General features: G+C 41.5%; 3 protein-coding genes across 14 annotated transcripts; all 3 read right to left on the bottom strand.

Moving 5' to 3' along the window:
* Window positions 1–29,039: 29,039 nt before the first annotated feature.
* LOC115154055 (protein c-ets-1-A) lies at window positions 29,040–53,236 on the bottom strand. Of its 10 annotated transcripts, XM_029699887.1 has the most exons (10): window positions 52,896–52,943; window positions 44,962–45,034; window positions 44,304–44,384; window positions 43,295–43,414; window positions 39,961–40,161; window positions 33,119–33,193; window positions 32,739–32,969; window positions 31,546–31,797; window positions 31,294–31,412; window positions 29,040–31,071 (listed from the first exon to the last, which is right to left on the bottom strand). In XM_029699887.1, the coding sequence occupies exons 2-10, from the start codon at window positions 44,987–44,989 to the stop codon at window positions 30,856–30,858; spliced, it is 1,323 nt and encodes a 440-aa protein (XP_029555747.1). In that variant the 5' UTR covers window positions 44,990–45,034; window positions 52,896–52,943; the 3' UTR covers window positions 29,040–30,855. The 10 variants fall into 10 exon arrangements, with proteins under 10 accessions (XP_029555747.1, XP_029555753.1, XP_029555751.1 ...); XM_029699893.1 differs by lacking the exon at window positions 44,962–45,034 and having other exon boundaries at window positions 44,346–44,384; window positions 52,896–53,235; XM_029699891.1 differs by lacking the exon at window positions 44,962–45,034 and having other exon boundaries at window positions 52,896–53,235.
* Window positions 53,237–72,516: 19,280 nt separating this feature from the next.
* Window positions 72,517–119,727, bottom strand: LOC115154056 (CMP-N-acetylneuraminate-beta-galactosamide-alpha-2,3-sialyltransferase 4). 3 transcript variants are annotated; one of them, XM_029699894.1, is made up of 14 exons: window positions 119,577–119,727; window positions 103,102–103,173; window positions 102,269–102,344; window positions 98,980–99,054; window positions 98,233–98,330; window positions 97,746–97,809; window positions 97,435–97,530; window positions 97,121–97,310; window positions 95,045–95,188; window positions 87,641–87,793; window positions 87,168–87,194; window positions 72,923–73,026; window positions 72,715–72,821; window positions 72,517–72,555 (listed from the first exon to the last, which is right to left on the bottom strand). In XM_029699894.1, the coding sequence occupies exons 2-12, from the start codon at window positions 103,121–103,123 to the stop codon at window positions 72,928–72,930; spliced, it is 1,044 nt and encodes a 347-aa protein (XP_029555754.1). In that variant the 5' UTR covers window positions 103,124–103,173; window positions 119,577–119,727; the 3' UTR covers window positions 72,517–72,555; window positions 72,715–72,821; window positions 72,923–72,927. The 3 variants fall into 3 exon arrangements, with proteins under 3 accessions (XP_029555754.1, XP_029555755.1, XP_029555756.1); XM_029699895.1 differs by lacking the exon at window positions 87,168–87,194; XM_029699896.1 differs by lacking the exons at window positions 72,517–72,555; window positions 72,715–72,821; window positions 72,923–73,026 and having other exon boundaries at window positions 86,666–87,194.
* Window positions 119,728–125,792: 6,065 nt separating this feature from the next.
* dcps (decapping enzyme, scavenger) lies at window positions 125,793–135,329 on the bottom strand. The gene is made up of 6 exons (XM_029699897.1): window positions 134,927–135,329; window positions 134,330–134,480; window positions 128,337–128,482; window positions 127,499–127,612; window positions 127,210–127,320; window positions 125,793–126,806 (listed from the first exon to the last, which is right to left on the bottom strand). Exons 1-6 carry the CDS (start codon window positions 135,128–135,130, stop codon window positions 126,540–126,542), a joined length of 993 nt encoding a protein of 330 aa, XP_029555757.1. The 5' UTR covers window positions 135,131–135,329; the 3' UTR covers window positions 125,793–126,539.
* Window positions 135,330–144,179: the final 8,850 nt, after the last annotated feature.

The following is a 144,179-nucleotide window of genomic DNA, read 5'->3' on the forward strand; positions in this document are numbered from 1 at the left end:
AGGTATGTGACTATGCATAGATAATAACAGAGAGAAGGAGCAGCGTAGAAGGGGGGGCAATGCAAATAGTCTGGGTAGCCATTTGATTAGCTGTTCAGGAGTCTTATGGCTTGGGGTAGAAGCTGTTTAGAAGCCTCTTGGACCTAGACTTGGCGCTCTGGTACCGCTTGCCATGCGGTAGCAGAGAGAACAGTCTATGACTAGGGTGGCTGGAGTCTTTGACAATTTTTAGGGCCTTCCTCTGACACCATCTGGTATAGAGGTCCTGGATGGCAGGAAGCTTGGCCCCGGTAATGTAATGGGCCGAACGCACTACCCTCTGTAATGCCTTACGGTCGGAGGCCGAGTATTTGCCATACCTGGCAGTGATGCAGCCGGTCAGGATGCTCTCAATGGTGCAGCTGTAGAACTTTTTGAGCATCTAGGGACCCATGTCAAATATTTGTCATTGCACCACACGGTCAGGTCTCTGACCTCCTCCCTATAGGCTGTCTCAACATTGTCGGTGATCAGGCCTACCACAGTTGTGTCATCAGCAAACTTAATGATGGTGTTGGAGTCGTGCCTGGCCCATCAGGAAGTCCAGGATCTAGTTGCAGAGAGAGATGTTTAGTCCCAGGGTTCTTAGCTTAGTGATGAGCTTTGAGGGCACTATGGTGTTGAACGCTGAGCTGTAGTCAATGAATAGCATTCTTACATAGGTGTTCCTTTTGTCCAGGTGTGAAAGGGCAGTGTGGAGTGCAATAGAGATTGCATCATCTGTGGATCTGTTGGTGCGGTATGCAAATTGGAGTGGGTCTAGAGTTTCTGGGATAATGGTGTTGATGTAAGCCATGACCAGCCTTTTAAAGCATTACATGGCTACAGACATGAGTGCTATGGGTCGGTATTCATTTAGGCAGGTTACCTTAGTGTTCTTGGGCACAGGGATTATGGTGGTCTGCTTGAAACACGTTGGTATTACAGACTCAGACAGGGAGAGGTTGAAAATGTCAGTGAAGACACTTATCAGTTGGTCAGCGCATGCTCGGAGTACACGACCTGGTTATCCGTCTGGCCCTGCGGCCTTGTGAATGTTGACCTGTTTAAAGGTCTTACATCGGTTGCCGAGAGCGTGATCACACAGTCGTCCGGAACAGCTGATGCTCTCATGCATGTTTCAGTGTTACTTGCCTCGAAGCGAGCATAGCAGTTATTTAGCTTGTCTGGTAGGCTTGTGTCACTGGGCAGCTCTCGGCTAGCTTTCCCTTTGTAGTCCATAATAGTTTGCAAGCCCTGCCACATCCGACAAGCGTCAGAGCCGGTGTATTAGGATTCTTAGTCTTCTTAGTCTTATATTGACGCTTTTCCTGTTTGTTGGTTCGTCTAATGCAGGCCTTGGCAATTCCAGTCCTCGGGGGCCTGATTGGTGTCAAGCCATTCTCAGCAAACACAGCTGATTTAAACTAATTCCATTCTAAACTGAAGATAATGATTAGTTGATTATTGGAGTCGGGTGTGTTAGCTGGGACTGGGGCAAAAGTGTGACATCAATCAGGCCCCCAAGGATTGGAGTTGCCCAGGCCTGGTCTAAGGGTATAGCGGGATTTCTTATAAGCGACCGGATTAGTGCCCCCCTGCCCCCCCCCCCCCCTCCTTGAAAGCGCCAGCTCTAGCCTTTAGCTTGCTGCGGTTGTTGCCTGTAATACATGGCTTCTGGTTGGGATATGTACGTATGGTCACTGTGGGGAAGACGTCGTCGATGTACTTATTGATGATGCTGGTGACTGAGGTGGTATACTCCTCAATGCCATTGGATGAATCCCGGAACATATTCCTGTCTGTGCTAGCAAAACATTCCTCTAGCGTAGCATCCGACTCATCTGACCACTTCCGTATTGAGCGAGTCACTGGTACTTCCTGCTCTAGTTTTGCTTGTAAGCAGGAATCAGGACATAATTATGGTCAGATTTGTCAAATAGAGGGTGAGGGAGAGCTTTGTATGCATCTTTGTGTGTGGAGTAAAGGTGGTCAAGTTTTTTTCCCTCTGGTTGCACATGTGACATGCTGGTAGAAATTAGGTAAAATTGATTAGTTTGCCTGCATTAATGTCCCCGGCCACTAGGAGCACTGCTACTGGATGAGCATTTTCTTGTTTGCTTATGGGCTTATGGTGTCTAGTGTGCCATGAATATGTTGTATCTATTTGCAACTGCTCGACTAAAAATATCTAATGTTTTCAATACAGACCCCTTTTGTCATACAGTGTTCCATGTAAGGCACCCTGACCTTATGAAAGTTGCACAGTATACCTTCATCTTGTAATAAATCAAATATAGTGATACATAACTTTACATTTATGCCACCATTGTAACATTATGGGATTATAACCAACCTTCCAATGAATCGCTATGCATTTCTTAGCCGATATAAATGCTAGGTTACACATTTTCTTCTGATAACAGTCTCCAACATCAACATTTTCAAGGAAACAAAAACAGGGAGAAGGGAGAATCTGTATACATGCAGAGATAAAAGAACATACTCTGCCAGAATTCAGCTAGCCTTCACAAGATCATAACATATGCAAATATGTCCCGTTTTGTGTTTTACACTTCCAGCAGAGGAATGACATTTCTGAGTGCATGACATTCAGTTTCACTGGCATATAGTATGTTCTACAGATGATCTTAAACTGCAGTATTTTATATCTGAGATTATATGAACATGACTGGGCATTCAAACATATCTGTATCCATTCATCATCATCATAAATATAGTGTCCCACGTCTTTTTGTTTGACATGTTTTATATCATCGGGAAAAGCCTATATCAACCCTTGATTCAGTTTGGAAATGAACTTTAAAGGTTTGTCAGACTGCCTTCACATAGTTTCAATCTTTGAAGCTTCTGGCTTGTCCAGTTTTTGCTGCACAGAGAGAATAACTGCTGTTGTATCTGCAAAAGTTCACCACGGCACCGTCACAGACTGGTCTTCATTGGATGCCTGATCCTGCCGAGACCCCTGTCACCATGTGATCCTGCTCAGATGAGGCATGACAAATAACTACCTTGGTGTACATTATATTATCCAATAACAGAATCAATGGTTCAATAATTGAAATTACCATTATTCCCATATCCCAGACTGTAGCCTACCCATCAACTCAAGATGAAACTTTGTATCCATTCACTGATTGTTATAATATACCGCAAAATTCACCTGAGCTCCGTAGACTGGTCTTCCCTGGCTTTCTGACGCTGATAGGACACCTGTCACCATCTGATCCTGCTAAAACGTAATGAGCGTAGTGTTGTGTACTGATGGTGCACCATGACAGTGTAGCCTGTAAAGCTGTTTAAACCATGTCAGTGTGAAAAGTAGGGAATTAGCTAGGCAAACTGACAGATCAATAACATGACATTGCTAAACTGACTCTAATAAAAACTCACATTGCTCTGTCAAAAAATTTGACAATATCAGTCTTCAATTGTTTGATAATCGTTTAATTCAGGTCTAGTGTGATTGAGGCCATAATAATATCTAAAGTTAGTGAGAAAGTTAGCTAATGTCAGCCAGCCTATACAGACTCAAATAAAAACTAGCTAATTCCCTACTCATTGTACACCCTCCCTCCCAGAAACCTGGAAGGGATGAGAGAGTCAAGCCTATGGGTTCGTAGCTTCAACCCCGCAGCGGGCGCGCACGCACGCACGCACGCACGCACACACACACACACACACACACACACACACACACACACACACACACACACACACACACACACCAATTGATTAATGGACTGCTGAAAGTATATTTTTTTCTCTTGCTTTGTTTGCTATTTCTAGTATTATGTCTATCTTTGATAAGCTACCCAGGAAAGGGCTGAAAATAGCCCATATTAAATATATGTAGCCTTAGAAATAAGGTTCATGAAATCAATAACTTGCTAACATCAGATAACATTCATATATTAGCCATTTCTGAGACTCACTTAGATAATTCATTTGATGATACAGCAGTAGCAATACACGGATATAACATCTATGGAAGAGACAGAAATGCTTATGGGGGAGGTGTTGCTGTATATATTCAGAGCCATATCCCTGTAATGCTTAGAGAAGATCTTATGTCAAGTGTTATTGAAGTGTTGTGGTTGCAGGTTCACTTGGCACATCTAAAGCCTTTTCTGATGCTATAGGCCACCAAGTGCTAACAGTCAGTATCTAAATAATATGTGTAAAATGCTTGATCGTGTATGTGATGTAAACGGAGAGGTTTACTTTCTTGGGGACCTGAATATTGACTGGTTTTCATCAAGCTGTCCACTCAAGAGGAAGCTTCTCACTATAACCAGTGCCTGTAATCTGGTTCAGGTTATTAATCAACCTACCAGGGTGTTAACAAACATTACAGGAACAAGATCATCCACATGTATTGATAACATTTTTACTAATACTGTAGAACTTTGTTCTAAATCTATATCCGTACCCATTGGATGCAGTGATCACAATATAGTGGCTATAGCCAGGAAAGTGTATTGAACACGATGGGAGAGACAGAGAGCTGGTTTCAAGCGCAGGGCGCAGCAGGTGTTTATTTGTACAGGACCACAGGAGGAGGCAGGAAGCTGGGTCCAGGAGCAGGCAGCAGGTCATACACAGGGGGTCCAAAAAGGCAACAGTACAGGCAGGGAAAAGGCTAGTAACGTCCTCCGAGAGATCAGGCAATAGGTTGATAACAGGAAATCCGATAGGCTAAAGTACAGGCAGGTAATAGGCGTCGTTAGTGAGGCAGGCCAAAACTATCATACACGGGAGGATTAAATCACTGGAATCCCAGCGCCCCGAATAGAAGTGGGTCACAAAAGACACAATACCTCACAATGATGGGGTATTAGAAAGAATGGAACTAAGTAGTGTGTGATAATGAAATACAGGTGTGTGAACAGGTGATCAGAATGCAGGTGATTGGGATCTGGAGAGTGAGCTGTGTTCAGGGAACTATGTGTTTGAGAGTGTGAGCTGGAAAGTGGGCTAGAAAGTGAGCTGCATTCAGGGGATCTACGTGTTTGAGAGTGTGATTTGGAAGCAGACGTTACAGAAAGCCAAATATTCCAAAAGCTGGGCCTAAAATAGTGAATAAGAGATCATACAAAAGATTTTGCTGTGACTCTATTGTGGATGATGCTAAAAATATTTGTTGGTCTGATGTGATTAATGAGGAGAATCCAGATGCTGCACTTGTTGAATTTATGAAATTGCTTCTTCCAATTATTGATAAACATGCACCTGTGAAACTGACTGTTAGAACTGTTAATGCTCCATGGATTGATGAGTAATTGAAAAACTGTAAAGTTGAAAGAGATGGGGCAAAAGGAGTGGCTAATAAGTCTGGCTGCACATCTGACTGGCTTACTTACTGTAAATTGAGAAATTATGTGACTAAACTCAACAAAAAGAAGAAGACACTGTAGTATGAAGCTAATATCAATGATATAAAGAATGATGGAAAAAAAACTTTGGAGTAATTTAAATGAAATTATGGGCAGAAAGATAAATACAACAACATTTTTCAGCAAATCAGATGGCTGAAAAATGTCAACAACGAACAGTGTGCAATTGTATTCATGCATAAAAAAACAAGTAATGAAAGAAAAGCATTGCAAGTTTGAATTTTGTAAAGTTAGTGTGGGAGAAGTGTAAAAATCATTGTTATCGATCAATAATGACAAACCTGGCATTGACAACTTAGATTTGGGGCGGCAGGTAGCCTAGTGGTTAGAGCGTTGGGACAGTAACTGAAAGGTTGCTAGATTGATTCCCTGAGTTGACAAGGTAAAAATATGTCGTTCTGCCCCTGAACAAGGCAGTTAACCCACTGTTCCCTGGTAGGCTGTCATTGTAAATAAGAATTTGTTCTAAACTGACTTGCCTAGTTAAATAAATGTTTAAAAAAGATGGAAAGCTTCTGCGGATGGTAGCTGACTCTAAAGCCACTCCTATCTGTCTTATTTGTAATCTGAGCCTAGAGGAAAGTTTTTGTCCTCAGGCCTGGAGGGAAGCCAAAGTAATTCCGCTACCCAAGTGGCCTTTACTGGTTCTAACAGCATACCTATAAGCTTGCTGCCAGCTCTTAGCAAACTGTTGGAAAGAATTGTGTTTGACAAAATACAATGCTATTTCTCTGTAAACAAATTAACAACAGACTTTCAGCATGCTTATAGAGAAGGGCACTCAACGTGTACTGCACTGACACAAAGGACTGATGATTGGTTGAAAGAAATTGATAACAAGAAGATTGTGGGAGCTGCACCGTTAGATTTCAGTGCAGCCTTTGATATTATTGACCATAACCTGTTGTTGAAAAAACAGATGTGTTATGGCTTTTCAACCTCTGCCATATCGTGGATTCAGAGCTATCTATCTAATAGAACTCAAAGGGTTTTCTTTAATGGAAGCTTCTCTAATGTCAAACGTGTAAAATGTGGTGCACCGCAGCGCAGTTCTCTAGGCCCTCCACTCTTTTTGTATTTTTACCAATGACCTGCCACTGGCATTAAACAAAGCATGTGTGTCCATGCATGCTGATGATTCAACCATGTACGCACCAGCAAACACAGCTAATGAAGTCACTAAAACCCTTAACAAAGAGTTGCAGTCTGTTTTGGAATGGGTGGCCAGTAATAAACTTGTCCTGAACATCTTTAAAACTAAGAGCATTGTATTTGGTACAAATCCTTCCTTAAGTTCTAGACCTCAGTCGAATCTGGTAATGAATGGTGTGGCTGTTGAACAAGTTGAGGAGACTAAATTACTTGGCGTTACTTTAGATTGTAAACTGTCATGGTCAAAACATATAGATTCAATGGTTGTAAAGATGGGGAGAGGTCTGGCCGTAATAAAGAGATGCTCTGCTTTTTTGACACCACACTCCAAAAAGAAAGTTCTGCAGGCTCTAGTTTAGTCTAATCTTGATTATTGTCTTGATTAAATCCCAAATTGTTTGCATAGTCAACATACACACAGCTCTGACACACACACTTATCCCACCAGACATGCCACCAGGGGTCTTTTCACAGTCCCCAAATCCAGAACAAATTAAAGAAAGCGTACAGTATTAAATAGAGCCCTAATTGCATGGAACATCCAAGTTAATTTACTTCTGTTGAAATGGGACAAAAAGGCTACAAAACATTTCCATACACACAACAGCTGTTAGATACTGCTGACTGATAGATAGCTAAAGGCTAGAGCCGAACTAGCTGTGGTAGCTACTAGCTAGCTAGTTCATTCTCTTCAGACAGAACTTTAGTCAAGAGGGGATGAAACATTAGCTAAAGTTACATGTCAGTTACACTGTGATTTGTTCCAGACCACCTAAAGTGAGACTGATTCAATACCAAACTAGAGCATATCGAGCCCGAGTCAAGACAAAGACTGGAGGGGGGGCGAGACCAATTCAAGACCAAGACTGGGAGGGGGACAAAGGGTCCGAGACCGAATCAAGACCGAGACCAGAAGAATGTGAGTCCAATTTAAGACCATGATTGTAATTTTGTCAAATCACCACCATAATAAGGGTTCAAAATGTCCAGTAGTTCTGTGTTCATATTTCAGGACAACATATGGATTCTTTAGACATTCAGAATAGTGAAAAAATGCATTCTGAGGGAAAATAGAGCCACTCTATGAATTATTAGTGACCCAAACACAGTGGGGAACAATGGGCCTTCTACACCTTCAGAGAAAGGCTATGGATTTATTAAGTAATGATTATTATAATATTATTATATTATTATTATAATGACAATTATATTATTTTCAATGATGTTCTGATTCAATCTCTTCAGTTTTGGTTGGAAAGGAACGGGTTAACACTAAAGAGAAAAAAATATCTAATCAGGATTTTTCTTTGGTTTCTCTAGGGAAATCAATCTAGCTAGCTAAGTCAGCCATTGGCTAGCTAGACCATAAAAAGCTAGATAAAGGTATCAGCCATTCAACTGTATTAAGGCAACATTTTTAAGTGCACGCGTAATCAACCAATCGCATTTTGACTTAATGAGTGGGACCGTTTTTACAAAACCGAATGGGAACTTCTGCCTTCTTGAAGGCCAACAGGTCACTGTGCAATAGTGAGCAGTAGTTTTCCCACAGTCTAGCTAGCTAGCTTTTGTTGTCGGCTAGTTTGCAGCAGCTGCAGCAGGTCTTATCAAAGAATATGTTGTTGCTAATCTGTGAGCTTCTCCCTTTTCAATAATAACTTTCAACAAGAAGCTAAGTTTCAAATGATCATCATCTGGTGAGTGGGACTGTGTTTTTTTATTGCAGTGTGCTTGCTGTTGTTAGCCATCTCTTTTGAAAATAACTTATTTGTGTGAAGCATTATTGCATTTAAAATGGAACTGACAGCATGTTTTCATTCATTCTTAGAATGATTGGGATTTACGTATACTAAGGCATTTGTGAAACTTCTATAGCAATATAGAGTGGGAAAGCGGCCGTGTGTTTGGACAATTAATAGACACTGCAGTAAATAAAACTGAATAAAAACATATGTCTTGTTCAGGACTGGAGTCTACACAGACCAGTGCGCTATAGCCAGTCAGAGCTACAGTAGGCCTTTATACAAACAAGCCATTTGCCACACGGGCCTGCCATCATTCACTTTGAACTGGACTGTGTGTGTTTACAGGCAGTAGCAACAGCGTGAATTTAAGTCATTAGAACGCATTTGCCAAAAGCCACAAAATACACCTGAAAGGATTTTAAGAAAATATGTAAACACCACAGGAGTCCTCTTACATTTAGGAAATGTACAATCCTATTGATCAAACAACCATGAAAAGGTAGTCTCTCTCTCTCCCTGAGTTATGCACATCAACAACAACAAGATTAACAACGAATGCTAGCAAGGGCAAGATGAGCTAAAATCTAACGAAGGAACATTAGATAAACCCTCAAACTTGTTCAGCTAGTTGGCCATCAAAATTGCACTGATAAACGATGGGGAATTGGAGCCTCTTCGTCCTTCTGAAGCTTGCCTATCAATGAAAGCTTGGGTGTTTGGTTGGGACAAGCAAACTGGCTAAAGTTAGCTAGCTTGCTAGCTAGATACTTCTAGACACAAATGAGAGAACACATCACTCTGACCATTTTACTTGCCGTAGCAGAGCTGGTTAGGCTGTTTACATGTTAACTAGAGCGTTCTTGACTAACTATTACTTTTTTTGCCTACGTTTACTGACACTAGTCATATTCAGCAGGCGTTGTGCATTCGTAAAATCATTAGTTGTTCTGCACTCTGGCACATTCAGATGGGAATGCTCTGAAATCGGAGTAGATGCCCAGAGTGAATTTGCGAACGCAAGAGATACCGTGCATCCGGGAAGTATTCAGACCCCTTGACTTTTAACTACATTTTGTTACAAAACAGCATTATTTTAAAATGGATTCAATAAAAAATGTTCCTCATCAATCTACTCACAATACCCCATAATGACAAAGTGAAAACAGGTTTGTAGAGAATTTTGCAAATGTATATAAAAAAAACAGAAACACCTTATTTGCATATTTATTCAGACCCTTTGCTATGAGACTCAAAATTGAGCTCAGGTGCATCGTATTTCCATTGATCATCCTTGAGATGTTTCTACAATTTAATTGGAATCCACCTGTGGTAAATGCAATTGATTGGACATGATTTGGAAAGGCACACACCTGTCTATATAAGGTCCCACAGTTGACTGTGCATGTCAGAGCAAAAACCAAGCCATGGGGTCGAAGGAATTGTCCGTAGAGCTCTGAGACAGGATTTTTTCGAGGCACAGATCTGGGGATTTCTGCAGCATTGAAGGTCCCCAAGAACACAGTGTCCCTCCATAATGTTTAAATGGAAGGTGTTTGGAACCACCAAGACTCTTCCTAGAGCTGGCCGTCTGGCCAAACTGAGCAATCTGGGGAGAAGGGCCTTGGTCAGGGAGGTGACCAAGAACCCGATGGTCACTCTGACAGAGCTCCAGAGTTCCTCTGTGGAGATGGGAGAACCTTCCAGAAGGACAACCATCTCTGCAGCACTCCATCAATCAGGCCTTTATGGTAGAGTGGCCAGACGGAAGCCACTCCTCCTCTGGCTGGGCCATTCAATGTCCTTGAATGGCCCAGCCATGACTTCAAACCGATTGAACATCTCTGGAGAGACCTGAAAATAGTTGTGCAGCGACGCTCCCAATCCAACCTGACAGAGCTTGAGAGGATCTGCAGAGAAGAATGGCAGAAACTCCCCAAATACAGGTGTGACAAGCTTGTAGGGTCATACCCAAGAACACTTGAGGCTGTAATGGCTGCCACATGCGCTTCAACAAAGTACTGAGTAAAGGGTCTGAATGCTTTTTGTTTGCAGAAATTTCTTAAATCTGCTTTTGCTTTATCATTATGGGGTATTGTGTGTAGATTGATGAGCAACATTTTTTCAAATCCATTTTAGAGTAAGGCTGAAACGTAACAAAATATGGAAAATGTCAAGGGGTCTGAATACTTTCCGAATGCACTGTACGCTAACTGTATAACAGTCGTTCAAGTTCTTGCTAGCTAACCAAATTACCCCTGCATCTCTATCTGTGTATAACCAATGAAAAACAATATGAGGGGGAAAAGTCAGTCACTCCCCCAGTCACTCCCCCACACCTCCAATGGCATGACATCCTCCTACCAGCTACATAGCTAGCTATCTAATCAAGTTGTCAATTGATTTATGCCATTGGATTAGCTAATGGTTCTGTTCTATACCGTACCAGGGAGAGACGGTTCCAGTTTGGAGTAGGAGGACCAGACACTGGTCTATACAATGAATACTGTTGATACAGCAGTTGCTGTCTGCTATGTTTTATAGATATCTTTCATACAAAACTTAACCTTTGTGAACTGTTCCTAAGATCTGTGGTTCGTCATGTAGGTTGAAGGGGTGTATCTTGGCTATAAAATATCTTTGTACTTTTGTGTAGTCACTTTTCAATGGTTCATTAGAGATAGCGCATCATTGAAAGTCAAAGTGCTTTTGCAAAAGCTCTTAATTATTAAAGGTGTAGTTATAAGTATAACTCTGACTGGTGTGTGAAGTTTGTAACTCTCCTCATTTGGTAATGCAGAAATTAGCCACCACACTACCAAGAAATGTATTGGTGAATTATATTCCTCATGCATTGAACTGCATCCATCTATACTGCCAACAATGCCTTAGTGTACGTAATGGAATGTTGAGTCAAATATAACCTATTTTAAAACCTCTTATGAAGTTGGTTTTGTAGCATAAACTGGGAATTTTATCTTTTTTACTGATATTATGATCGTCTGTTTGTTTCATATCTGCAAATTAGTGAAAATGCTGCCAGTTCCACTTTAAAGTTCAGGTCACCGGTTACTTTTTGTGCTGAAAGTGATTTTTTTTTTGCAATGGGAAAGTAATAGTTGTACATTTCAACCGGGAAATGCTTTTGTATTCTTATGATTGGAACCTACTGGGTTATTATGTCAGAGTTTTTCCATCAGCCCTATGTAGTGGTGTGTAGTGGTGTCTGGAGAAGTGGGTATACTGTAATTTTTCCCAAAACTTCCCAAACGGCCCGGCCAGTGAAGAAAAGTCATCCTGTGTGAAAAATCCTGTTTTTTAAAAATTAGTTTTCCTGTAGATTTTTCAGATTTTCACTCTCAAAATCACACATGATCTAAGTCCACAACAATGCTTAAAACACATCAATCTGATTAAGTGGGTCTGTCAGGGCCTGGTTCCCCAGTGGGTGGGCCTCTGTCCACCCAGAACCATCCATGTCTACGCCCCTGATGCAAACATCATATGACAACAAAATTGCACATCACAAATAGCCTACTAACCAACACTTCAGACTAAATCTTTTCAATACCTATATAAAACAGAGATGCTTGTTCTAGGTCCCAAGAAACAAAGAGATCTTCTGTTGAATCTGACAATTAATCTGGATGGTTGTACAGTCGTCTCAAATAAAACTGTGAAGGACCTCGGTGTTACTCTGGACCCTGATCTCTCTTTTGAAGAACATATCAAGACTGTTTCAAGGACAGCTTTTTTCCATCTAAGAAAACATTGCAAAAATCAGAAACCTTCTGTCCAAAAATGACGCAGAAAAATTAATCCATGCCTTTGTTACTTCTAGGTTGGACTACTGCAATGCTCTACTTTCCGGCTACCCGGATAAAGCACTAAATAAACTTCAGTTAGTGCTAAATACGGCTGCTAGAATCCTGACTAGAACCAAAAAATGTGATCATATTACTCCATTGCTAGCCTCACTACACTGGCTTCCTGTTAAGGCAAGGGATGATTTCAAGGTTTTACTGCTAACCTACAAAGCATTACATGGGCTTGCTCCTACCTATCTTTCCGATTTGGTCCTGCCGTACATACCTACACGTACGCTACGGTCACAAGATGCGGGCCTCCTAATTGTTCCTAGAATATCTAAGCAAACAGCTGGAGGCAGGGCTTTCTCCTATAGAGCTCCATTTTTATGGAATAGTCTGCCTACCCATGTGAGAGACGTAGACTCAGTCTCAACCTTTAAGTCTTTACTGAAGACACATCTCTTCAGTAGGTCCTATAATTAAGTGTAGTCTGGCCCAGGGGTGTGAAGGTGAACGGAAAGGCTGGAGCAACGAACCGCCCTTGCTGTCTCTGCCTGGCCGGTTTCCCCTCTTTCCACTGGGATTCTCTGCCACTACCCCTATTACGGGGGCTGAGTCACTGGCTTACTGGTGTTCTTCCATGCCGTCCCTGGGAGGAGTGCGTCACTTGAGTAGGTTGAATCACTGACGTGGTCTTCCTGTCTGGGTTGGCGCCCCCCCTTGGGCTGTGCCGTGGCAGAGATCTTTGTGGGCTATACTCGGCCTTGTCCCGGGATGGTATGTTGATGGTTGGAGATATCCCTCCAGTGGTGTGGAGGCTGTGCTTTGGCAAAGTGGGTGGGGTTATATCCTACCTGTTTGGCCCTGTCCGGGGGTTTCATCGGATGGGGCCACAGTGTCTCCTGGCCCCTCCTGTCTCAGCCTCCAGTATTTATGCTGCAGTAGTTTATGTGTCGGGGGGCTAGGGTCAGTCTGTCACATCTGGAGTATTTCTCTTGTCTTTTCCGGTGTCCTGTGCAAATTTAAATATGCTCTCTCTAATTCTCTTTTTCTCTTTCTTTCTTTCTCTCTCTCAGAGGACCTGAGCCCTAGGACCATGCCTCAGGACTACCTGGCTTGATGACTCCTTGCTGTCCCCAGTTCACCTGGCCGTGCTGCTGCTCCAGTTCCAACTGTTCTGCCTGCAGCTATGGAACCCTGACCTGTTCACCGGACGTGCTACCTGTCCCAGACCTGCTGTCCCAGACCTGCTGGAACCCTGACCTATTCACCGGACGTGCTACCTGTCCCAGACCTGCTGTTTTCAACTCTCTAGAGACAGCAGGAGCGGTAGAGATACTCTCAAAGATCGGCAATGAAATGCCAACTGACACTTACTCTTGTGTTACTGACTTGTTGCACCCTCGACAACTACTATGATTATTATTATTTGACCATGCTGAACATCTTGGCCATGTGCTGTTATAATCTCCACCCGGCACAGCCAGAAGAGGACTGGCCACCCCTCATAGCCTGGTTCCTCTCTAGGTTTCTTCCTAGGTTTTGGCCTTTCTAGGGAGTTTTCCCTAGCCACCGTGCTTCTACACCTGCATTGCTTGCTGTTTGGGGTTTTAGGCTGGGTTTCTGTACAGCACTTTGAGATATCAGCTGATGTAAGAAGGGCTATATAAATACATTTAATTTGATTTGATTTGATTTGAATACCTGATTTGCATGCCCATTTTTGCTTTAGTTAGCATTTACTTGTAAATACTGTATCATAAGTAGAAATGTATTTTCTACCCTACCTTCTACCGATGTCATTCTTCTGTGAGCTACTCCATGCCAAAACCAGTGGAGAGCTGCACACTTGCTGCCTGCAGATGATATTCCACTGAAACTAGGCTATATGTGCAGCACACGTATGAATATACAAACCTGTCAAACACTGAAGGCCTATAGGTTCGCCACTGCGCAAACATGTCTGTAACAGATCTAAAGGCTGTTAAGATATTGTTTCAAGAAAGGAGTGTATATATTTGGCCTGGCGAAGCGGTTTTATGCGCTGACTGAATGGAAGACGATAACAATAAGTTTTTTACTCCGCTGGTCTCGGGAAGAAATTACGAGTCCTCACTGTCTGAAACAGAGTCAGAGTTACCTCTGCTGCAGAGGATAAGTTAATTAGAGTTACCAGCCTCAGAAATTGCAGCTTAAGTAAATGCTTCACAGAGGTCAAGTAACAGACATACCTCAACATCAACTGTTCAGAGGAGACTGCGTGAAATCAGGCTTTCGTAGTCAAATTGCTGCAAAGAAACCACTACTAAAGGACACCAATAAGAAGAGACTTGCCTGGGCCAAGAAACATGAGCAAGGGACATTAGACCGGTGGAAATCTGTCCTTTGGTCTGATGAGTCCAAATTGGCGATTTTTGGTTCCAACTGCCGTGTCTTTGTGAGATGCAGAGTAGGTGAATGGATGATCTCCGCATGTGTGGTTCCCACCGTGAAGCACAAAATAAAATGCATGAAATGAAATGTATGCATTCACTACTGTAAGTCGCTCTGGATAAGAGCGTCTGCTAAATGACAAAAATGTAAATGTTAAAATGTAAGCATGGAGGAGGAGGTGTGATGGTGTGGGGGTGCTTTGCTGGTGACACTGTCTGTGATTTATTTAGAATTCAAGGCACACTTAACCAGCATGGCTACCACAGCATTCTGCAGCAATACGCCATCCCATCTGGTTTGCGTTTGGTGGGACTATCATTTGTTTTTCAACAGGACAATGACCCAACACACCTCCAGGCTGTGTAAGGGCTATTTGATCAAGAAGGAGAGTGATGGAGTGCTGCATCAGATGACCTGGCCTCCACAATACACCCGACTTCAACCCAATTGAGATGGTTTGGGATGAGTTGGACAGCAGAGTGAAGGAAAAGCAGCCAACAAGTGCTCAGCATATGTGGGAACTCCTTCAAGACTGTTGGAAAAGCATTCCAGGTGAAGCTGGTTGAGAGAATGCCAAGAGTGTGCAAAGCTGTCATCAGGGCAAAGGGTAGCTACTTTAAAGAATCTAAAATATTAAATATATTTTGATTTGTTTAACACTTTTTTGGTTACTACATGATTTCATACGTGTTATTTCATATTCCACAATGTAAAAAAAATTAAGAAAAGCCTTTGAATGAGTAGGTGTGTCCAAACTTTTGACTGGTACTGTATTCCGGACTCTGACATTGCTAGTTTTTGGGATTTCCTTGTGTTGTTCGGTATTTATGCGCTGTTGGAGCTACACCCGCGATAATATCATCAAAATATGTGTATGCCACCAATACAATTTGATTTGATTGTACGATGCAATACGATTGGCTGCATCACCGCTTGGTATGGCAACTGCTTGGCATCTGACGCAAAGACGCTTCAGAGAGTTGTGCGTACGGCCCAGTACATCACTGGGGCCCGAGCTCCCTGTAATCCATGACCTCTACACCATACAGTGTCAGATGAAGACTGACACCGTAAATAAAAATTGTCAAAGACTCCAGCCACCCAAGTTCTATCTGCTACCGCACAGTAAGCAGTACCGATGCAGCAAGTCTGGAACCAGCAGGACCAAATAGTTATTCTGAGTATCTATTGGTTAACTGTTTAACTATCTGAATTGAACCTTTTTGCACTAACTCTTTTGACTCATCACATATGCTGCTGGTACTATTCATTATGTATCCTTTTGCCTAGTCCCTACCTTTTGCCTAGTCCCTACCTTTTGCCTAGTCCCTACCTATACCTATATTATCCCTACCTATATGTACAGGGGGCGGCAGGTAGCCTAGTGGTTAGAGTGTTGGACTTGTAACCGAAAGGTTGCAAGATCGAATTCCTGAGCTGACAAAGTAAAAATCTGCTGTTCTGCCCCTGAACAAGGCAGTTAACCCACTGTTCCTAGGCTGTCATTGAAAATATGAATTTGTTCTTAAATGATTTACCTAGGTAAAAAATGTATAATAATATCTACCTCAATTACCTAGTACCCCTGCACATCGACTCAGTACTGGTACCCTGTGCATACAGCCAAGTTATCATTGTGTATTTATTCATCATAGTACTTTTTTTTTTTCTCTCTCTCTGCATTGTTGGAAAAGGGCCCGGCCCGTAAGTAAGCATTTCACTGTTTACGCAGCATATGACAAATACATTTTTATTTGAAATGTATGCGTGTGTGGAATGCTGACTTTGTCACAAGGTGGCAGTATAGCCTCATTAAAGTATGAAGTCTGAACCCTGATCTACAACTGAACAGATTGAACAAAACTGTGCCCTCTGGTAGAAAACATACCCACACTTGGTAAATTGGTAGATGTTCTTATCCAGAGTGACTTATAGTTGGTGCATTCAATCAAGGTAAGACAACCACATATCACAGTAATTGAAAGTAAAACCTTCCTCAAAAAAGCAGACATCAACCACACCAAGAACTCTATCTATACGTCACCACATGAAGATGTTTGCTTTCGCATGGTACCCCAATCCAGATTAATCAAAAGAAGAAGAATCTCATTATAGCATGTGTAGTGTTGCAAAGGGAGGGCATTTTACCAGTACCATTTACAATTTTACTTTCAAAAGTTTGGCGAATTTGTAAAAGGTCTAGAATAATAAAAGAAGCATGTGAGATCAGTATTACACCTGCATATGCTATATTTGTTTTGCACGTTGCACCACAGTCTCCTGCCAATTTATGCCCCTTCCTTCCTCACTAAATCTCTGATCTCGCCCTGCAGTTAGACTCCTGCTAATAAATGATGGAGAACAGTGATTATGGTCCTAATGATAAACTGCTGTTGCATGGTGGGAATGAGCAGATGACAGAGTGCAGACACGTACACACGCACACACACACACACAGCCATGTCTCACTGTGTGGTCTGTGGTTGTACCGTGTGTCTGTGTGTGTGTGTGCGTGCCTGCGTGCATCTGATCTCCCTAAGGAGTCCTCAGACTGGACTTGGTTAATGAGATTATAACTCATTGCTGTCACAATCTGGGAACTCCCAGTTCCAATCCAATTCTAAACCCATGTCATTACCACACGTAAGCGTAGGTCTACCACAATGCAGTTAGGAATGTACGCTTGTTTATACACTGAACAAGAATACAAACACAACATGCAACAATTTCAACAATTTTACTGAATTACAGTTCATATAAGGATGTCAGTCTCTCAAAATAAATGAATTAGGCCCTAATTTCATATGACTGGGAATATAGATATGCATCTGTTGGTCACCTTAACAAAAAAGATAGGGGCGTGGATCAGAAAACCTTTCAGTATCTGAAGTGACCACCATTTGTCTCATGCAGAGCAACACATCTCCTTCGCATAGCGTTGATCAGGCTGTTGATTGAGGCCTGTGGAATGTTGTCCCACTCCTCTTAAATTGCTTTGCGAAGTTGCTGGATATTGGCAAGAACTGGAACACGCTGTAGATCCAGAGCATCCCAAACATGCTCAATGGGTGGCATGTCTGGTGAGTATGCAGGCCATGGAAGAACTGGGACATTTTCAGCTTCCAGGATATGTGTACAGATCCTTGCGAAATGGGGCCATGCAGCATCATAATGAAACATGAGGTGATAGCGGCGGATAAATGGCACGACAATGGGCCTCAGGATCTCATGACGGTATCCCTGTGCATTCAAATTGCCGTCGATAAAATACAATTGTGTTCTTTAGCCATCTCTTTCAAAATAACTTATGTTGGGAAACATTGTTGTATTTACAATGGAATTGACAGCATTTTAGCAACATTAAATCTTATTAAAATCTGTATCTATACAACCCCAGGAAGAATGACCCTTTAAAATATTTTTATAAAATCTGACAAGCTACCCCTTGGTCATTTTCACTTTTTCAGAAATTCTTAGAATGTTTGGGAATTATGTATGCTAAGGCATTTGTGAAAACGCTATAGCAATATAGAGTGGGAAGTTGGCCGTGCGTTTGGACAATTAATAGACACTGCAGTAAATAAAACCAAATAAAGACATTTGTCTTGTCCAGGACCGGAGTCTACAAAGACTGGAATGCTATTGCCAAATCAGAGCTACAGTAGACCTTTATACAAACAAGCCATTTGACACACAGGCCTGCCATCATTGACTTTGAACTGGACTGTGTGTTTACAGGCAGTTGCAAAAGCATGACTTTAGATCATTAGAACGCATTCGCCAAAAGACACCTGAGTGAATTTCTGCAAATATGTAAACACCACGGGAGTCCTCTTACGTTTGGGAACTTTACAGTCCTATTGATCAAACAACCATGGAAAACCAGGCTCTCTATACCTCAGTTATGCAACAAAAATGTTTTAACCTTTATTTAACTAGGCAAGTCAGTTAGAGAACAAATTCTTATTTACAATGACAGCCTACCGGGGAACAGTGCTTTGTTCAGGGGTAGAATGACAGATTTTTTACCTTGTCAGCTCGGGGATTCAATCCAGCAACCTTTTGGTTACTAGGCCAATGCTCCAACTGCTAGGCTACCTGCCAGCCCACAACAACAATATCAACAACTAATGGTAGCTAGAGCTAGATGAGCTAAAATCTAAAGAAGGAACATTTCAGCTAGTTGGCCGTCAAAATTGCACTGCTAGCTGTGCCACTAGAGATTCTGGGTTCGAGTCCAGGCTCTGTTGCAGCCAGCCGCGACTGGGAGGCCCATGGGGCGGCGCACAATTGGCCCAGCGTCGTCCGGGTTAGGGAGGGTTTGACCGGCAGGGATATCCTTGTCTCATCGCGCACTAGCGACTCCTGTGGTGGGCCGGGCGCAGTGCACGCTGACACAGTCGCCCGGTGTACAGTGTTTCCTCCGACACATTGGTGCGGCTGGCTTCCGGATTGGATGGGCATTGTGTCAAGAAGCAGTGCGGCTTGGTTGGGTTGTGTTTCGTAGGACGCATGGCTCTCGACCTTCGCCTCTCCTGAGTCCATACGGGAGTTGCAGCGATGAGACAAGACTGTAACTACTACTAATTGGATACCACGAAATTGGGGAGAATTTTTTTTTTAAATAAAATTTGCACTGATAAACACCGAGGCCTGTACTCTGGAGCGGGATCGATTTGGAGGTGGAGGGTCCGTCATGGTCTGGGGCGGTGTGTCACAGCATCATCGGACTGAGCTTGCTGTCATTGCAAGCAATCTCAACGCTGTGCGTTACAGGGAAGACATCCTCCTCCCTCATGTGGTACCCTTCCTGCAGGCTCATCCTGACATGACCCTCCAGCATGACAATGCCACCAGCCATACTGCTTGTTCTGTGCGTGATTTCCTGCAAGACAGGAATGTCAGTGTTCTGCCATGGCCAGCAAAGAGCCTGGATCTCAATCCCATTGAGCACGTATGGACCTGTTGGATAGGAGGGTGAGGGCTAGGGCTATTCCCCCCAGAAATGTCCATGAACATGCAGGTGCCTTGTTGGAAGAGTGCGGTAACATCTCACAGCAACAACTGGCACATCTGGTACAGTCCACAAGGAGGAGATGCACTGCAGTGCTAAATGCAGCTGGTGGCCACACCAGATACTGACTGTTACTTTTGATTTTGATCCACCCCCCCCCCCCCCACTTTGTTCAGGGACACATTATTAATTTTCTGTTAGTCACATGTCTGTGGAACTTGTTCAGTTTATGTCTCAATTGTTGAGTCTTGTTATGCTCATACAAATATTTACACATGTTAAGTTTGCTGAAAATAAACGCAGTTGACAGTGAGAGCACGTTTCTTTTTTTGCTGAGTTTAGCTACACAAATGAGAGAACACCTCACTCTGACCATTTTACTTGCCGTAGCAGAGCTGGTTAGGCTGTTTACATATTATCTAGAGCATTCTTGACTAACTATTACTTTTTTTGCATACGTTTAATGACATCGGTCTTATTCAGCAGGTGTTGCGCATTCGTAAATTAATCAGGTGAATCCAAGAGATATGCTAACTGTATAACAGTCGTTCTAGTTCTTGCTAGCTAACCAAATGACACTTGCATCTTTAGCTGTGTATAATCAAAGAAAAAACGATATGAGGGAAAAAGATCACTCACCCAATCCGTGTTTTTAGCTTGCTGACTTGTGATCATTGCCCTTGCCATTTTGATTGTATTGACATTTCCAACCTTAGTTACATTCGTCCGTTTTTGTCCAGAGTCATTATAACTGAAACAGTGCATATCGAATGGAGGCAGCAAACAATGTTCCAGGGCAGCTGTGATTTACAACGTGATAGCAATATTTTTTAGACTACCAAGAAATGTATTGATGAATTATATTAATCATGCATTGAACTGAATCCATCTATTCTGCCAACAATGATTTAGTGTATGTCATGGAATGTTGAGTCAAATAGAACCTATTTTTAAACCTCTTGTAAAGTTGGTTTTGTAGCATAAACTGGGAATTTGATATTTTGGACTGATATTATGATTATCTGTTTGTTTCATATCTGTAAAGTAGTTAAAATGCTGTCAGTTCCACTTTAAACTTTAGGTCACCAGTTACTTTGTGTGCTAATAATCATTAAATGTTTTTTGGAATGGGAAGTCATAATTTTGCCAAAAAGTTCCCAAACGGCCTGCCCAGCGAAGGAAAGGCACCCTGTGTGATGGTCTAAGTCCACAACAATGCTTAAACCCTATCGATATGATTGGGTGGGCCTATCAGGGCCTTGCTCCCCAGTGAGTGGGCCTCTATCCACTCAGGCCCATCCATGTATTCCCCCCGATGCAAACAGCGTGTGACGACAATTGCCCTTCACAAATAGCTTACTAACCAACACTTCAGACCAAACTCTTTCAATAGCTGGTTTGCATACCTATTGTTGCCTTAGTTAGCATTTACTGGTAGATATCATACCTTATCGGCTACCAATGTCATTCTTCTGTGAGCTGTTCCATGCCAAAACCAGTTGAGAACTGAGAGAAGACCAAGAAACTCAATATGTGGTCTTGAGACCAGACTCGAGACCGAGACCAGTCTCGAGTACTACAATACTGGCCAATCGTATATAATTTAACATAGTGGTGTCGCACACACATTTGGAAAACAGACATCTGCATGGTGTCCATATTAGGACAACCTCAGTTTTTAGAATACGTTTTTTATTGCTGTTTACTGTGGTGTGGAACAGAAAAAGAAAATAGTTTTTTGGTGTCATAATGATCTGATGCAACCAATTAATTTAGTTTATCCTTACTGGCCAATGCATCCGAGGTTACCATTTATATGCACAGATCATACGGTCCCTGTTAGAAACCCCCTGGGATGTTTGTAGTTAAATGGAGTTGAGGTCATGGCCTGGGCAGTTTGCGGTTTGTGGCCTAACTGGGACCTTTCACCCTCATTGTGTTTATATGTGTTATTCAGAACATGATACTCTGACTTCAGTGCATTGGTACATCTTATTTAGTGTGTTACTGGTCTGACCTTGCCTGGTCCCAGATCTTGTTGTGCTCTTGCTAACTCCATTGCTGTCCTTGTCAAGCCAAACAATGAGTATGGAGGAAACACACCATGTGGAGGTGTGTCACTGTTATAGTCCATATTAGGAAACACCCAGTAACAGAGAGCCAAGTAACTGACTCATCTGTATCCATTAAAGCGGAGTATTGAAACTAAAACTGACGCTAATCTCCATGTATATTTATCAGACTCAAACATCTTGTTTTAACAGCCTCTCAGATTTCTCCCCAGATGTCAGGGGGGCTGTGCATCAGAAGCATTGTGGATCATTTTAAAAGAAAAGTGCCTTTATCAGGTTATATCAAATTAATTAACTCAATGACCCTATTACACCACTGTGATATTCTGCTGTAACTCCTACCATTATCTAATTGACATTGTTATGTATAAACAAAGGAGAGGTTCAAAGTATAGTATATTTTTTACTTATCAAAAGCCATGTGATTGCAGAACATCCACTTACCTACTACCTCAGAGTAAGGTGTAATACTGATAGCATTTTACCACATACCCTTCGCTTGCCTAGTAACAAGCCCAAACAATGCGAAGGTTACTGGAAAGGGAGTAGGCAAAGTGGAAGCAATTATCATCATTTTAGTTTGATGAGTAAGTGCAGAGCTGAGAAGAAGTTATCACAGCATAAGGGCTTTCTGTGTTAGTATCCATGTGGAAGAAATCAATTGATTTCAAATTGGCTCTTTTGTCTTTTGTACACAAAAATATAAACGCAACATGTAAAGTGTTGGTCCTATGTTTCATGAGCTGAAATAAAACATCTCTCAATTTTCCATATGCACAAAAAAATATTTATTTCTCTCAAATTGTGTGCACAAATTTGTTTCAATTCCTGTTAGTGAGCATTTCTCCTTAGCCAAGATAATCCATCCACCTAAAAAGTGTGGCACATCAAGAAGCTGATTAAAGAGCATGATCATTACACAGGTGCAACTTGTGCCTGGGACAATAAAAGGCCACTTTAAAATGTGCCGTTTTGTCACACAACACAATGCCACAGATGTCTCTAATTTTGAGGGAGTGTGCAATTTGCATGCTGACTGCAGGAATGTCCACCAGAGCTGTTGCCAGATAATTGAAAGTTAATTTCTCTACCATCAGCTGCCTCCAACGTCGTTTTAGAGAATTTGGCAGTACTTCCAACCTGTCTCACAACCGCAGAAAACATGTAACCATGCCAGCCCAGGACCTCCACATCCAGCTTCTTCACCTGTGGGATCGTCTGAGACCACAGGTGGGGGTGGTGCTGAGGAGTATTTCTGTCTGTAATAAAGCCCTTTTTTTGTGTAGAACAATTCATTCTGATTGGCTGGGCCTGGCTCTCCAGTGGGTGGGCCTATGCCTTCCAAGGCCAACCTATGGCTGCACCCCTGCCCAGTCATGAGAAATCAATTGATTAGGGCCTGATTTATTTATTTAAATGGACTGATTCCGTTATTGAACTGTAACTCAGTAAAATCTTTGACATTTTTGCATGTTACATTTATATTTTTGTTCAGTATAGTTGCAGTTATCACAGAACACCATTAAGACAAGTGTGAGCAGGCAATGTGTGACATCCACTTGAACATTCTCAATTCAGGTTCAAGAGAGATGCAAATAAATGCATCACGTTTAGTTTACTTGCAGAGGTGGATTGTGGTTCTTTTGTAGATCAGTATACCTACAGTATAGCCTACCACAACTCACACAGTGGCACACACTGAACTACAGTATAACATCCTAGTTAGCATTTCACAGTATGAGCACACAAGTTCAACTGTCATTAAGTAGCCCTCATGTTGGCATTTCTCATGATGCAGACATACCGTGGCTTGCGAAAGTAATCACCCCCTTGGCATTTTTCCTATTTTGTTGCCTTACAGCCTGGAATTAAAATAGATTTTTGGGGGGGGGTTGTATCATTTGATTACACAACATGCCTACCACTTTGAAAATGCAAAATATTTTTTTATTGTGAAACAAACAAGAAATAAGACAAAAAAACTGAAAACTTGAGCGTGCATAACTATTCACCCCCCAAGTCTATACTTTGTAGAGCCACCTTTTGCAGGAATTACAGCTGCAAGTATCTTGGGGTATGTCTCTATAAGCTTGGCACATCTAGCCCCTGGAATTTTTGCACATTCTTCAAGGCAAAACTGCTCCAGCTCCTTCAAGTTGGAGGGGTTCCATTGGTGTACAGCAATCTAAGTCATACCACAGATTCTCAATTGGATTGAGGTCTGGGATTTGACTAGGCCATTCCAAGACATGTAAATGTTTCCCCTTAAACCACTCGAGTGTTGCTTTAGCAGTATGCTTATGGTCATTGTCCTGCTGGAAGGTGAACCTCCGTCCCAGTCTCAAATCTCTGAAACAGGTTTCCCTCAAGAATTTCCCTGTATATAGCGCCATTCATCATTCCTTCAATTCTGACCAGTTTCCCAGTCCCTGCTGATGAAAAACATCCCCACAGCATGATGCTGCCACCACAATGCTTCACTATGGGGATGATGTTCTCGGGGTGATGAGAGGTGTTGAGTTTGCGCCAGATATAGCATTTTCCTTTATGGCCAAAAAGCACAATTTTTGTCTCATCTGACCAGAGTACCTTCTTCCATATGTGTGGGGAGCCTCCCACATGCCTTTTGGGCAACACCAAACGTGTTTGCTTATTTATTTTCTTTAAGCAATGGCTTTTTTTCTGGTCACTCTTCCGTAAAACCCAGCTCTGTGGAGTGTATGGCTTAAAGCAGTCCTATCGACAGATACTCCAATCTCCGCTTCGCTTTGCAGCTCCTTCAGGGTTATCTTTGGTCTCTTTGTTGCCTCTCTGGTTAATGCCCTCCTTGCCTGGTCCGTGAGTTTTGGTGTGTGGCCCTCTCTTGGCAGGTTTGTTGTGGTGCCACATTCTTGCCATTTTTTAACAATGGATTTAATTGTGCTCCATGGGATGTTCAGTTTCTGATATTTTTGTATAACCCAAGCCTGATCTGTACTTCTCCACAACTTTGTCCCTGACCTGTTTGGAGAGCTCCTTGGTCTGCATGGTGCCCCTTGCTTAGTGGTGTTGCAGACTCTGGGGCCTTTCAAAACAGTTGTGTATATATATTGAGATCATGTGACACTTAGATTGCACACAGGTTGACTTTATTTAACTAATTATGTGACTTCTGAAGGTAATTGGTTGCACCAGATCTTATTTAGTGGCTTCATAGCAAAGGGGGTGCACGCACCACTTTTCCGTTTTTTATTTTTGAGAATTTTTTGAAAAGTTTTTTTTTCACTTCACCAATTTTGACTATTTTGTGTATGTCCACTACATGAAATCCAAATAAAAATCAATTTAAATTACAGGTTGTAATGCAACAAAATAGGTAAGCGCCAAGGGGGATGAATACTTTTGCAAGGCACTGTATACTCAATTGTCTGCCTTTATTCATTGTACTTTCAATTATTGGGTCATTCTTGAATTGCGGTGGCATTTGGGCAGGCCTTTTGGAAAAAATGAAGTACATTTTTCTATATGCTTTTATCTAAATGTATTTGGGTACATCTTTAAATTCTAAATCAACTAATATGGCAGCTCAGTGACTTTAAATCATTTGTACCATTATTATAACATTGTGCCACAGGTAGTACTAGTAACACCAATGGCTTTAGGTTATTAAAGATTTTATTAAAAAGAGGCCACAGATGCTCAAATATAAGGTCATTAACCCTTTAAAAAATATTTACTAAAGCGATATGATTAATAATTTAGCACACAATGTCATTTCCCTTTTATTAAATTGAGTAACATCAATGACACTTTATTTAGACACACCAAATTATCAACAGAATCTTCAAATTTATGATGTACTAAAAGGGTGTGATTAGCTAATAATTTGATTTAATATAGAGCCCTTGCCCGATAAGTTTGCTACTGGAGGGAATGCTCAAGGTCCTTGTATAGAGTGTCTACAGAAACTATTCATACCCCTTGACTCCCCCCCTTGATTAACAAGTCACATAAGTTGCTTGGAATGGGGAGTTTTTCAGGATAAAAAATAAACGGTATGGCGCTAAGCACAGGCAAAATCCTAGAGGAAAACATGGTTCAGTCTGCTTTCCAGTGGACACTGGGAGATTAATTCATCTTTTAGCAAGACAACAACCTGGGCTTACAATAGCCCATATTAATATATGTAGCCTTAGTAAAAAGGTTCATGAAATCAACAACTTGCTAACATCAGATAACATTCATATATTAGCAATTTTTTGTTGACTCACTTAGATAATTCATTTGATGATACAGCAGTAGCAATACAGGGATATAACATCTATAGAAGAGACAGGAATTGTTATGAGGGAGGTGTTGCTGTATATATTCAGAGCCATATCCCTGTAATGCTTAGAGAATATCTTATGTCAAGTGTTATTGAAGTGTTGTGGTTGCAGGTTCACCTGGCACAGCTAAAGCCTTTTTTTTGGTTGGTTGTTATTGAACACCAAGTGCTAACAGTGAGTATCTAAATAATATGTGTGAAATGCTTGATAGTTTATGTGATATAAACATAGGTCTACTATATTGGGGACCTGAATATTGACTGGTTTTCATCAAGTTGTTCACTCAAGAGGAAGCATCTCACTGTAACCAGTGCCTGTAATCTGGTTCAGGTTATTAATCAACCTACCAGGGTATTTACAACCACTACAGGAACAAGATCATCCACATGTATTGATCACATTTTTACTAATACTGTAGAGCTTTGTTCTAAAGCTGTATCCTTACCCATTGGATGCAGTGATCACAACATAGTGTTTATATCCAGAAAAGACAGTTCCCAAAAGCTAGACCTAATATAGTGTATTAGAGATCATCTAAAGATTTTGCTATGACTCTTATGTGGAGGATGTTAAATATTTGTTGGTCTGATGTGATTAATAAGGAGCATCCAAATGCTGCACTTGATGAATCTATGAAATTCCCTTCTTCAAATTATTGATAAACATGCACCTGTTAAGAAACTGGCTGTTTGAACTGTTGAGGCTCCATGGATGGATGAGGAATTGAAAAACTGTATGGTTGAAAGAGAAGGGGCAAAAGGAATGGCAGTAAGTCTGGCTGCACATCTGCAAATTGAGAAATTATGTGACTAACCTCAACAAAAAGAAGAAACTGCCAAGATCAATGATATAAAGAATGAGTAAATTAAATTATGGACAACAAGATAAATTCAACTCCTTCTTTCATCGAATCAGATGGCGTATTCATCACAAAACCATTTGATGTTGCCAATTATGATTACTTTATTGGCAAAGTGCGCAAACTTAGGCAGGAAATGCCAACAATGATGAATACTCATTGCCATTGTACTCGTGAATAAAAAAACCGATCTTCTTGGTAAGCAACTCCGGTTTAGATTTGGCCTCGTTTTAGTTTTTGATTTTGAAACCAGGTTTGCTGTTCACTTTGCGCTATGTAAGATGGAAGGTAATTCCATGCACTCATGGCTCTGTATAATACTATGTTTAATGGAATTTGTTCTGGACCTGGGGACTGAAAAGACCCCTGGTGGCATTTCTGGTGCAGTACATGTTGAGTGCCCTTCTCTATAAGCATGCTGAAAGTCTGTTGTTTATAGAGAACTAGCATTGTATTTGGTCAAACACAATTTTTTCCAACAGTTTGCTAGGAGCTGGCAGCAAGCTTATAGGTATGCTGTTAGAACCAGTAAAGGCCGCTTGACCACTCTTGGGTAGCGGAAAGACTTTGGCTTCACTCCAGGCCTGAGGACAAAGACTTTCCTCTAGGCTCAGATTAAAAATAAGACAGATAGGAGTGGCTATAGTCAGTTACCATCCTCAGTAGCGTTCCATCGAAGTTGTCAACGCCAGGAGGTTTGTCATTATTGATTGATAATTTTTCCACCTCTCCCCACATGAACTTTACAAAATTCAAACCTGCAATGCTTTTCTTTCATTATTTGTTTTTTTATGCATGAATACAATTGCTCACTGTTCGTTGTTGGCATTTGCTGCCTATGTTTGCCCACTTTGCCAATGAAATAATCATTAAAATAATTGGCAACATCAAATGGTTTTGTGATAAGTCATCTGATTCGATGAAAGATGGAGTATTCGTCTTTCTCCCCATAATTTCATTTAAAGTTTCATTTAAGGCTTCATAAAACAGTTTCTTCTTTTTGATGAGTTTAGTCACATAATTTCTCAATTTGCAGTAAATAAGCTATTCAGATGTGCAGCCAGACTTTCAACCATAGTTTTTCAATTCCTCATCAATCCATGGAGCGCTAACAAACTATCAGTTTCTTAACAGGTGCATGTTTATCAATAATTGGAAGAAGCAATTTCATAAATTCAAGTGCAGCGTCTGGATGCTCCTTATTAATCACATCAGACCAACACATATTTTTATCATCCACATCAGAGTCACAGCAAAATCCTTTGTATGATCTCTTATACACTATTTTAGGCCCAGCTGTTAGAACTTTGGCATTCCTGGATATAGCCACTATAATGTGATCACTGCATCCAATGGGTACGGATACACATTGAAAACAAAGTGAGTCTCAGAAATGGCTAATATATGAATGTTATCTGATTTTGGCAAGTTGATTTCATGACCTTTATTTCTAAGGCTACATATATTAATATGGGCTATTTTCAGCCTTTCCTGGGTAGCTTATCAGAGATAGACATAATACTGAAAAGAGCAAACAAAGCAAGAGAATAAAATATACAATCACCAGTCCATTAATCAGTTTGTGTGTGTGAAGCTATAAACCCATAGGCTTGGCTCTCTCATCCCTTCCCGGCTTCTGGGAGGGAGGGTGGACAATGAGCCTGTCGTAGCGGATGTAAGCAATGTCCCCACGCGCTCTGGCAGCTTTCATGGCTGGGATCAGTTCTTTCCTCTTCTGGCGCACAGCTTCAGGATAGTCCTCGTTGAGGAAGATATACATTCCTCTCAAGTTCTTGGCTCTTTCCAGAACAGCTACCTTGTCCTTGAACCTCAGGAACTTGACCACTATCGGCCTATCACCTGGGCCAGGGGTGGGTTTTCCAGTCCTGTGGGCGTGCTCCACCTCCCTATGGTCCAGCTCAGAGACCATTTCCCTCACTTTGTCTTCAGATACCGTCTAGGTCTCATGTAAAGATTCCGCAATTCCGTCCACAACCATGTTCCGCCTTGATTGTCCCTCAATTTATCTGTCATTGTTATCATGGATTCACACACATAACTGATATCCTCTCTCAATGACTTAGACTGCTGTCATCTTGCCTTTCTCCTGTTTCAACTCATCGAGCTGACCCTGGGAGAATTTTACACCTTAGTTTCAGCCCATGTGCCATACTAGGCCTAAGCATGTAATCCAGATGGCAAGGGGCAAAACAATGGACAATACATCACTTCTTTATTTACAACATTCACAGCTAAGGTAAACACATGGATCAGGTGGAATTTCCAGTCCAGCAGCCCCACGTTTGGCAGTGATGTCTGTCTAGCCGCTACTCAACTGTTGCTATTTATAGCTCTGTGTGTGTGTGTGTGTGTGTGTGTCACGTGGGCATTTATGTGTATGCGAGGAGTAAAAATAGAAGACCCACACAGTTAGTTTTGTTTATATTGTTTGGTATGCAACATTCTCATGTACAATCATAATAAAAGCTCTGCTCTTAATGTTCAGCGATGGGCCAGGCTCAGCCCAAGAAATCTTGTGTTTGTATAAAGCAAGAAAGAGGATACTGCCGCCTTTTTTTAATCCTGGGCCCGTATTCACAAAGTGTCTCAGACTAAGAGTTGATATAGGATCAGCCAGCCAGCCCCTCTCAATGTAATCTTCATAATAACTTTAAAAAAAAGGGAAAAACTGATCCTAGATCAGCACTCCTACTCAGGGACTCTTTTTGAATCCAGACCCACACATAGGACCAGCTGTCTGTCATTTTAAAAGTCATAAGATATATTTCATACTGTTTTTTAAATAAAACTTTCCGTTACATTATAAAAAGATACACAAATGCTGTAAAATAATTCTGAACTTCTATTTCTAGACCTTGCGATAGCATTTGGTTGTAGGGTTTGGTTCCCTCAAATATGAGAGTAATTCACACCTTTCTAACCATATTCGTATTTAATAGGGCACACTGAAACAACCTGTAGCAAAAAAATTGCAACACAAATGAGTTTATGGGACAGGTTCAGGTAGTCCCTCCCATTTCGGTCTGTTTTCTTCCATTTATTTTCTAGTGAATACAACCCAGGGTAACAGTAGAAATGTGAAAGCTCTTGCTACATTTAGGGGAACTCACGACAAAGCATGTCGAGACAGTGAATTATGGCTTGTGCAGTATTAAAAAAAAAGGCATGTCTTTGGTCAGGGAAATATGACAAATTGGACATTTTTGGCAGGTGGAAACATGACAGTGGTGGCTTTGATAGATATATAGAGCACTAGTGTTGCCCTCCATACCCTGGATGTCTGTAGCAGTCCTCAAACAAATCATTCATTCAAAAGGACTTCAGTAGCCCCTTGTGTAAGAGTAGAGTCACTGCTTTGAGACTGACACAAAAAAGCCCAATGCTTGGCTGCGGATTGTCAATGTGGTTTCCAAAGAACAATACTGAACACAGGAATAACACCAGTCTTTGGTCCCAAAGGGTACATATAACCATGTGCTCCATTTGAATAAAATGTTCTAACCTCCTTGGGTGATGGCCATGTCCAAGTAACTCGATTCCATTGTCTTCAGCAACTTGACAGGAGTCTGATTGTATTTGCATTATGATTTTTTTTGAGATTGTAATTGCTTTCATCATGATCTCCGACAACAGCGGTATGCAACTAGATTCAACCTTGGGATGATTTTTGCCAGAACATAATTCTAATAAAGAGTATTTGAAAATAATCATTTCCTACTTTGATTACATTGAGACACAATCACATTTTTTTTAATGGAATTCTTGGGAACAGATTTCCTAAATTTAACTTTTTTTTGCTGAATTCCTGGTGATTTGTCTTTTTTGACCAAAAACTAAAATCCCTCTAAAAACTCAACTTTGGGGAGATTTTTTTTTTTTTTTTTTTTTAAATCACTTGAGGGCCAGTTTTGGGCCCACAGGGCACCTGTTGGCAACCCCTGTCCTACACAAGCATGTATGTTACCTGGTGGTGCCAGACCCCACACACACACACACACACACACACACACATCACTCTCCTGTGTCCGGCATAATGTCAAGCATGGCGTGAATCTCCTCTGCGCTGTATCCCAGAAGGCCGTTCAGGTCGCAGACAAAGCGGTAGACATATCGCTTGCCAGACGTCTTGTGGATTATGTTCTTGTCGTAGTAGTAGCGCAGGCCGCGGCTCAGCTTCTCATAGTTCATCTTGGGCTTGTTCTTCCTCTGGCCCCAGCGCCTAGCCACCTGGAGGGGAGGAGTGAGGACGGAAGGTGGGAGACGGTCAAATTATCTTGATCCACCTCATCCCCAATCTCCTATGGCAAGATCAAGCAAACACTTTTAACTTTGTCTATTCCATTAGGTGTTGTCAATGTGAATTAGTAGCTGGATATAGAATGAAGTGATGATCAAATCAAGTGTTGCTTGACACTTCCCTGGTTGGCTAAGCAGAAGGGATGTTCTCACCTCATCGGGATTGGTCAATTTGAATTCCCAGCCATCTCCCGTCCAGCTGATGACCGACTGACAGGAAGTGTCGGTCAGAAGCTCCAACAGAAATTGCCACAGCTGGATCGGACCACTTCCTGTGGAAGCACAACCAAGGAACATACAGTTTATTACTTGTTTGTTTCTTTGAGATTCAATTAAATACCAGTCACCTTTTGCTACCAGGTAGTCAGCAACTGTTATGCATTCTTGGGTTACATAAACACACACCTGTGTATCCCGCAAGAGCCGATGCCAGTATGACAGACTTGTCTTTGGTCGGGTCCATTCGTGCCTTCACATAGTCTTTGAAGGTGCCTTTGGCCGGGTGGCCACGCAGCGTGGACGGATAGTCGTCAGAGTCAAAGCTGTTGTAGGAGGGCACGCGCTGCAGGCTGCAGAAGTGGCTGCCCCAGGACTGGGTGAGACGCTCACAAGCCTCTAGGCTCTCCATACTCTCAGATTCTTGGCCCCCAATTTTACCTGGGATGAAAGAGTGGAACACCACAGCCATGTTCAGTTGGTGGAAAACATTTTGAAACAAAGTGAAGCATGGAAGCACTACCTGAACCAATTATTTAAAAAAATATTCTGCTGCAAAATATTTGCTACCGTGTGCAATACTGAACAACCACCAGGTATTTATAATGAGGATCATAAAACTGAATGTTAATTTGCATCACAGTGAAGAAAATCCATTCACACAATGTCCTTAATGATCTCGCTAATGATCTCCTTGCTAAATCTGATTCTACCAGGCTAAAATGTCATACATTCAATGTACGAGAGAATATTACATTTAGCACACAAACATTCTCCCATGATGTCTTCTATAGCATTTAAGGTGGAGGAGAATGTGGTTGAATTGGTAGAAAATGGTGTTTGCAACGTCAGGGTCGTGGGTTGATTTCCACTGAGGTCAATAAAATAAAAATGTATGTATAACTTTCGTAAAACTGACCATCCTACTGATCCTCGACTTCGGCTCTTACCTCCCTCACTAGCTTTAAGCACCAGCTGTCAGAGCAGCTCACAGATCACTGCACATCGCTCATCTGTAAATAGCCCATCCAATCTACCTCATCTCCATACTGTATTTATTTATTTCTCTTAGTCCTTTGCACCCCAGTACCTCTACTTGCACATTCATCTTCTGCACATTCTACCATTCCAGTGTTTAATTGCTATATTGTAATTCACCACCATGGCCTATTTATTATATGTTTGTTTATTCCATGTGTAACTCTGTTGTATGTGTCGAACTGCTTTGCTTTATCTTGGTCAGGTCGCAGTTGCAAATGAGAACTTGTTTTCAACTAGCCTACCTGGTTAAATAAAAAAAATTATCTACGCACGTAAATATCTTTGGACAAAAGCATCTGCTAAATGGCATATGTTAATATATTACTTGACTGTGGTCTTACCTCGAATGACATGCCCCATGCACATGTTGTCATGGGAGACCACTTCCTGTTTGATAGTGAGGTAGTCCCCCTGCTTAGGACCCAATGGGCCAATAGAATCTCCGTTCTCAATCTTGATTGACAGCAGGTCCTCACAGGTGGTTGGTAGGAGTGTCTGATAGGACTCTGTGATGAAGCCTGGCTCGGAGGTTTCCGATGGAATGATGCACTGGGCACGTTCAGTACCATAGTCTATGGAGAAGAATTGGGGGGAGAAACATTATATCGCTCTCCCAAAAAAGGGAGTGATGATATTTCTCTCCATTATAAAATGGACAGTATGATTTGGACAATAGTTGTGTCTCTTGTGTTTTGGGCAGAGGCAGAGAAGCTATACTCACTGGCAAAGTAGTCATAAGTGAACCGAGACTCCTGGAATGTGGACATCAAGCCATTGACGGGGAAATTCCTCACATCTTTACCAAGAAAGACATGTTAGTTATGATGGTACCCTCCCCCCCCCCCAAGATTTTGTATTGTAGACATGCAGTAATAGAGTAGTGGCCTGAGGGAACACAATGTGTTGTGAAAAGTGTACTGAAATGTAATGTTTTTTCAATTTTATTTCACCAGGTAGGCCAGTTGAGAACAAGTTCTCATTTACAACTGTGACTTGGCCAAGATAAACCAAAGCAGTGCGACAAAAACAACAGAGCTCCACATGGGATAAACAAACGTAAAGTCAACAGAATATAAAAAAATGTATATACATTGTGTGCAAATGTAGTAAGATTAGGCAGGTAAGACAATAATAGGCCATAGTGGCAAAATAATTACAGTTTAGCATTAACACTGGAGTGATAGATGTGCAAGTAGAGATACTGGGGTGCAAAATAGCAAAAACAAATAACATTGGGATGAGGTAGTTGGGTGGGCTATTTACAGATTGGCTGTGGAAACAGGTACAGTGATCGGTAAGCTGCTCTGACAGCTGATGCTTAAAGTTAGACTGGGAGATATGAATCTCCAGCTTCAGAGATTTTTGCAATTTGTTCCAGTCATTGGCAGCAGAGAACTGGAAGCAAAGGCGACCAAAGGAAGGGTCGGCTTTGGGGGTGACCTGTGAAATATACCTGCTATAGTGCATGCTACAGGAGGCCATTTTGTAAATGACGTCGCCGAAGTTGAGGATCGGTGGGATAGTCAGTTTTACGAGGGTATGTTTGGCAGCATGAGTGAAGGAGGATTTTTTGCAAAATAGGAAGCCAATTCTAGATTTAATTTTGGATTGGAGATGCTTAATGTGAGTCTGGAAGGAGAGTTTACAGTCTAACCAGACACCTAGGTATTTGTAGTTGTCCACATATTCTCGGTGAGAACCGTTCAGAGTAGTGATGCTAGTCGGGCGGGTGCGGGCAGCGAGCGGGTAAAGAGCATGCATTTAGTTTTACTTGCATTTAAGAGCAGTTGGAGGCTACGGAAGGAGTGTTGTATGGCATTGAAGCTTGTCTGGAGGTTTGATAACAATGTCCAAAGAAGGGCCAGATGTACACAGAATTGTGTCGTCTGCATAGAGGTGGATCAGAGAATCACCAACAGCAAGAGCAACATCATTGATATATACAGAGAAAAGAGTCGGCCTGAGAGTTGAACCCTGTGGCACACCCATAGAGACTGCCAGAGTGCTGGTCATCAGGCCCTCCGATTTGACACACTGAACTCTATCAGAGAAGTAGTTGGTGAACCAGGCGAGGCAGTCATTTGAGAAACCAAGGCTATTGAGTCTGTCGATACGAATGCGGTGATTGACAGAGTCGAAAGCCTTGGCCAGATCGATGAAGACGGCTGCACAGTACTGTCTTTTATCGATGGCGGTTACGATATCATTTAGGACCTTCAGCGTGGCTGAGCTGCACCCATGACCAGCTCGGAAACCAGATTGCATAGCGGAGAAGGTACGGTGGGATTTGAAATGGTTGGTGATCTGTTTGTTAACTTGGCTTTCGAAGACTTTAGAAAAGGCAGGGCAAGATAGATATAGGTCTGTAACAGTTTGGATCTAGAGTGTCTCCCCCTTTGAAGAGGTGGATGACCGTGGCAGCTTTCCAATTTGTAGGGATCTCCAACAATACGAAAGAGGTTGAACAGGCTAGTAATAGGGGTTGCAACAATTGCGGTGGATAATTTTAGAACGAGGGTGCAGATTGTCTAGCCCAGCTGATTTGTAGGGGTCAAGATTTTGCAGCTCTTTCAGAACATCAGCTATTTGGGTGAAGGAGAAGTGGGGTGGGGGCTTGGGCAAGTTGCTGCGGGGGGGGGGGGGGGGGGGGGGGGGGTGTAGAGCTGTTGGCCGGGGTAGGGGTGGCCAGGTGGAAAGCATGGCCAGCCGTAGAAAAATGCTTATTGAAATTATCGATTATCTTAATTTTATCAGTGTTTCCTAGCCTCAGTGCAGTGGACAGCTGGGAGGAGGTGCTCTTCTTCTCCATGGACTTGTGTCCCAAAACTTTTTTGAGTTAGTGCTACAGGACGCAAATTTCTGTTTGAAAAAGCTAGCCATAGCTTTCCTAACTGACTGTATCTATTGGTTCCTGACCTCCCTGAAAAGTTGCATATCGCGGGGGCTATTCGATGCTAATGCAGTACGCCACAGGAGGTTTTTGTGCTGGTCAAGAGCAGTCAAGTCTGGAGTGAACCAAGGGCTATATCTGTTCTTAGTTCTACATTTTTTGAATGGGGCATGCTTATTTAAGATGGTGAGGATAGCACTTTTAAAGAATAACCAGGCATCCTCTACGGACGGAATGAGGTCAATATCCTTCCAGGATACCCGGGCCAAGTCGATTAGAAAGGCCTGCTTGCTGAAGTTTTTTCGGGAGCGTTTGACAGTGATGAGAGGTGGTCATTTGACCACGGACGCAGGCAATGAGGCAGTGATCGCTGAGATCTTGGTTGAAGACAGCAGAAGTGTATTTAGAGGGCAGGTTGGTCAGGATGATATCTAGGAGGGTGCCCGTATTTACAGTTGTACCTGGTAGGTTCCTTGATCATTTGTGTGAGATTGAGGGCATCTAGCTTAGATTGTAGGACGGCCGGGGTGTTAAGCATATCCCAGTTTAGGTCACCTGACAGTACAAACTCTGAAGATAAGTGGGGGACAATTCATCCACAGCTGGGGGCTGAGGGGGGTCTATAACAAGCAGCAACAGTGAGAGACTTATTTCTGGAAAGGTGGATTTTTAAAAGTAGAAGCTCGAATTGTTTGGGAACAGACCTGGATAGCATGACAGAAATCTGCAGACTAACTCCACCCCCTTTGGCAGTTCTATCTTGGTGGAAAATGTTGTACTTGGGGATGGAAATTTCAGAATTTTTGGTGGCCTTCCTAAGCCAGGATTCAGACACGGCTAGGACATCAGGGTTGGCGGAGTGTGCTAAAGCAGTGACTAAAACAAACTTAGGGAGGAGGCTTCTGATGTTAACATGCATGATGGTATGGTAGGATGTGAGTACAGTGGAGGTAAACCTAGGTGTTGAGTGACGATGAGAGGTTTTGTCTCTGGCGGCACCAGTTAACCTGTTTGGGCTAGGGGGCAGTATTGAGAATTTTGGAAAAAATATGTGCCCATTTTTAACTGCCTCCTACACCAGAATATGCATATTATTGTTCAGGTTTGGATAGAAAACACTCAGAATTTTCTAAAACTGTTTGAATGGTGTCTGTGAGTATAACAGAACTCCTATGGCAGGCAAAAACCTGACAAGGTTTCATGCAGGAAGTACCCTGTCTGACAAGGAGTCGTGCGTCTTGCATCTGTTTATTGAAAAGTAAGGATCTTAGCTGTAACGTGACAATTCCCAGGGCTCCGATAGGCTCTCAGAACCCGGGAAATACCTGAAGGTTGACGAGGCAGCCTCAGGCTGAAACACATTATCGCCTTTGGTAAGTGGCGGATCAGAGGACCTTTGAATGAGGCGCGTACACGATTCGCTCCTGAGGAGAAATTTAATTCGGCTGTTTAGGCTCAATGCATATTCCCGGTCAGAATATTATCGCTTTTCTACGAGATAAATGGCATAAAAATTGGTTTTAAACAGCGGTTGACATGCTTCGAAGTACGGTAATGGAATATTTTGAAATTTTTTGTCACGCCAATGCGCCATGCGCAAGACCGTGATGTAGCATTCTGATAGTGTCTAGAACTCACGAACAAAACGTCGCTGTTTGGATATAACGATGGATTATTTGGGACCAAACCAACATTTGTTATTGAAGTAGAAGTCCTGGCAGTGTATTCTGACGAAGAACAAGCAAGGTAAGAACATTTTTCTTATAGGAAATGTGATTTTGGTGGAGGCTGACCTGGGTGGGTGTCTAAATAGCTAGCCCTGTGATGCCGGGCTATGTACTTAGATTATTGCAAAATGTGCTTCATCCGAAAAGCTATTTTAAAAATCGGACATATCGAGTGCATAGAGGAGTAATGTATCTATAATTCTTAAAATAATTGTTATGCTTTTTGTGAACGTTTATCGTGAGTAATTTAGCAAACTGTTAGTAAATTCCCCGGAAGTTTGCGGGGGTTATGCTTTTTCTGAACGTCACATGCTAATGTAAAAAGCTGTTTTTTGATATAAATATGAACTTGATTTAACAGACATGCATGTATTGTATAACACAATGTCCTAGGTGTGTCATCTGATGAAGATCATAAAAGGTTAGTGCTGCATTTAGCTGTGGTTTGGGTTTATGTGACATGATATGCTAGCTTGAAAAATGGGTGTGTGATTATTTCTGGCTGGGCACTCTGCTGACATAATCTAATGTTTTGCTTTCGTTGTAAAGCCTTTTTGATATCGGACAGTGGGGTTAGATTAACGAGATTCTTGTCTTTAAATAGCTGTAAAATAGTCATATGTTTGAGAAATTGAAGTAATAGTATTTCTAACGATTCAAAAATCGCACCACTGGATTTCAGTGGCTGTTACGTAGGTGGGACGAGTTCGTCCCACATGCGCCAGAGAGGTTAAGGTCTCCGCATGTGTGTGGGATGGGACAAAAGAGCCATCTAAGGCATGTTGAGCAGGACTGAGGGCTCTACAGTGAAATAAAACAATAAGAACTAGCCGAGACAGCAGTAGACAAGGCATATTGACAGAGGCATAAAGCAATCACAGGTGTTGATCGGGAGAGCTAAGACAACAATGGGTAAATGGCGATGAATGTCATCTAATATTTTTTAAATTGTATTTAACCACCCTAATGTTGCTGGACCCCAGGAAGTTTAGCTGCTGCCCAGGAGACATTTATTTATAACAACATTTCAACCCTTATGTCTTCATTAGGCATGGAGCAGCAGTGTGCGGTGTGGAGCAGCAGTGAGGTGTTTTCCATGAGTTTGCTCCAGCACCTGCGGAAAGTACCTGGATGTGCATATGTTATTCAGCTTTTGACCCTTAACCTCTCTGGGCCATTGGGACGCTTGCGTCCCACCTACTCAACAGCCAGTGTAATCCCGTGGCGTGATATTCAAATACCTTAGAAATGCTATTACTTCAATTTCTCAAACATATGACTATATTACACCATTTTTAAAGACAAGACTCTCGTTAATCTAACCACACTGTCCGATTTCAAAAAGGCTTTACAACGAAAGCAAAACATTAGATTATGTCAGCAGAGTACCCAGCCAGAAATAATCCGACACCCATTTTTCAAGCTAGCATATAATGTCACATAAACCCAAACCACAGCTAAATACAGCACTAACCTTTGATGATCTTCATCAGATGACAATCCTAGGACATTATGTTATACAATACATGCATGTTGTGTTCAATCAAGTTCATATTTATATCAAAAACCAGCTTTTTACATTAGCATGTGACTAGCATTCTCACCGAACACTTCCGGTGAATTTACTAAATTACTCACGATAAACGTTCACAAAAAACATAATTATTTTAAGAATTATAGATACAGAACTCCTTTATGCACTCGCTATGTCCGATTTTAAAATAGCTTTTCCGTGAAAGCACATATTGCAATATTCTGAGTAGATAGCCCGGCCATCACAGGCTAGCCATTTTGACACCCACCAAGTGTGGTACTCACCAAACTCCGATTTACTATTAGAAAAGTTTGATTACCTTTGCTGTCTTCGTCAGAATGCACTCCCAGGACTTCTACTTCAATAACAAATGTTGGTTTGGTTCGAAATAATCCATCGTTATATCCAAATAGCGTTGTTTTGTTCGTGCGTTCAAGACACTATCCGATGGGGAAAGAAGGGCGATGCGCCCGACGCGTTTCGTGACAAAAAAAATTCTAAATATTCCATTACCGTACTTCGAAGCATGTCAACCGCTGTTTAAAATCAATTTTTATGCTATTTTTCTCGTAAAAAAGCGATAATATTCCGACCGGGAGTCATTGTTTTCGTTCAAAGAGAGAGAAAGTAAACATGGTGTCGGCTCGTGCACGCGCCTCCAGTCTCATTGTCCTCAGATCGACCGCTTACAAAATGCGCTAATGTTTTTCAGCCAGGGCCTGCAAAGCCACCATTCATCGTTCTGGCGCCTTCTGAGAGCCTATGGGAGCGTTAGAAAATGTCACGTCATGCCAGAGATCCCCTGTTTTGGTTAGAGATGATCAAGAAGGCCATGAAATGGTCAGAGAGAGCGCTTCCTGTTTGGAATCTTCTCAGGTTTTGGCCTGCCAAATGAGTTCTGTTATACTCACAGACACCATTCAAACAGTTTTAGAAACTTTAGGGTGTTTTCTATCCAAATCAAACAATTATATGCATATTCTAGTTATTGGGCAGGAGTAGTAACCAGATTAAATCGGGTACGTTTTTTATCCGGCCGTGCAAATACTGCCCCCTATCCCCAACAGGTGCCCATAACCTTACTGGATGGTGCTGGGTTAGCAGTGATGCTAATAACTCTAGCAATGATGCTAATAGCCTTACTAGAAGTTGCTGGGTTAGCAATGAAGCGAATAGCCTTAATGGACGTTGTTGGCCTAACATTGATACTAAAAGCCACAGGCTACTACTGTACAGCTACTACTGTATGCTGCTGGCCTAGCAATGATGCTAATAGCCTAACTAAATGTTGCTGGCCTAGCAATGCTATGAATAGCCATAGGCTACTGCATGTTGCTGGCCTAGTAATGATGCTAATAGAAATGTAAAAAGCCATCTGTTGCTATCCTAGCGATGACATAGGTGCTACCTACCTCTCTGCATCATCTCCAGGTGTTCCCACAGGATGTCCCCCACAAAGTCAGGCGCCAGGTCCAAGAAGCACTCCTTCCCCAGGGCACAGAGGCTTACCCCGGCCATACGGAAGCGGTGCAGGTCCACGCTCTTCAGGCTGAACTCATTCACTGTCCACAGCAGCCACTGGCCCACCTGGCTCTCTGACCAGTGCCTGGGGTCTGGACACAGAGGAGGAAGGGGTGTAACATCAAAAACTTTCTTAGTTAGTGAATACACAGGGATCACACTATCTGGATCATATGTCGCTGTGTATGCAGATACGTTGATTACTTAGTGACCCTCTACAGTGTTGGATCAATACAGTATTTCTGCCAAGGGTCAAAACAGAGCAAGAGGCTGGGACAGTCACAAAATAAAATAATGCATTTTGCTATTATTAATGATAAATTGTGCATCATTCATGACAATGCATCATCTGTGGAGCAATACTGTACATCCAGCTTTAAACTTGAAATAACAAATTTTTTGTACAAAATACCACAAAACACTGACAGCAACAGTTTGACACTGGGAGCAGGTCAAACTTAATCTGAAATCCGCATAAGTGAAACAGTGCCAGCACAAGTTTTTGTTGGAGAAACAGGCATCCAGCATTGTGGAAAAAACTATTCGCAGTACATACCTGGTTAAATAAAAGGTGAAATAAATTAAAAACTCTGCTGTTCTAGCGCGCGTGCAATGATGTCTGAGGGGGAAAAACTGTTTTGTTTGAACTAACTTTGTTGCTGTAACATCCTAAAACACATGTAGCCGTTTCACAAATAGGGATTCCGGCTTTAAGTCAAAAATAAAATGTATTCTCAAAACTGTTTGAGAAGCATCATATACACTTGTGTATAGTGTGGTGTTTAGCAGATGTTATAACCCTCTCGCACCAAATCCCAATCCTTAGACTTTTTGGCAGATAAAGTTAACTCCCTGCACCAAAATTCCTCAGCAACTGCCGAGACTCATAGGCGCTTATTAACAGACACCCCCTAGACGGAGTGACTCACTGTCTATCCACGCCACACACACACGTTTGTTTACTCTTAACAGGCTGCTCCTCCAACTCTCCCACCAGGTCACATGGTCTCATGCCTGCTCTGAAGGGAGTGAATGGGTTGTCATGTCGAGGTATATTGCAAGTTGGTTTAACAACCAACCAGTGGTGGAAAAAGTACCCAATTGTCCTACTTGAGTAAAAGTAAAGATACCTTAATAGAAAATGACTCAAGTAAACGTGAAAGTCACCCAGTAAAATACTACTTGAGTAAAAGTCTTGGTTTTAAATATACTGAACTATCAAAAGTAAATGTAATTGCTAAAATATACTTAAGTATGAAGAGTAAAAGTACAAATAATTTTTCCTTACATTACGCAAAGCATACAGACACATTTTCTAATTCATTTTAAATCCAATCCAACATGCAGACATCCTTTACAAATGAAGCATGTGTTTAGTGAGTCCACCAGAGCAGAGGCAGTAGAGATGTTCTCTTGATAAGTTTGTGAATTACAATGTTCCTGTCCTGCTAAGCATTTAAAATGTAACGAGTACTTCTGGGTGTCAGGGAAAATGTGTGGAATAAAAAGTAGATAATTTTCTTTAGGAATGTAGTGTAGTAAAAGTAGTCAAATAAATAGTAAAGTACAGACCACAAAAAACAACTTAAGTAAAAATACTTTCAAGTACTACTTAAGTACTTTACACCACTGCAACCAACTTGGCTTTGACAGACAGCTCCCACCGGCATGTTGTAAACACTTGAGGCAGCACATTCCTGCTGGGTCAAAAAATTTGCCTCAGAGAAAAATAAATATTTCATCAAAAACTTGGATTGACCCGTGTGTGTGTAAAATGTGCAAAATATTTCAGAAATTTATAAAATTGACACAATTCATATACAGTGAGGGAAAAAAGTATTTGATCCCCTGCTGATTTTGTACGTTTGCCCACTGACAAAGAAATGATCAGTCTATCATTTTAATGGTAGGTTTATTTGAACAGTGCGAGACAGAATAACAAAAAAATCCTGAAAAACGCATGTCAAAAATTTTATAAATTGATTTGCATTTTAATGAGGGAAATAAGTATTTGACCCCCTCTCAATCAGAAAGATTTCTGGCTCCCAGGTGTCTTTTATACAGGTAACGAGCTGAGATTAGGAGCACACTCTTAAAGGGAGCGCTCCTAATCTCAGTTTGTTACCTGTATAAAAGACACCTATCCACAGAAGCAATCAATCAGATTCCAAACTCTCCACCATGGCCAAGACCAAAGAGCTCTCCATGGATGTCAGGGACAAGATTGTAGACCTACACAAGGCTGGAATGGGCTACAAGACCATCGCCAAGCAGTTTGGTGAGAAGGTGACAACAGTTGGGGATCAAACACTGTTTTCCCTCACTGTACAGTCCCTTCAGAAAGTATTCAGACCCCTTGACTTTCCACATTTCGTTAAGTTATTTCAATTTTAGAATAAGTTTTTTTTAATTATTCAAAAACTCAAAAAGCGGCAGGGACTGGGAGACTAGTCAGGATCGAGGCAAAGATGAAACGGATCAAGGAGAGATCTTTGATGAAAACCTGCTCCAAAGCGCCCAGAACCACAGACTAGGGAAAAGTTTCACCATCCAACAGGACAACGACCCTAAGCACATAGCCAAGACAATGCAGGAGTGATCAAACATCTCTGGAGAGACTTGAAAATAGCTGTGCAGCGATGCTCCCCATCCAACCTGACAGAGCTTGAGGATCTGCAAAGAATGGGAGAAACCCCCCAAATACAGGTGTGCCAAGCTTGTAGTGTCATACCCAAGAAGACTCGATTCTATAATCGCTGCCAAAGTACTGAGTAAAGGGCCTGAATACTTATGTAAATGTGATGTTTCCGTTTTTTTATTTGTAATAAAATAGCAAACATTTATAAACCTGCTTTTGCTTTGGCATTATGGAGTATTGTGTGTAGATTGATGAGGAAAAAAACAATAATGAACTTTAGAATAAAGCTGAAACGTAACAAAATGTGGATAAAGTTAAGGTCTGAATACTTTCCAAAAGCACTGTACTTCATGTACAGACATCTGTTCTACACAATTCATTTCTATCTGGGCCCATATTCATAAAGCGTCTCAGAATAGCAGTGATTTTAGATGCAAACTGATCCTAGATCAGCAATCTAACTCAGATGCTTTTTGAATTTGGGCCCTGAACATTTAACATTGTAGTGCTCTCCTAAACAGGGACCTGTTTTTTGGGTTCCAACAGGCAGTGTGTTTCTGAATGCTGTGCAGGGGGGGTGGACTTACCTCTGGGCATGCCCAATCTCTGTTGCTCCTTGGTGAAGCCACTAAATGTGGCCCTCAGGGCCTGTGACATCATCTCCCTGCTCCCCGGTGTGAGCTGGGGCACGTCACTGAAGTCCACATCTGCCAATACGAACAAAAAAGACAAATCAGCCCCACACAGCCTCAATGCTAGTACCCTGGTCACAAATCTGATACTATACTGTAAACTGGGTTCCAGGCAACATTAGTAGTAGAGTAGACAATAACAAAACATTGTTAAATGAATGCATTGACGGTTCTACTTGTTTAGTATGTCACACAACGTCCCGAGTATGTCCTCTCCAGCGACTCATCGTGGCCCAAACACAGAGGTTTATACCACAAACAGCGTGAAAAGGGGCCTTGCCCTGATGCTTGAGAGCACCACTGTGCCTGTCCCTGTCCCCCAAACCAGAGAGACAGAAGCACTGTGCCTGCTCCCCCCGAAACCAGAGAGACAGAAGCACCATCTTGGATATATTTAATGTTGAGGTAATATGTACATGTAGGTAAAGTGACTATGCATAGATAATAAACAGAGAGGCAAGCAGGAATTAGGAGGATAGCGTTATGGTCAGATTAGCCAAATGGAGGGCTAGGAGAGCTTTGTACGCATCAGTGTGTGGAGTAAAGTTTTTTTAATACTCTGGTTGCACATGTAACATACTGGTAGAAATGAGGTAAAACTGATTTAAGTTGCCCTGCATTAAAGTCCCCAGCCACTAGGAGCGCCGCCTCTGGATGAGCGTTTTCTTGTTTGCTTATGGCCTTATATAGCTCGTTGAGTGCGGTCTTAGTGCCAACATCGGTTTGTGCTGGTAAATAGACAGCTACGAAAAATATAGATAAACTCTCTTGGTAAATAGTGTGGCCTACAGCTTATCACGAGATACTCTACCTCAGGCAAGCAAAACCTAGAGAGTTCCTTAATTAGATTTAGTGCACCAGCTGTTATTGTCAAATAGACACAGACTGCCACTCCTTGTCTTACCAGAGGGAGCTGTTCTATCTTGCCGATGCACGGAAAACCCACCCAGCTGTAGGTTATCCATATCGTCGTTCAGCCACGACTCTGAAATAGAAGATATTACAGTTTTTAATGTCCCGTTGGGAGTCTTGATTGGAGCTCATCCAGTTTATTATCCAATGATTGCACGTTGGCTAATAGGACTGAGGGTAGAGCCGGATTACCCACTCGCCATCAGATCCTTACAAGACACCCCGACCTACTTCCGCGATATTTCTGTCTCTTCTTCATGCAAATGACGGGGATTTGGACCTTGTCCGGTCTCTGAAGTAAATCCTTTGCGTCCGACTAAAAAAAAAGAAAAAGTATTTCCGTCCAGTACGAGGCGAGTAATCACTGTCCTGATATCCAGAAGCTATTTTCGGTCATAAGACGGTGGCAGAAATACCACATACAAAATAAGTGACAAATAATGCGAAAAACACAATAGCACAACTGGTTAAACGGCAGCCATCCCCTCCGGTGACAATGAAACTAATGTCAGTAAAGATAGAAATGCACCAGAGACCCTCCTTAAAACCAGTCAGACTGATGAGTGTCAGTCTCACTGGCTATGGCCAGTCTATCTAGAGTCATCAAGCGAAAACATGAACATAATTAACAGTTTCCATTTTGAACATACCAGGGGTCAGGGGGGGTGAAATCTGCATTCTATGGCTTGCCAACAGAAGAGCACATGGTTGGTTCCTGAGGGGCTAGGGTTGAGGAGAAGAATTACACTGAGAACTTGTTTTTTTCCCCTCAGTATCAAGTTTGTGAGCAGGTTGATTTGTTTCATCGTACTCTCAGCACACTTTATTGTCCTGCCTGATACAGAAAATCCCAATCATCGCACATACTGCTAAAACACCCACCATCCAATTCAGTCCCTCCCTTAAACTTCCTGTTCTAAAACATGATAAAAAAAATTATAATTAAAAGGGCAGCCATCACAAAGCCAGACATGTCACTGGCAAACACTCCAGTCTAGCCTACGATATTCTTTCAGAGAGTTGTGGAAATTTCCTGGAATCTGTGGCAAGGAGAGACAGGGAATGGGAACCACATGTTGGATATCCTGCTATGATGTCTCTGGGATAGTCTGGCCGCCCGTCTGCCAACAGCGACACAGGAAGTCACAAGGGCCCAAGTGGGAATCTCAAGTCATGGTGTACAACACAGTCCAGGTCAGAGTTGTTGGGACATTACCACTACACTGTCTGCACTAGCCCGGAAATCATTAACAATGACCTAATAAGCAGATAGTTTCAATTGCCAAAAAGTTGCTAACTTCATTTAGTTGGTGTGTATTTTTCATTTTGAATGCTACCAGAGATGGTGACTGCTAAAAACATGTAGGTTCATATTGGGGCCGGGACGATACCAGTATAGAGATACTAGTTAGTATCGTGGCAAGGAGACAAAACAAGAAGCAGATTTAACTTCTTTAGAAAAACAGCCTTCATGTTGGAAACAAACAAACTTCATATTATCATCCAGAGTCACATTTATTTACCAAGCTATATTTACCAAGCACACAATATTTTACATACAGCCTATTAAAGGATTAAAGAGTTAGGTCTGCTTCATGTTCTCTTTTTTGCCCTAAATTGTATTTATTTTTTTATTGACAAAATAATTGGGATACTGGCATTGTCACAACCCTAGTTTAAATAAGTTTGTCTCAGACACATTCAAACATGCTGTTAATTTGAATTGCAAACTAGCCTAAAGCTTGTGACTTTTGTTCTCTTTGTATGTGTCAACGAAGTTGGGCGATATCTCCAGTTTTAGATTATTTAGCCGAGAAACATCATAAATTCTGTTTAAAAATACTGATGTCTGTTTGGATACTGATGAAGACTGAGTCAGGGGCATCAATCAACATAGGCAATGTATTACATTTTGATTAAACCTTTCATATAATAACATTACTTGGGGTGAAAATCTAGTTTCTAAAGATATCCACCATTTCCTCAGGACGTTCTGGAGAAATAGACTCAAATGAAACAGATCCAAAAGAGCATGAATAAGTGGTTAGGGAGATGGAAAAAATAAATAAAAATTCACTGAATTAGTTTTACCCCCTCTATGACATTGCTGGATTTTGTGGACCACTAAGCCTGACTCACGCATGTGTCATGTGCTGGGAGAGGGAAACAAGAACACACCCTCACACAATATATGGGCTGAGCAATGATCTCCCATTGCGAGTATTGCTTGAGGTGACACCCTCAACCACACACACAGTCATGTTACCCCAGTGGTCTGGTTAAAAGATCACACAGAACCATTATGCCAGTTACCAGTCAGCTTGGGTTTCTGTGATCATTCTAAACCCTAATCATTCTCTGGCATGGCTGTCATTCAGAGCTGATAATATATCTCAGATTAGGAGTGTGGCTACATCCCAAATGGTACCCTATACATTGCAAAGAACCCATAGGGCTTCAGTCAAAAGAAGTAAACTTTATAGAGATTTGGGTGCCAATTTGGGACGCACGTTGTGTTTTATGACTAAGCGTTACAAGGCGGGATGAGGCAGTCCAGTCAGTCCACTGGCATGCCCAGTGAGCTAAACTGTTTGGATAGAGCACACCAAGGCCAGGGTGTAAGAGGGCCAGCAAGAGTGAATGGAATGCAGCCCCCCCTCTTCCACGCATGACACGTGAATGGCTCACCTAGCCACCCTTGCCGGACAATGCCTCTACCTCCTCTCCTGGAACTCCACATCACAAAGTGTGACTAGTTTTTTTTTTTTCTATTATTTTTTAAATCAAGTCACTTTATCAGTATAATTAACTAGGTCACATGACGAAGTCCTAAAAATATCAAAATGATTAAAAAAATTTAAAAACATTGCCAGCCGCCCGAACCTTTTGACTCTGGCATTCATTACGATACCCAAAGCTGTAGAGGCATGGCCATTTCATATTTAACTGCCACCTTTCACAGTATAACAGACGCCTTACGTGTTCTTACCACAAGAGGAGTTACGCGGCTGTCCTGGAATTGCTATACAAGCACTACGGACAGCCCCGTGAAGTAAACAATACATGGAATGCACGTAGGAAAGCCTAAAAACAACCTAAAATAGCTCACTTCAATTCAAATTATCTTGCAATAATATCACTCAAGATCTGTGTTTGACTTTGTATTAAACATCGTTTCCAAATCATGTAAAAATGTTTCTGATCATTTATCCATATGTACATTGGATGGTCCCCTCATTGACCGTGTCCCCGCTTATAAATATCCGGTTATTTGGATTGACTAAAAGCTCTTTCAAAAAGCATGTTGAGTTACTTAAGAAAATGTAAATTAGGGCCGATACCAGTATCGCGATACTCATTAGTATCATGGCAAAGAAACGAAGCAGATTTAACTTCCTTAGGAAACAGCCCCAATGTTGGAAACAAACATTATGTTGTCATCCAAAGTCACATTTATTTATTTTCCAAGATAGAGTAAATAATATTTTACATACAGCAGGTTTTTAAAAGGACCAAGTGTTTTAATTTTTGCCATGGAAAAAAAATATTGCGATACTGGTATTTTTATTTACTTAACTAGGTAAGTCAGTTAAGAACAAATTCTTATTTACAATGACGGCCTACCGGGGAACAGTGGGTTAGGGGGGCAGGACGACATTTTTACCTTGTCAGCTCGGGGATTCGATCCAGCAACCTTTCGGTTACTGGCCCAACGCTCTAACCACTAGGCTACCTGCAGTGACTCCCAGCCCTAAATAAGATGGGCTTCTTTTACAGGAATAAGTCATACCTTTCATTAAATAGCAGAAGAAAAAAATATTCAGTCGACATTCATGTAGTATCTTAATTTGAGCCAGTTTGCTACAGCAGGAAAATAATCTTGCAGCAATAGGAAATGTGAATTATAATTAATGGAAATTTTTTGTAGGGGTTGATACATTTTTCATTAGTTCAAATCAAGTCTAACATTTTAAAGTGAAAATAAAAATGTAGAATCATTTTTAAAGCTTGAATAAAATACAAGTTTGGATTTCCTGCACAAATTCTCAGCAACAAAAGTGATCAAATTAAGAACCTAGATCTGTAAACTACGGCAATATTATCTATATGAATGCAGCTGCCACTGTTTTGAAAAGAAGGCTGGTTCTCTGAAGTCTCGTAGATCGATGCATTGCATTATTTTTGTCTATAAGCCCTCCTGCATAAACTTCCGCTGTAACTTAATTGTTTACTTACAGATGTACAAGATTCCAGACCCAGTCTCAGGGATGGCTAACTTAGTAGATCCCTTCGATCTGCACTGCGTTAGGTAAATCTGCTTTTAGTTTTTCTGTACCGTACTTGTGGAATGATATCAAAGGCTCTCTAAAGTTGAATTAACTGGTGCCTCTAGGGCAATTCAAAAAGCTGATTAAGGAACCTTTTGGTGAAGAATGTGTTTGTTTTTCTGTGATTTTCTTTTCATGTATTGATGTGAATAATGGTGTATGTTGATTAGTATAGAGCAGAGGTCACCAACCTTTTTGAAACAGAGCTACTTCATGGGTACTGAGTCATACGAAGGGCTACCAGTTTGATACGCTCTTCTGAAATAACAAATTTGCTCAGTTTGCCTTTAGTTATGTTATTAATAATGATTAATGATACTAATCTATGTGAAGACACTGATCACGTTAATAATTTCTCACAATAATTATCAACAATGACAATAAGGTGGGAAACAGATATCAATATTCAGCACTTTAATCTCAGTAATTGTTAAATTTTCAGATGATCCCTTACATCACTACATTTCATAGGAAAAATGTCACATTTTCACTAGCCACTGACAAACCCTTTTAACGAATCATGAACTGTTGCACTGTTTCAAAAAGTTATAAATTATGTCATGTTAGAAAAATCAACTTATTTTTAAATAAATCTTGTCACATTTTGAACTAATGACCAAATCTGCTGCATTTTTTAAACACACTTTTAAATTGAACACAATTCTTCAATATTTTAATTCAACTTCGCCATGGCACTGCCATGTTGCCACTGACAACATCTGGTATCTGTTAGTGGGAAGACTGGCATTGCATGCTGTTCACCAGTGTATTGTAATCTGGTGTGTAACTTGACACTGCAATTGTGAGTGAGTCTTTCAGCTGTGCATCAGTGAGGCGTGTTCTGTGTTTGTTCTTGATGAAGTTCATGTCAGAAAACGCTGATTCACAGAGATTGGTTCAACCTAACAGGCTAGCAACCTTCATAGCTGCTGTGCATACTCCACTGTACTTCTCTGTGTCAACAAGGCACCAAAAGTTTGGTGCAGCCTGGTAGGCTTTGAGGTGGAGGTCATTTTGCAATGTTATGATTTCAATCTCCACCTGTCCAGCATCCAAGTTGAACGTTGCACTTAGTTGCTCAGCAAAGAATGTTGTGTCCACATTCATGAAAGGATTGGAAATTAAGGACACACATGGCTCAAGCTGATGAAGGTCACAAAACCTATTCTCAAACTCTTGCCCAAGTCTGTTTGACTTCACAGTACTTTTCTGCAACTTTGTCAAATGTCTCAGATGTAGAAGCATTGTCTTTCAGCACCGACTGCACAGAGAAAATGTTCATCTTGGCTTTGAATGCATTTAAAGCACTTATCAGATCAACAAGACTTACCTTTGCCTTGCAGCTTGCAGTTCAAGTCGTTTAGTTTCCCAGTAACGTCCGTCAAAAATGCAAGGTCAAGTGTCCACTCTGTGTCCTCTAGCAGTGAGACGTCTTCGCCTTTGGGCTGCTTGAACTCTTTGATTTCACCCAAAAGTGACAAAAAAACGAAGTAAAACTCGTCCTCTGCTGAGCCATCGGATTTTTGTGTGTAGCAGCAGGTCACCATATTCAGCTGACATCTCCAATAAGACTTTGAAAATCCTGCGCTGTTTTGCTTTGGAGCGGATGTTGTTTATGATTTTTACAACGGGAGTCATCACGTGCTCAATGCCGATCACCTTTGCACATAACGCCTGCTGGTGAATGATGCAGAGGTAATGCAGAAATGTTGGTAAGTCTGCGTCGCTTCTACAGTGAGCGATGAAACCTGTATGTCGGCCGATCATAGCAGGAGCCCCGTCTGTAGTCACCGCTACCAGCTTTTCCAATGGTACCTTTTTCTGCACGAAAAACTCCTTCACCGTATTATAAATGTCAACTCCCCTCGTAGTTGTCTTTAAGGGCAGTAGTGCCAGGAGTTCTTCTCTTGTGGAGAAATCTTCAAACACCATAGGGATAAAACTAACAGCTGCGCTATACTGCTGCTGTCCACGGACTCGTCGCACTGGATGCCAAATCAGCTGCACTTCGCCAGAAACTGCATTCAGCTACCATCTTCGCTGCGCCCGCTAGCTTACTCTCCACGAGCACTGTTTTTTTGGAGCGCACAATACTGACCTTTGAACTAGAGTAGGTCAGAGTTCACCTAAACTTATCTAAACTCATGTATCATGAAAATATTTAAGACAGTCATTTTTAAATATATATAAATGCAAATGTGATTAAAAAGAATAGCAACAGAATACAATTCAATTTCAGAGCGGCTCACTAGTGAGTTGTGCTATTTTTAGACCAGGCCTGCAGGCGACAATATACTATATACCCCTGGTATAGAGTATATTGATGTGTATACAGTGATCATCTGAAAGAGACCTTGGTCTCAGCATGAATCCCTTATTAAACAAATGTAACATAACATTCTAATCATTTTTGCATGTTGATTCAGGGGCATCCTGCCAGAAAAAGTATCTAAAAGGTAAACACGGCCTCCACAGGTGTGGCCCCTATCCACAGTAGCTGGCTTTATTTTGATAGCTAATGTTTGTCATCATGTACCTGGCTGATCGGCTTACTTCAAGCAAAGACATTCTCCAGAAGTCTAGTGATCACAGGCAGTGATCAGATGGGGACACAAATTCCCATCAGTGACTAGTGTACATATCCTAAGTGAGACATCTCCAGGACCAGAGAGGTAACGTGTGTCACTTCAATGCCAAGTGGTGGAAAAGGCTCTAGATGTCCAACACCTGCCAGAACCTTACCAGCCCGACACGTCTTTGAAAGATGTGACAGACTAAACCCATCACAACAAACGTCATTAGACATTTAGGGCTTACAGACATAACATTCAACCTCTAACTCATTTCTCCCATCTTATTTTATAGTGCTTTTTTACAATACCATTGTCACTGAGCACAAGTGTAATAAAACAAGTGCATGACCAAAGTATCATGGTTGTGTTACTCAGTGTGGGAACTCTCCCCCTTGAGTGAAGAGGCTGGTTGTTGGGAGAGTTGGCAGGATGGTGCAAGCTTTTGCAGACAATGCTGCAACTATCAGCACTTTCACACTCTGCTGATCACATGAACATTGTGTGTGTGCACGTGTGCGTGCGGTACTCTGTTTTCACACTTGAATCTTTAATGTGGTTGAAGAATGTGTGAATGTGGTGTTGACTAGCCTAGTTTCCATGACGTTTTCTGTCGTCTGCATTGACAGAGCAACAGTCTTGAGCAAAAACATCTGAAAAGTCATATAGTTTGAATCATATCAATGAAAGTAGAATATGAAAAATAAATATGAAAGGGAGCAAACTACATAATCTGATATTTAAGTGTTGGCAACCTATTGACAACTAAGTCTATGGGTGACAAATAGGGCAACTATGGAAATGTGAGAGATATCATAACACTGATGAGAAAACTAACAAGTACATCTAAAAACAGGTAAGAACGTGTAAACTAGTCAGTAACCTTTGCTAAAAAGGGTATCTGAGAAAATAGGCAAGCCAATCCATGTCGATTTTAGCTAGTGAGGCGATTCGATTATCCGACCTGGGTTGCCCCGGTGGAAGGAGTTCATGTCGTCTGAAAAGTGATAGCATTCGTTTTGGAACCGGGCTGCCTCCCGCGCGTGAGCAAGGTGAGCTCTGGCCGACGGCAAAGTCGGCTCAAAACAAAAGTGACATAGGTTAAGCACGTGGAGTAATGAGTAGGATTCTGTGTTTTCACATGCAAAAAGTATTGCTTTTGATAAAAACGCTTTATTTGCATTCCCAATGAAAACTAATTTGAACATCTATTTTATGGAAAAGAGATATTTCTGAACGATGCACCATGATGCCTTGTTGACAACCTGACCGAGCAGCGCAGATTATACTGTTCGATTTGAGGTCACTGTCACAGGGATAGACCGGTGCACCGATTAATCTTAATCGAACGCTGCCAGTAATTAATGGATTTTCTTTCTCTCACAATGTTGTGCACAATTACTGATACGCGCCTAAATCATCACTTATGTGCATAGCTAAAATCAAATGTTGCGTTATAAAAAAAAAAAATATGCATGTATGATAAAAGTCGTGTTCTCCATTTACTTAGGCTAAATGGAATAAAAGCTATCAAATGAAACGGCATTTTGATGCTACACATCATATTTATAGCACTCAACATAAATAGTCTGCAATAGGGTTAATATTGGTGGTTGTCTGACTGTAAACTCAAAGTATGCCTAGATGTCATATCAGTAATACAAATAAATAGACAAAGCTACTTACAATCCAATTTTTCGGATTTCATCAAAGTTAACGCTGGTTTGATATCAAGAACGACAGTCATCTCGGCAGCTTCTTCACAACGTTGATCCAATTATCACTTTTGAGTCCCAGCCGCTGCCGATTGATGAGTTATTCAATTGATTGATTTGTAGGCTATTCGAGCTCTGGGCGAATATTGATTGCGATCCCTTTATTGTCAACTTCGAATGGTATTATTCCCCATAATTTTTCTTAAAACATTTCTAGACATAAAAGTGTGTAATAAGTCCGTCCCTCTGAAACGACGTGTACGCCACTGAAAGCTACAACAAACACTCCTAATGATTTTGTTGTACGCTCTTCGCTGAAAGAAGCAGGGTTTTTTGACACATGACGCGTATTAGAGGCGAGGCCACAAACTCTACAGATGCCAGTCAGATTACTAATCATAAACAAAGCAATTTTAGGTAAATAAAACCGTTAAATGATTTACAACGAGTGTGAGTCCATGCCAAGGTGAGTCATGCACCAATAACTATACGTGTTCTACAAATAACATTACATTAAATCCCTTCTCAAGCTTGAAAAAGAACGATACATTAGTTGAACTTCATAGTAGTTGGTTTGGTTTATGACTGATTGATAACATGGAATAGATGGAATATCCCAGGGTGAAAACTTCTATGTGGATTCCGCAGCCTGAGTGAATGCAGACAGATTATCTAATAATTGATGTATTCTGGGAGTCAGTCAAATTCAACTTGTCCATCATCAGGTCAAGGAATGAGGCAACGTGTGTAGAAAATGTTGCACTGTGTCATTATAGTTTGTTTTTTGCTGTTAATGGCATCCTTCTCTGAGTAGATTGAATGTGCCCCTAAGCGCTGATATTGGGTCAGTTTTGCATTTTCCCCACTAATGGTTAAGTAATAGGATTGGGGGAAAGGAAGCTGGTCCTACATCTGCACCTAGGGGACACGTCACTCTGAAGCCTGATTGATTGTTCCATATTAATGAGACCCAGTTAGCATTTCCAGTCAATGGAGAGACACCAAGTCACATTGATTGGAATGTTTTCTTTTGTGACTGATTCTAACCACAATGCACAAACACACACATTCACCTTGTTACTCGCTTGCTCACTGACTCACTCATTCAGTCAAGGACGCACACATGCCTACTCGTTCGCACACATGCGCACGCACGCAGACAGGACAGACACACACCCTGTCACACACAATGCATCTTGTGTTCTCAGTGCTTTGCCTATTCCAGTTTCCCCTTCTTGTGGTCTGTGGGGACTGTGGAGAGGCAGAAGGGACAGTGTAGTGTGGTCTGTGGGGCAAGGGTCCAGCAGAGATCACAGGGTCTCCCTGTGGGGAAGGAGGGACAGACAAGGGGTCAGAGTGAACAAAGCCTTGGCTCATTCTGATCAATTAGCCCGGTCAAAGAGTCAGCTCATCCCGTTACTGCCATCATGTGCCCTCCATCAAATCATAGTGGTCGTAAGTCCATTATCTCTCCCCCCCCCCCGCCTCTCTTAGCGCTGTCTCCCCCACTCAATCACATATGGTATAGTGTGTACCAAATGGCAACCTATTCCCTATATAGTGCACTACTTTTGACCAGGGCTCATAGGGCCTCTTAACATTGTCTCCCCCACTCAATCACATAGGCTTGCACCCCAAATGGCACCCTATTCCCTATATAGTACACTACTTTTGACCAGGGCCCTATGTAGAGAAAAGGGTACCATTTGGGATGCATTGCCTAGCCTACTGACTGGCCAAAAGTCTGAGGAGGAATGCTCATTCAGGAATTACTTAATTAGTACACACAGTGAATGAAGCATTGTGTGGCACAGACAAAGACAATCAATTATTATTACGATATCAATCATGCTAACAACACATGTATTTTACTGATTCAGAGGGGTTGGGTTAAAAGCAGAAGACACATTGCAGTTGAATGCGTTCAGTTGTACAACTGACTAGGTATCCCCCTTTCCCATTAAGGGGTGAATCCTAACATCCACTTAAGTAAAATGTTCACTTATTGATGTCAATGCATTACATTGACATCAATGCAATACTAAGGGAAAATTCTATTTAAGTGGAAGTTAGGATTCACCCCTAAGTTAGCAAGTCTTTGGGCTCAATACAACATACACGTTTTCTCCTCTACTGGTTTATGATGCATTCCGATTAAATGGAAGAGATGGTGCTTTGCCAATGTTAACTTGGCTAATTGAGAGTGAGGTCTTCTGTCTCAGTGGTTTATGACAGGAATAAATGTGTTTATGAAGCTGATTAGTTTCCTCTTTTCCCAATGCCCCATCTTGTTCACATCTGTTTACATAGAAGAGCAAAGGAAACATGGCTGTACCCCCCCACCCAATCCACAAAGTGTCCTTCTGACATCCTCTCACACTAGGCCTGGGATGTGTTCCGTAGAGCACATATTAGTTAAACGCTTTGCAACATCCTGGGACAATTAGTGTTCTTATTGGACAAGTTTTAGTAGTAGCTCCCAGTTTCACTCCACTACTGTTTTCTCCCTGCTGTTTTCTTCCTGTTGTTTAAGTAGGCGGCAGGTAGCCTAGTGGTTATATGGTTGGGCCAGTAACCGAAAGGTTGCTGGATCGAATCCCTGAGCTGACAAGGTAAAAATCTGTCATTCTGCCCCTGAACAAGATAATTAACCCACTGTTCCCCAGAAGGCCATCATTATAAATAAGAATTTGTTCTTAACTGACTTGTCTAGTTAAATAAAAAATGAACAAAAACAGCATTAGGTTTCCTCTACTGCAATACCCTATGGCCACAACCCAAACATGTATTTTATTTCTCCATATCTACTTTTATGTACAGCTATGAGTTAATTTACGTTCATAGAAGTACATATGCAGTCCATGTGTGTGACTGAGTCTCTCAGTGTATTAATTCCTGTGTGCTTTTATGAGTTTGCAAGCATGAATGTGAGTGGGAGTTGTGCGACAAACAAAGGCACACGTCATAGACAGAAAAAGGCAGCAGTCTTTTCAAGCTGTTCATACACATCTTTGGTGTTGAGGAGGAGACAATCATGCCCACAGGGTATGTGTCGCCCTCGAATGGATACATTAACATTTTACATTTTGATCATTTATCACACACTCTTATCCAGAGTTACTCAAGGTCAGTGGATTAAACTAAGGTAGGTAAGACAACCACTTATCAGTCATTGGCTGTAAGTAAAACCATTCATCAATAAAGTAGCTATCAGCGACAAGACAAGTGTGTGTTAGTGCATAAAAGGCAAGTACAATAGTAAGTATTTTTGGGGGGGGCGCAATGTGATTCATGGGCAAGGGAAGTCAATATAGGAAGGAGTAAAAACCCAAATATGCAGGGTATGCAGCCACAGCTGGCAGAAATGATGAGGCATCTGGAGAGAGGTTCATTCTGCACACCACACACACACACGCACACACACACAGGCAGACAGTTAAGACATTATTCGAAACATTAAATTACATTAACAAGGATTCAAACATATTGTAGATCACACACTGTCTTCATAAACTCTAAACCTATCTTAACCCTTGTAGAGCGATAGCACACAAAGCTATTTTGGTCAACCTATAAACTATTGTATGTCTGGGAAATAAACATGCTGATGAAATGTTACTGAGCTAAAAGGAAGAGGCAAAGCTACATAGTTTTTAATAAAGGTGACAATAACATGTCATTAACAGTCAGCCCTGTACGCTGAAAATATATCCTTATTACAAGTACAGTCGTAAAGAGAAGCTCACTTTCAAATAATTGCACCTACTCACACCACTTCCACATTCACACATGCACTGCCATGGCCATGCCCCTGTGTGGTGCCCAAAGTGCAGTTTTGTAGTCTCCGAATGTGTTTGAAAAAGCAGATCAAGGGCCTCTCACATGTATGTGAAAATTAATTATGAATTAATTGAATCAGTGAATTAAGACTTAATTTTAGATTGTCCACTGTGAAGATTTTTGTGGACACAATGGCCAAAACCTGCACTAAAGCCCACTGGGCAAAAACTAGTTGAATCAACGTTGTTTCCACCTCATTTCAACCAAAAAATTCTATGTGATGATGTTGAATCAACGTGGAAAACTGATTGGATTTGAAAAAGGTAATCAATGAAGTCCTCAAATTTAAATCTAAATCCAATGACATGGTGACATTTTTTGTTGTTGAATTCACCTTAGTTGACAACTCAACCAAATCAAAACGAGACGTTGAACTGATGTCTGTGCCCATTGGGAGGGCTCCTTCAGTAACGAAGATAAATAGCTACAGTAAAAGGGATGGCTCTGTTGGCATTCTGCTGACAGAGAAATGTCAAAGTACATGTGTCCAGAATGTATACAGAAGGTTATAATGTTATAATGTATGTGCCAGCCCCTGCTGCTCCTGGAGGGGTTGCAGACATGTGATATTAGAGTGTTTACTTTGTCTGCTTTATGGATACAATAACAACACTATATTTTTATTTATCCGCTGATTGTCGGTCTGTATAACAAAGTTCACTTATCCGTTTTAACACAAATTTGGGTAGGTGAGGATCACAGGCAGCCGGTAGCACCTTAATATGGGAGGACAGGCTCAGAGTAATGGCTGAAACAGAATAAATTGAATGAATTAATCTGAACTAAATTCCATCTGAATTAATGGAACTAAATTAATCTGAACCCATAAGTGTAGTGCACGAGTGCGCCGCCAGGAGTACTTCTATTTAAACAGTCATCCAGAGAAACATCACTCTCACTCTCGTCCTCACCACAGGAGGCTGCTGAGTGGAGGATGGCTCATAATAATGGCTGGAATGTAGTAACTGGAGTAACTGGAATGGAATCTAATAAATGGAAACCATGTGTTTGATTCCATTCCATTAACTCCATTCCAGCCATTATTAAGAGCCATCCTCCACTCCTGGCGGCGTACTCGTGCACTACACTTATGGGTTCAGATTAATTTTGTTTTATAGTCAGTCAATTCAGGAAGTGAGATGAAAATGTGCAATTCATGACCTGAAAAGAAAACATAGAAAACTCTTTCCAATTCAGGAAGTAAATGAATGGACTGAATTGAAAACTGAATTAACCCAAACTCTGATTTATGAATCCTGATGTTGACCAGGTCTTGGGTGGTAGTGAGATGTATGGGAGTGAGAATTAAATCAGTAAATTACTGATTTGATTCACATTATGCCTGTTAGAAACAATGGGATATTTATTGATTCTGTCCATATGAATATTTTCATTCTAAAACGATATATATCCATTTTCAGAAATGTTGGTAAATAATGTTTTATTGTTTAAATAAATGATGAAAGAGATTGGTGTGATTTTTCACTATCTGATCATGGCATGGGTTTGTTGTTCATTGACAGACGTATTTGTTTAAAATCTATCAATTGGTAGTTTAATTTCAGAGATACAAATAATCATGTTTTTTTGCTAAATGCTATATACTCTGTCTGCCTCACACTCAGAAAAATACATTACCAGTCAAAAGTTTGGACACACCTACTTATTCAAGGGTTTTTCTTTATTTTTACTATTTTCTAAATTGTACAATAATAGTGAAGACATCAAAACTATGAAATAAAACAATGGAATCAGGTAGTAACCAAAAAGTGTTAAACAAATCAAAATATAATTTATTATTTTGATTCTTTAAAGTAGCCACCCTTTGCTTTGATGACACCTTTGCACGCTTTTGGCATTCTCTCAACCAGCTTCACCTGGAATGCTTTTCCAAGAGTCTTGAAGGAGTTCCCACATATGCTAAGCACTTGTTGGCTGCTTTTCCTTCACTCTGCGGTCCAACTCATTGCAAGCCATCTCTATTGGGTTGAAGTCGGGTGATTGTGGAGGGCAGGTCATCTGATGCAGCATTCCATCACTCTTCTTCTTGGTCAAATAGCCCTTACAAAGCCTGGAGGTGTGTTGTTGTTTTTTCCTGTTGAAAAACAAATGATAGTCCCACTAAGCGCAAACCAGATGGGATGGCGTATCGCTGCAGAATGATGTGGTAGCCATGCTGGTTAGGTGTGCCTTGATTTATAAATAAATCACTGACATTGTCACCAGCAAAGCACCCCTACACCATCACACCTCCTCCATGGTGGGAAATACACATTACATTTTAGTCATTTAGCAGATGCTTTTATCCAGAGCAACTTACAGTAGTGAATACATACATTTCATTTTCATTTCATGCATTTTTTTTTTTTTGTACTGGCCCCCCGTGGGAATCAAACCCACAACCCTGGCGTTGCACACACCATGCTCTACCAACTGAGCCACAGGGAAGGCTCAGTTGGTGAGGAGATCATCCATTCACCTACTCTGCGACTTACAAAGACACGGCGGTTGGAACCAAAAATCTCACATTTGGGCTCATCATACCAAAGGACAGATTTCCACCGGTCTAATGTCAATTGCTTGTGTTTCTTGGCCCAAGCAAGTCTCTTCTTATTATTTGTGTCCTTTAGTAGTGGTTTCTTTGCAGCAATTCGACCATGAAGGCCTGATTCACGCAGTCTTCTCTGAACAGTTGATGTTGTGATGTGTCTGTTACTTGAACTCTGTGAAGCATTTATTTGGGCTGCAATTTCTGAGGCTGGTAACTTGAACTCTGCAGCAGAGGTAACTCTGGGTCTTCCTTTCCTGTGGTGGTCCTCATGAAAGCCAGTTTCATCATAGCGCTAAATGGTTTTTCTGACTGCACTTAAAGAAACATTCAAAGTTCTTGAAATTTTCCGGATTGACTGACCTTCGTGTCTGAAAGTCATGATGGACTGTCATTTCACTTTGCTTATTTGAGCTGTTCTTGCCATAAAATGGACTTGGTCTTTTACGAAATAGGGCTGTCTTCTGTATACCACCCCTACCTTGTCACAACACAACTGATTGCCACCCTCCAGCCACCCTAGTCATAGACTGTTCTCTCTGCTACCGCAAAGCAAGCGGTACCGGAGTGCCAAGTTGAGGTCCAAAAGGCTTCTTAACAGCTTCTACCCCAAGCCATAAGACGCTTGAACAGCTAATCAAAGGGCTACCCACAGCCCTCTTTTACGCTGCTGCTACTCTCTGTTTATAATCTATGCATAGTCAGTTTAACTCGACCTACATATTACCTCAATTACCTCAACTAACCGGTGCCCCCGCACATTGACTCTGTACTGGTACCCCCTGTATATAGCCTCACTTGTTATTTTATTGCTGCTGTTTAATTATTTGTTAGTTTTATTTTCTATTTTTTACTAAACACTTAATTATTAAATTTTTTCTTAACTTCTTAAAGCATTGTTGGTTAAGGGCTTGTAAGTAAGAATTTCACTGTAAGGTGAAATGTAACTAAGAAAATTTGATTTGATTGGCTCAAACACATTAAGAAGGAAAGAAATTCCACAAATGTACTTTTAACAAGGCACACCAGTGTTATTTCATAGTTATGATGTACTCACTATTACTCTACAATCTAGAAAATAGTCAAAATAAAGAAAAATCCCTTGAATGAGTAGGTGTGTCCAAACTTTTGACTGGTGCTGTAAGTAGTACTGCAAGGTTTTACACAGTCAAATGTAACAAATAACTACATTTTTAATAAAGAAATGTACAAATGATACATTTGTGACATCAATATTTTGTAAAGAAATTTCAAAAACAATTCAATACAGTAATTTGTGTGTAACATATTTACAGTCCCTTCGGAAAGTATTCAGACCCCTTCACTTTTTCCACATTTTGTTACGTTACAGCCTAATTCTAAAATGGATTAAATAACTTAAAAAAACTCTACACACAATACCCCATAATGACAAAGCGAAAAACCATTTGCTATGAGACTCAAAATTGAGCTCAGCTGTATCCTGTTTCCATTGATCATCCTTGAAATGTTTCTACAACTTGATTGGAGTCCATCTGTGGTAAATGCAATTGGTTGGACATGATTTGGAAAGGCACACACCTGTCTGTATAAGGTCCCACAGTTGACAGTGCATGTCAGAGAAAAAACCAAGCCATGAGGTCGAAGGAATTGTCCGTAGAGCTCCGACACAGGATTGTGTCAAGGCACAGATCTGGGGAAGGGTACCAAAAAATGTCTGCAGCATTGAAGGTCCCCAAGAACACAGTGGTCTCCATCAATCTTAAATGGAAAAAGTGTGGAACCACCAAGACTCTTCCTAGAGCTGGCCGCCTGGCCAAACTGAGCAATCGGGGGAGAAGGGCCTTGGTCAGGGAGGTGACCAAGAACCCGATGGTCACTCTGACAGAGCTCTAGAGTTCCTCTGTGGGGATGGGAGAACCTTCCAGAAGGACAACCATCTGTGCAGCACTCCAACAATCAGACCTTTATGGTAGAGTGGCCAGACAGAAGCCACTCCTAAGTAAAAGGCACATGACAGCCTGCTTGCCAAAAGGCACCTACAGACTCTCAGACCATGAGAAACAAGATTCTCTGGTCTGATGAAACCAAAATTGAACTCTTTGGTCTGAATGCCAAGCGTCACGTCTGGAGGAAACCTGGCACTATCCATACGGTGATGCATGGTGGTGGCAACATTATGCTGTGGAGATGTTTTTCAGTGGCAGGGACAGAGAGACTAGTCAGGATCGAGACAAAGAGGAACGGAGCAAAGTACAGAGAGATCCTTGATGAAAACCTGCTCCAGAGCGCTCAGGACCTCAGACTGGGGCGAAGGTTCAACTTCCAACAGAACAAAGACCCTAAGCACACAGCCAAGACAACGTAGGAGTGGCTTCGGGACAAGTCTCTGAATGTCCTTGAGTGGCCCAGCCAGAGCCCAGACTTGAACCCGATCGAACATCTCTGGAGAGACCTGAAAATAGCTGTGCAGCGACGCTCCCCGTCCAACCTGACAGATCTTGAGAGGATCTGCAGAGAAGAATTGGAGAAACATTCCAAATACAGGTTTGCCAAGCTTGTAGCGTCATACCCAAGAAGACTCAATGCTGTAATCACTGCCAAAGGTGCTTCAACAAAGTACTGAGTATCGGGTCTGAATAAACTCAGCAAAAAAAGAAACATCCCTTTTTTAGGACCCTGTCTTTCAAAGATAATTCTTAAAAATCTAAATAACTTCACAGATCTTCATTGTAAAGGGTTTACACACTGTTTCCCATACTTGTTCAACGTACCATAAACAATTAATGAACATGCACCTGTGTAACGCTCGTTAAGACACTAACAGCTTACAGACGGTAGGCAATTAAGGTCACAGTTATGAAAACTTAGGACACTAAAGAGGCCTTTCTACTGACTCTGAAAAACATCAAAAGAAAGATGACCAAGATGTCCCTGCTCATCTGCATGAATGTGCCTTCAGCATGCTGCAAGGAGGCATGAGGACTGCAGATGTGGCCAGGGCAATAAATTGCAATGTCCATACTGTGAGACGCCTAAGACAGCGCTACAGGGAGACAGGACGGAAAGCTGATCATCCTTGCAGTGGCAGACCATGTGTAACAACACCTGCACAGGATCGAAACATCCGAACATCACACCTGCGGGACAGGTACAGGATGGCAACAACAACTGCCCGTGCTACACCAGGAATGCACAATCCCTCCATCGGTGCTCAGACTGTCCTCCATAGGCTGAGAGAGGCTGGACGGAGGGCTTGTAGGCCTGTTGTAAGGCAGGTCCCTACCAGACATCACCGGCAACAACATCACCTATGGGCACAAACCCACCGTCGCTGGACCAGACAGGACTGGCAAAAAGTGCTCTTCACTGACGAGTCGCAGTTTTGTCTCACCAGGGGTGATGGTCGGATTCATGTTTATCGTCGAAGGAATGAGCGTTACACCAAGGCCTGTACTCTGGAGCGGGATCGATTTGGAGGTGGAGGGTACGTCATGGTCTGGGGCGGTGTGTCACAGCATCATCGGACTGAGCTTGATGTCATTGCAGGCAATCTCAACGCTGTGCGTTACAGTGAAGACATCCTCCTCCCTCATGTGGTACCCTTCCTGCAGGCTCATCCTGACATGACCCTCCAGCATGACAATGCCACCAGCAATACTGCTTGTTCTGTGCGTGATTGTCAGTGTTATGCCATGGCCAGCGAAGACCCCCGATCTCAATCTCATTGTGCAATTCTGAGACCTGTTGGATTGGAGGGTGAGGGCTAGGGCCATTCCCCCCCAGAAATGTCCAGGAACTTGCAGGTGCCTTGGTGGAAGAGTGGAGTAACATCTCACAGCAAGAACTGGCAAATCTGGTGCAGTCCATGTGGAGGAGATGTGGCCACACTAGATACTGACTGTTACTTTTGATTTTGACCCCCCCCCCCTTTGTTCAGGGACACATTATTCAATTTCTGTTAGTCACATTTTTTGCTCTTTTGCACACCAGTATTTCTACTTGCACATCATCGTCTGCACATCTATCACTTCAGTGTTAATTTGCTAAATTGTAATTACTTCGCTACTGTGGCCTATTTATTGCCTTACCTCCTTACGCCATTTGCACACACTATAGATTTTTCTTATTGACTGTACTTTTGTTTATGCCATGTGTAACTCTGTGTTGTTATTTGTCGCACTGCTTTGCTTTATCTTGGTCAGGTTCCAGTTGTAAATGAGAACCTGTTCTTATCTGGCCTACCTGGTTAAATAAAGGTGAAATATATATATTTATAGTCACGTCTGTGGAACTAGTTTAGTTTATGTCTCCATTGTTGAATCTTGTTATGTTCATACAAATATTTACACATGTTAAGTTTGCTGAAAATAAACTCAGTTGACAGTGAGAGGACGTTTCTTTTTTTGCTGAGTTTACTTATGTAATAACTGTTTTATTTTATTAATTAGCAAACATTTCTAAAAACATGTTTTTGATTTGTCATTTTGTGGTATTGTGTGTAGATTGACGAGGAAAAATAACAATTTAATGTAACGCCCTGGCCATAGAGAGGGGTTTTTGTTCTTTATTTTGGTTAGGCCAGGGTGTTACATTGGGTGGGCGTTCTATGTTCTTTTTCTATGTTTTTGTATTTCTTTGTTTTGGGCCGTGTGTGGCTCCCAATCAGGCACAGCTGAAGTTCGTTGTTGCTGATTGGGAGTCACACATAAGTGCATGTTTTTCCGTTGGGGTTTTGTGGGTAATTGTTTCTGTCATTGTGTTTCACCTGACAGGACTGTTTGGCTGTCAGTTTCTTATTTTGTAGTTGTATAGTGTTCCGTTTATTAATTAAATATGATGAACACTAACTCCGCTGCGTTTTGGTCCACTCTCTCTCACGACAGCCGTTACATTTAATCAATTTTAGAATAAGACTAACGTAACAAAATGTGGAAAAAGTCTGGTCTGAATACTTTCTGACGGCATTGTACATTTCATATTTTAGTCCTTTAGCAGATAATCTTCTCCAGAGCGACTTACAGTAAGCGCATTCGTCTTAAGATGGCTAAGTGGGACAACCACACATCACTGTCAAATACACAGGATACCAACATTCCATTCCAGCTAAACAATGGATGTATTGTGTTAAGCAAATTACAAATGAAAAAATCATACACATAAAATCTAAACAAATCTAAATAGTCATTAACAAATTCATAAAATCTATTAATTAACAGTCATATTGTACACTCATGAAGGTACCCATAAGCAATTATTTCTAATGAAAAAACACAAATGGGAAAATTTTTGTGGATATAGCATTTTGGAAATAAACTCTTCATATTGCCTTATTACATGCTCGACAGGGTCTTGGCTCACTGTCAAAGCTGTCGGCCATGATGTATTTGCATGGGCGTCTAATTGTACCATCCTAACATATGATCCAGCATATGTTTGAAGATAATGGTATTTAGACGATCTTAGTCTTCAGCACAGAAGCATATGAAAACGACATTAAAGCTTTAAGAGCTTATAGTACCAACAGAGCCAAATCTAAGGACATTCAACTCAGTGTGTCATACAAAAGAACCACACAGATTCAATCCATCAATGAAACTCGGGACAAATCTAATTACACAGGTAAAAATGTAGTAAATGGCACAATACCGGAATACACAATGCTCATGATGACTTCTCTAAAGCAGACATTAACTAGCATTTAAGCATACTAACAACAATAGATGTGTTAATTATATGGTGCCCAAGCTGTTATGTATCCAATCTAATGGTTTTTAAACCATATGTGGGCAGTGATACACTGAGAAACAGTGTCTCTTTCTAAACATGAACAAATCTCCAGGCGCTTCCGTCCTACAAAATTATTAGAACAGTAGATGGACCACCTGCCTTTCTCCAGACTGTGTATTAGTAATTATGACGGAGTTGACTTCCTGCCTCTCCAGACTGTTACATGTGTATTAGTAAGGAGTTTACTTCCTGTCTCTCCAGGCTCTTACATGTGTGTTATTACAGTAGCTGTGACGGTTTTGACTTCCTGTCTCTCTCTGTTTGCAGGCTCAGGGCAGATCCTGCTGGAGCTCCTGTCAGATAACCTGGGTGCCAGTCTGTTTCTTCTCTCTTGCCAACTCTTTATCATTCATTGTCACGCCAAACATAATTGGCATGACAAAGAGTGACAAGGAGTGAACATAATAGCGCAAAAAGATCTGGGGCAAGGTTACATGTCAGCCAGTTCCAACTTCAGCTGCATCATCTGGGAGGCTGCATCCCCAATGGTGAGTTCAAGAGGACCAACCTGAACGTAGCCTGGGAGGCTGAATCACCATCTTTGAATATCAAATATTAATTATTGTAATTAATCATATATTACTGTTGCTCCTCCAGTGAATTAACTTTGATAAGTCCGGTCTCATAAGAAACCTGCCAAAATAAATGTACATCTATTTAATAGTATATTTTCTTTAAATCGATATTTATTTTGATATTACTTGTATCTATCCCACTACCTGGGATAAGAGTCAAGAAATATAGGATAAAAATGAATTAGTCAACATTGCCCTCTTGTGGCAATATCATTATTAAACACCATTCAGTCCAAGGACAGGTGTCAGAAAGGAAAATACTCAAGGCATTGTCAAAAAACATTTCCAGGAATGCTGCTTTTCCTGAGAACAAGTAACAAAATAATACATCTACACGATGGAGATTAGTCACATTAATATTTCCAGTCACTGCAATTAGCAACTATTCAAAGTATTAGGAATTATGTCATGAAGTATCTGTTATGGCACATAAGATGTGCCACCAACTTACTATCTCCGGATAGTAAGTTGGTGGTTGAAGATATCTCTCTAGTGGTGTGGGGGCTGTGCTTTGGCAAAGTGGATGGGGTTATATCCTGCCTGTTTGGCCCTGTCTGGGGGTATCGTCGGACAGGGCCACAGTGTCTCCCGACCCTTCCTGTCTCAGCCTCCAGTATTTATAATGCAATAGTTTATGGGTCGGGGGGGTAGGGTCACTCTGTTATATCTAGACTATTTCTCCTGTCTTATCTGGTGTCCAGTGTGAATTTAAATATTCTCTCTCTCTCTCTCTCTCACACTCTCACACTCTCTCTCTCTCTCTCTCACACACTCTCACACTCTCTCTCTCTCTAGGACCTAAGCCCTAGGACCATGCCTCAGGACTACCTGGCCTGATGACTCCTTGCTGTCCACCTGGTCGTGCTGCTGCTCCAGTTTCAACTGTTCTTTACGATCTCTGTCTTAAATAACTATGGCAACCTCTCCCCAAGTAACCGTTTAACATAAGTCACTCGTCCTCTAATAAAACTCGATGAGGCAACACTATTTCTGCCCTTAAAAAGACAACAGCCTTTTTCACAATTTCCTATTCAGCAAACATACACACAAAACTTTGCACTTATAAAAATGTTAATACCACTTAAGAAATAGATCACTGTCGCACTGTTGGTCTGTCTATCTAAACAGTGGAAAATACACTTCACGTACCTGCTAAGTGAAACCATGTGCCAAACTGCAGAGACAGGATCAATTCGGGAACTCCTTCTCTGAGCAAGTTGCCATGAAGGCGTTGCAAATGTTTTAATCTACAGTGAAATGTCCTAATCCCAGCCACATGCCATGGTGTACACAGCCCTCAAACAGACAGGCAAGAGAGGCAGGTCGGAATGTTCCAACAGTGCATCACTATTTTAGCCTTACTAGACCCCTGACAACACCCCACCACACTCTGGAGTCCCTAGTACAGCCACTCACTCCATCCCCAGCCAGGGTGTCGTGGTTGGCTGTGGCTCTCCCTGACACGGTGGCCCACTGCACATGGTCTCCACCACCACCATATGTGGAGCCTCAATTCAAGAAATGGAATATTCTGGATTCAGTGGCCACACAGTTTGCCAGAAAGCACACAATAACTATTACAGGCAGAAGGTGCACCTATTGAAGATGGGACAACGTGACCACTGCAGCATCCATGCTGTTTTTATTTTCAACTGAAACCATTAGTCAATGAAATAGGGGGGGAAAAAATGACAAAGACATGACTTATTGATGTCTTTTCTTCTCAATTGTTCTTTAAATACAGCAGACGCTTCTAGGAAGGTGCAGTATCATTGGTTTTAGGGACCCTATTCAATCCAATGCTTGTTTCCTATTATTGTAGCTGTACCATCAAGTGTATGGTACTGTCTTACATAATTTTGATGTCGATTTTTAGATCTGTGTTTAAATACATGTTCAAAACACTTTCATTTTCATAAAATTGGGGCACGTAACCTCAGTTCGCAGATTTACTCAACAATTTAGTCTGACCACACGCACCTGTTTCTTTGGTTTACAGAACTATTACTGAGAAATGCCCTAGATAATTTATTTCTTTGCTTTTACCAAATAGATAGAAATATGATACTGCCCTGTAAAAGTCTGTATTTTGCAAACAGATTTGAGTATACATTAAATATAATGTCTTACAATTACACCATGCTTGTATTGGCAATATCAGAGAGGTAGGCATGTTGTGTAAATCAAATGATAGAAACCCCCAAAAAAGTATTTTAAATCAAGGTTGTAAGGCAACAAAATAGGAAAAATGCCAAGGGGGTGAATACTTTCGCAAGCCACTGTACTAGCAACATGCATAACCACCAAACCAGACAGGCAAATTCAGTGCAGCTAAGACAAATCGCCTTAAATCTACAGTTTTATATAGAGCCAATGCTGAATGGAACTCTTTACCAATCCATATTTCTCAGGCAAAAAGTAACTCCACCTTCAAGAAAAAAAGAAAAGAACATCTAATGTGATAGACCATATGATTGGACAGAAAATAGAAAGCATCAACTGAATGTTAAATGTGTTTCCTGTCAGGTATTTTAATTATCTGTATTGTCTACTTGTTGAATTTTTGTGAAGCCTTGATTGTGGTTGTTTATAATGTCTTGTTAATTGGTGTTGGACCACAGGAAGATTAGCTAGCGTTACAGGGTTAGCTAATGGGGATCCTAATAAAAATTACAAATTGAAATAGTGCACCAGGAATCATTTTCTTCTGTATAACATTTTCATTTAAACAAATGTCATTATCATCCCTTCATATGCTAGAAACTTGCTACTTTGATGTTTGCTGAATGTCATGAACGTACAAATGTCACTATATTATTAAAACCTGGGGGGGGGGGCAGAGAATGCAGAAACAAGATGTCTCAAGCTGAAACCATTAGAGTCAATGGAGTAGAGAGAAAAAAAATCAAAAACATGACTTATTGATGTCTTTTCTTCTGTTCTTTAAATACAGCAGACACTTCTAGGAAGGTACAGTATCATTTGGTTTAGTGACCATATTCAATCAAACTCTTGTTTCCTATGATTGTAGCTGTACCATCCAGTGCAGGGTACTGTAGATTTTTAGATCTGTGTTCAAAATACTTTCATTTTCATAAAATTGGGGCATGTAACCTCGCGCATTTGCAGATTTACTCAACACTTTAGCCTGACCACATATACATTTTTGTTGGGGTTTACAGAAGCATTACTGAGAAATGCCCTAGATTATTTATTTATTTATTTATTTATTTAGGAGTATGCCTGCACAGCACATCTGACCACCAGTGCGCCTCCTAGGCCTAGGCTACCCTACGCCTGCTCTACGCATGGCAGCCATCAGGCCTCTGCACAGCCGAGTTAGCCCTGTGCCAGCACTCCGCTCGTGCAGGGCTACTGTTACCATCCAGCCAGGACGGGTTGTGCATGGCGGTGCGCTCCAGACCGCCGGTGCCTACTCATGACCCAGTGTATCCAGTTCCCACTCCTCGCACTAGCCTTGAGGTGCGTGTTTCCAGTCTGGCGCCTCCAAAGCCAGCACCACGCACCAGGCCTCCAGTGTGTCAGCCCAGTCCAGTTCGTCCTGCTCCTGCGTGTCCCTCGTCTGGCGCCTCCAAAGCCAGCCCCACGCATCAGGCCTTCAGTGCGCAGTCCCCGTCCGGAGCTTCCGGCGACAGTTCCCCGTCCAGAGCTTACGGCGACAGTGCCCCGTCCAGAGCTTCCAGCGACAGTGCCCCGTCTAGAGACGGCCCACAGTCCGGAGCCAGCAGAGACGGCCCTCCGTTCCGGAGCTCCCAGAGTCGGCCCTCCGTTCCGGAGCTCCCAGAGTCGGCCCTCCGTTCCGGAGCTCCCAGAGTCGGCCCTCCGGTCCGGAGCTCCCAGAGTCGGCCCTCCGTTCCGGAGCTCCCAGAGTCGGCCCTCCGGTCCGGAGCTCCCAGAGTCGGCCCTCCGGTCCGGAGCTCCCAGAGTCGGCCCTCCGGTCCGGAGCTCCCAGAGTCGGCCCTCCGTTCCGGAGCTCCCAGAGTCGGCCCTCCGGTCCGGAGCTCCCCGAGTCGGCCCTCCGTTCCGGAGCTCCCAGAGTCGGCCCTCCGTTCCGGAGCTCCCAGAGTCGGCCCTCCGGTCCGGAGCTCCCAGAGTCGGCCCTCCGGTCCGGAGCTCCCAGAGTCGGCCCTCCGGTCCGGAGCTCCCAGAGTCGGCCCTCCGGTCCGGAGCTCCCAGTGTCGCGCATCAGCCTGAGGTCTCCAGCGACGCGCCTCAGCCCGAGGTCTTCAGTGATGCGCCTTAGTCCAGAGACTTCGGGAGGGGTAAATAATAATAAGCAGTTAGCGGGGGTGGACAGGTTAGGTTGGGGAGTAAGCCCGGAGCCTGAGCCACCTCCGTAGTAGGAGGTTGGGGGGGGTGTAGCACAAGAACCATCGGTGACGGTGGCCACCCTCCCTTCCCTCCCTTTAGTTGGGGATTATTTTTTGTGTTTGTTATTGTAGTTTGGTCAGGGCGTGGCAGGGGGTGTTTGTTTAAGGTGTTTCTGGGTTGTTTAGGTATTTTGGGGTTGTTTGGGGTTGTTTGGGTTATGTTAGTGTATTTCTATGTTATTTCTAGTTGGTCTATTTCTATGTGGTGTTTATTGGGTTGACCTTCAATTGGAGGCAGCTGCTTCTCGTTGCCTCTGATTGAAGGTCCTATTTATAGCGGTGTTTGTTCTATGGGGGTTTGTGGGTAGTTATTTCCTGGTTTAGTGTTTGTTGCACCTGACGGGACTGTTTGGAGTCGTTTGTTTTTGTATACGTGTTTATTTTGTTTTTCCTTCTTCAAATAAAAAAAGAAGATGAGTATACATTTTCCCGCTGCGTTTTGGTCCACTCCTTATGACAATCGTGACAGACAAGGTAGGGGTGGTATACAGAAGACAGCCCTATTTGGTAAAATACCAAGTCCATATTATGGCAAGAACAGCTCAAATAACCAAAGAGAAATGATTAGTCCATCATTACTTTAAGACATGAAGGTCAGTCAATTTGGAAAATTTCAAGAATTTGAAAGTTTCTTCAAGTGCAGTCGCAAAACCCATCAAGCGCTGTGATGAAACTGTCTCTCATGAGGACCACCACAGGAAAAGAAGACCCAGAGTTACCTCTGCTGCAGAGGATAAGTTCAAGTTACCAGCCTCAGAAATTGCAGCCGAAATAAATGCTTCACAGAGTTCAAGTAACAGACACATCACAACATCAACTGTTCAGAGAAGACTGCGTGAATCAGGCCTTCATGGTCGAATTGCTGTGTACTACTCCCTTCACAGAACAGTGCAAACTGGCTCTAACCAGAATAGAAAGAGGAGTGGGAGGCCCCGGTGCACAACTGAGCAAGAGGACAAGTACATTAGTGTCTAGTTTGAGAAACGGAGCCTCACAAGTCCTCAACTGGCAGCATCATTAAATAGTACCCGCAAAACACCAGTTTCAACATCAACAGTGAAGAGGCAACTCCTTCTAGGCAGAGTTCCTCTGTCCATTGGGTGTGTTCTTTTGCCCATCTTAAACTTTTATATTTATTGGCCAGTCTGAGAAATTGCTTTTTCTTTGCAACTCTGCCTAGAATGCCAGCATCCCGGAGTCGCCTCTTCACTGTTGACGTTGAGACTGGTGTTTTGTGGGTACTATTTAATGAAGTTGCCAGTTGAGGACTTGTGAGGCGTCACTCTGCGGTCCAACTCATCCCAAACCATCTCAATTGAGTTGAGGTTGGATGATTGTGGAAGCCAGGTCATCTGATGCAGCACTCTCCACTCTCCTTCTTGGTCAAATAGCCCTTACACAGCCTGTAGGTGTATTGGGTCATTGTCCTATTGAAAAACAAATTATAGTCCCACTAAGCGCAAACCAGATGGGATGGCATATCGCTGCAGAATGCTGTTGTAGACATGCTGGTTAAGTGTGCCTTGAATTCTAAATAAATGACAGTGTCACCAGCAAAGCACTCCCACACCATCACCTCTTCCTCCATGCTTCACGGTGGGAACCACACATGCGGAGATCATCCGTTCACCTACTCTGCGGTTTGCACACCAGTATTTCTACTTGCACATCCTCATCTGCACATCTCACTCCAGTTTTAATTGCTAAACGGTAATTACTATGGTCTATTTATTGCCTTTCCTCCTTACTTCATTTGCACATACTGTATACAGATTTTTCTATTGTGTTATTGACTGTATGTTTGTTTATCCCATGTGTAACTCTGTGTTGTTGTTTTGTCGCACTGCTTTGCTTTATCTTGGCCAGGTCGCAGTTGTAAATGAGAAGTTGTTCACAACTGGCCAACCAGGTTAAATAAAGGTGAAATAAAAAAAATACAAACATGTATCTATTGTAATTCCTAGGATACAACAGTGAATAATGTGGAACAAATAAATACCATCAAAGGACAACTTACAATAATGAACACCTTGTAAAACAGCTTTGAAAATCAACCTGGCAAGGTTTAAGATTTTAAAACAACTTTGATATTTTTTTGGTACAGTTGTGTCATTCATTTATTTTTACAGATGTTTTGTACACTCACATGACAATCATAGACTAAAATACTGAATTCTGGTATGTGGAATATTCCGGAGGTGGTTGCTGTGTGGTTGGGAGGTTCTGCCTGTCATTTGTTCTCAACAACTAGCCAGTCTCGGAAGGGGGACTTGAAGAGGGTGACTGCTCTCTTTGTTCTGAGTGTTTGCAGTGCTAGTGTTTTTAGTTAATCTGGGTATGTCACATATTATGTGCCCAGTATGATAAAGAAATAAAAGTTTCTTAGCAGATAATGACAACATGACAATAACAGTAGCTGTAGATGATGTAATGAAAAGTTGGAGGGTGGTTGGTAATGGAGGACATCAGGTGGACCCACGTCTGGGTGTTGGGCAGAACCCCTAGGTCCTGGAGAACAGGAGCAGAGTTTAAGGGAACAGGGTAGGAGACAGACATAAACAAGCAAACGCACAGGTTACACTTTACTGTGAGAAATGTTGATGGATTAGTGCAGTGTTATAAATGGGAGATATGTACTTTTCAACACTTTTGGAAGGTATAGCCTACCTATAGCTGGTCCCCCTCCGACTCAGAGCACGGAGAATCAGACTGATCTGAACTCACTGGTTCTGGTAGATGGGATACCTCCTGGGGGGCTCGGACAGTCGATGGTCCTAAAGTCATTTGGAGAGGTAAATTGAAGAGGTACATTTTTATAAGCTCAGCATAACTACCATTTCTTGCTTTCTCAAATGTCAACCAAAGCTTAACATACTTTGTCTATTGGGCTTCACCACAGTGTAGGGCGTCAGTGCGTTCAGTGGTCAACCATCCAACTGCTCCAACTGGAGAAGGTTGTTGGCTTCCACCAAGGTAACCCTAGGAAGACAAATAGAAAAATATCAGTGCTAGGGAAACTAACACTAGCTTCAGGTTATTTTGTGTGCACATTGTGTGCTCTCTGATATGACATTCCTTGAAATCATAATAATTTCAGATATACTGTAATAGAATGTGATTGATAAACAGAAGGTTATTTCAATTCCCCAGCTGTCCAACCCCTTGACAATTCCCCGTCAGAAGAAGTGTAGGTTGATTTAGGCAATCATGGGCTTCACTCCGAAATGGCCAGCACGGCCTCCTTCTCCTCCTTAGTAAAAATCACCCTCCTGTGTGGCTGGCCATCCTTCCCCATACATATGATTGCCTAACAAGTTGGAAGAGAAGAGTTGCTGAAATACTCAAGTCTAAGTACATTTGCACTGCTGTCTTTCTCTCTCGGTTTCTTTCTGTATGTCTTCCACTCTCTTCCCACCTCCCTCTCTCACTTTCATCCTTTCTTTCTTACTTCCTCCCGCTCCTCTGTGTCTGTCTAGCAAAGACACCTAGTTAAGGGCATTTGAAATGACCATAATTGCTTACACCTATCCATTTGATTTATCAGGTTTAACTTATAGCTAGATACCTCAATATGACATATGTATAGCTAGCAACATGTAGATGACCAACTTGCTCGATGGAAAATGGTTGTTGAAAAATGGTTGTACATGGCTAAATCCGTCCAGTTATCTAATAGAAGTTAATTGCTTAACGTTACTCTGAATGTCTCTGAATGTTGTTGCGTCTCTACGGTAGCTGGCTATCTGACTAGGCAGGCTGAGGTAAATAAGTACACTAGCTAGCAAAGTCAATCTAAAAACAGCTTAATTATTTCTTCCTATTTAAAAATATTTTCTTATATAAAAACAACGATATGGTAAAGAAAGTGTTCTCTTTCCAGTATTTTTGCTCCTTTGAGGCAGCAGGTAGTCAGCAGGTTGTCACTGTCAAAAACACTGTCCTTGGAGAGCAATTCTGAGGTAATAAATTTGCACGGACTGAGCGAGCGTTTTGAGGTGAAATAGAACAAGAACTGCCCGTGTCCTCCTTCCTTTGTGACCGCTACAAGGTCAAATAGAGCCAAGCAACCAGCATAGCAACGGATGCTTTGGTTCATTACGTAATCCGGTCAGAATTTTGCAAGTTCTAGCAACAGCCCTAGCAACAGAAGCTAGAACTCATCGAATCCCATTGTGACGCAGTATGGGAACACTAGTTGGCAGGGGGACACTATTTGCCATGACAGGCCCTAGGTGAGATCTTGCTTGAGGGAAATAAAAATAAATTCAATTGGGCTCCCGAGTGGCGCAGCGGTCTAAGGCACTGCATCTCAGTGCAAGAGGCGGCAGGTAGCCTAGTGGTTAGAGCGTCGGACTAGTAACCGATCATTCCTGAGCAGGGTTTCACTCCTCAGGACAGGCATCATTACAGGCAAGGAACCATCGCTGCCATACTTGTCAATCATCAGGTCGACAGTGTCTGATCTATCCAGACTCTTTGGGACTCTGGTGGCTTTAAACCCTTCTGACACATCATGGAGCTTCTTGAAGTGCTTGAAAGGCTCTTCCTACAGGTCATCCACAGTGAGCAGGAGTAGTTTCCACACGGTCTCTGACATTTTGGGGTCCTGTATTGAAAAGGCAATGTTTATTTAGCCGGAAACAATCATTCCATATAAATCGCTTGGCTTTTTCACCACCATTAAAAAAGTGAAGTTTATTTATATGCTAGGGAAACCAAATGATCAGCTAGCTGAAAAACACATCAACAGTCCACATTAACTCAAAGTTGTCAATGTTGCTGTTGATTATTTGATCAAATCAGTATTAATTTAGCTAAACACTTCCAATGGTGTGCGAGTCAACATTTAGTGTAAGCTTGTATGGCAGACATTCTGATAAAGAAGTGCACAGCACATTATTCTGAATAAACCACTAAGTCAGACCTTGTAAGACCATTTTAGTATTTTGTACTAGAAATAGAAAAACTGCAAACACGAGCAATAAATATTTAACATGCAAGTTGCATGTTATTAGCACGTTTTTATTCCCTTTTTTAGATTAAATTATGATGGACACGAGTACCTCATTACTAGCTTGCAAATTTTCTCAACTTATCTGACTTTGGGAGATTTCCAATTCTCCTCTAGCCTACTTTTGCGATCTGCTATTACTTTGTCCTGCTGGTAACACACCCACACGCATATTTTATTGCACAGACTGCAATAAATAATAAAGGTAGCCTGGAGAGAGAAAAATAGAGAGAGAGGTAAAGAGCAGATATAACGCCCATGGGAAGGATGACTGCAGCTAGTAGGAAGCACTGGAGCCCGAATAAGAGTTGAGTGATGCCTTGGTGGCTGTTTGGTTAGTTAAGTTACTTCCACTGGAACCAAAAGGTAAGAACCACTCTGAAAATATATAGCCTTGTGTGTGTGATGCTTGAAGCAGTCCACTGGACTTAAGCTGCCATGCTCTGTTGAATGTAATTTGAAAAACACAATAGCTAACTAGTTCAATGTATGCATTTGTGGCTTTTTATAATGTGTGTATTTCAAATTCTTCACTAGAGTGAATCACAAACTAATACTAAAATTGATGTACATCTGCAAATGGTCCACATTGGTGAATGGCCTCCAAAGAAATCAAATTCAAATGTGTTGTAAAAGGAAGGAAGGTATTGTGACCACAGAGCTCCAGAGTTCGTCTGTGGAGATGGGAGAACCTTCCTGAAGGACAATCATCTCTTTTGGAGTGCTGCAATCAGGCCTTTATGGTAAAGTGGCCAGACGGAAGCCACTACTCAGTAAAAGGCACATGACAGCCCCGTTTGAGTTTGCCAAAAGGCATCTAAAGGACTCTCAGACCATGAGAAACAAGATTCTCTGGTCTGATGAAACAAAGATTGAACTCTTTGGCCTGAATACCAAGCGTCACATCTGGAGGAAACCTGGCACCATCCCTACTGTGAAGCATGGTGGTGGCAGCATCATGCTGTGGGGATGTTTTTCAGCAGCAGGGACTGGGAGACTAGTCAGGATCGAAGGAGAGATGAACAGAGACATCATTGAGTGCTCAGGACCTCAGACTGGGGCAAAGGTTCACCTTCCAACAGGACAACGACCCTAAGCACACAACCAAAACAACACAGGAATGGCTTCGGGACAAGTCTCTGAATGTCCTTGAGTGGCCCAGCCAGAGCCCAAACTTGAACCTGATCGAACATTTCTGGAGAGACCTGAAAATAGCTGTGCAGCGACACTCCCCATCCAACCTGACAGAGCTTGAGAGGATCTGCAGAGAAGAATGGGAGAAACTCCCCAAATACAGGTGTGCCAAGCTTGTAGCCTCATATGCAAGAAGACTCAAGGCTGTAATCGCTGCCAAATGTGCTTCAACAAAGTACTGAGTAAATGGTCTGAATCCTTATGTACTTTAAATGTGATATTTCAGTTTTTTTATATATATAAATTTGCTAAATAAAAACCTGTTTTTGCTTTGCCAATACGGGGTATTGTGTGTAGATTGAGGGAAGAAAAGTATTTAATCCATTTTAGAATAAAACTGTAACATAACAAAATGTGGAAAAAGTCAAGGGGTCTGAATACTTTCTGAATGCACTGTAGTTTACAGCAGGTATAAAAGGTGCAGCGAAATGCTTATGTACTAGCTTCCTCAACAATTCAGTATATTAGTCAATAACAACAATTAGTGCTGTAAAGTACTTAAGTAAAAAGTACATTAGTTTAGTACAGATACCCCCCAAAAATACTTATGTAGTACTTTTTACTTAAGTACTTTACAGCACTAATTGTTGTTATTGACTAATATACTGAATTGTTGAGGAAGCTAGTACATAAGCATTTCGCTGCACCTTTTATACCTGCTGTAAACTACAGTGCATTCAGAAAGTATTCAGACCCCTTGACTTTTTCATTCGAAATATTACGAGTAATTTGGGGCGTCAAAGAAAATGTATGGAGTAAAAAGTACATTAGTTTAGTACAGATACCCCCCAAAAATACTTATGTAGTACTTTTTACTCCATACATTTTCTTTGACGCCCCAAATTACTCGTAACATTTCGAATGTTTAGCAGGGCAGGAAAATTGTCAAATACATGCACTTATCAGGAGAACATCCTTGGCTATCTGTAAATAAAAAAAACATTTAAAAATTGTGCCGTCTAGTTTGCTTAATATAAGGAATTTGAAATGATTTATGCTTTTTACTTTTGATACTTGGAGTATATTTTAGCGACAACATTTACTTTTGACACTTAAGTATATTTAAAACCAAATAATTTTAGACTCCCACTCAAGTGCCTTTCACTTTTACTTAAGCCATTTTCTATTAAGGTTTCTTTACTTTTACTGGCGTATGACAATTGGGTACTTTTTCCACCTCTGACAATAATAACAATATAAATAAATATATATATTGATTGCAATTATTCCAGAATGAGTGAGCGTTCATGTGTAAAGGATTAGCATTTCAATGAATATTGGACAGTTTGATTTCACAGAAGTGTGATTGACTTGGAGTTACATTGTGTTGTTTAAGTGTTCCCTTTATTTTTTTGAGCAGTATATATGAAATGTATGCATTCACTACTGTAAGTCGCTCTGGATAAGAGCGTCTGCTAAATGACGTAAATGTAAAAAAATGTAAAATGTAAATATTATTATCAAGTGTGTAGTGACTCATTAGTGTAATTCCCGCCTTTCTCAGTCTACACCCACTTCCCTTTTGTCCACCAAGCCGAAATATCAGTTTATTCCACTAGGGAAACTCCGCTATCATTTCCTTATAACCATATGTACTACTGTTTGTTTATGCATTTCTGTGATTATTTAGTTAGTTAATAACTAAATGATTGAGACAATTGATGTATGGATGACTCATAGTGAAGACTGGGTTCGTGCAGATAACCAACAATTTACGACGTTTGGAATGAGACTAACGTGAGGTAAAGAATAATTCATTAATTAGAAGAGTAATTGATCAGATATTGAAATATCTGAAAAGTTGTATTAAGAAAATTATAACTTTGTAATCTGAATATTTTCCTTGGTGCCCTGACTTCCTAGTTAATTACATTTACATGATTAGAATAATCACGTAATCATAATTACAGAGAATTGAATTGATAAAATAACAGTCTTCATTTTAATGATGCCAAAGACACGACAATCTATAGATGATAATCTTCAAACCCAATATTTTCCAAGACACTTGCTTAAACAGAATGGCCACTATGAGCCAATGAGCTTGCATTAATGACTGTTCCTGTCCAACAGCGCCACCGTGTGGCCAAACTGAACCATACTTTACAGGATAGCTAGACTCAAATCCCTGAGCATGTGTTCCAAATCACACAGTCAAACAGATATATAAACATAAATATAAACATGTGCCAGTTATAGCGCCACCATGTGGTTGATCGCAATGTGCTTAGACATGTTGAGTCTTGACAATGTTTGGAACATATGTACCAAGTTTTTTACCAATACAAATATCTGTGTCAGAGTTATATGCATTTATGTGCCAAACCATGCCCACTTGAATGTTTATTGGTCAGTAGTGTCCATGTTGTTTGAGATACTATCCTGGAGAGCTTGGTTCATAGATGCCAAGTACGATTAGTTGCTTATAGTTTACCTTGAATTTCAGTTAAACTTTGTGACACTGGGTGAAGGCTAACTTAGGTACATAACCCTGTGCATTGGTGTTCTGCTCAGCACAACTGAGATGTGCAGGTAATTGCCAAAATAAAGGAAACACTTGAGTAAATGAGGGATACAAAGTACATAGGTCACACGGGTCAGGGGCGACCTTTAAAAGTTAGCATTTTCAATTGGTTGTTATAGCGCCACCATGTGGCCAATTGGCATGGTATTGCATGAGATGGTGTAGCCCCTGGCCCTTTGCCATCTTGCACCCTCCTGGGCCTTATGTCACAGGAATTTTTAATTTTCTTCACGAAATTGACGGAAGAACCCAAATAATAATGAACGCCAACAAATATAATAGAATTTCCCCCACCTTTGCTGGCTTGAACCCCTAAAGAGCCAAGTCAAAATAACAAGTTATAGAAGTAATAAGAGAAGTAGTATGCATAGTAATAATGCACTATATTACACTGTGTTTACAAATATAAAGTGGGTAGTGATTGTCCTATTGTGTTTTGAATGTTTGTCAGGCTATCAGTGTGTGTGTGTGCGCGCACGCGCGTGTCCAATCCTAAAGTGAAGCATAGCCCCAGGAGCACCCCGAATGTTGTGACCTCCATCTCTATCTGTATCACGGTGGATATTAATAGCCCTCCTCCTATATAGCGAAGCAAATACAGTTATTATGCACTTTATTGTGTAATCCTTTTCCTAGTCTCCAGCAGCTACACCCACCTACAGTATGATTGTCAATTTGTATTTGCTGTCAGTATAATCAGATGGTAAATCGTTATGGCCAGATGTAATCTTGTTACAACTCTATCAAGACAGCTTTTTTTGGCTCTAATACTAACTGCATTTTAGTTAAACCCCCTTATCAGAAATGTCACCATTCACTCTCCGTATCACAGTTGTGTGCTGTCCATATAAACTCAATTGCTCAAACATAGATTTGTCAAATACTCCAGCCACCCTAATCATAGACTGTTCTCTCTGCTACCGCACGACACCGAAGCGCCAAGTCCAGGTCCAAAAGGCTTCTTAATAGCTTCTACCCCCAAGCCATAAGATTCCTGAACAGCTAATCAAATGGCTACCCAGACTATATGCATTGTCCCCCACCTCCCCCACACCCTCTTTTACGCTGCTGCTACTCTCTGTTTATTATCTATGCATGGTCACTTTAACTCTACCTACATGTACATATTACCGCAATTACTGTTCCCCCGCACATTGACTCTGTACCGGTACCCCCTGTTTATAGCCTCGCTACTGTTATTTTACTGCTGCTCTTTAAATATTTTTATTTTTTACTTATCTATTTTTTACTTAACTGCATTGTTGGTTAAGGGCTTGTAAGTAAGAATTTCACTGTAAGGTCTACACCTGTTGTATTTGGTGCATGTGACAAATACAATTTGATTTGATTAGACAGAGACGATTGCTCAAACCCAGACAATGAGCATTTGTTTTGTAATTCAAATAGAACAGCTGACGAGGAAGAAGCTGAGATTAGAATAGGGCACAAATGATCAAATGCTGAATACAAATCTCTTATGGTAGAATACTGTACATTTGAAAGGTAATTGCCCTGACAAATGTTAAAACAAACAGAAAAAAGTATTAGTAAGTGGAAGAGGCATGAAAGCACAGCCACATGCAATTAGAATGATATAGCTCTACATGCAAAGCAAACAAAGACACCCACATTTAGAAGTGATACTTATGAGAGAAAGAGAGCGTATTGCAACATCCTCTGTGCATTAAGACTGGTCCCTTAAACAATATACTATACATTGGTACTAGGCCTGATCACCATTGTTTGATCCCTGGCAAGCTGTTTGCCAAAAACCATTGTTCCACTAAAACTGATGAATACAACATTGCAACTCTCTCTCTGTAAATCCTAATGTGTTTCTATAAAATGTGGCAATACTTCCAGACAATTTCTTCTGGCTATTGACTGTGGTTTAATTTGAAATACCAGGTATCAACATTGCGCTTTAATAACGATGAATCGTAAAGAACCATCACATAATAGAAGCCAAGTATGGTCTTGGTGTTGAATGAAGTTTGACCAAATATAATAAACGTGTTTTTGCTTGTATTTCTGTCTGTCTGCGTCTCCCCCTTGCTCTTTGTCAATATCGCTATTTCTGACAACCTATACATCAGCTTTAGAATATTTCTGTGCTTCTGTCATCAGCTCTTGTAGACGATTTAATGGTACCTCACACCCGAATGAAGGATGCCATAGAGACTGGAGTGCTACCTATAGAGGTGAATAAGTGGACTTGGCTCACCATCTTGTTGCTGTTATGATGAACATTTGAATGCATGCACTCACTGTCGCTCTGGATAAGAGCATCTACTACAATACTAAAATGTAAAATGTAAATGTTTTACATAAATATTTCATATTACTGTATTGAACTGTTAAAAAAATGAAAAAAGAACCCTGATTGGATCGTGAAAAAACATAATTTCTTTAAACAATAAAAGCTAATTTGTCAATATTTCTGAAAACTCTTAATTTGCTGTTTGTTCTTGTTTTATCTCAGGATAAATTGTTTTTGTTTGGTCTGACTAATGTTCAAGAGCTGCAAAAAACACTCAATCATACACTCTTACTGACACTTGTGGGTGCTTCGCGTAATGTGCTGCAACCATGTCATGCTGCTGCCATGTTGTGTCGCTATCGGGCTGTGTTGTTGCCATGCTGTGTTGTTGTCTTAGGTCTCTCTTTATGTAGTGTTGTGGTGTCTCTCTTGTCGTGATGTGTGTTTTGTCCTACATTTTAGTTTTTAATCCCAGACTCCATCCTCGCAGGAGGCCTTTTGCCACTTGGTAGGCCGTCATTGTGCATTCGGAAAGTATTCAGACCCTTTGACTTTTTTTCACATTTTGATATGTTACAGCCTAAAATGGTTTAAAACAATTTTTTCCCCTCATCAATCTAAACAAAATACCCCATAATGACAGGTTTTTTGACATTTTTGCAAATGTATTACAATTAAAAAACAGATACCTTATTTACATAAGTATTCAGACCCTTTGATATGAGACTCGAAATTGAGCTCAGGTGCATCCTGTTTCCATTGATCATCCTTGAGATGTTTCTACAACTTGATTGGAGTCCACCTGTGGTAAATTCAATTGATTGGACATGATTTGGAAAGGCACACACCTGTCTATATAAGGTCCTACAGTTGACAGTGCATGTCAGAGTAAAAATCAAGCCATGGGGTCAAAGGAATTGTCTGTAGAGCGCCGAGACAGGGTTGTGTCAAGGCACAGATCTGGGGAATATTACCCAAAACATTCTGCAGCATTGAGGGTCCCCAACAACACAGTGGCCTCCATCATTCTTAAATGGAAGAAGTTAGGAATCACCAAGACTCTTTCTAGAGCTGGCCGCCTGGCCAAACTAAGCAATCAGGGCTTGGTGAGGGAGGTGACCAAGAACCCGATAGTCACTCTGACAGAGCTGGGAGAACCATCCAGAAGGACAACCATCTCTGCAGCACTCCACCAATCAGGCCTTTATGGTAAAGTGGCCAGACGGAAGCCACTCCTCAGAAAAAAGGCACATTGCAGCTCACTTGGAGTTTGCCAAAATGCACCTAAAGCACTCTCAGACCATGAGAAACAAGATTCTCTGGTCTGATGAAACAATGACTGAACTCTTTAGCCTGAATGCCAGCGTTACGTCTGGAGGAAACCTAGCACCATCCCTACGGTGAAGCATGGTGGAAGCAGCATCATGCTGTGGGGATGTTTTTCAGAGGCAGGGACTGGAAGACTAGTCAGGATTAAGGGAAAGATGATCGAAGCAAAGTACTGAGAGATCTTTGATGAAAACCTGCTCCAGAGTGCTCAGGACCTCAGACTGGGGCGAAGGTCCACCTTACAACATGCCAACGACCCTAAGCACACAGCAAAGACAACACAGGAGTGGCTTCGGGACAAGTCTCTGAATGTCCTTGAGTGGCCCAGCCAGAGACCTGAAAATAGCTTTGCAGCGATGCTCCCCATCAAACCTGACAGAGCTTGAGAAGATCTGCAGAGAAGAATGGGAGTACTCCTCAAATACAGTTGTGCCAGGCTTGTAGCATCATACCCAAGAAGACTCGAGGCTGTAATCGCTGCCGAAGTACTGAGTAAAGGGTCTGAATACTTATGTAAATGTGATATTCCGTATTTTTATTTTGATAAATTTGCGACGTTTCTAAAAACCTGTTTTTGCTTTGTCATTATGGGGTATTGTGTATAGATTGATGGGGGGGACAATCTAATCCATTTTAGATTACGGCTGTAATGTAACAAAATGTGGAAAAATGAAGGGGTCTGAATACTTTCCGAATGAACTGTAAATAAGAATTTGTATTACAATGTAAAATTACAATGTCAGAAGTATTACAATGTAAACTTATTGTCTGCATATTTCAAAACATGGAATATGAGGGTGTAGTGAGATACATAATGGGCTGAACGATTCTCTTCTCATCACTCATCTTGAAAAAAACGTATATTAAAAACTTGGAAGTCAATCAATCCGCCATCATTGACACAATGGAAAAATCTAATGGTTTATTATTGAAATAGGATGGGCAACCGAGAAAAACAAATTGGTACAATTTAAGGCAAAGTGGCAAACAGTAATGCAAGCACTAAGGTTGGGGGTGTGAGCATGTGGGTATGAGCAGATGAGATGCAGGCATTGTTTGTGTTTGTTTGTAAGATGTTTTTCGTATGCTTTTGAAGTGCAAAAAAAAGGAATGTAATAAATCTCTCCAATCTTTTACAGGAATGATGTGTCAAGCTCGGAGCTCCTATTTGGACACTGAGGTGCTGTGGGGGTATCGCTTCACACCAGTCCTCTCCCTGGAGAAGGGCTTCTATGAGGTGAACCACAACAGCTTCCACAACATCTATGAGACCAACACGCCCTGCTGTAGTGCCAAATATCTGGCGACCACCACAGCCAGAAAGATCCACCTCGAATCAGGTCTGGTGGCACTACCAACTTCCAGACAGTCTGTGTCATCAATGTGACAGCCACTTTTCAGCTATTGTGTATTTTCTAAAATGAATATGTTATATTGTCGCATAATTTCTCTACTATATTTTCTCTACCATGTGAATTAATGAATTGATGGCTCTCTTCAATCTGTAGCGCTGAAAATCCGCTTAATAGAGCGATTGAGAATTAAAGGCAATGGTTCTGTGGTCCCGGAGCCTACATTCACGGTAAAAGCAGCATATATGTTGGCCCAATCGGAACTTAGTCTACCTTTAAATTTTAAAACTGATCTTCGGCGATAGGGATTGAATCCAGGCCTAAATAAATGTTCTTTAATTGCAAAATAGGACAAAGGTTTCCAGAGTGAAAAGCAATAAGATGCTATGTGCAAAGGTCACCTACAGGACAGGGAGGAATGTTGGAAATCTGTAGCAGTTTTATGAGAACATGGCAAAAACATTCATGTGTCCAGTTTTTTGTGGGTTACGTAAATATTCCATCAACATCCCACCAAACATACACAGAACATGGTTGCCATGTTATCAGAATATAAGATATTAATGTTCTAGACATTTTAGTACTGGCCAATGATTATAAAGGTGAATCTGATCCAACCATAAATTCATACATTGTACATCTGGCCTGAGAGGATGGAAGTTCAACATGTAGCTACTTAGGCAAATGTTAATTAGCTGGCTAATCGTTGCCCATGAACGGAAGTTAGGCTAGCGAGCAAGCATTTTAGCCAGGTAGCCTAGGACAACAAAACTAAAAGTGTGTACTGTAAGACAGTCATAGATCGTTTTGGCAACATGAAGAGAGGAGGATGGCATTGGCATTTCTCTACAAGTAGGGTGAGTCAACATGTTTTTTCAACTTACACACACACACACAAAAAACAGTACCATGGACAACCACATGATATTTATCTTATGTTGATTGGACTAAATTGTTTTTGGAATATTTTAGTTGGCACTATTAGACTAAGCATAGGTGATTTGATGATGTTGAAGTTAAAATGGTCCTTGAATAGCGGAGGCAGCTCCTGTTTTCTTTGCAACTTGCGTTAACTCTGTGTTCTAAATCAATAGTTGTTTAGTAGTCCGAAAATGTCGGAAGCATTAACTTGATTGACCATGCTGTAGGTCATGTAACGGTTTGTTACATGCAATATGCTTTGTGGACTTCACCGGACAGATGTTGCTCTCTGGTTTTGTGATGAAACAAAAATGTGATTGAATTTATTCTGCCACTGTGTCTTCTTATTGTCTCGGCCTTAGGCCTTTATATCACAGTGGCAAGGCAAATGAACTAACACTTTATAGAGACAACACCGCAATTATCACAACACACAAGTCAGAAGTTGACATACACCTAGGTTGTAGTCATTAAAACCCGTTTTTCAACCACTCCACAAATTTCTTGTTCACAAACTATAGTTTTGGCAAGTCGGTTAGGAAATCTACTTTGTGCATGACACAAGACATTTTTCTAACAATCGTTTACAGACAGATTATTTAACTTATAATTCATTGTATCACAATTCCAGTGGGTCAAAAGTTTACATACACTAAGTTGACTGTGCCTTTAAACAGCTTGGAAAATTCCAGAAAATGATGTCATGGCTTTAGAAGCTTCTGATAGGCTAATTGACATCATTTGAGTCAATTGGAGGTGTACCTGTGGATGTATTTCAAGGCCTACCTTCAAACTCAGTGCCTCTTTGCTTGACATCATGGGAAAATCAAAAGAAATCAGCCAAGACCTTAGGAAAGAAATTGTAGTCCTCCACAAGTCTGGTTCATCCTTGGGAGCAATTTCCAAACGCCTGAAGGTACCACGTTCAACTGTACAAACAATAGTATGCAAGTATAAACACCATGGGACCACGCAGCCGTCATACCGCTCAGGAAGGAGACGGGTTCTGTCTCCTAGAGATTAACGTACTTTGGTGTGAAAAGTGCAAATCAATCCCAGAACAACAGCAAAGGACCTTGTGAAGATGCTGGATGAAACAAGTACAAAAGTATCTATATCCACAGTAAAACGAGTCCTATAGCGACATGACCTGAAAGGCTGCTCAGCAAGGAAGAAGCCACTGCTCCAAAACCACCATAAAAAAGCTACAGTTTGCAACTACACATGGGGACAAAGATTGTACTTTTTGGAGAAATGTCCTCTGGTCTGATGAAACAGAAATAGAACTGTTTGGCCATAATGACCATCGTTATGTTTGGAGGAAAAAGGGGGAGGCTTGCAAGCCGAAGAACACCATCCCAACTGTGAAGCACGGGGGTGGCAGCATCATGTTGGGTGGGGTGCTTTGCTGCAGGAGAGACTGGTGCACTTCACAAAATAGATGGCATCATGAGGTAGGAAAATTATGTGTATATATTGAAGCAACATCTCAAGACATCAGTCAGGAAGTTAAAGCTTGGTCGCAAATGGATCTTCCAAATGGACAATGACCCCAAGTATACTTCCAAAGTTGTGGCAAAATGGCTTAAGGACAACAAAGTCATGGTATTGGAGTGGCCATCACAAAACCCTGATCTCAATCCTATATAAAATTTGTGGGCAGAACTGAAAAAGTGTGTGCGAGCAAGGAGTCCTACAAACCTGACTCAGTTACACCAGCTCTGTCAGGAGGAATGGGCCAAAACTCACCCAACTTATTGTGGGAAGCTTGTGGAAGGCTACCCAAAATGTTTGACCCAAGTTAAACAATTTAAAGGCAATGCTACGAAATACTAATTGAGCGTATGTAAACTTCTGACCCACTGGGAATGTGATGAAAGAAATAAAAGCTGAAATAAATCATTCTCTCTACTATTATTCTGACATTTCACATTCTTAAAATGAAGTGGTGATCCTAACTGACCTAAAACAGGGAATCTTTACTCAGATTAAATCTCAGGAATTGTGAAAAACTGAGTTTAAATGTATTTGGCTAAGGTGTATGTAAACTTCCGACTTCAACTGTAGGTTGTAATAGGGCTTTTTTCTCATGCCTTGGCTTCCCCAGTGATTTTCCCCACCCACCGCTACTGTCTGAAGAGTGCTCCTGGGACAGTCCCGAGATCCCGGATACCCATGTTAATCCCTAAAACACACTGGATGTTTATGAGATTGTGATAAAGATGTGTAGGCAAGGGAAGTCCTTTTTCAGTGTCCCAACTCTCTTCCTTCACTGTGGTCCTGTATAGCTCAGTTGGTACAGTAGTCTGGATTGTGGATTTGATTCCCCCTGGGGCCACCCATACGGAAATGTATGCTAATGTTATACCACGGCCAATCAGCATTCAGGGCTCGAACCACCCAGTTTATAATATATTATATATAATTGTATCATTCACTTGTGCACTACTCTTAGTGTTGCATTGGTCAGGAGTGAGGGTGTAGGTATACAACAGCACCAGAGTCCTCTAGTCGCTTCAGAGCTTTCACCTCATGGGAGAGGTTGTGGTACGAATTCTGTCAGGAAGAGGAGAAATTAAAAAATCTATTGATTTTCAAATATGTTAACACACCATGCAAAGTGGTTTGAAATTGTTCATGACAACAGAACGCCAAAGTCACTCCTCTGTATCAACACATTTCATTTGATGTGTCTCCACATATCATATTCAATGTTATTCATATGTGACTTTGCATAGTGTTTTAGACAAGACAAGGGATTGTTGATAGTCCAAGGGCTACATCCCAATTATCTTTCCTTCCTCCCAAAGTGTGCTCTCTTTCACTTGCTTTCACTGATTTGAAAGGAAATGACTGGTTTACAGAATGTAGTGGAAACTCCCTCTGGCCCATGCCTCCACCAATCCAATGCTTTTAGATTTTTGGGAAGTAGTGAATGAGTGTACACTTCAGAAGAATGTAGATATTGTTGGGACGCACCCCATTTCAATTTCCTCCCTCACCTTCATAGACTTCATGGTGTCATAGCCATAGTAGTGAATGGGGTGCTTCAGGTCTTTAGACTCTGGGTAGCCAAATCCAGCGATGTGGATCACGTCACAGTAGTTAAGGGCCACGTAGATGGCCAGAATGCCAGTTGTAGGGTGCGCTGGGATCTGAGGACAAGCGTAAGAGACACATTAGAGATATTATATTTTATTTCACCAGGAGGTGGCAGCACTAGCACGTAAAAATAACAACATCAGTTTTAATATAATAATAATATGATATATGCCATTTAAAAACGCTTTAATCCAAAGTGATTTACAGTCATGGGTGCACACATTTTACATATGGGTGGCCCCGGGTATCGAATCCACAATCCTGGCATTGCAAGCGCCATCGTCTACCAACTGAGCCATAATGCCTAAACACTGTACATACTTACGGCCGGTTTCACACACACAGGTGAAGCCTAGTCCTGGATTTTAAAAATTCTCCATTGAAAATACTTTTTAGTCCAGAACTACACTTAAATGGACCATAGTGTACATACCTTAGAATACAGTACCATTTAACTTTACCATATGAGTTACCATCTAACTCATTAGGTACCTAACTCATTTGGTACCATCTAACAAATGTTCTTTTTGGGGGGGGGGGTAGATCAGCTTTAATATTGCAGATATATTGTAGGTTCTATGAATTAAATTGTTTGCATAATTTCTAATCCCCTTTATTTTAATTTTCTTTATACTTTTTCCCTCCTACCCTACCATCCCTATCCTGATTGGAGTAAACTAACAGCTACTACAGCTATTTTCACTCACATCGACGGTACCTGTAGTTAAATAATTATACGTATATTCCTTTCTCTTTCTTCAAGTGCTGGATTTAATCCCACCGCTGTCAATCAACCAATCATTCTGATTTTAACTCAATCCCTCCGATGTCCACAGATTAACCCATCTTTCCAAGTATAATGCTATTTCCTTTTGCAATACATCCCTCCATTTTACTATGATGTCTTATGAGGGTCCAGAACCTCCCTATTTATTAAATTTCTACTGATATTGCCCTAAAAATAAATACTTTACCCCAGAGTATAATGATATTTCCCATTGACTGATCATGGTTTTTCAGATCCCCTAACAATGTTTGCAGGTCCATCTAAACCCTGATATTTTGACATAACAACCATTCCTGGACCTGACCCCAAAAGTGAGCCACCAATGGACAGTACCAGAAAATATGTTCAATTGAGTGTTTCCTCATGGCAAAGACTGTACAAGACTGACTGTTAAATGCCTTATATATTGAGCATTATTTTTACAGCAAGTATTTTATATAATAGGTTTAAATTGAAACGAACGGATTGTTTGTTTTATACTGTATGCCAGTTCATAGACCCTCTGTTATATCTGGAGTATTTCTCCTGTCTTATCAGGTGTCCTGTGTGAATTTAAGTATGCTCCCTCTAATTCTCACTCTCTCCCTCTCCCTCCCCTCCCGGAGGACATGAGCCCTAGGACCAAGCCTCAGGACTACCTGGCCTGATGACTCCTTGCTGTCCCCAGTCCACCTGGTCGTGCTGCGGCTTCAGTTTCAACTGTTCTGCCTACGGCTATGGAAACCTGACCTGTTCACCAGACATCCTACCTTGTCCCGGACCTGCTGTTTTCGACTCTCTCTCTACCGCACCTACGCGCTCTAACTCTGACTGCTCGGCTATGAAAAGCCAACTGACATTTACTCCTGAGGTGCTGACCTGTTACACCATCTACAACCACTGTGATTATTATTATTATTTGACCCTGCTGGTCATCTATGAACGTTTGAACATCTTGGCTACTGTTATAATCTCAACCCTACACAGCCAGAAGAGGACTGGCCACCCCTCAGAGCCTGGTTCCTCTCTAGGTTCCTTCCTAGGTTCCTGCCTTTCTAGGGAGTTCTTCCTAGCCATCGTGCTTCTACATCTGCATTTCTTGCTGTTTGGGGTTTTAGGCTGGCTTCCTGTATAGCACTTTGTGACATCTGCTGATGTAAAAAAAATACATATATGTATATGTTTACAAATACATTTGATTGATTGATTGAATGGGTGGCAGACAGACAGATTCTTTCATTTCTTCTTTAAGTCATTGTCTCTTCCAATTTTGTGGCACAGCAACTGTGAGTTGGTTCTAATTTTGTATTGAGCATACACCTCCATACACTGTTGTTAATTGCTTGTGACAATGTTACCATTCTTGTTTACAATGTCCTTCATAAATATTATACCCTTCTTGTAGTTTTTCCAAGAAATAGATTTTTTTCTCTATCAGTACATTGTGGAGTTTAGACATATTATTTCCTGTAATATTAGATCTTCCTTTTCTGGAGGATGAAATTGAAATTGTAGCCAACTCTGTAAGACGTCATTTAAAAAGGAAGATACTTTAAAGAGGGACCCATTGTCAAGGTTTTAATCTGCAAAAAGGCAGAGCCCACTCTTAAACATAGGATGGGGCTCTCTTAGTAGCTTGCTAGAAAACCAGTTTGGATTTAGATACAATTTCGGTAAAATGGAGGCTTTAAGGGAGAGGTTTTATGCCTTAATATTTAATTGTTTTAAACCTCCAAACTCAAATATGCTTGTATAACGTTATCTGGTTTGCCATTCCAAATAAAGTGAAATATGTTTTTCCTCGCATGATTTGAAAAAGGATTCTCCTGGAGTCGGTAGAGCAATGAATAAATACACTATATATACAAAAGTATGTGTGGATTCTGCAAAAATGTTTGGGATTCTGCTATTTCAGCCACACCTGTTGCTGACAGGTGTATACAATTCAGCACACAACCATGCAATGTCCATAGACAAACAATGGCAGTAGAATGTCCTTACTGAAGAGCTCAGTGACTTTCAACGTGGCACCGTCATTTTTATTTATTTTTATTTCACCTTTATTTAACCAGGTAGGCTAGTTGAGAACAAGTTCTCATTTACAACTGTGACCTGGCCAAGATAAAGCAAAGCAGTTCGACACATACAACAACACAGAGTTACACATGGAATAAACAAACATACAGTCAATAATACAGTAGAAAAAGTCTATATACAGTGTGTGCAAATGAGGTAAGATAAGGGAGGTAAGGCAATAAATAGGCCATGGTGGCAAAGTAATTACAATATACCAATTAAACACTGGAGTGATAGATGTGCAGAAAATGAATGTGCAAGTAGAGATACTGGGGTGCAAAGGAGCAAGATCAATAAATAAATACAGTATGGGGATGCCACCTGTCATAGGATGCCACCTTTCCAACAAGTCAGTTTGGAAAATTTCTACCCTGCTAGAGCTGCCCTGGTCAACTGTAAGTGCTATTATTGTGAAGTGGAAATGTCTAGGAGCAACAACGGCTCAGTGGCGAAGTAGTAGGTCACACAAGCTCACAGAACAGGACTGTGCTGAAGCACGTAGGGAGAAAAAAAAAGTCTGTTCTCGGTTAAAACACTCACTACCGAGTTCCAAACTGCCTCTGGAAGCAACATCAGCACAATAACTATTAGTCAGGAGCTTCATGAAATGGGTTTTCATGGCCGAGCAGCCGCACACAAGCCTAAGATCACCATGTGCAATGCCAAGCGTCGGCTGGAGTGGTGTAAAGCTCGGCGCCATTGGCCTCTGGAGCAGTGGAAACGCGTTCTCTGGAGTGATGAATCACACTTCACTATCTGGCAGTCCGACGGATGAATCTGGGTTTGGAGGATGCCAGGCCAGGAGAACGCTATATACCCAAATGCATAGTGACAACTGTAAAGTTTGGTGGAGGAGAAATAATGGTCTGGGGCTGTTTTTCATTGTTCGGGCTAGGCCCCGTAGTTCCAGTAAAGGGAAACCTTAACGCTACAGCCTTCAATTACATTCTAGATGATTCTGTGCTTCCAACTTTGTGGAAACAGTTTGGGGAAGGACCTTTCCTGTTTCAGCATGACAATGTCCCCATGCACAAAGCAAGGTCCCTACATAAATGGTTTGTTGAGATTGGTGTGGAAGAACTTGACTGGCCTGCACAGAGCCCTGACCTCAACTCCATTGAACACCTTTAGGATGAATTGGAACGCTGACTGCGAGCAAGGCCTAATCGCCCAACATCAGTGCCCGACCTCACTAATGCTCTTGTTGCTGAATGGAAGCAAGTCCCCGCAGCAATGTTCCAACAGCTAGTGGAAATCTTTCCAGAAGGGCGGAGGCTGTTATAGCAGCAATTGTGGGACCAACTCCATATTAATGCCCATTATTTTGGAATTAGATTTTCGACAAGCAGGTGTCCACATACTTTTGGTCATGTGGTCATGTATGTAAACTTAGATATCACAAAAAAATGAATCAGGGTAATCTTCTCATAAATGGAAAGGTGTTCTCAGAGAAGTAACTATTATTTATTATTTTACATAAAGGTTTTTGAACAATACTTTTACCCATCTTAAGTTGAAAAAAAAAAAAAAACAGGCACTTAAACAGATTCTAGACGTACTATATCAAATGCTTTCTCAAGATCTGCTATAACGGTTATACATGGTTTACCTGTATTCTCAAAGTTTTCCATTATTTGTAGTAGTTGTCTAATGTTGTCTCCAATATAACTTCCCTCTAAGAATCCCGTCTGATTGTGATGAATAACGTCCAGAAATGCCTTTTTTATTCTATGAGTAATACATTTGGCCAATATTTTTGCGTCACAACACTGAAGGGTCTAACTCATTGTTACCATCTAACTCATTAAGTACCATCTAACTCATTGGTTACAAAGGAAAACTAGTAACCAAGGACCAAAGTTCAGACATCAAGGTCTGTAGGTTTCGAAACATAGATGACGCTCCACCCTTTCAGTCATTTCCCTTACAAAACAAGGTTTGTTTTCTTAGTCACTCCTTCCAGAGAAAGAAGGAGACAAAAGAGGAAGGATAGCATCAGTGAGCCAACTCTTAGCTGTGACTAATGGGGGGAGCGCCATTCCCTAAAGTGACCTCATCAAGAGTGGCCATGTCACAAGACACAGGCTAAGCTCTACTATTTTTTTAAATGTTTTTTTATATTGAACAGATAGAACAGTAGAGAGAAGACAGGAAAGATTGGAGGAGATAGAGCCAAAGGGCAGTGGTGAATTCAAACCCATGCCGACTCTGGCACCAGTGCAATGGGGTCAGTGGCAAAACCACTAGACCACACAGAAAATGCATCCTCCTGTCTTCCCTTCTTTGAGCTAGTCATTGATCAGTATGTGATTGTATAGTTGAAAGCAAAGGTCCCATAACATACCTTTCACCAATCCAGTCACTTTAGACCAGTGACGGCCCAGTACATCACCGGGGCTAAGCTTTCTGCCATCCAGGACCTCTATACCAGGCGGTGTCAGAGGAAGGCCCTAAAAATTGTCAAAGACTTCAGCCACCCTAGTCATAGACTGTTCTCTCTGCTACCACACGGCAAGCGGTACGAGAGCGCCAATTCTAGGTCCAAGAGGCTTCTAAACAGCTTCTACCCCCAAGCCATAAGAATCCTGAACAGCTAATCAAATGGCTAACCAGACTATTTGCATTGCCCCCCCCCCCACGCTGCTACTCTCTGTTATTATCTATGCATAGTCACCTTAATAACTATACCTACACGTACATATTACCTCAACACTGGTGCCCCTGCACATTGACTCTGTACCGGTACCCCTTATATTAGCCCCACTATTGTTATTTACTGCTGCTCTTTAATTATTTGTTATTCTTATCTCTTACTCTTTTTTTTAGGTATTTTCTTAAAACTGCATTGTTGGTTAAGGGCTTGTACGTAAGCATTTCACTGTAACCTGTGGTATTCGGCGCATGTGACAAATACAATTTGATTTGATTTGATTACTTCTAGGAAGACAGGAAGGAAGGCTGTATTAGGCTCCTGAGTGCGCAGCGATCTAAGGCACTGCATCTCAGTGCTAAAGGCGTCACTACAGACCCTGCTTCGATTCCGGGCTGTATCACAACCGGCCGTGATCGGGAGTCCCATAGGGCGGTGCACAATTGGCCCAGCATCGTCCGAGTTAGGGGAGGGTTTGGCCGGGGTAGGCCGTCATTGTAAAATAAGAATTTGTTCTTAACTGACCTGCCTAGTTAAATAAAGGTTAAATTAAAAAATACATTTGGAAAATATTCATACCAAGCCCTATTTTCATGACCGATGACAGAGTGGGCAGAGTCCCTGGGATTAAACTAGTGATCGTCTACAAACACACATCACCGCACGCTTAAATTATTAAATTATTAAAACAAATACTATTTGAACCCAGGTCTGGTGCCTGGATACATTGCTTGGTGGATAACCAGTCAGGTTCAGTAAAAACCTGAGAGAAGTACCCGGCGACAAAATAAACCACATCATCTCACGGGCATCACCATAACCTTGAACATCCACTCCATAATTCCTCTTTTCTCACACATTTCCATTTCAAGACAGTTGTTTTAAGCTTCCAGCCCATCCTTTGAGAGCCAAGGTATGCCACAGTTTGAACTTGAAGAGCCCTTTAACAGTGAGAGTGGGGTGAAAGCACCATTGTAAGAGTCTGGACTATTCACTCAGGGCTGAATTGAACCCCTATGCACAGAGGAAGAAGAGGAGGGCACCTTAAGAAAGGAGGAGTGGGCAAACTCCAAGGTCAGACAAAAATAAATATGTCAATGTGTGATTTTTGCCAATGACATTCTAAGTAATGACATTCTTAGCTTTGCCGTGAACAGCCAAGGCTCCAAAGTAATACTTATAGTTTCAAATGAACCCAATGTTTTCTATGAAACCATAGTCACTCATGAAACTGCATGGACATTAAAACTGCACAAATACCATCTTTCCCATTACATGCATAATAGTTTATCTACTTTCGTGTGACCACTAATATTGATACAACAATGTTGAATAATTATAGATTACTACACAGACATTCATTGAAGCTTTATCTTGACCCTAAACTCTCTTGACCCCTTATTGACTGTGGTGATGGGAGAGAGTTTTGACTGGTGGTTTTCTGAAAAACAATTATTTTCACACCAAAACAAAGCAACAAAGTGGAAGTGGCGACATTCATAGCCTTCTTATCACTCCAGTAACTTGTCCGCACGCTTCAGACATTTTCAAAACGTTCAAAGAAGCTCCCTAAATATAACCACTAAAATCTTAAAAGTGACTCAAATTACAAGAACAAGATTGAAATGGTGGTTAAATGACAAGAACGCCAACCTATTACACTACAATTTATGTCTGTGAAAGACATGGTGGAATGCATTTTTAACAATTGTGTTACAATAGCATTTGCCATAACGTAATAATTGTACTTCCAACACGCTTTAAACATGTACATTTCTGTTAGGGTGAGCAGTTATTCTGAGCAGCTCTCACCTGGTTGGTCTTTGGAGGTGTGTTGAAAGGCAAGCGGAGCAGGCGGCTGGCCGTTTGCTGCAGGAAGTAAGGGTCCAGGATGCGGATGTGGCTGGTTTTACCCAACCAGATCTCAGGAGGGGGTTTCCAGAAGCCCTTTCTGATCTAAAGCCACAGATAGGGTGAAGAGAGTGAGTCTAGTTAGAAAGAGTCCTGGGTGCTCCATATGTATCAAGCGTCGCAGATTAAGTGTGCTGATCTAGGATCAGGTCCCCTTGTCCATCTATTCTTATTCATTATGAAGGCAAAACTGATCCAAGAGCAGCACTCCTACTCTGAGACGCTTGATAAATACGGCCCCTGGTTAAATCAGCTTCACCAGTAGGGCTACGTTCCACACCAGCACACTACTTAGAATCAGACCTGGGTTCAAGTACTATTTGAAATAATTTCTAATACTTTCGCTCGGTTTGATTGAGCTAGCCAGGCTCAATGGATTTGTTGCAAAAGTGCAAACCCTACCCATCTAGGACTGCAGGCAGACTACACCAAACACTAAAAGTATTTGAAAAATGTCAAATTGTATTTGAACACAGGTTTGCTTAGAATGCATTCCCAATACATTGCTTAATTTTATAGTGCCGGTAAAAAGTATTTGCCCCCTTTCTGATTTTCTCTATTTTTGATACTGATCTTCAACTAAAACCTAATATTAGATAAAAGCAACCTGAGTTTACAAATAACAAAACAAATTACACTTATTTAATTTCTTTAATTAGCAAAGGTATGCAACACCCAATTCCCCCGTGTGAAAAAGTTATTGCCCCCTTACACTTATTAACTGGTTGTGCCTGTCACAACTCCCGCCGAAGTCGACCCCTCTCCTTGTTCGGGCGGCGTTCGGCGGTCGACGTCACCGGCTTACTAATTGCCACCGATCGATGTTTCACTGTTCGTTTGGTTTTGTCTTTGTGTACACCTGTTTTGAGTTTCCCTAATTATGTTCATTATTTAAACCTCTGCATTTCCTGTTTGTCTTGTCGGTGATTGTTTGTCCGTTTAGTGTAGTTGGAGGTGTTTTCTCCAGACTATGTATTTTATGAGAAGATGGATTGAATATTTTAGTAAACACGTTTTGGTTTACCTTCATCCCTGTGTCCTGCGCTTGACTCCTCCACTTCTCTAAGAAGAACCGTTACAGTGCCACCTTTAGCTGCAATGACTGCAACCAAATGCTTCCTGTAGTTGAATTGGGAACTGCATGACTTTTAAATAAATAAAATACGTATAATTCTTTGGGGTTATTTGCAAACTCGGGTTCCCTTTATCTAATATTAGGTTTTGGTTGAAGATCTAATAACATTCAGTATGAAAAATATGAAAAATGTTAAAATCCGAAAGGGGGCAAATACTTTTTCACAGCACTGTATGTGCTAAACTAGCGTGGAAATTACAACAGAGCCTAGATCTAAGTATTAACTCCTGCCCAGTCATTGGTTGATCACACTTGCCTTCTCGTCCCTCTTAGAATTAGACTACTGTGTAAATGAGGGTGGCATGACCCTACACCCCAAGGCCGTTCCTTTCAACATTATTATTAGGCACTGCTCCAACACAACCTACTAACAGAGCCTCAGGGTAGGGAGATAGGGTGGAAAATACAATGTTCCAGCAGGTGAGGGTGATCATGTTAAAACGCATATGGGGTTTTAATGGGGCATTGGGGAGAGAGCGGGAGAGAAGAGTGTGTGTGTGTGTGTGTGTGTGTGTGTGTGTGTGTGTGTGTGTGTGTGTGTGTGTGTGTGTGTGTGTGTGTGTGTGTGTGTGAATGAAACAGAAAGAGGTAGACTAGACTAACTAGAAAGAGAGAGAGTGTGTGTGTGTAATCAGTTGTATAATCCCCTGTCCTCCATTCATGTTCTTTACCTCATATATGATATTGTATGTCCTGTAATCAGTTTTAAAGTTGCAAGGCACGTTTCTGTGTAAACAGACAATAAAACCTTACTTCATCTCATCATATCTTGTCTTAAAGGTAGATGGGGAGTAATGGGCATCCCTGTCTTTGTGTTGAAAATATCACATCCAGTATAGTACCCTCTTCTCATTGTACAGGATCTCTTTGAGCCAGCGCACGTCTTGCTGCTTGAAAGGCACGAGGACCATGAGGGTGTCAGGGTCATTGTGGAGGCTGGGGTTGTAGGAAGCCGACTCAGGGTAGAAGAGGCGCATGGTAGTCTTGTTCCCCACATCGGCCTCATACCCCCGAACTGGGGCATCGTTCAACCTGGGTATGACAAATAAGACATTACGTGAACCATAGTCACACAGCCTGCATACTGCTGTTATAACCATGACATAATGTGAAATAAATGTGACATAGCAAGACATAAAGCACTCAGTCTCTTTACCTGATCACTATGTCATACTTGTTAATGGAACTTCCTAACGAGGTGTTCTTGATCGCGAACCCATTTCCAACCACCATGCAGGTTTTGCAAAGCAAACTGAGGGCAGGAAGAGGACAAAACAGTACAGCTGTCAGGCGGGTATCATGGTACATCTTTTAAAAACATGATTTGTCCATCAGGAATGTGTCAACTTTCAGCTGAATAAAATATTAACTTCAATAGATTCATAAACTAGATTGTAATCTTATGCAAACAATGACTGATTTCTACAGTAGAGTCATTGTCAGGGATGAGATATAATTTGACCTAACTGTTTTATCGTCTCAGGCATGTCATAGCTAGGCATAGCTGCCAATGCTTTCACGAGAAAAAGCTCTGGAAAACAGAAAATGAACATAAGCATCTCACACAAGAAATGTAAACATGAGACACAGACATGGTTAATGCAGATAACACTAGTAACATTGATGCTTGCTATTACATGTCAGTAATAACACTGTCATAAGAATAACATAACATGCACTAGTCTAGTCCAAAAGCATAATTCAAATAAAAGCACACTGAAAAGCACCTTTAACAGAATATGTATTTTGTATGAAGTACCCAGAGGAGGCTGGTGAAGGGGAGGGCGGCTCATAGAAATGGATTGGATGGAATGGTATCAAACACGTGTTTGATGTATTTGATACCGTTCCATGAATTCCGTGCCAGCCATTACAATAAGCCTGACATTCTATTTAAAGTGCCACCAGCCACCACTGGAAGTACACTTTGAAGTGGAGGATGGTGACAACGTACCACTGCCCTTAACACCATAAGGCAAGGCGAACGTGGACAAGTAGCGTCGCCAGAAGAAATCCTCCAGCTTCAAGAAAAGTTGAGCATTCCTGCTCACACTGGTAGGAGAAAACACAGGTAGAAATACATACACCTGCTGATAAGAAATATTAAATCAATGTGGCATAGACTTACTTAAATGCCATCAATGTGGCATAGACCTACATAGACTCACTTAAAATAACTGTGATTGTGGAAGGAAGTTAGATGTTATATACTTTCTTCGAAGCCTGATTTAGATACGAATGTGTTAAGAATTACACTTGTGTTGAAAAACAAACCCAAACTCATTGTATCATTGCAAAACCAAACTCGTTTGTTAACGGTTGAAAAAATAAAAAACTTCTGTTACCATTGCAAAACATGACACACCTAATTGGTCACATTTCCAAGAAATCAAAGTAAAAAAAAGCAGAAGAGAAACATGCCAATGTTGGGTTTTGAATGGCCATTTGTGATATTGTTGTCACTACCAAAGTTGCAGATGTATTTTTTTCACGCTATGCTATATTTACATGAATTATTTAAATTGAGCCTATGACCCAAATATTTGGTAGTTGAGAAAGAAAAACTTAATCTTATCTGCAGGGGAGGGTGAAAGAGAGGAAGAAAGCAATCAAGAATGAGAGTGAAAGAAAGAGGGAGAAAGAACAAACAACCCCCCCTCCTCTCCTCCATGTTTCTTATCAAGTAGACTTTATTACTCACTTGAAGTTGAGTCTCTCCCACTTCTGAGAGATATTACAGCTGTCACAGAGGGCCTTACTGAAAGCCCCTTCACTACTGAAAAGCACAGAACATGGAAACGAAACAGAAACACACAATTGAAATAGAGACCCGACTGAAACACACACAGTATGGGGTCTCTGGGATGGTTAAAGGTCTCAACTGGGAACCAACAGCTGGGGACATAACGTTGGTTTCCACTGTGGATATCTGTGGTAGAAATTAGCCACCACTTTGCCCAAGGTCATGCTACACTTAGGGTTTTCAAAAGGGTTCTTCAGCTGTCCCCATAGTAAAACTATTTTTGATTCCAGGTAGAACTACAGTACCAGTCAAAGGTTTGGACACACCTACTCATTCAAGAGTTTTCCTTTATTTTTTTAGATTCTCCAAAGTAGCCACCCTTTGCCTAGATGACAGATTTGCACACTCTTGGCATTCTCTCATCCAGCTTCACTTGGCACTACTTCCAACAAGGAGTTTCCACATATGCTGAGCACTTGTTGGCTGAATTTCCTTCACTCTGCGATCCAACTAATCCCAAACCATCTCAATTGATTTTAGTCCGGAGGAATGTGGATTCCAGATCATGTGATGCAGCAATCCATCACTCTCTTTCTTGGTCAAATACCCCTTACACAGCATGGAGGTGTCCTGTTGAAAAACAAATGATAGTCCCACTAAGCGCAAACCAGATGGGATGGAGTATCGCTGCAGAATGCTGTGGAAGCCATGTGGGTTAAGTGTGCCTTGAATTCTAAATAAATCACTGACAGTGTCATCAGCAAAGCACCCCCACACCATCACACTTCCTCCTCCATGCTTCATGGTGGGAACCACACATACAGAGATCATCCATTCACCTACTCTACATCTCACAAAGACACGGCGGGTGGAACCAAAAATCTCAAATTTGTACTCATCAGACCAAAGGACAGATTTCAACCGGTCTAATGTCCATTGCTTGGCCCAAGCAAGTCTCTTCTTCTTATTAGTGTCCTTTAGTAGTGATTTCTTTACAGCAATTCGACCATGAAGGCCTGATTCACGCAGTCTCCTCCGAACAGTTCATGGTGAGATGTGTCTGTTACTTGAACTCTGTGAAGCATTTATTTGGACTGCAATTTCTGAGGCTGGTAACTCTAATGAACTAGTCCTTTGCAGCAGAGATAACTCTGGGTCTTCCTTTTCTGTGGCAGTCCTCATGAGAGACAGTTTCATCATAGCGCTTGAAGGTTTTTGCAACTGCACTTGAAGACATTTTCAAAGTTCTCGAAATTTTCCGGATTGACTGACCTTCATGTCTAAAAGTAATGATGGTCTGTCGTTTCTCTTTGCTTATTTGAGCTGTTCTTGCCATAATATGAACTTGGTCTTTCACCAAATAGGGCTATCTTCTGTATACCACCCCTACCTTATCACAACACAACTGATTGGATCAAATGCATTAAGAAGGAAAGAAACTCCACAAATTAACTTTTAACAAGGCACACCTGTTAATTGAAATGTATTCCAGGTGACTACCTCATGAAGCTGGTTGAGAGAATGCCAAGAGTGTGCAAAGCTGTTATCAAGGCAAAGGTGGATACTTTGAAGAATCTCAAATATAAAATATATTTTGATTTATTTAACACTTTTTTGGTTACAACATGATTCCATTTGTGTTATTTCATAGTTTTGATGTCTTCACTATTATTCCACAATGTAAAAATAAAGAAAAACCCTGAAATGAGTAGATGTGTACAAACCTTTGAATGGTACTGTACCTGGAACCAAAAAGGGTTATTAAAAGGGTTCTCCTATAGGGACAGCCGTGTACAACAGCATATACTGTGGTGAAAGTGAACAAGACTCCCTAACTATAAGGAACTCAAGTGTTCTTGAGAAGCACTATATACTGTCAGTAGAATAAAAATCCTTATTTGTATCAAATTGCTATCAAATACTAAGATGTATTTTATAACCACCCACTCTACTAAGAGTGGGTGAAAATGCACTTTGGTGATGAAATTTCACTTCCTTGTGTTATAAAATACATTTTACCAAGACAAATATGAATATTCATGTTATGAATCATTCAGTGGGCTCTTTCTCTAACATATAATTACATTATATTAAAAAAATCTGATTTCACAACCTAATGAATGCAATAATAAGCGCTGAACTCTGTTGACATAGTGGTGCAGGTTTCTCATAACTTTTGAGGATTTTAAATTTTCTTGTTGTCGTCTTCAAAGTTGTTTCCGCAGGTAGCTAAAAGCTAAATTAGCATGACACAAGCTGAATTAAATGTAAAAGGCTTTGAAAATAAAAAGCTTGTTTTTGTGAGAAAAGTTTGAAAAATAACATACATTTCTAATTAACATGAAAAGCCTATACTAAAATATACACACTCTGTTGTTTCATGTCTTCTAAATTGTTTTATGTCCTGTGGATTTGAGACGAAAGATGGGCTCACTTTCAATGGGAAAGTGAGCCTGTCAGGTAGCCAGTAGCCTTAATACTGGCACAGAATCCAGCCTCCATTGATTTAGTCACCCTAACTCTGCTATCATACAAGGGTAAAAACTCAAATAACCTTTGAACTGATTATGACAGACATGGTTTGGACTACTGGTTTTCTTAGACGATTATCTAGAAATGAACATATTATTTTACCCATTGGTCAAAAGATGTAAATCCCCAACTTGATGGGATGGTCTGGTCGAAGCTATCTGTCATCGGTACTGCTCTATTTTTCTCTTATACGTATAATTTGTAATGTTCTGTAATTTTTCTGTTTAGATAGCTATATTGAATAAAAAGTGCCTCTTATTGGAGTCTAGCAGACCCACTTATCTGACATTTTGGCCAAAAACATAGCGTGCAAAGGAACGTTGTTTTTGCATTTGGCCAACACCTCCTGCAAAGAGACTTTGAGCTTCTCCTCTGTCTTTCTCTAACATCCCTGACCAGTCCTGAACCAAGCTTAATCTTAAAGAGTACATCTTAAAGAGTACATGGTTACGTCCAAAATGGCACCCTATTCCCTATATAGTGCACTACATTTGACCAGGGCCCAGAGGCACTATTTTTGACCGGAGCCCTATGGGCCCTGGTCAAAACGTAGCACACTATATAGGGAATAGTGTGCCATTTGAGACGTAGCCTGTATCTCTCTTACAAGTGCTTACATAAACTCTGCCACCCTCTGTAGCACTCAAATCCTGTCAAATGCAGAAGGACCTTGAGGAGGACCAAGTGGCTGAATGAAGACAAAGGGGAGCTTTACCTCTGAAGGAAGAAATGTGAATAGTAGTAGGACACACAGCACAGCAGCAGCACAGGTACAAGTACTCTGGACGATGCTGCAAATTAACACAGGAAGGCGATTTTAATGTAGAGATACCTTTTGCTTCACAGCACAGCATGCCATACTCGCCTGGGTCAAAATCCGTAAGAGAAAGGCAGACACAAAATCATTTCCCTGGTGGTGTTGAAGACACAAGGGCATTTGTTATTTCAATTTAATGCAATAAAATATTTTTCACTAGCCGATTTTGACCCAGGCGAGTGCAACATGCTGTGCTTTGCTGTGACACAAATAACAAAAAAGACTGGTCAAACTCAAGCTCTGGGGGCTGCATATATCAATCTAGGATCAGTTTATCCTTTCACATAATAATATATGAGTCATTGAAAATGTGAACTTTAAGTGAACTTAACTTCAACTTCAAGACAGTGAAAAAAAACGTCCTGGAATTTGACTAATGGTAACGGGACTGTTTTTCAACACATTACACATAGCAGAGTAGCAACAAGACAACGTCTGGGGTGCTTATTAACAATAAGGCGTTACAAGCAACACATTTTAATATATTCAGAAAGAAAAGCCAATTTTCTTACTAACCTACCCTCACATTTGAACTGACTAAGGTTAAGGAAAACCTTAGCAGCAGAATTTACAATAACATAATACCATGACTGGTTTAATTGGGACTGATTAAATTACCTGGCATTAGGTTACCTTAAATCTGAAGCATCTGTCAATTCTCAAACTGACAGAATTGGATATAATGCATTGAAATACTGGTTTAAATCACTTCAACAAAGAAAACTGCTTACTTTTGGTGTTCATCAGGGACATTTTCACCTGCTCCTTCTCATGTCTGGAGTGTTTGTGGTGATGATGTCACCCTGAGAGAGAGAGAGAGAGAGAAACATCCCATTTAATATATCGCCCAATCAGCTAGCCACCAGTCAGCTGTAACCACTCCTTTCTTCCCTCCCCTCATAGGTTGGTCTACACACACACAAAAATGCTCTCTCTCTCACACACACACACACAAGCTAAGAATTGCCAGGGTCCTCACAATACAATATTATCACAATACTTAGGTGCCGATATGATGTGTATTGCGATTCTGTATGCATTGCCATTAAATAACGTGAATTTATTGAGATTCCATAGTCCAAACATATTGCTCACCATATGTCTGCTGCAAAGGGACACGAGAGAGACATGATAAAACGTTTTGGTCAGTCATGGAAATAAAAGTGCTGAAAACAAATTGGCTCCTTATTTAAAAAGAAGATGGAGAACAAGCTATTGTCAATATCGGGTGTATGAGAGGCGAAGTCAGGTGCAGGAGAGAAGCGAAATTTAACCAAGCGCACTTTATTATAGTTCCAAAACATGAGAGCACTACATAAATCAAAATGCGCTCAAAACCACGGAACATAACCAAAGTAAAGCGCGTAATCAAACACCACAAAAAAACATGAAACAATTACAAACAAAACATGATTGGAAACAGAGGGTTAAATACAAGTAGATGATTGGGGAAATGATAACCAGGTGTGTATGGAAACAAGACAAGACAAATGGATAATCGAAAAATGGAGCGGCGATGGCTAGAAAGCCGGTGACGTCGATTGCCGAATGCCGCCCGAACAAGGAGAGGAGCTGACTTCGGCGGAAGTTGTGACAGTATCCCCCCCCCCCTTGACGCGCGGCTCCAGCGGTTCGCCGACACCGGCCTCGAGGATGACCCGGAGGACGAGGCGCAGGGCGATCCGGCCGGCGACTGTGAAACTCCCGCAGCAGTTCAGGATCCAAAACATCTGCAACCGGAACCCAGCACCTCTCCTCCGGACCGTACCCCTTCCACTCCACGAGGTACTGAAGGCCCCCCACCCGACGCCTCGAATCCAGGATGGAACGAACGATATATGCCGGGGCCCCCTCGATGTCCAAAGGGGGCGGAGGGACCTCCCGCACCTCAGATTTCTGGAGCGGACCAGGCACCACCGGCCTGAAGAGAGACACATGGAACGAGGGGTTAATACGATAATCAGAGGGAAGCTGTAATCTATAACATACCTCGTTCACCCTCCTCTGGACTTTAAATGGCCCCACAAACCGCGGACCCAGCTTCCGGCAGGGCAGGCAGAGGGGCAGGTTACGGGTCGAGAGCCAGACCCGGTCCCCTGGTGCGAACACCGGGGTCTCACTGCGGTGACGGTCCGCGCTGGCTTTCTGGCGACGCGCGGCTCGCTGCAGATAAACACAGACAGCCTCCCATGTCTCCTCCACGCGCCTAAACTAGTCGTCCACTGCAGGAGTCTCGGTCTGACTCTGATGCCACGGTGCCAGAACCGGCTGGTACCCCAATACGCACTGAAAGGGGGAGAGGTTAGTGGAGGAGTGCCCTGTGCCATCTCGGCCCAGAGCACAAACATTGCCCACTCCCCCGGCCGGTGCTGGCAATATGACCGCAGAAACCTGCCCACATCCTGGTTGACTCTCTCTACCTGCCCGTTACTCTCGGGGTGAAAACCTGAGGTAAGGCTAATCGAGACCCGCAGACATTCCATGAATGCCTTCCAAACTCTCGACGTGAACTGGGGACCCCAATCCGACACTATATCCTCAGGCACCCCGTAGTGCCGGAAGACGTGTGTAAACAGGGCCTCCGCAGTCTGTAGGGCCGTAGGGAGACCAGGCAGAGGGAGGAGCTGACAGGACAGAAAAATTATCCACAACGACCAGGATTGTGGTATTTCCCTGTGAGGGAGGAAGATCTGTTAGGAAATCCACAGACAGATGTGACCAAGGTCATTGTGGAATGGGTAAGGGATGTAGCTTACCTCTGGGCAGGTGTCTCGGAGCCTTACACTGGGCACACACCAAGCAGGAGGAGACATAAACCCTCACGTCAATAGCCAAAGTGGGCCACCAGTACTTCCCAGTCAGACAGCGCACCGTCCGACCGATCCCCGGATGAACATTTGTTTGAATGGTAACAGCTCGTCCATTCCTGTTTCAGTGAGTAGGCCAAAGTAAGCTGAATGAAGCCTATGATAATAAGCCTGTGGGTGTTCGTTCCGAGCTTGTTTGACGATGTTAGCCAGTGAGCTATCGTGTTTGCGAGTCGCAGAACCACTGAATTCTAATTTCAAAGCTGTGGCAAGTTTAGCATAGTCATTTAGCAGGTGTCGCTGTTGTAGATGAATGAACCTCATCACGTGTCTATTTGACGTTTGCTTCAACAGGTAAACTCTGTCAGAACCCGTAGCATCCGGGTAGCCATCCAATGCGTCCTCTATGTCAGCTAGGAACGTCTCAGTATCGTTTGGCTGACTTGGAACAGGGTCAAAGGTGGGGAAATTCTTGACCAGTTCGTCAAGGTATTCTGTGCCAAGCGGGCGGAGAGGGTTGGCTTCCTCCTGTGGTAAAATTGGGGCCGAAAGGCCAAGAGGAGAAGCCAAGCTTTGGCTTTGTTGGCAAAGAGGCACCATATTACTCAGTGCCGAATGGCCAAGAGGAGAAGACTGAGGGGACACATGAAGGAGGCAAGGTCTGAAACCTATCGTCTTTACTCCTTTGAGCACAGGGCTCCGGTTGCATGGATCAGTAGTCACGCTGTAGAGCGTGACCATTCTGGATTTCCTCCAGATGGTACCTAAGGATGGTATTCTGCTGCATTACAGAGTCCACTTGAGAGCTTATAGGACTGATTTTGGACACGTGAGTGTCGCACTTGCTCCTTTCGGTCTCAAACTTATCTGTCATGGTTTGCAGATAGAGGTCTTGAGTACGAAGCGAGAGATTCAGTGATGAGATTCCTCCGCTTGCTTAGAAATCAATATTTCCACCTTCATCATCTGAGTTCTCTCATCATTCATTTGGTCAGCGACTTCAATGAGTTCTGCTGATTTGTTATCCAACTTAGTCATTGTGTTCATTAACTGATCGTCTTTGGTCTGCAGCATTTTGAGTAGTGTTACTTTGAGTAACGTTTAACAAAACTGCATGTATGTTATCAAGTTGAGCGCTCATGTTTGTAGATAACTCGTCAGATTTATCTATTTTGGCATGGACATCATCGTATTTAGTTTTGGCTAAATTGAGTTGTTCCTGTAGCATAGGATTTTGTTCCTGTAGAAGACGATTTTGTTGAAGAGTTGTTTTTGCAATTACATTTAATTGTTCAGTTTTCAAACGCAGTTCCAGAGCTAGCAGAATTTTTCCCTTTTCTGCATTTGTCATTGGTTTCCCGGTTCTCTCCACCTGTCCCCTTATGTCTACCATTACCTGCTCATGTTTCAGCTGTGCACTGCGGTATTGGACCGATGCCAATCTCGGATGGCAAGACATCAGGGCTAGACTGGAGAGAACATTTACGAGGCCTGCGCCGGATGGTTGATTTTGGAGAGCGTTGTTCGCCATGTCTGCTGTTTTTCTGCTAATGGCATAATTAGGGTTGGTATCGCTGCTGAGGTCAGAGATCAAGCCTTTTATGGGTGGAGGTTCACTAATTAGCGGGCGAGTGGGGACTACCCCCTCTGATAGCTTGCATATTATTAGAACATTTGAAAGGAAAAATGCTTTTCCTATTTTTCCAAAGTTTGGTTTTGGGATACGTTGGAAGCTGCAAAGACGATTTTAATCTATTTATAGACGTTAATGAACCATGAGTGCTGTACCAGTAATGTGGGAGTTGGACGTGAATGAATTTGCGAAAGCAAATTGAATTAATTAATCAATGATAATGATTAATTATACCTGGATAGGCTATCTGGGAATTAAACTGTACTTAACCTGGGAAGTTGGTTCATCTAGGTTGCTATTGTAATGTTTAAAATGTATCATTTCATTGGAAAAACCTAAAAAGTTATGTTCAACAATTTAACCTATTAAATTGAATGAGACGATGATATCCAATCAATTGGGATTGCCTGGATTATCATAAAAGTGTAACCAGTAGTTTAAATGTTAGGTTACATTCACCTCTCCCTAAGTCCAAAGCCCTATGGGATTCTCGCTGGAGGCGGGACTTCCGTCAATACTTGGGTTTACTGAATGTGCTTTGCAAAAGCAAATTTTACTGGTTGATCAATTTTAATGATAAATCAAACCTGTATAGCCATTTGCGGTTTAAACTTTAAATTAACCTGAGAGCGTTTCTTCATCTAGGTTAATGTGGAAAAAGTTTAAATTGTCTCATTGTAGAAACCCAATCAATTAGGATATAATTTAAAAGATCCACCTGAAAAGGAAAATCTGGTAATTCTACTTATTAGTTAAATTGAACGAGACATCGATATCCAGTCAATTGCGATTGGCTGGATATCTTAACGTGATCCACGTTTGTGTGTTACCTAATTCCATTTGAAGAAAATGTACTGCCGATTCTTCACCACCAGGGGGTCACTGATTACAGAAAGCTGAAATCAAACGGAAGTACCAAGGGCGGGACTTTCAATGTGACACAGGAAAAACAAAATGTCTGCTTTCCCTTTGTTAGCTTAGCCTATCGTGCTAAACTAATCCTATTTGTACAGAAATCTCACTTCCAAGCACAAAATAGGGTGGTTTTACTTATAACGTCATTACATTCAAACCATTTCTCTGCGTTATTTTTGTGATGTTTTAACCAGAACGCGGAGCAAACAACAAAATGCACCGTGTTCTACTCGCATGGAAACGTGAGAGAGAAAGACAATTATCGCTCGTCAAGCTAATATCTACTCAATTTCAATTGGCTGGCTCTTTGTCCTTGCTTGAGAAATTAATAATGACTGAGCCTACCCGGTTCTGAAACGCGGGAGGCAGAACTTGCCCACATTTGGCCAAACGCTCTATTTCTCAAATTTCTATAAGTAGCTGGATTGTATCTAGCACTAGAAATATATTGCTAATGTTACCCACTGGCTACGTCAGAAACCACGGCTATTCTTATACAGCACAAGGAATTCAATAACACATTGAACTGGGTTTCACATTAACCCATCCGGCATACTTTTTGCTAGCATTATATTACCGGAGCGCACCATACATAAAAACAGATACGCCTGTGGCCTACCAACACTGGCTTAGCGCAGTAGGTGGACAGCTCTATCCTCTAATATCTAACCTTACTGGCTGTACGCCCTTGCTCTAGAAATTAATATTGACCGACAGAAATCATACCGTTTGGCCTAACGGACTAAATCTGGAATTTACAACTCATTGCTCTGACACTATCGACCGGAGGCACATCCAAATAGCTTGTTCAAATAGAAACACACACACAACCAATACCTTTCTCTATTTGCATACAACAGTCTGTTTGCACAATTCTGTTTGCACAATTGATATATACATAATTGAACAGCAAAGTCTCGTTCTATCTTAGATTCCTCGCACGGGGTGTCATAATATGTTGTGTCATTGGCATCATTAAAAGTGAAGACTGTTATTTTATCAAATCAATTCTCTGTAATTATTATTACGTGATTAAATGTAATTAACTAGGAAGTCGGGGCACCACGGAAAATCTTCAGATTACAAAGTTATACTTTTCTGAATATAACTCTCAATCAATAGTCTTCTATTAATGAATTATTCTTTACCTCATGTCAGTGTCATTCCAAACATTGTAAATTGTTGGTTATCTGCACGAACCCAGCCTTTACTATAAGTCATCCATACACCAATTGGCTTGATCATTTATTTACTAACTAACTAAATAGTGCATAAACAAATAAACAGTAGATATTGGTTACTAACAAGGATAGGGAAGATTCCCTAGTGGGCTAAGCCGATATGACGGCTTGGTGGACAACGGGAAGTGGGTGTGGACTGAGAAAGAAGTGGGAAAGACCAAAGGGATCACTATACACAGTTGATAATTATATTAATTGAAATGCTAATCCTTTGCACATGAACGCTCACTCATTCGGGAATAATTGCAATCAATATATACGCCCATGTGTCATTGTGATCTTCTCTGTTGGAATCCGGTCCGTCTGCTGGAGAGTTCATCCGAGTCGCTCTCTCGCTCTCTTTCAGTTTCCCTGAAGATCAAAGTCTTTCGTGGTTAGATGGATACTTCAGAGTACCATCGGCGGTTGTCGGTATTCTTGTCCCAGGTTTACATAATTTCTAGCTGCAGACTAGTAATTAGTATCTAAGATTTGCACTTATTCTGTAGGGATCAATAGTCTCAGAGTTTAACCATTTCCAGCCGCATAGTCAATGCTCCACGTGGTATTACATTTACATTTTAGTAATTTAGCAGACGCTCTTATCCAGAGCGACTTACAGTAGTGAATGCATACATTTCATATTTTTTTTTGTCCGTACTGGTCACCCGTGGGAAATGGTATGGTTTTCTAATCTTGGTACTCAAACCTGTGCCAGCTCAGTTTACACCGAGGAATGCGGGGTCTAAACTATTCGCAATCACAACTCACGCTGTGGGTTTGCTCAGTCTAAAGAAGATTTTCTTAGGAGGGGCTTTTATTCTTAAAAGTAGAAAAGGCGCCTGATCATGTCTATGCTCACGGGGGCGGGCAAATGACTCGGTTAAACTTTAAAGGGAATACAATTCTCTCACATTAAAGATTAAACTATTTGTGAAATGATGTGATGTTTAATCTTTACTCATTCATTTTACACAAGAAATAGATGCAAACCCCATAATTGAGAAATGTACACATTCAGAGATATATTTATGTGTGTTTCCTGTCCTCTCTGAGGTCACCAAATGAAACACACTCGTCATAACATCCCTTAAGTGTCCACCGACCATTCCCACCATCTCTTGTTTCATTTTCCCATTTTGGGGAGTTCGGAGTTCGGCCACGTGAAATCCTTTGTTCACTCTGTGGTCTCTCTGCATGAAAAGGGGGAGAGAGTCTCCGCCAGGAATGTACGACCTGAGATAACAGAACCTGGGTGTAGGAGAGAGTGAGAGAGGGGGAAGCCACAATCTATACCCAAAAAGGCCACGTCATGACAACACCTAGCTATATTGTTAGCTAGCTAACTATAGCTACTGACACAGATTATGTCGTTTTGCTATGTTTTCGGGGAAGAACATTGTTTGCATCCATGAGCTAGCTAGCTTTTTTTATGACCAGCACTGTAGGTGCGCGAGACAACTTTACCAGCATCATACCATGCGTATCGATGAATCGTTGTGACATATGAAATGCGAGTGATAGTGTAATCAATGTGTAATAACTACGTGAAAAAAGTATGAACGCGTTAAATTATTATGTAACGTGCAGTCATATTCAGGTCCTGATTGGTCAACAAGCTAATTTGACACGTCAAATAGTATTATTTGACACGTCAAATAGTGTCATTTGACGTGTATCTTTTTTCACATGCAAAGACCAAAACGGCATTCCATAGAAATCCTGGTTGAGAATGAAACGACAGAACAAATGAACAACGAAACAGCACAGCAAGTAAGTGAAAGAAATAGGTTTTGATAATGTTTTACTGGTAATGGGGACATACGTAAATGCCAACAAAATAACTTTTTGGTCAGTGTGGTGTGTATGTGTAAACTTTTTTTTAAGTAGGCAAGTCAGTTAAGAACAAATTCTTATTTACAATGACGGCCTACCCCGGCCAAATCCGGATGACTCTGGGCCAATTGTGCGCCGCCCTATGGGACACCCAATCACGGCCAGATGTGATACAGCCTGGATTCGAACCAGGGACTTTAGTGACGCCTCTTGCACTGAGATGCAGTGCCTTAGACCACTCCGTCCATGTGTGTGTGTGTTAACTATTTAACTATATTAGAATGCTTAAAAGGCTGCTAAAATGTTAAATATCGGTTTATTGATATCGTTTTTTTCTGGCACGGAAAATATCGGATATCGGTATCGGCCAAAGATGTCACATCAGTGCATCACTATTAGTTTTGACTTAAATCTGCTTTAAAATCTATGGCAAGACTTGAAAATGGTTGTCAAGCAATGATCAACAACCAACTTGACAGAGCTTGAAGAATTCTGAAAAGAATAATGGGAAAATATTGTACGATCCAGGTGTGCAAAGCCCTTCGAAACGTACCAAGAAATCTCACATCTGCATTCACTGCCAAAGGTGATTCTAACATGTATTGACTCAGGGTATGTAAATGAGATATCAATAAATTAGCAAAAAATGTTTAAAAAAAACAACATGTTTGCACTTTGTCATTATGGGCTATTGTGTGTAGATGGGTGAGAATTGATTTTCTCCATTTTAAATTCAGGCTGTAACAAAATGTGGAATAAGTCAAGGGGTAGGAACACTTTCTGAAGGCACTATCTGGCTAAATCATTAGAAAAAATGATTGCATCAATATTTTCTTTAAAACTGATTTTTGGTTTGTAAGTGAATTTCAAAGTGACGGACATTTGTGGCCTTTTCTCATTTGGGAAAAAGGCTGTCCTCCACCCTCTCTCCTCCGTGACCAGGAACCCGATAAATGGTCGAGGAGATGTCAATTTGTTAATAGGTGAACAGAAGAGTGTCCTCCCCTCCTCAATAGCCACCTTTCATTGAGGATAAACATGCTAGTCCTTCGTGGAAGAGTTTTGAAATCTATCAAACCCCCTTTGAATCAGCTTTAGTTTTTTCTGAGGAGAAAAGCAAGTACACGTTGAAAAACATATAATTTTATCTGTAAAATGTCTGGCACAACTAACTTAATATGTTTTTATCACTTTACACATTTATTTTGGGATCCACCCCTGTAAACGTCATTCATGCGACACGCGAGTGGAGAAGTAGAGTAATTTCATACAACCATATTTTCGTCCACATTACCTCACCTCGCTGCCACTCCACGATTACTTTTGGCCTTTTTCAAAAGGAAGCGAGAGAGGACGGAGGAGAAGGACACAGGATTTTAGCAAATTCAACTTCGAAAAGGCCAGAGTTCCAAACAACCACCATTCCCAACGTGTTCCTCCCTCTGAGGCCAGAGGTCCTACCGTAGTAGTGTTGTCGTGTTTGGGAGTCTAGACACTACAGCTTGCCGGCATCCTTGAACTTGCTGAGCAGGCCTTGGTCAGCCCACAGGGGGAAGGAGAGGGAGCGACTGTGGTAGTACTGGGAGTCTGCACGGAGGTTCTGGATGAGGTCTGAAAGCAGGTGGGCATGCTCCACCCCGCAGCCCGGGGCATCGTAGCTCAGGGCAGAGAAGTGGATGTGGAAGTGGTAGTAGGAACGGCTGGTAGTGAAAGTACACCTTATTTGGCAGCTTACTGGCTGCCAAATAAACAGTCAGTATTCCTAGGCAAAGTAAGTCCGATCCCTCTAACAATCGCAATACGCTCAACAAGCAAGGTAGAAAGATATCCTATAAATCACATTGGTTACGCATGCCTGTCTGCATCAAACTTTAAACTATTAACTTAGGTCCACCCGAAGCTTGTGCTAGTGAACTTGCAACATTGTATAAAATATTCTGGGCCCTCAGAGTTTCCTGCGCCAGTGAGCTTGGGACAGACACAGCTGTAGGCTATTTGCGCAAGGGATAAGAAGTAGTGCTTGACTTGGGCAGGAGTTCACCAGAGCTGAGTACCGGCACCTCAAATTTTCTACTGCTACTGTAATTCTTAATAATGTTAAAATATACTTTGTTTGCTTGCTGTTTGAAGTGAAGAAAACATTACTTTGAGAAGCTCCACAGGTCATTAGTGGTGGTGTGTTAAGCAAATCAGAAATACTATCAGATCCCCAAATGGGCACATTTATATGCCTACATTTGCTCGCAGGCCAGGTAGCCTATAGGCCTACCTCTATGCTTGCGCGTCCTTACTCAACATTGACAGGAGCGCTCCAAACAAAAGACAATGGCTAAATCGACAAAACCTAAACTTGAGTGAGCTAGGACGGAAAAAATTAATATAACTATTTGTTCAGCACTTTTGAAATGTACAGCGACAGAATTCAGAACATGGACCAGTCTTACAGTATTCTCCCTGTACACCAAGTCAGAACCATAACATAAATAAAGGTGGCATATTGGCAGACAATGAAAGCTCTTACAATATTCAATGATTACATTTCTCTAAAACAGGCTATAGGCTACATGTTCACCACTAAGTCAGAACAGTAGGTTAAGTTATGAGGGGGAAAAGGACCAAAATATTAGGGTGAGGCACATAGGCTACTAACAGCTTACTACACAACATACACTTAGTATTACTTCCTTAGCTACAGCATGCATATCTCCCTGTCATATTACATCATTAACGCAGCAGCATACAAGATTTTTCCGGGCTCACCTTGTTGTACTGTCCTCACTTGAACAGGAAGGTGGCACGGCTGTCCTTCTTGCGGGCAAATTTTATTCCCGCTGGCTGACTTACTACCATGTTGGAGGTGCCTTACTCACGAAAGCAAAAAAGAGAATGTTTGTATGCAGCAAAGCTGTCATAAAGGCAAATGGTGGCAACTTTGAAGAATCTCAATTATAAAATATATTTTTATTTGTTTAACACTTATTTTGTTGCAACATGATTCCATATGTGTTATGTGTTATAGGCAAGGGCAATTTCAGTGTAGGAAAGGATGAAACAGCGTCTGTGCCACCAGTAAGTACAGATAGTAACGTTAGTATAAACCCCCTCGCACGGTCCCCGCAGCCGGACAACTTTCTCATGGCTTCTGGAGGGAAACGCTGTAGGAATGCTCAACCGGTGTCGCTTATTCAGCCCAGAAACTTTCAACCGGTTCTCCCCATTAAGCGAGTCGGAGTCGGAGGCCGAAACTTCTCTGGTCTCTGCTCCTCCCGTTATGGGGTCTGAGACGCCGAAGCCTCTCACCATTAGCTCTGACAAATTGAAAACCCTAGTCATTGGCGACTCCATTACCCGCAGTATTAGACTAAAAACTAATCATCCAGCGATCATACACTGTTACCAGGGGGCAGGGCTACCGACGTTAAGGCTAATCTAAAGACGGTGCTGGCTAAAGCTAAAACTGGCGAGTGTAGAGAGTATAGAGATATTGTTATCCACGTCGGCACCAACGATGTTAGGATGAAACAGTCAGAGGTCACCAAGCGCAACATAGCTTCAGCGTGTAAATCAGCTAGAAAGATGTGTCGGCATTGATTAATTGTCTCTGGCCCCCTCCCAGTTAGGGGGAGTGATGAGCTCTACAGCAGAGTCTCACAACTCAATCGCTGGTTGAAAACTGTGTTCTGCCCCTCCCAAAAGATAGAATTTGTAGATAATTGGCCCTCTTTCTGGGACTCACCCACAAACAGGACCAAGCCTGGCCTGTTGAGGAGTGACGGACTCCATCCTAGCTGGAGGGGTGCTCTCATCTTATCTACGAACATAGACAGGTCTCTAACTCCTCTAGCTCCACAATGAAATAGGGTGCAGGCCAGGCAGCAGGCTGTTAGCCAGCCTGCCAGCTTAGTGGAGTCTGCCACTAGCACAGTCAGTGTAGTCAGCTCAGCTATCCCCATTGAGACCGTGTCTGTGCCTCGATCTAGGTTGGGCAAAATTAAAGATGGCGGTGTTCGCTTTAGCAATCTCACTAGTATAAAGACCTCCTCCATTCCTGCCATTATTGAAAGAGATTGTGATACCTCACATCTCAAAATAGGACTACTTAATGTTAGATCCCTCACTTCAAAGGCAGTTATAGTCAATGAACTAATCACTGATCATAATCTTGATGTGATTGGCCTGACTGAAACATGGCTTAAGCCTGATGAATTTACTGTGTTAAATGAGGCCTCACCCCCTGGTTACACTAGTGACCATATCCCCCGCGCATCCCGCAAAGGCGGAGGTGTTGCTAACATTTATGATAGCAAATTTAAATATACCCCAAAAAAAACAATAACGACGTTTTCGTCTTTTGAGCTTCTAGTCATGAAATCTATGCAGCCTACTCAATCACTTTTTATAGCTACTGTTTACAGGCCTCCTGGGCCATATGCAGCGTTCCTCACTGAGTTCTCTGAATTCCTATCGGACCTTGTAGTCATCGCAGATAATATTCAAATTTTTGGTGACTTTAATATTCATATGGAAAAGTCCACAGACCCACTCCAAAAGGCTTTTCCAACTTAATTGAGTAAAATAAGAAAAATCCGAAATTTCTTTTTGATTCTGCAAAGTGAACTAAAAAGCAGCATTCCCCAGGAGAGGATGGCTCTCACTTCAGCAGTGATGAATTCATGAACTTCTTTGAGGAAAAGATCATGATCATTAGAAAGCAAATTACGGACTCCTCTTTAAATCCGCGTATTCCTCCAAAGCTCCGATGTCCTGAGTCTGCACAACCCTGCCAGGACCTAGGATCAAGGGAGACACTAAAGTGTTTTAGTACTATATCTCTTGACACAATTATGAAAATAATCATGGCCTCTAAACCTTCAAGCTGCATACTGGACCCTATTCCAACTAAACTACTGAAAGAGCTGCTTTCTGTGCTTGACCCTCCTATGTTGAACATAATAAACGGCTCTCTATCCACCGGATGTGTACCAAACTCACTAAAAGTGGCAGTAATAAAGCCTCTCTTGAAAAAGCCGAATCTTGACCCAGAAATTATTAAAAAAACGATCGGCCTATATCGAATCTTCCATTCCTCTCAAAAATTTTAGAAAAAGCTGTTGCGCAGCAACTCACTGCCTTCCTGAAGACAAACAATGTACACGAAACGCTTCAGTCTGGTTTTAGACCCCATCATAGCACTGAGACTGCACTTGTGAAGGTGGTAAATGACCTTTTAATGACGTCAGACCGAGGTTCTGCGTCTGTCCTCGTGCTCCTAGATCTTAGTGCTGCTTTTGATACCATCGATCACCACATTCTTTTGGAGAGATTGGAAACCCAAATTGGTCTTCATGGACAAGTTCTGGCCTGGTTAAGGTCTTATCTGTCGGAAAGATATCAGTTTGTCTCTGTGAATGGTTTGTCCTCTGACAAATCAACTGTAAATTTCGGTGTTCCACAAGGTTCTGTTTTAGGACCACTGTTGTTTTCACTATATATTTTACCTCTTGGGGATGTCATTCGAAAACATAATGTTAAATTTCACTGCTATGCGGATGACACACAGCTGTACATTTCAATGAAACATGGTGAAGCCCCAAAATTGCCCTCGCTAGAAGCCTGTGTCTCAGACATAAGGAAGTGGATGGCTGCAAACGTTTTACTCTTAAACTCGGACAAAACAGAGATGCTTGTTCTAGGTCCCAAGAAACAAAGAGATCTTCTGTTGAATCTGACAATTAATCTGGATGGTTGTACAGTCGTCTCAAATAAAACTGTGAAGGACCTCGGCGTTACTCTGGACCCTGATCTCTCTTTTGAAGAACATATCAAGACTGTTTCAAGGACAGCTTTTTTCCATCTACGTAACATTGCAAAAATCAGAAACTTTCTGTCCAAAAATGACGCAGAAAAATGTATCCATGCCTTTGTTACTTCTAGGTTGGACTACTGCAATGCTCTACTTTCCGGCTACCCGGATAAAGCACTAAATAAACTTCAGTTAGTGCTAAATACGGCTGCTAGAATCCTGACTAGAACCAAAAAATTGGATCATATTACTCCAGTGCTAGCCTCCCTACACTGGCTTCCTGTTAAGGCAAGGGCTGATTTCAAGGTTTTACTGCTAACCTACAAAGCATTACATGGGCTTGCTCCTACCTATCTTTCCGATTTGGTCCTGCCGTACATACCTACACGTACGCTACGGTCACAAGACGCGGGCCTCCTAATTGTTCTTAGAATTTCTAAGCAAACAGCTGGAGGCAGGGCTTTCTCCTATAGAGCTCCATTTTTATGGAATAGTCTGCCTACCCATGTGAGAGACGCAGACTCAGTCTCAACCTTTAAGTTTTAACCTTTAACCTTTAAGACATATCTCTTCAGTAGGTCCTATGATTAAGTGTAGTCTGGCCCAGGGGTGTGAAGGTGAACGGAAAGGCTGGAGCAACGAACCGCCCTTGCTGTCTCTGCCTGGCCGGTTTCCCCTCTTTCCACTCGGATTCTCTGCCACTACCCCTATTACAGGGGCTGAGTCACTGGCTTACTGGTGTTCTTCCATGCTGTCCCTGGGAGGGGTGCGTCACTTGAGTGGGTTGAGTCACTGACGTGGTCTTCCTGTCTGGGTTGGCGCCCCCCCTTGGGCTGTGCCGTGGCGGAGATCTTTGTGGGCTATACTCAGCCTTGTCCCGGGATGGTATGTTGGTGGTTGGAGATATCCCTCCAGTGGTGTGGAGGCTGTGCTTTGGCAAAGTGGGTGGGGTTATATCCTACCTGTTTGGCCCTGTCCGGGGGTTTCATCGGATGGGGCCACAGTGTCTCCTGACCCCTCCTGTCTCAGCCTCCAGTATTTATGCTGCAGTAGTTTATGTGTCGGGGGGCTAGGGTCAGTCTGTCACATCTGGAGTATTTCTCTTGTCTTTTCCGGTGTCCTGTGTGAATTTAAATATGTTCTGTCTAATTCTCTTTCTCTTTCTTTCTCTCTCTCGGCGGACCTGAGCCCTAGGACCATGCCTCAGGACTACCTGGCTTGATGACTCCTTGCTGTCCCCAGTTCACCTGGCCGTGCTGCTGCTCCAGTTCCAACTGTTCTGCCTGCAGCTATGGAACCCTGACCTGTTCACCGGACGTGCTACCTGTCCCAGACCTGTTGTCCCAGACCTGCTGGAACCCTGACCTATTCACCGGACGTGCTACCTGTCCCAGACCTGCTGTTTTCAACTCTCTAGAGACAGCATACAGATACTCTCAAAGATCAGCTATGAAAAAGCCAACTGACACTTACTCTTGTGTTACTGACTTGTTGCACCCTCGACAACTACTATGATTATTATTATTTGACAATGCTGGTCATTTATGAACATTTGAACATCTAGGCCATGTGCTGTTATAATCTCCACCCGGCACAGCCAGAAGAGGACTGGCCACCCCTCATAGCCTGGTTCCTCTCTAGGTTTCTTCCTAGGTTTTGGCCTTTCTAGGGAGTTTTTCCTAGCCACCGTGCTTCTACACCTGCATTGCTTGCTGTTTGGGGTTTTAGGCTGGGTTTCTGTACAGCACTTTGTGATATCAGTTGATGTAAGAAGGGCTATATAAATAAATGTGATTTGATTTATTTCATAGTTTTAATGTCTTCACTATTTATTCTACAATGTAGAAAATAGTAAAAATAAAGAAAAACCCTGGAATGATGTAACGCCCTGGCCATAGAGAGGTTTTTTTTGTTCTTTATTTTGGTTAGGCCAGGGTGTTACATTGGGTGGGCGTTCTATGTTCGTTTTCTAGGTTTTTTGTATTTCTTTGTTTTGGGCCGTGTGTAGCTCCCAATCAGGCACAGCTGAAGTTCGTTGTTGCTGATTGGGAGTCACACATAAGGAGCATGTTTTTTCTTTGGGTTTTGTGGGTAATTGTTTCTGTTGAGTGTTTTGCACCTGACAGGACTGTTTGGCTGTCAGTTTTCTTGTTTTGTGTAGTGTTCTTTATTAAATTAAACGTCTATGATGAACACTAACTCCGCTGCACCTTGGTCTACTCTCTCTTCAGACAGCCGTTACAAATGAGTACTTTCGACTGGTACTGTATATATTTCTTACTGTTCGACTGGTACTGTATATATTTGTTACTGTTCGACTAAAACAATTTCAGTCGACTAACCGCACAACAACCAAACAATCTACCAGTCGACTAATTGGGGTTAGCCTTATAAAAATCAACCATGATTTTGTGCTTTCTATAATTTGTGATCATTTACCTCGAGCTTTGATCATTACTAAACCAGCAAAATTCCAATTATTTATGCAAAGAAAGATTCTACAAGAGAACATTGTAAGAGGTATTGATTTTATGGTCCTGCCAACCGTCCTAAGCATATTATTTCTTTTTTTACCTTTATTTAACTAGGTAAGTCAGTTAAGAACAATGCTTTGCGGGTCCAATGCTTTGTGTTTCTGCTTCGGACGGCCTATGTTAAGATCGAAGATTAGTTGGGATTAATAGTGTCATTGATGTCACACGTGGCAGTTGGTATCGTACAGAATACTGTTTGGGATTGAATATTAGGCTATATCGTCCATTCACTGTAATTTCTAGACAGACAGTATGGCACAAAGCCAATAAACAACAAAAACAAAGCAAAAACAAAGCAAAATAGAATGAATGTTGTGCGGTACCCTAAATTAACACATAACTGTTGTACTTGTCTTTATTGCACTTAAAAGCACCATCGCCAATTTCGCTAATAACTGCTGCTGCTTTTTAGGAAGGTTTTACTTGCAATAACTGTGATATGTAGTTGTTTTACCTACCTTATCTGAATGCACTGACGGTAAATCACTCTGGTATAAACTAAATGACCAAAATGGAAATGAATGTCACTGCTGAAAATAACAAATGACCCATATAAGAAGAAAGAAAGACAAGAAACTATCGCTGTGTCAGGTGAATGTGAAACTTTGACTAAACCGGAAATCACACAGAGGAGGAAACAGCAATAAGACCACACATTACTCTCTGTAAAAATGTGGTCATTCACCCAGGGGTTGAGCTTTCCAAAATCATTTTCACACCATTGATTTAAATATGGTCATTACTGTGGATCTGCATTAGTTCCACTCACAAAGTAGTGAAACTCTCACAAGGAAGTGAATTTGAGAGTGGTTACATTACATACATACTTTCCCAGCCCCACCACTCAGCTTTCTACCAAACAGAAAACATTGGTTAACTGCTTGCGATGGTGGCAAGAGATGCCAAAACAAATTCTAGGTAAAGATGTAGTCCCAGCCCGCTCATCTGAAAGTGGCACGTCCTACGTTGTTTGTGACACATTTGTAAAAAGAATATGACCCCAATCTTAATGGTGTCTGTAGGCTGAAGTACCACTGCAATTTGAAATATATTTGAGAGTATGCACATACACAGACATGCCTAAGTTAGAGTAATGGTGAAGCAATTCAAGGTTGCAGTAGGAAAGATGTGCTACCATTGGCTGTATAATACACCTATTGCCATTATACAAACTCACCACTCATTGCCCAGACCAGCACAATCTTAGCAGGATCTACATCATAATTATGAAACTTTCACAGACATTACTGTGTAACCAATAGACCTGCCCCAACAGGATGGAAACAGACCATTTTAGTGAACAATGCTTTCATTTTAGTGAACAATGCTTTTTTTTCAGAACCCGGCATCAAGCACATGGCTCCCCACTGGGAAATGGGGTTAATTTCCTGTCTCCACCCTTCCTCCTGTGTCTCCCTCATTTCTATCTCTCCATATGTGTCCATGCCTGTCTTAACAAAGCATGAAAAAAATACCTTAAAATAGAGTGAATATCCACTCTTTAAAAAACAAAGGTCACTTCAACGTAAAGTAAAAGACGCAAAAACTAAACTTAAGAACAGGAAGCATGTAAATAACGCACATAGAACAGATCTAAGACTTCTTAGACTTGCTTTCAATGAGAATGGCAGATCTATAACTAAACATTTCTATGTGAAATTGATCAGGTTGATTGTGTTTCACAGAGAAGACAAACACTGCACCTTGAATTTGTATCTACATCAGATAAGCATTTTGAAATAGTAGCCTGTAGTCACTCCCTATCAGTTTCTTGAGAAGCACCTGCATCAAGGATAAGATGACTTCAATGTGACTGTTCACAAACAGCCTAAAAAACGTTGTCATTTAGTTGACTTGAAATTCAACCCAGTTGACGAGTCAGAATCGCTCAGTCTCACTTTATGTGATTAGTCACATTTCAACATTCATAACATCTTTAGGATTATTAAAAAATGTGATTCCTCAGGATATATCAAAGGTTATGGTGTTTATTATTGTTTAGAAAAATGAAGCACATTAAAAGGGGTCTTCTTTTGAGGCCTCACAATTCTCTGGGCTGATACCAAAACAATGACTCTACAGCAAGACTCTCCAATCCTGTTCTGGGAGAGCTACCGTTTACTCTAACTCTAATCTAGCGCACCTGATTCTAATAATTAGCTGGTTGTGTAGCTGAATCAGGATGGTTACACCTGGAGTTGGAGCGAAAACCCACAGGAGGGTAGCTCTCCATGGACAGGATTGGGGAGCACTGCAGAGAGATAAGCTGACACAGGACTTAACATACACCTGCTTACAAACTAAAAAACAACAGCCTTAAGGTGACATTTAATTTTTGAACTATCACAACACAGTTAAAACAGTATGTGTGTGAGATAGAGAGTCTGTATGTCCTGTGAGAACGTGAAGGGGATGTGAGGGAGACTAATCTTGTGGTGAATGTGTGAGAAGAAATGTTTCCACCACCACTACTATAGGCACACTACTGTGTGCACAACAAAGGGGTTTGAAATGTATTATTGAGTTGTCTGTTGACTGAGCCACACAGGAGCTCCCAAATACCTATAGATTGTAGTGAGATGTTGGTCCTAGATGCTGATCTTGGGTCAGTTTAGCATTTTCCACACGAAAGGTTAAGGTTAGGATTGAGGGAGGGGAAGCTGATCCTAGAGCTGTACCAAGGGAATCTTCACCTCGGAAACCAATAGCAGCAGACCCGATGTCTGTAGCAGTGAACTCCTGGATGAAGACCTATAAAGTTTACGGCATGGAACTAGCCCATTCTGATGGAGCACCTATTACATCAACAAGATTAGGCTTTAAGGCCTGCTCTGTGATCACTTATTTTGACCAAGGCCCAGTGCACTAATTTATAGGGAATAGGCAATTTGAGACAAGAGTCGATGTATCATTTCAAAAGAAAATGAATAGAATACAATGTAGCAAAAGTAACCTCTATCTGGCTTCTATAGGGCTACACACCATATTTAACGTTTCCCCAATTAGCACCAGCTAATTACATGTCTGTAATAGGTTGGTGAGTTTGCAATGAATCAAACTACTATTCACCATCCCTTCTTTTATCTAGCATGTCACATTTGAGTTTGTGTAAAAAGAAAAAGTCAAATTAATACTCTTTAAATCCTTCACCAGTCTGATAAATGTAGCCTATTCTTAAAATCAATGTTCTCATATTGTTTGAGAACTTTAAGTCCCCAGTTCAAATTATATCATTTTTTATGAATATGAAATCATATGGCATGATCATATTCCTTAATCCAAACATCATCGTTATAAATTAGTGCAGGCTACATTAGTTAAAATGTAATGCTGCAATGTTGGTAGCCTAACAAAAATTGCATGAATTCGATAAATTATACACATTGTTCAGTGATGCCATCCCAGCTAGCACAGTGGATCTGGGCCGATTCCCGGCTGAGTCGGGCCACTTGGCAGAAAGTCAGACTCGGCCGACGTCAAGTGGCCCAGTCTGGGCCGCCATAGGCAGTATTACTTATGGCTAGGATGCGGGGATTGGGCTCGGGCCAATTCCGGTGTGAGTTATCTGGCCCAAATGTATTACTTGGGGCTCGGGCCGATTGGGGTTACTATTTGGCAGATGATTACACGGGCTGCTTTATATAATTAACATTTCATTATTTATTTTTCCTTATTTTCTCATTGTTTCTGTGATCAAAAAATACAATTAACGTTTAAATGAATCAGAATTCAGAATTTGTGGGTTTTTGTTTGTCCACCCGCCTCTTGAGGATTGACCACAAGTTCTCAATGGGATTAAGGTCTGGGGAGTTTCCTGGCCATGGACACAAATTATCGATGTTTTGTTCCCTGAGCCACCACTTTTGCCTTATGGCAAGGTGCTCCATCATGCTGGAAAAGGCATTGTTCATCACCAAACGGTTCCTGGATGGTTGGGAGAAGTTGCTCTCGGAGGATGTGTTGGTACAATTCTTTATTCATGGCTGTGTTCTTAGGCAAAATTGTGAGTGAGCCCACTCCCTTGGCTGAGAAGCAACCCCACACATGAATGGTCTCAGGATGCTTTACTGTTGGCATGACACAGGACTGATGGTAGCGCTCACCTTGTCTTCTCCGGACAAGCTTTTTTCCGGATGCCCCAAACAATCGGAAAGGGGATTCATCAGAGAAAATGACTTTACCCCAGTCCTCTTCAGTCCAATCCCTGTACCTTTTGCAGAATATCAGTCTGTCCCTGATGTTTTTCCTGGAGAGAAGTGGCTTCTTTGCTGCCCTTCTAGACACCAGGCCATCCTCCAAAAGTCTTCACCTCACTGTGTGTGCAGATGCACTCACACCTACCATTCCTGAGCAAGCTCTGTACTGGTGGTGCCCCGATCCCACAGCTGAATCAACTTTAGGAGACGGTCCTGGCGCTTGCTGGACTTTCTTGGGCGCCCTGAAGCCTTCTTCACAACAATTGAACCGCTCTCCTTGAAGTTCTTGATGATCCGACAAATGGTTGATTTAGGTGCAATCTTACTGGCAGCAATATCCTTGCCTGTGAAGCCCTTTTTGTACAAAGCAATGATGACGGCATGTGTTTCCTTGCAGGTAACCATGATTGACAGAGGAAGAACAATGATTCCAAGCACCACCCTCCTTTAGAAGCTTCCAGTCTGTTATTCGAACTCAATCAGCATGACAGAGTAATCTCCAGCCTTGTCCTCGTCAACACTCACACCTGTGTTAACGACAGAATCACTGACATGTCAGCTGATCCTTTTGTGGCAGGGCTGAAAATCAGTGGAAATGTTTTTTGGGGATTCAGTTAATTTGCATAGCAAAGGGGGACTTTGCAATTAATTGCAATTCATCTTATCACTTTTCATAACATTCTGGAGTATATGCAAATTGCCATCATACAAACTGAGGCAGCAGACTTTGTGAAAATGTATATTTGTGTCATTCTCAAAACTTATGGCCACGACTGTACTTTACCATTTATATTTACGACAATTTAGTACTTTTTGCACCACTGTACTTAAAGTATCTGGTTTTAAATGTACCAGAGACAGTATTTTACTAGGTGACTCCCTTGAGTCATTTTCTATTATGGTACCTTTACTGAAGTATGACAATTCAGTTATTTTTCTACCACTGCACCTAACACACTTGTCCAAATACATCAAGCATATTCAGTTAAAACCTGTTGAGGCCAGGGGGCAGGATCTTATCCCGGTATTGGGATTCATTGTCATGTGACCATGGCGGGGAATTCAAAACTGCAAGAGTAATCATTTCAAATAATCAAATAATCAACTATTTTCCTCCATTTGAAAGATATATCTCCTAAATCTAACCACGCTGTCCGATTTTCAGAGGCTTTACGGAGAATGCATAAAGTTAGGTTATGTGAGGAGAGTACATTGACAATAGCTGCGTGTAATGTTTAGCCAATTCAAAGAAGGGCATCAACAGACAGAAAACTAGCTAGAATTATGCACTTACCTTTGACAATCTGCATCAGATGACACTCATAGGACATTATGTTAGACAATACATGCATTTTTAGTTCCATCAAGTTCATATTTATATCCAAAAACAGCATTTACAGTCGCGGTGAAATTCAGAATTTTTTTCGGCTCGAATGCTCCCAGTGAATCCAGCATTACAAATCACGGAATTACTATTCGAAAACATTGGTAAATTATAATATTGTCATTCAAAGAATAATATATTATCATCTCCTAATTGCTACCTAATGGCCAGATCTCAAAATAACTTTACTGGGAAATCACATTTTGCTATAAACTGGGTACTATGCTAACAACATAAGCTAAGCTATAAGCTAAGCTAAGCTATACCGTTAGCATTAGCATCATCTAATATCGATAATAACATTCTAAATATCCCCTTACCTTTGATTATCTCCATCAGAAGGCGCTGCCAGGGATCCCAGGTCCAGAACAAATGTGGTTTCTTTTGACAAAGTTCATAATTTATGTCCAAATAGTTAGCGTTCAGTAGGCTCCCACAAAATGAGGTGGGCAGTGTAAAGTCACGCCGAAAAGCTAAAGAAAACCTAGTAAATAATCTATTTATGTTTGTTCAAACATGTCAAACGTTGTTTAGCATTAATCTTTTGGTCCATTTTTAACGTGAAACATCAGTAAACATCAGTAATATTTTCACACAACCTATCAAGTGTCTAGAATAAACGATTATGACAAAGACACTCTTCTCAGATTTATGCGCAGGCGCAAAAAATGAAGTGATGACGTGTCAACTTACAAGCATTCTAATTCGGTCTGTATTCATCACAGATGCTTCCAACAACTTTATAAAGATCGTTGACATCTAGTGGAAGCAGTAGGAGTTGCGAACTGAATCCTTTCTCACTATGGTATCTATAAAACAATGACACTAAATAGCACAGTCACAAAATTCTCATTTTTTTTTATCTATTTTTCACAGGTTTTTGCCTGCAATATGAGTTTTGTTATACTTACAGACACCATTCAAACTGTTTTAGAAAATTCAGAGTGTTTTCTATCCAAACCTGAACAATAATATGCATATTCTAGCTTCTGAGTTGGTGTAGGAGGCAGTTAAAAATGGGTACATATTTTTTTCCAAAATTCTCAATACTGCCCCCTAGCCCAAACAGGATAAGTCACAACTGGCAAACAAAAATGGTTGTACAATTCTTTATTTCTGTTCAACAAATATATTTTAAAAAAGTTTAACAAAAAATGAGCAACTGCAAATTCCGAATCCACCAAGGCAATACAGTACAACTACAGTTGAACCTCAATCCTCAGGACTTGTATTAAAAACAAAATAATCTATAGGCTACAGAGAGACAGATAGTGCTTTCAGAAAAGTATTCACACCCCTTGACTTTTTCAACATTGTGTTACAGCCTGAATTTAAAATGGATTAAATAGATTTTTTGGCTCACTGGCCTATACCCAATTACCCATAACGTCAATGTGGAATTTTGATTTTTGAAATGTTTACAAATGAAAACCTCAAATGTCTTGAGTCAATAAGTATTCAACTCCTTTGTTATGGGAAGCCTAAAGTTCAGGAATAAAAAAAATTGCTTAAGTCACAGAAGTTTCATGGACTCACTGTGGAATAAATGTTTAACATGATGTTTGAATGACTACATCTCTGTACCCCACACATACAATTATCGGCAAGGTCCCTCAGTCGAGCAGTGAATTTCAAAGACAGATTCAACCACAAAGACCTGGGAGGTTTTCCAATGCCTCACAAAGAAGGGAACCTATTGGTAGATGGGTAAAAATAAACATATCAAATATCACTTTGAGCATAGTGAAGTTAATAATTACACTTTGGATGGTGTATCAACACAGTCACTATCCCTCTGAGGTCCTACCATAGTAGTGTTATCTTGTTTAGACGTCTAGACACTACAGCTTGCCGGCATCCTTGAACTTGCTGAGCAAGCCTTCGTCAGCCCGCAAGGGAAAGGAGAGGGAGCGACTGTGGTAGTACTGGGAGTCTGCCTGGAGGTTCTGGATGACATCCGAAAGCAGGTGGGCATGCTCCACCCCGCAGCCCGGGGCCTCGTAGCTCAGGGCGTTGAAGTGGATGTGGAGGTGGTAGTAGGACGGCTGGTAGTGGAGGTACACCTTCAGCTTACTGGCTGCCACACCGTACCTCTTCAGAATGCTCTCCTGTGATAGGGGAAAGCACCATGAAAAACAAGCACAACTATTTGACAGAGTAAGGAGAACTTGCCCCAAGACCCATCAAACTCAACTCTGGACCTCAAAGCCAGTTCAACTGCAGATTTTCATTGTTCCCCTCTAATTAAGGACTGATTTAGACCTGGGACACCAGGCGTGTGCAATTAATTATCAGGTAGAACAGAAAACCAGCAGGCTACAGACCATGTAGTGTAAGAGTTAAGTAGTGATGCTGATCATTAATCTGTACCTAGGGGAAACTTCACCCCGGAATGTATTTGACAGGAAAAGTAAATGGTTTGATGACAAGAAGGTTGCTAAATAAACAGTCAGTATTCCTAGATTTAAATTTAAATACGAAAATATGTATGGATTATAGGATCCTTCTCACCTCTCCCAACTTGCGGATGTTAGTCAGCGATGGCAGATGCAGCGCTGTCAGGTCTCGCAAACTTTTGATGTCCCTTCGATGAACGATGGCAATCAAATGCAAGTCATCCAACTAGGGGAAGGGGGAAAGTAACCATGTGCTCAATAGGAGGCTTGAATGGCATCTCCATTGTCCACTTTGGCCCTATGTATAAAGTGTCTCAAAGTTGAAGTTCTGATTTAGGATAGGTTTAGACTTTTAGATCACAATGAATAAGACTACTTGGACAGGATCATACAAGGTATGTCACCTGCTTTTGGTCCCACTTGAAGTCTGGGAGCAGGACAAAGCCGACGTCCTGATCTGGGTCTTCATAAACGATGCGCTCTGCCTCCGCTTTCTTCTCCAAGATGTTGTACACCCACTAGAGGGGAAAAACACAGCGACAAGAAAATCATTGCCACATAAATCATAGTGCAGGTTTACAAATCACAGTCTTTCAATATTGGCAACCATTAACTGGATATTCGAGTGATATTAAAGTAAACTATACCTGACAAGTATGAGAAGTTTAGGTTAATTTCCCCATTCTTTGTGAGCTCTGCCTGTCAAGCAGCAGAAGGGCGCATTTGCCGATGTACTGTTACTGTACACTGTTTCAAATACCTGCCATTTGTTGAAAATTGCCCACTCGTGTTCTACGTGGTGATGCAAAGACCTTTATTAGTGAAAGGCATTTCAAGTCTTTTCAGTTAGCCTTTCCATTCCGCTTTGTTCACCTAAAAGAGCTGGCTCCAAACACTTCTTTGTTCAGTAGCCATGATTGTGTTAAATAAACATGGGTGGGGCCTCAGACTGGCCTCTGACGGAGGCCTCCAAATTACTAGTCCGCCCATGACCGCGGCATCACGTTAACCCTTTAAGATTGGCGGAAAGCCCTTACTAATGACCTCTCAAGCATCCGTGACACATTGCCCAATCTGGCTCTTCTATATGGATGGTGTTGTAATCCCAGATTGAGGATGATCCCCTGTAAGAACCGTGCATTTACTGAGTCGACAATCAAGGCCTCCGAATGTGGAGTGGGAGACTGTGTAGTGGGATACTGTGGGACTAATATTTTCACCTTGAAAGCAATGAAATGCTACCTGTACACTGAAGCTCTGACTCTGAATGTAAGGTAGGGTGATAGAGCGGTAGTCCTCCCCAGTCTCCTGCACCAAGTAGGTCTCCTGGCGCAGGTATTTCTTCACATGCTTCTCTGTGGCCGGACACACCACCGTGGTCTTGATCTCTTTGGAACCAAGGAACAAGACAAGGATCAATATCACATCAGATTTCAGTCAGAGATTTGAATTCCATTAGGAAATGATAATGTTGCCACTTCGCATTGCAGAATTATTTGATTTGGTCCAATGTATTGAATCTACAGCTGTCCCCGACTAACGCAAATCTTGGTTGACCGAGAGTCGTTCTGTTCCAATCGATTGGTCAAAATGTTTAAGCTTGTTTTTCCATATATCGACAGACACACCTTATGTGTTTAAATAAAACCAACTACATATGCACTGAGCTTGTCTGATACTTTAAGCACACTGTTTGATTAAATAATTAGGACACACACACACACACACACACACACACACGACTCAAGAAAGAGCCTGATGGTCACACACAGTTTTAAAAAATTACAGCGAGTGCCCGTGTGACTGGCTCACGTTTTGTCGCTCTCCTCCTTAATGCAGCGAAAAATGCACAACAGCACAGCAAGTGTTTATTGCACTGTCTGTGTTGAAGCTGCAACAATTTCAGCCATTTAGTTTCTTGTTTTTGAATGAAAAACTGTTACCGAAATCCCTAATTTGTTTAGGAAAAAAACATTCCCTATTCCCTCAACCCTTGCATGTGACCCTATTGGTCACATGCATGCAATGCTCAAATGTTTTGAGTAAAGACATTTACTCGAAACATGTGAGCATTGCATGCATGTGAACAATAGGGCCTGACCTATAGCCAATCAATCACATCAATAAACTGGTTATAACAAACTCCGAACACAGTAATGTCGACAGCAAAACGGATGCGGAGGACGTGAAAAATTAACTTGTAATGGGCAAATGTTTACAGGTTGCTCAGGAGGAAGTCAGATCTGTGGAAGACATTTGACTAAGTTGTGGAAACTACTGGAGATCTAGAAAAAGGAGGGTATAGGAGCAAGCGTTGCATGAGTATTGTGTGCCAAACAGTTGCTGTTAGAATATAATATTATTTTTTCTGATCGTTTGGAACAGTGTAAACGGTAAATAAATTTGTGTACCAGAGAGTCTGTTCTAAAGAGAAAAAAAATGATATCTAAAGCCTTTATTACAGCAGACTAAAAACAGTTGAATGCATTCGTGACTTGTAGTTGATTTATTGTTCAGGCTAATCATTCAAAGCTCCCTTTTATTACATTTTAAAACTAAAACCCTTGATTGCTTTTCAAAGCATGAATGTCTCGTTTGCTGTGTGATGGTATGAACGAATGAATGACTGGTTGACACAGTACCCTATATATTGAAATATAGGCTAAGGTATTAAGACTAAACAGGACGCGTTCTTAGGCCTACAGCTCGATGGTGTTATACAAGGCTACTATGCAAAGCCTACTAATGATAACGACATTACTTATTATGATGATCATAATAATTGTAATAATAAGGAGATCAAGAAAAAGGACGGTATAGGAGAGCTGCGTGCATATTGTGTGTGACAAACAGGTGCTATTAGATTACAATATTATTTCTCCGCCTGTTTGCAACAGTATAAACCCCACTAAATAAATAAGTAATACTAGTCTGTTCTAACGAAAAACTGTAAAGCCTTTATTACAGCTTAGCAAAGATGATTATTTTTTAATATTTTTTTAAAAACAGACAAATCTGTGAAATTGCTTTATCTGACATTTTGCCGTTGCATGAGGCTTGGTGCTCACGGAATCAGTAGGCTATTAAACAAACACTCAAACAGGCAACATCTGTCTTATTTCTGTAGATATACGTGGATGATTTATAAAGCCAGGCACATTTAACAGTTAGGCTATTGATTATAGACCTAATTTAAGTTGGTTTGTGCTCTCCTCAATTTTCGTAGACAATTAGGCTAAGCCCTATTCGCACGGGACTAGTATTACTAGAGAATGTTGGTTATGTAATTATTACCCCAGAATGTCCATTATTCCAGGTAGCCCGTATTTGTTAATAAGATTTTTTCTTAACTGACTTGCCTAGTTAAATAAAAGGTTACATTTTCCAAACTGCCTCATGTAATTCTTTATTTTTTTCCAATGAATTGACAGTTATGATGGAAGCCTGGAGTTTTTTTTCAAGACTTCAGATGTGAGGTAAACAGTGCACTTGCACTTGAGATGCGTTTAAGGCTATGCTTGCGAAAGTGAACTTATCATTTCCAAACATTTAGGTCAGTTGTATGCTGCTTTGCGATCTAGTACACAGGAAGGGTTAAGTTAAATAGGCAACAAAAAAAATACTAATACAAAAGGGAAACCCAGCCGCAAGCTGCCCAGTGACGCAAGCCACCCAGACGAGATAAATGCCTTTTGTGCTCACTTTGAGGGAAGCAAAACTGAAGCATGTATGAGAGCACCACCTGTTCCGGACAAATGTGTGATCACGCTCTCCGTAGCCGATGTGAGCAAGACCTTTAAACAGGTCAACATTCACAAGGCCAGACGGATTACCAGGACGTGACTCAGAGCATGCGCGGACCAACTGGCAAGTGTCTTCACTGACATTTTCCTCCTCTCCCTGACCAAGTCAGTAATACCTATATGTTTAAAGCAGACCACCATAGTCCCTGTGCCCAAGAAAGCGAAGGTAACCTGCCTAAATGACTGCCACCCCGAAGCACTCACGTCGGTAGCCATGAAGTGCTTTGAAAGGCTGGTTATGGCTCAAATCACCATCATCCCAGAAACGCTAGACCCACTCCAATTTGCATACCGCCCCAACAGATCCACAGACGACGCAATCTCAATCACACAGCACACTGCCCTTTCCCACTTGGACAAAAGGAACACCTATGTGAGAATGCTGTTCATTGACTACAGCTCAGCGTTCAACGCCATACTGCCCACAAAGCTCATCACTAAGTTAACCTCTTATGGCTAGGGGGCAGTATTTTCACGGCTGGATAAAAAACGGACCCGATTTAATCTGATTATTAGTCCTGCCCAGAAACTAGAATATGCATATAATTATTAGCTTTGGAGAGAAAACACTCCACAGTTTCTGAAACTGTTTGAATGGTGTCTGTGAGTATAACAGAACTCCTATGGCAGGCAAAAACCTGAGATGCTTCTGTTCAGGAAGTACACTGTTTGAACATTTCTTGCCCTTGTTGATTCTCTCTATCTATTACAAGGGATCTCTGCTGTTACGTGACACTTCCCACGTCTCCAATGAAGTCTCAGAGCCCGGGAAAAACAGGAATGACGTAATTCAAAGCCCTGGCTGAAGCACACGAGAGCAAAAGCTGAGTGGTCACTCAGTGGACTAAGCCTTACGCTCGCGACCCGCCCCCGGCTTTCGGTTTTTCCCTCAGTATACAGACAGGCAGATTCCCGGTCGAAATATTATCGCTTTTCTACGAGATAAATTGCATAAAAATTGGTTTTAAACAGCGGTTGACATGCTTCGAAGTACGGTAATGGAATATTTAGAATTTTTTTGTCAAATTCTGCGTCATGCTCGTGGCCGAGATTTAGCGTTGGGATAGTGTCTAGAACGCACGAACAAAACGTCTTGATGGAACATAACGATGGATTATTTGGGACCAAACCTACATTTGTTATTGAAGTAGAAGTCTTGGCAGTGTATTCTGACGAAGAACAAGCAAGGTAAGAACATTTTTCTTATAGGAAATGTGATTTTGGTGAAGGCTAAACTGTTTGGGTGTCTAAATAGCTAGCCCTGTGATGCCGGGCTATGTACTTAGATTATTGCAAAATGTGCTTCATCCGAAAAGCTATTTTAAAATCGGACATATCGAGTGCATAGAGGAGTTCTGTATCTATAATTCTTAAAATAATTGTTATGCTTTTTGTGAACGTTTATCGTGAGTAATTTAGTAAAATCACCGGAAGTGTTCGGTGGGAATGCTAGTTCTGAACGTCACATGCTAATGTAAAAAGCTGGTTTTTGATATAAATATGAACTTGATTGAACAGACATGCATGTATTGTATAACATAATGTCCTAGGTGTGTCATCTGATGAAGATCATAAAAGGTTAGTGCTGCATTTAGCTATGGTTTGGGTTTATGTGACATGATATGCTAGCTTGAAAAATGGGTGTCTGATTATTTCTGGCTGGGTACTCTGCTGACATAATCTAATGTTTTGCTTTCGCTGTAAAGCCTTTTTGAAATCGGACAGTGTGGTTAGATAAAGGAGAGCCTTGTCTTTAAATAGCTGTAAAATAGTCATATGTTTGAAAAATGGACGTTTTCGGATTTTAGAGGAGTTTGTATTTTGCGCCCCGCCCATCATTGGATATTGGAGCAGACGTTCCTGTAGATGTAAGAGGTTGGACCCTGGGACTAAACACCTCCCTCTGCAACTGGATTCTGGACTTCCTGACGGGCCGCACCCAGGTGGTAAGGGTAGGCAACGCTACATCTGCCACGCTGATCCTCAACACGGTGGCCCCTCAGGGGTGCATGCTTAGTCCCCTCTTGTACTACGTAGCCAAGCACGACTCCAACACCATCATTAAGTTTGCTGACGACACAACAGTGTTAGGCCTGATCAACGTCAACAATGAGACAGCCTATAGAGAGGTCAGAGAACTGACCGTGTGGTGCAAGGACAACAACCTCTCCCTTAACGTAATCAAGACAAAGGAGATGATTGTGGACTACAGGAAAAGGAGGACTGAGTACACCCCCATTCTCACTGACGGGGCTATAGTGGAGCAGGTTAAGAGCTTCAAGTTCCTTGGCGTCCACATCACCAACAAACTAACATGGTCCAAGCACACCAAGACAGTCGTGAAGAGGGCACGACAAAACCTATTCCCCCTCAGGAGACTAAAAAGATTTGGCATGGGTCCTCAGATCCTCAAAACGTTTTACAGCTGCACCATTGAGAGCATCATGACGGGTTACAACACTGCCTGGTATGGCAACTGCTCGGCCTCCGACCACAAGGCACAACAGAGGGTAGTGCGTACAGCCCAGTACATCACCGGGGCCAAGCTTCCTGCCATCCAGGAACTCTATACCAGGCAGTGTCAGAGGAAGTCCCTAAAAATTGTCAAAGACTCCAGCCACCCTAGTCATAGACTGTTCTCTCTGCTACCGCACAGAAAGTGGTGCCAGAGCACCAAGTCTAGGTCCAAGAGACTTCGAAACAGCTTCTACCCCCCAAGCAATAAGACTCCTGAACAGCTAATCAAATGGCTACCCAGACTATTTGCATTTGCCCCCCGTCCCCCCCACCCACCCTCGTCTTCTACGCTGCTGCTACTACTCTGTTATTATTTATGCATAGTCACTTTAAGAACTCTACCTACATGTACATATTACCTCGACACCGGTACACCCTGTATATAGCCCCGCTATAGTTATTTTACAGCTGCTTTTTAATTATTTGACATTTCTCTCTCTTTTTTAAAATATTTTCTTAACTGCATTGTTGGTTAAGGGCTTTTAAGTAAGCATTTCACTGTATGTCTACACCTGTTGTATTCGGCACATAGCAGATTTTAATAAGATATCAAATGTTCATATACATCCCCAGGAATATTGACACTTTTACATTTTCTGACAAGCGAGCACTTAGATATGGTCATTTTCACATTCATATGTTTGGGAATTACTTATAGTAAGGATTTGTGAAAATTAGATAGCAATATAGAGTGGGAAAGGGCCATGCGTTTGGACAATTAATAGACACTGCAGTAAATAACACATTTGTCTTGTCCAGGCCCGGATTCTACACAGACCAGTGAGCCATAGTCAATCAGAGATACAGTAGGACCTATATGCAAATAAGCTCCCTCTCAAGGGAATCACACATTTTCATATCATAAATGTTCATGTCATTTTGGAGCAGATCTAGCCTATGTATCCTGGGGCATACCATTCAAATGAGCAGGGGGTTGGAGTTGATACGTGCTGTAGATATCATTCCTCATGTCCAACTTCAGTCTGGAGCCATTGAAAATCTCCAACAGGGTGTCTTCCCTGATAGGGGTCTTCTCCAGAATGATGACCGCATCCTGGTCGTTCAACTGATAGGGAAATAATGCATTGTTGTTTGAGATTCAATGGACAGTCCACCTTGTTAACTAGCTACCGAGACATTCGAAAGTTAACAAGGTTAAGTATTTAACTACATGTATTGTTCTCATCTAGTTGGACAGGACATGCATGATACAAATAAACTATTTTATTCAACAAACGACATCTCGCGGCCGTAGGCGGCCATCGCTAAATTGGTTCGTACACTGACGACTGGTCACTTTGACAACAGGCAAGCAAGACGAATTATGCGATGCGAGCTTCTACCAAGCTACTAACATTTGCAGTTTAAGTGTCTGCAACCACAGCTTTCCAACCTATAAGATATAGCTATTTAACGTTACCACTTATAAACATCTATAAGCTTTTTGGTTTTAGTTTAGCTAGCTATTAGCCAACATTGACTAACTAGCTAGATACCAGTAACGTTAGTCACCTTTCCGTGTACGAACATATTTTTCTCCCGTGCAGAGTCCCGCAGAACCGTTGTTGTTTTAAATCCGAACAAAGGATTTTCAGATGCTGAATTATTGTGATTATCTTGGTCACTATTCGGGTCATTTTTTAGACGTTTGGCCTTTGCAGCATCAGTTTCATTTCTGTCCGCAAAATCAACATCACGTTTACCAGACTCCGCCATTTGTATTCTGAGGTACTTCTTCTTCGGTGGGGTTTTACGGCAGACTACATGCTTATTGCCGCGACCTACTGGGTGGGGTGAAAACGGAGAAACTTTAACATAGGAAATAAACGAAGGGTGAAAAAACACTCATATCCCCCCAAAACAAACAGCCCAAAACAATATATATTATTATATAAATAATAATCTCCCTCTTATTGGGGCGGCAGCGTAGCCTAGTGGTTAGAGTGTTGGATTAGTAACCGAATCCCCGAACTGACAAGGTACAAATCTGTCGTTCTGCCCCTGAACAAGGCAGTCATTGAAAATAAGAATGTGTTCTTAACTGACTTGCCTAGTAAAATAAAGGTTAAAAAAATTATTAATGTTTACTCAGATCCCTACACAGGCTCTGGGGCCTGAGAGGGGGGAACTTATTTGGACAATATTCCTTGCAATATTTCAGCTGATAAGTCATGTAGATCCAAAAACCTTTTAGACCCTCACAATGATTTCCAATTTGTACTAGTTTGGCCAGTTCAATTTATCACCTGCTCAATGAATGCAACAAAATCAACTTTCTTCACGATCATTAAGGCCTATATCAGGAACGCAACTGTTGAACAACATTCTCAGCACACAGTGTGCTGAGAATGTTGTTCAACAGTTGCGTTCCTGATATAGGCCTTAATGATCGTGAGGAAAGTGGATTTTGTTGCATTCACTGCCATGTCTTCCTCATCTTCATTTGGTCTCATCTTCATTTGGTCTAACTATGTCCACTGCCTCCGCATAGGAGACATGCTGGACAACCCTGATACTTGGTACTTCGATCCAGTAGCGGTGCGTAGCGGTGCGTGGGTAAAATCACAAGCCTAGCCAGTAAAAAAGCCATATTGCAACCTGTTGTGATAATTGCATTGTTTGCTCTATAACCCATTTGTTCATAAGCCATCATGATATACAATAAGGTCGTGACAACAAAAAGACAACAGTCACACAATAGGGGAATAAATTCAACTACACATACATTTGTTTCATCACAAAACCAGAGAGCAACATCTGTCCGGTGTAGTCCACATAGCAAATATTGCATGTAACAAACAGGTATATCACCTGCAGCATAGTCAAACAAGTTAATGTTTTCGCCAGTTTACTAAACAGCTATTGATTTAGAACATCGGAGTTACTGCAAGTCAGCACAAAGACAACAGGAGCACTGCCTCCGCTATTCCAGCACCATTTACACTTAAACATTTAAACATCATCAAATCAACAAGGCTATATATGCTTACTTTAATACACTGAAAATAAACTTAAAGATACCAAAAACTATTTAGTGCAATCAATGTTGCTAAATATCATGTGGCTGTCCATGATTTCTGTCTGTGCCTTTGTGTGTTTAAAAAAAAAAAATGAAACGGTCTATAGCGCTGTCATACAGTACACTTTTAGTTTGTGTTGTCATAGGCTACCTAGCTAAAATTCAGTGGTGTAAAGTACTTAAGTAGTACTTTAAAGTATTTTTACTTAAGTAGTTTTTGGGGGTATCTGTACTTTACCATTTACATTTTTGGCAACTTTTACTCCATGCATTTTCCCTGATACCCAAAAGTACAGGAAAATGGTCCAATTCACACACTTACTGTATCAAGAGAAAATCTCTACTGCCTCTGATCTGGTGGACTCACTAAACAACAAATGCTTTGTTTGTTAATTATGTCTGAGTGTTGGAGTGTGCCCCTGGCTATCCATCAATAAAAAAAAGAAGAACATTTGGCCATCTGGTTTGCTTAATATACTGCTCAAAAAAATAAAGGGAACACTTAACAACACATCCTAGATCTGAATGAAAGAAATAATCTTATTAAATACTTTTTTCTTTACATAGTTGAATGTGCTGACAACAAAATCACACAAAAAGAATCAATGGAAATCCAATTTATCAACCCATGGAGGTCTGGATTTGGAGTCCACACTACAGGCTGATCCACCTTTGATGTAATGTCCTTAAAACAAGTCAAAATGAGGCTCAGTAGTGTGTGTGGCCTCCACGTGCCTGTATGACCTCCCTATACACCTGGGCATGCTCCTAATGGAGGTGATGAATGGTCTCCTGAGGGATCTCCTCCCAGACCTGGACTAAAGCATCCGCCAACTCCTGGACAGTCTGTGGTGCAACGTGGCGTTGGTGGATGGAGCGAGACATGATGTCCCAGATGTGCTCAATTGGATTCAGGTCTGGGGAACGGGCGGGCCAGTCCATAGCATCAATGCCTTCCTCTTGCAGGAACTGCTGACACACTCCAGCCACATGAGGTCTAGCATTGTCTTGCATTAGGAGGAACCCAGGGCCAACCGTACCAGCATATGGTCTCACAAGGGGTCTGAGGATCTCATCTCGGTACCTAATGGCAGTCAGGCTACCTCTGGTGAGCACATGGAGGGCTGTGCGGCCCCTCAAAGAAATGCCACCCCACACCATGACTGACCCACCGCCAAACCGGTCATGCTGGAGGATGTTGCAGTCAGCAGAACGTTCTCCACGGCGTCTCCAGACTCTGTCACGTCTGTCACATATGCTCAGTGTGAACCTGCTTTCATCTGTGAAGAGCACAGGGCGCCAGTGGCGAATTTGCCAATCTTGGTGTTCTCTGGCAAATGCCAAACGTCCTGCACGGTGTTGGGCTGTAAGCACAACCCCCACCTGTGGACGTCGGGCCCTCATACCACCCTCATGGAGTCTGTTTCTGACCGTTTGAGCAGACACATGCACATTTGTGGTCTGCTGGAGGTCATTTTGCAGGGCTCTGGCAGTGCTCCTCCTGCTCCTCCTTGCACAAAGGCGGAGGTAGCGGTCCTGCTGCTGGGTTGTTGCCCTCCTACGACCTCCTCCACGTCTCCTGATGTACTGGCCTGTCTCCTGGTAGCGCCTACATGCTCTGGACACTACGCTGACAGACACAGCAAACCTTCTTGCCACAGCTCACATTGATGTGCCATCCTGGATGAGCTGCACTACCTGAGCCACTTGTGTGGGTTGTAGACTCCGTCTCATGCTACCACTAGAGTGAAAGCACCGCCAGCATTCAAAAGTGACCAAAACATCAGCCAGGAAGCATAGGAACTGAAAAGTGGTCTGTGGTCCCCACCTGCAGAACCACTCCTTTATTGGGGGTGTCTTGCTAATTGCCTATAATTTCCACCTGTTGTCTATTCCATTTGCACAACAGCATGTGACATTTATTGTCAATCAGTGTTGCTTCCTAAGTGGACAGTTTGATTTCACAGAAGTGTGATTGACTTGGAGTTACATTGTGTTGTTTAAGTTTTCCCTTTATTTTTTTGAGCAGTGTATAAGGAAATTGAAATTATTTATACTTTTGCTTTTCATACTTAAGTACATTTTAGCAATTCCATTTACTTTTGATTCTTAAGTATATTTAAAACCAAAAACTTTTAGTAGTATTTTACTGGGTGACTTTCACTTTTACTTGAGTAATTTTCTATTAAGGTATCTTTACTTTTACTCAAGTATGACAATTGAATACTTTTTCCATCACTGCTAAAATGCTTGCTAGCCTAACTTCATCATATGGGCAACAATGAACCACATTACCAGCTAGCTAGCTAGTTAACATGAGCCTACTAGGCTAAATCTAGGCTACATACTGTATAGAACTTAAATTGTCTCAGGTCCATGGCCCAACATTAATTTATGGTTAGATCAAAATCGCCGTCATAATCATTGGCCTGTACAGAGAATTAAGTCAAAACCACAAGTCCAAATCCCCATCTCCATCCTTGGCGTAGAAAGGGCAGATTTAGCAAGCTAGCTATTGCAGGACATTAACACAAGTAGACCAGAAACAGAAGTTTTTCTGAAAATGACATTTTGCTTAGGAAGTGATTTGGTTGGTTTGAAGCCAAATCCAAACTGGCCTCCCTTGGTGGGTGTTTTGCTGCACCAGGAGAACCCTAAGTTGAGCTCACCTGAATGCTTATTGGCTAATTATATATATGTTTTTTTTATCAAGGGAGGCTAAATGCTTGCTGGCATCAATCAATCAAATGCTACGACAGCAACATGTTATGTACTGTACTCTTTTGGTCAGACAGCATCAGATACCTGGGCTACACATACTGAGACAGAAGAGGGGCGCTGTTTCCCTCACTCGGAAGATTTCTCCGGTGAGATTCATGAAAATTAAGAAAACAAAGAGAGAGAAGATAAATTATTTTATAATTTTATTGGTAAAAAAAATGTTGGCAAGCCTTGCTTCCCTTGGTATCCATGAATACACGCCACTACTTCAATCTCCTTCATCCTAACCGGGCACTCCTGGAACATGATTCCCTCTACTTTTTTAACATCGTTGATCCTTAGACTCTACGGTTTGCCGTCCCTCGACTTTGTCTTGGGCCTAACAACACCCATGCCAATATATCCTACAAACACTGGCTTCGCGGGCATTATCACTTATTTTGATTCATTTATTCATACCATTTCATCCTTCCACAAAATATATTCCCGACACAAATCTAGGGTTTCTACCCAAGCTGGCTGGTCACTTGTTCTATTGGTTCGGTTGTCAGAGACGCAAGCCAGTCATTCAGTCTTTTTGTTCTGTATCTATGGACGCCACCCAGTCGTTCGTTCTAAATGTTCCATTGCCATACTGGCTGGCAACATTATTATCCCTTGCTTGCTAGCTTGCCAACTACGGCTAACTTACAGTCACGTCAAACAGTGCAGCCAGAATAACAGCAAAGTAGACACTTGCCAGGAGTCCAAACTTCCTACACTTGCAACATTGTAGTGGCTTTTGCACATATGCTCTCACCACATATTTTATATATGAGCCATGACTACATGGAACTCTATTCCACAACAGGTAACTGATGCAAGTAGTAGAATCAGATATATTTTTTTTTAATACACCTTCTAGAACAGTGGGGACTGTGAAGCAACAAACATAGGCACAGGCACATGCATACACACACATAACATATACACTATACACACACGTACACATGGATTTTGTGTTGTAGATATGTGTTAGTGGAGTAGGGGCCTGAGGGCACACACTTAGTGTGTTGTGAAATCTGTTATGAACGTATTGTAATGTTTTTAAAATTGTATAACTGTCTTAATTTTGCCAAACCCCAGGAAGAGTAGCTGCTGCCTTGGCAGCAACTAATGGGGATCCATAATAACTACAAATATAACCCCATCTCTCGAAAACCCTTCTCTGTAGGGTTTTTGCTTGCCAAACGTTTTTTTTAGAAACATATGCTGATATGCCCCTTATCTTTCATATCAGCAAGAAATAACATTTTAAATAAAAATATACACTTACTGTAGCAGTTTTGCACAGATTAATACACTATGTGTGCCTCCAGTTGAAGATATATCCTTCCTAGTTATGCTAACACACAGCCATGTGTTCAGAGAACTCTAGATCGCTAATTAGCACAAGTTAGCACCTATGCCTTCCGTCTGTCTTCCATGAACAAACACTGTAACATGGAGATATGGCCATGTGGGAACACTAATCCTAACCCTAGTTAGCTGGGTTAATATACCCCAGCATTACATCTGCAGGGAGAATGTCATCAAACATCACTAGACCCCTGGTCCGTGGAGCCTTAGTGCCTTCTTCTTCTGCTCTTTGGGTAGCCAATCACTCACTTCAAAAGCAGTACCTCTTGTGGCAAAACTGCAGATACTGCATTTTTTATGTTTTTATTTTACCTTTATTTATACTGGTTTATTCTCATTGAGATAAATATCTCTTCTCCAAGAGAGACCTGGTCCAATAGCAGCAAGGGGAACAACGTTTCAGACAAACCAAATTACATACTCACACACAACATTAAACAAAACTAGAAACACATATACAGTACAACAAAAACATATTACATTTAAAAACACAAATATCTTGACTAAAAACAGCTGGCCTAAAAACAATTACACTCTTCTATAATATATACATCGATCAAGTGTTTGAACTCCGCCAACGAAACTAGATCATCACATTTTAAAATGTTCAAAAGAGAATTCCAGGACTACGGTGCTAAGTAACTAAAATTATTTCTACCATGACCTGTTCTAATTTTTGGTACTGTTAGAAGCAAATCAGAATGGGACCGTAATTGATACTTATTTACTGACCTAACTAAAAAAGAACAGAGATAAAATGGCATTTTACCCAATATGGCCTTATAAATCAGTGTATACCAGTTTATAAGCCTACGCAAGGTCAATGACGACCAGCCAACAGCGCCGTAGAGATCACAATGATGTGTTAGACGTTTCTGATTTGTAATGAACCTGAGGGCTGCATGATACACTGAATCAAGTGCTCTCAGGGTAGTGGCTGAGGCCTGCATATATATAACATCACTAAAATCTAAAACCGACAGTAATGTACATCGTACCAGCTCCTCCCTGGCCACAAAAGAAAAACAAGCCTTATGCCGGTAATAAAATCTTATTTTCAGCTTGAGCTTCCTTATCAAGTTCTCTACATGCACAGTGAAGCTCAGCTTATCATCAACCCACACACCCAAATATTTGTACACTTTAACTTGCTCTATATTATGTCCAGCCAATGTAGCAATGACATGATTTGTAACATGCCTGGCATTTGAAAATACCATGCATTTTGTTTTTACCCGAATTTAGAATCAGCTTTAAATCAAACAGATTCTGTTGTATGATGTTAAATGCTTTTTGGGCATTTTCAAAAGCTAAAGATAAACTACTACCACTTGAATAAAGAACAGTATCATCTGCATGAAAATGAACATCCACTGTTTCAATAAGATCCCCAATGTTGTTGATATACAAAATGAACAACAGTGGGCCCAAAATAGAACCTTGCGGAACACCTGAGCACTCCTCTATGGACTCAGATTTGCAACCATCCGCCATTACACATTGTGAACGATTTGATAGGTAATTTATAAACCAATCTAGAGCATGACCAGTAATTCCACAACATTTTAACCTTTGCACTAACACAGCATGGTCCACGGTGTCAAAAGCCTTCGACAAATCAATAAAAACCAGACACACAATGTAAGTTCTTATCAAGAGCACAGTGGATGTCATTTAAAACCTTCAATGTTGCTGAAACAGTGCTGTGGCCAGACCTAAAACCTGATTGCATTCCATTTAAGATATTGTTTTCTGGAAGTAGGTCTTTAGCTGCCTACTAACTAAGGACTCCAGTACCTTTGATAGTACAGACAATTTTGAAATGGGTCGATAGTTGTCAAGTAGCGAGGGATCTCCACCTTTCAGGAGAGGCAGTACAAAAGCAGATTTCCATAACTTGGGGATTTCGTTAACATCAAGCGTAAGGTTAAAAATACATGTTAAGGGGGGAACAATGATGTCAGTGGCTAGGTGTAGGAGGCAGGGGTCTAGTTCATCAGGGCCAGGGGATTTTTTTTAATCAATTTCTTTCAGGGCTTTACACACTTCCGAAACAGAGAAGGATGAAAAGGAAAACCTGGTGAAGGAGTGCACAGGGGTGACAGGTAAATTTATAGGGGGCTCAATTATACCTTTGACCTTTTTAAATAAACTGCCTGCATCTAAAATAATGCTGCTTCAAGGCTTTCAGAATGGAGGTTCTCTCAGTTACAATCTGAGTGTCGACCAACAATTGTTTAGGAAGCTGTGTATCTTTTCTGCACTCCAAACCTTTCACTACTTGCCAAAATTTGGATGGATTATAAAAATTTTGTGAAGTAGATTTCAGGTAGTGGTCTGCTTTCAATTTACGGATCATAGCCACACCCATATTTCGAAGACGTTTAAAAGCCATCCAATCATCTGCCAAACCAGTCCCTCTTGCTTTAGCCCACATAACATTTCGTTCCTTTATGATTTTTGTAAGTTCCTTAGTAAACCAAGGGTTCTCTCTGCCCTTAATCCTGAATTTTTTAAAAGGGACATGCCTATTGCATACATCCTGGAATGCGTTGTGGAAGTAAGAAAAGGCTAGTTCAACATCAGGGATTAATTCCATTCTATTCCATTCAATGCTAGATACATCATGTAAAAAACCTTGAATATCAAACCGCTTCCAGTTTCTTTTCGTAATAACACGTGGAGATTTCTTAGGAATTTTACCATCTCTCACACAGGCAATAGCACAGTGATCACTTATGTCATTTTCAAAAATACCAGAAGCATTAAAACTATGAGGAGTATTGGTTAAGATCAAATCAATCAAAGAGGATTTCAGAGGATATTTTATATTCAACCTAGTTACACTGTTGAGAATCAGTGAGAATGACCACAGAGAACTTGTCTTTTACACAAACACCACCACCCTTAGATTTACGATCTTTATGAAAAACATTGTAACCATTTATGCCAATATTTTTGTCTGTAATAGATTTTTTAAGCCAGGTTTCAGAAAGCATAAATACATCCGGGTCGGCAGTTTTTATCCATATATTCACAAAAATCAAGCTTCGGCAGAAGGCTTCTTACATTCATATGCAAAAACTTCAGGCCACTCTGACTACTTAATTCGGCAGGGGTAAGAATGTCAGGACCTGGATTAGACTGGACATTTCCAGACAAAAGTAGCAGCAAGATAATGGCAAGTCTAGATCGAGGGTTACAACATTTGGAGTTACAGACAGCACTTGAACGAGAATCCATAGTCACCAGAGTCTTTAACGCCGCATATTTCAGGAGATGTGTGAAGTCCAGAGACATGGTTAAGTACCAAGAGAACAGTCCTGACATGTAAGCGCAAGAGTCTGATTTCTCCCATATTGCTCGGGAGAAATGTGCGTAGTTCTCATGTGCATTTCCGGAGCAAGCGTGGGGTTTCTCACAATACTCGAGGGAGAAACAATCATATATTTCCTCATTCACAGTGCAACGGGCTCCAAATGTATCGACAACATTGTAAAAGCCAAGGGTAGACACAAGCAAAATGAACAGTAGCATCATGTTGCCACAACAAAGGAGTTAAATACTTATTGTCACGACTTCGGCCGAAGTGTTGCAATGAGGAGAGTGTTGCAGTGAATTGGCCCA

This window comes from Salmo trutta, chromosome 19, assembly GCF_901001165.1.
Source record: "Salmo trutta chromosome 19, fSalTru1.1, whole genome shotgun sequence".
NCBI lineage: Eukaryota > Metazoa > Chordata > Actinopteri > Salmoniformes > Salmonidae > Salmo > Salmo trutta.

Coding starts and splice junctions, on each gene's coding strand:
- LOC115154055 (XM_029699883.1), bottom strand. CDS start 50,186: ATGGTGACCTGCTGCTACACACAAAAATCCGATGGCTCAGCAGAGGAC. Junction 44,385..49,969: donor CTGCAAGCTGCAAGGCAAAG/GTAAGTCTTGTT, acceptor CTTCTATTTCAG/AGTCGTGGCTGAACGACGAT. Junction 31,798..32,738: donor CATGGGGCATGTCATTCGAG/GTAAGACCACAG, acceptor CTTTCATCCCAG/GTAAAATTGGGGGCCAAGAA.
- LOC115154056 (XM_029699894.1), bottom strand. CDS start 103,123: ATGTCCCTGATGAACACCAAAA. Junction 95,189..97,120: donor TCCTGTACAATGAGAAGAGG/GTACTATACTGG, acceptor CTGTGGCTTTAG/ATCAGAAAGGGCTTCTGGAA. Junction 87,794..95,044: donor CACCTCCAAAGACCAACCAG/GTGAGAGCTGCT, acceptor GCTTGTCCTCAG/ATCCCAGCGCACCCTACAAC.
- dcps (XM_029699897.1), bottom strand. CDS start 135,130: ATGGCGGAGTCTGGTAAACGTGATGTTGATTTTGCGGACAGAAATGAA. Junction 134,481..134,926: donor ATATGTTCGTACACGGAAAG/GTGACTAACGTT, acceptor TTTCCCTATCAG/TTGAACGACCAGGATGCGGT. Junction 126,807..127,209: donor ACATCCGCAAGTTGGGAGAG/GTGAGAAGGATC, acceptor CCCCTATCACAG/GAGAGCATTCTGAAGAGGTA.